This window comes from Oncorhynchus kisutch, linkage group LG21 (genome assembly GCF_002021735.2).
Source record: "Oncorhynchus kisutch isolate 150728-3 linkage group LG21, Okis_V2, whole genome shotgun sequence".
Taxonomy (NCBI): Eukaryota; Metazoa; Chordata; class Actinopteri; order Salmoniformes; family Salmonidae; genus Oncorhynchus; species Oncorhynchus kisutch.
In genome coordinates, this window is record NC_034194.2 from 37,538,106 (window position 1) to 37,682,284 (window position 144,179).

The 144,179-nt window shown below is 44.0% G+C and overlaps 4 protein-coding genes and 1 non-coding gene across 6 annotated transcripts; 3 read left to right on the forward strand and 2 right to left on the reverse strand.

Annotated features, from left to right (window-relative positions):
• Nucleotides 1–9,356: 9,356 nt before the first annotated feature.
• On the forward strand, nucleotides 9,357–21,354 carry snw1 (SNW domain containing 1). Its single transcript, XM_031800565.1, has 13 exons — nucleotides 9,357–9,565; nucleotides 10,032–10,185; nucleotides 10,494–10,655; nucleotides 11,049–11,251; nucleotides 12,684–12,788; nucleotides 12,892–12,961; nucleotides 15,363–15,428; nucleotides 15,556–15,672; nucleotides 15,878–16,022; nucleotides 16,882–16,984; nucleotides 17,501–17,618; nucleotides 18,668–18,831; nucleotides 20,416–21,354. Exons 1-13 carry the CDS (start codon nucleotides 9,552–9,554, stop codon nucleotides 20,606–20,608), a joined length of 1,614 nt encoding a protein of 537 aa, XP_031656425.1. The 5' UTR covers nucleotides 9,357–9,551; the 3' UTR covers nucleotides 20,609–21,354.
• Nucleotides 21,355–50,995: 29,641 nt separating this feature from the next.
• LOC109866469 (serine palmitoyltransferase 2-like) lies at nucleotides 50,996–94,503 on the forward strand. Of its 2 annotated transcripts, XM_020455156.2 has the most exons (13): nucleotides 50,996–51,242; nucleotides 57,485–57,688; nucleotides 59,498–59,652; nucleotides 64,889–65,037; nucleotides 65,716–65,840; nucleotides 71,768–71,861; nucleotides 72,365–72,470; nucleotides 74,190–74,409; nucleotides 75,054–75,180; nucleotides 79,792–79,927; nucleotides 80,198–80,327; nucleotides 84,909–85,057; nucleotides 94,017–94,503. In XM_020455156.2, exons 1-13 carry the CDS (start codon nucleotides 51,084–51,086, stop codon nucleotides 94,027–94,029), a joined length of 1,767 nt encoding a protein of 588 aa, XP_020310745.1. In that variant the 5' UTR covers nucleotides 50,996–51,083; the 3' UTR covers nucleotides 94,030–94,503. The 2 variants fall into 2 exon arrangements, with proteins under 2 accessions (XP_020310745.1, XP_031656292.1); XM_031800432.1 differs by lacking the exon at nucleotides 94,017–94,503 and having other exon boundaries at nucleotides 84,909–90,369.
• Nucleotides 94,504–97,015: 2,512 nt separating this feature from the next.
• LOC109866441 (isthmin-2-like) lies at nucleotides 97,016–104,726 on the reverse strand. The gene is made up of 4 exons (XM_031800510.1): nucleotides 104,700–104,726; nucleotides 104,180–104,471; nucleotides 99,339–99,548; nucleotides 97,016–98,300 (listed from the first exon to the last, which is right to left on the reverse strand). Exons 1-4 carry the CDS (start codon nucleotides 104,724–104,726, stop codon nucleotides 97,783–97,785), a joined length of 1,047 nt encoding a protein of 348 aa, XP_031656370.1. The 3' UTR covers nucleotides 97,016–97,782.
• A 24,259-nt stretch (nucleotides 104,727–128,985) lies between these two features.
• On the reverse strand, nucleotides 128,986–129,057 carry trnat-ugu (transfer RNA threonine (anticodon UGU)). The gene has a single exon. It is a non-coding gene; the product is annotated as a tRNA-Thr (tRNA).
• Nucleotides 129,058–129,189: 132 nt separating this feature from the next.
• Nucleotides 129,190–142,780, forward strand: LOC109866694 (cholesterol 24-hydroxylase). Its single transcript, XM_020455485.2, has 15 exons — nucleotides 129,190–129,556; nucleotides 129,802–129,876; nucleotides 129,995–130,076; nucleotides 130,260–130,333; nucleotides 130,592–130,678; nucleotides 131,304–131,442; nucleotides 131,774–131,887; nucleotides 134,647–134,809; nucleotides 135,048–135,113; nucleotides 135,208–135,280; nucleotides 137,791–137,875; nucleotides 139,378–139,488; nucleotides 142,098–142,186; nucleotides 142,287–142,353; nucleotides 142,462–142,780. Exons 1-15 carry the CDS (start codon nucleotides 129,408–129,410, stop codon nucleotides 142,615–142,617), a joined length of 1,530 nt encoding a protein of 509 aa, XP_020311074.1. The 5' UTR covers nucleotides 129,190–129,407; the 3' UTR covers nucleotides 142,618–142,780.
• Nucleotides 142,781–144,179: the final 1,399 nt, after the last annotated feature.

Sequence of the window (144,179 nt, forward strand, 5' to 3'; positions counted from 1 at the left end):
CATTAGTCATTTAGGTCAACATTGGATCATTCAGAGATCCTCACTGAACTTCTGGAGAGAGTTTGCTGCACTGAAAGTAAAGGGGCTGAATAATTTTGCACGCCCAATTTTTCAGTTTTTGATTTGTTAAAAAAGTTTGAAATATCCAATAAATGTCGTTCCACTTCATGATTGTGTCCCACTTGTTGTTGATTCTTCACTAAAAAATACAGTTTTATATCTTTATGTTTGAAGCCTGAAATGTGGCAAAAGGTCACAAAGTTCAAGGGGGCCGAATACTTTCGCAAGGCACTGTATGAGATGAGTAATGTAGGGTATGAAAACATTTTATAAAGTGGCATTGTTTAAAGTGGCTTGTGATACATTACATCAAGATGGCAAGATGTAGTAGATGGTATAGCGTACAGTATATACATATGAGATGAGTAATGTAGGGTAAGTAAACATTATATAATATAAAGTGGCTAGTGATAAATTGATTACATACATTTTTCCATTATTAAAGTGGCTGGAGTTGAGTCAGTATGTTGGCAGCAGCCACTCAGTGTTAGTGATGGCTGTTTAACAGTCTGATGGCCTTGAGCTGTTTTTCAGTCTCTCGGTCCCTGCTTTGATGCACCTGAACTGACCTCGCCTTCTGGATGATAGCGGGGTGAACAGGCAATGGCTCGGGTGGTTGTTGTCCTTGATGATCTTTTTGGCCTTCCTGTGACATCGGGTGATGTAGGTATCCTGGAGGGCAGGTAGTTTGCACCCAGTGATGCGTTGTGCAGACCTCAATACCCTCTGGAGAGCCTTACGGTTGTGGGCGGAGCAGTTGTCGTACCAGGCGGTGATACAGCCCGACAGGATGCTCTTGATTGTGCATCTGTAGAAGTTTGTGTTTTTGGTGACTAGCCGAATTTCCTCAGCCCCCTGAGCTTGAAGAGGCGCTGCTGCACCTTCTTCACTACGCTGTCTGTGTGGGTGGACCAATTCAGTTTGTCCGTGATGTGTACGACAAGGAACTTAAAACTCTCCACCCTCTCCACTACTGTCCCGTCAATGTAGATAGGGGGCTGCTCCCTCTGCTGTTTCCTGAAGTCCACGATCATCTCCTCCGGGGGTCCTCACCTCCTCCCTGTAGGCCGTCTCGTCATTGTTGGTAGTCAAGCCTACCACTGTAGTGTCGTCTGCAAACTTGATGATTGAGTTGGAGGCGTGCATGGCCACGCAGTCGTGGATGAACAGGGAGTACAGGAGAGGGCTGAGAACGCAGAACCTTGTGGGGACCCAGTGTTGAGGATCAGCGGGGTGTAGATGTTGTTACCTACCCTCACCACCTGGGGGCGGCCCGTCAGGAAGTCCAGGACCCAGTTGTACAGGGCGCGGTCGAGACCCGAGCTTAATGACGAGTTTGGAGGGTACTATGGTGTTAAATGCTTAGCTATAATGGATGAACAGCATTCTTACATAGTTATTCCTCTTGTCCAGATGGGTTAGGGCAGTGTGCAGTGTGATGGCGATTGCGTCGTCTGTGGACCTATTGGGGCGGTAAGCAAATTGGAGTCGGTCTAGGCTGTCAGGTAGGGTGGAGTTGATATGGTCGTTGACTAGTCTCTCAAAGCACTTTATGATGACAGAAGTGGTGGCTACAGGGCGGTAGTCATTTAGCTCAGTTACCTTAGCTTTCTTGGGAACAGGAACAATGGTCGCACTCTTGAAGCATGTGGGAACAGCACACTGGGATAAGGTTTGATTGAATATGTCTGTAAACACACCAGCCAGCTGGTCTGCGCATACTCTGAGGACGCGGCCGGGGATGCCGTCTGGGCCTGCAGCCTTGCGAGGGTTAACACGTTTAAATGTTTTACTCACGTAGGCTACAGTGAAGGAGAGCCCGTAGGGTTTTGGTAGCGGGCAGTGTCAGTGGCAATGTATTGTCCTCAAAGCGAGCAAAACAGTTGTTTAGTTTGTCTGGGAGCAAGGCATCGTGATCCGTGACAGGTTGGTTTTTCTTTTGTCGTCCGTGATTGACTATAGACCCTGCCACATACCTCTCCTGTCTGAGCCGTTGAATTGCGACTCCACTTTGTCTCTGTACTGACGCTTGGCTTGTTTGATTGCCTTGCTGAGAGAATAGTTACATTGTTGGTATTCGGTCATGGTTCCGGTCACTTTGCCCTGCTTAAAAGCAGTGGTTCGTGTGTTCAGTTTTGCGCGAATGCTGCCATCAATTCACGGTTTCTGGTTGGGGAATGTTTTAAAAGACGCTGTGGGTACAACATCACCGATGCACTTGTTAATAAACTTGTGTAGTGGAGGAAAGGAGTGTCCATGTAGTGGAGGAAAGGAGTGTCCATGTAGTGGAGGAAAGGAGTGTCCATGTAGTGGAGGAAAGGAGTATCCATGTAGTGGAGGAAAGGAGTGTCCATGTAGTGGAGGAAAGGAGTTTCCATGTAGTGGAGGAAAGGAGTGCCCATGTACCGGAGGGAAAAGAGTGTCCATGTCAATAAGATGTAAAATGATGTATGTATCCATGCTGTGTCGTGAGGCTCTGCCATGTCTGATTACATGCAAATACACCCTGCTCTGTTTCTCTTTCTCTCCCTCACTCACTCCCTCCCTCTCACTCAAACTCACCCTGCCTTTCTCATTCTATCACTGGTCCCTGGTTGCTGCTGTGGGAGCTGGCCTACCTCCTCTTCCCTCTCCCCTCACACATCCATCCCCCTCGTCCTCCCTGGTCATCTGTGGTCTGATTTTGGCTACCAGAACATGTTGTTTTCCTCTGTCTGCTCCTCACACTGCTGGGAGGGTGACATGGCTTCCCTCCCTCTCTCCCCTTCTCCCCTTCTCCCTCCATCCCTATCTCTCTCCCCTTCTCCCTCCATCCCTATCTCTCTCCCGTCCTCCCTCTCTCCCCTTCTCCATCCCTATATCTCTCCCCTTCTCCCTCCATCCCTATCTCTCTCCCCTTCTCCCTCCATCCCTACCTCTCTCCCCTTCTCCCTCCATCCCTATCTCTCTCCCTTCTCCCTCCATCCCTACCTCTCTCCCCTTCTCCCTCCATCCCTATCTCTCTCCCCTTCTCCCTCCATCCCTACCTCTCTCCCCTTCTCCCTCCATCCCTATCTCGCTCCCCTTCTCCCTCCATCCCTACCTCTCTCCCCTTCTCCCTCCATCCCTACCTCTCTCCCCTTCTCCCTCCATCCCTATCTCTCTCCCCTTCTCCCTCCATCCCTACCTCTCTCCCCTTCTCCCTCCATCCCTATCTCTCTCCCCTTCTCCCTCCATCCCTACCTCTCTCCCCTTCTCCCTCCATCCCTACCTCTCTCCCCTTCTCCCTCCATCCCTATCTCTCTCCCCTTCTCCCTCCATCCGTATCTCTCTCCCCTTCTCCCTCCATCCCTACCTCTCTCCCCTTCTCCCTCCATCCCTACCTCTCTCCCCTTCTCCCTCCATCCTATCTCTCTCCCCTTCTCCCTCCATCCTATCTCTTTCCCCTTCTCCCTCCATCCCTATCTCTCTCCCCTTCTCCCTCCATCCCTATCTCTCTCCCCTTCTCCCTCCATCCCTATCTCTCTCCCCTTCTCCCTCCATCCCTACCTCTCTCCCCTTCTCCCTCCATCCCTACCTCTCTCCCCTTCTCCCTCCATCCCTATCTCTCTCCCCTTCTCCCTCCCTCCATCCCTATTCTATCTTTTCCTGTTGGGAGGGTGACCTGGGTGGCGGGTGGAGTTGGCACCTCTGTGTCAGCTTGCGACCCAGGCGTCAGCAGCACAGCAGTAGAACAGTAGCATGTGTCCTGGACTGCCTGCTTATCTGCCCTGCTAGACGTAACCATTGAGTCGTTTGCAAAAATCTAGTAGTTTTCCCAGAATTCCCAGGTTAACTAGAAATCCCGGTTGGAGAATTCCTGGAACCATGACGGAGAAAACAAATAATGAATCCTCCGAACAGGATTTTTGAAGAACCTGAGAATTTTGGGTAAGTGACCAGAATTGTGCAACCCTATACTGGAGATACTATCTGACTGTGCTAGAGAGGATGGAAGTGCTCTGACACCTACCCTAAATCACAGGACAAGATAAGTTCAGGAGACTACAGGGTGGGCATTTTTGTGCCACACACTCCACACTGAACATAGTCTATATCTGGGGAATGTCATTGAATCCCTTTACACGTTTGGTCAAATAACCTCAGGTGATGGAGCAACGAACCGCCCTTGCTGTCTCTGCCTGGCCGGTTCCCCTCTTTCCACTGGGATTCTCTGCCTCTAACCCTATTACAGGGGCTGAGTCACTGGCCTACTGGGGCTCTCTCATGCCGTCCCTGGAAGGGGTGCATCACCTGAGTGGGTTGATTCACTGATGTGGTCATCCTGTCTGGGTTGGCGCCCCCCCTTGGGTTGTGCCATGGCGGAGATCTTTGTGGGCTATACTCAGCCTTGTCTCAGGATGGTAAGTTGGTGGTTGAAGATATCCCTCTAGTGGTGTGGGGACTGTCCCCAGTCCACCTGGCCGTGCTGCTGCTCCAGTTTCAACTTCCACCTGACTGTGCTGCTGCTCCAGTTTCAACTGTTCTACCTTATTATTATTCGACCATGCTGGTCATTGATGAACATTTGAACATCTTGGCCATGTTCTGTTATAATCTCCACCCGGTACAGCCAGAAGAGGACTGGCCACCCCACATAGCCTGGTTCCTCTCTAGGTTTCGTCCTAGGTTTTGGCCTTTCTAGGGAGTTTTTCCTATCCACCGTGCTTCTACACCTGCATTGCTTGCTGTTTGGGGTTTTAGGCTGGGTTTCTGTACAGCACTTTGAGATATCAGCTGATGTACGAAGGGCTATATAAATCAATTTGATTTGATTTGATTTGATATTCCTGTTGTAAATTGGTTAAGGACAGACAGGGAAACAGTTTAACATTCAGACATCATTTATAAATGAAGCCTTTGTGTTGAGTGAGTCCACCAAATCAGAGGCAGAAGGGATGAGCAGGGACGTTCTCTTGATAAGTCTGTGAATTTGACCATTTCCCTGTCCTGCTAAGCATTCATAATGTAACGAGTAATATAAACATAAATAGTAAAGTAAAGTACAGTACAGGTACCCCCCCAAAAAACGACTTAATAGGACTTTACAGTAGTACTTTAAAGTATTTTTACTGAAGTACTTTACCCCACTGCAACTGTGGTGCCAGTATGGGTGGTTAGAGCGTTGGACTAGTAACCGGAAGGTTGCAAGTTCAAACCCCAGAGCTGACAAGGTACAAATCTGTCGTTCTGCCGTCATTGAAAATAAGAATTTCTTCTTAACTGACTTGCCTAGTTAAATAAAGGTAAAATAAAATTAAAGTATAATGCAGGGAAAAGTTCTACAGTGCAGTATGAGTCTTGATGACTTAAACAGAGTCAGAGACTGACATTGGTATGGCTGGAGGGATCCCTCAGGGCAGTTTTGCAGGGACAATGTCTTCTGTCCCTTCAGGTTAACATGCCTCACTTCGCCCCCTGCTAGCTCCTTGTGGAGGAGCACAACCAATCAGTGTTCAGCACTACCTTACCGCTCTACTACAGCCTAGCCAACCAGCACTCACTCGCAGAAACAACCCAGGGAGTCTGTGGCAGGAGAGAGAAAGAGGGATGGTGAGAGGTGAGAGAGAACAGTGGGTAGGGTACCAGCTGAGCACCAAGAAGGGGACCAGAAAATAGGATTTTTTACACCCTTCGGGGGCAGGCGACACACACACACACCGTGGCGGCCTCAACCTGTGGTCACAGTTACATAACCTTAGTTTGACACCTTTTCAAAAGCGTCCTTTACTGGAACAGCAACAATCAGAGAGAGGAAGAGGAAGGAACTCTGTGGAAATGGAACGAGCCCTGGTGACCTTTTCATTGCCCACGGCTCAGGCTGTATAGAGAAGCCATTTGAAACATTGCTATAGAGGTTACTACTGCTGACTGAGTGGGGAAATGTTTACTGTGCTGAGTGGTGAAGAAAGGGCACTTAGCTTCTTAAACATTGAAATTAGGCTTGTTAGAATCATGTGGCGGAAACAGTTTGACAAATGACTACATGTCATTTTGATTTAGACATCATTGATCGAAATTACAATAATTAGGCTACAATGATGAAACATTGGTTTATGTTTATTTATTTTGTTTCACCTTTATTTAACCAGGTAGGCCAGTTGAGAACAAGTTCTCATTTACAACTGCGACCTGACCAAGATAAAGCAAAGCAGTGAGACACAAACAGTACAGCGTTACACATGGAATAAACAATCGTACAGTCAATAACACCAGAGAAAAGTATATATACAGTGTGTGCAAATGTAGTAAGATTAGGGAGGTAAGGCAATAAATAGGCCATAGCAGCGAAATAATTACAATTTAGCAATTAAAAACTGGAGTGATAGATGTGCAGAAGATCAATGTGGAAGTAGAGATACTGAGGTGCAAAGGAGCAAAAAATAAATAACAATATGAAGATGAGGTAGTTGGGTGGCTATTTACAGAAGGGCTGTGTACAGGTGCAATCGGTAAGCTGCTCTGACAGCTGATGCCTAAAGTTAGTGAGTGAGATACAGTATAAACTTCAGTGATTTTTGCAATTCGTTCCAGTCATTGGCAGCAGAGAACTGGAAGGAAAGGCAGCCAAAGGAGGAGTTGGCTTTGGGGGTGACCAGTGAAATGTACCTGCTGGAGCACGTGCTACAGGTGGGTGCTGCCATGGTGACCAGTGAGCTGAGATAAGGCGGGGCTTTACCTAGCAAAGACTTATAAATGACCTGGAGCCAGTGGGTATGGCGACGAATATGAAGCAAGAGCCAGCCAATGAGTGCATACAGGTCGCAGTGGTGGGTAGTATATGGGGCTTTGGTGACAAAACTGATGGCACTGTGATAGACTGCATCCAATTTTCTGAGTAGAGTGTTGGAAGCTATTTTGTAAATGACATTGCCGAAGTCAAGGATCGGTAAGATAGTCAGTTTTACGAGGGTATGTTTGGCAGCATGGGTGAAGGACGCTTTTTGTGAAATAGGAAGCCGATTCTAGATTTAATTTTGGATTGGAGATGCTTAATGTGAGTCTGGAAGGAGAGTTTACAGTCTAACTAAGTCAGAACCGTCCAGAGTAGTGATGCTAGACTGGTGGGTGGGTTCGGGCAGCGATCGGTTGAAGAGCATGCATTTAGTTTTGCTTGCATTTAAGAGCAGTTGGAGGCCACGGAAGGAGTGTTGAATGACATTGAAGCTCGTCTGGAGGTTAGTTAACACAGTGTCCAAAGAAGGGCCAGAAGTATACAGAATGGTGTTGTCTGCGTAGAAGTGTACCCACTGTTATGTTTAAATGGAGTACATACTGTATCCTATAGGAGAAAGTCTCAAGCATGGATTTCCATTCAGTGGGTCCCAGGATTATTAGAAAAAGCATGCAGGTTAACTGTTTCGAAGAGGCACTACTGCTATTTTGTTCTTTATTGTGTCTTCCTGTTGGTGAGCGGAGACCTAATGAAGTTATCCCGTCTGATCTGATGGGGTAATGCTGCGATGGATGTGAGCTGACAGGGTTGGGAGAAATCTGAGGATGAGTGACAAGAAGGTGAATGAGACAAGGCAGCATTTATCTTTTGGGTCATCAATGATTTCTGCCATTTCAATAGCATGTTTTTGACACTTTTGAGGCAGTGTACAAAGCTGAAACACCCCCAGATCATCACCGATCCTCCACCAAATTTCACAGTGGGTGCGAGACCTGGAGAGGCCTACAAGCCACAGTGTCTCGCACCCACAGTGATATTTTGTGGAGGATCGGTGAGGATCTGGGGGTGATTCAGCAAGCCTGGAATCGGGAAGATTTGTATTTGTGAAGGACACATGAATCAAGCCACTTACAAGGTTGTCCTGGAATTAAACTTGCTTCCTTCTGCTCTGACAATGTCCCCCCAACTCTGAGAATTGGTATTTCCAGCAGGACAATGCTCCATACCACACAGCCAGGTCAATCAAGGTGTGGATAGAGGACCCCCAGATCAAGCCCAATCTCCAGACCTGAACTCCATTGAAAACCTCTGGAATGTGATCAAGAGGAAGATGTTTGGTCACAAGACATCAAACAAAGCTGAGCTGCTTGAATTTTTGTGCCAGGAGTGACAAAGTCCCCCAACATCAATGTGAAAGACTGGTGGAGAGCATGCCAAGACACATGAAAGATTGAAAGCTGTGATTGTAAATCAGGGTTATTCCACCAAATATTGATTTCTGAACTCTTCCTAAGTTAGTAAAACATTAGTACTGTGTTGTTTGAAAATGAATAGTAACTTATTTTCTTGACATTATTCGAGGTCTGACAACACCATTTATCTTTTGTTATTTTGACCAATTGTCATTTTCTGCAAATAAATGCTCTAAATGACAATATTTCTATTTGGAATTTGTGAGAAATGTTGTCAGTAGTTTATAGAATAAAACAAAAATGTTAATTTTACCCAAACACATACCTATAAATCGTAAAACCAGAGAAACCGATCATGTTGCAGTGGTCTCTTCATTTTTTCCAGAGCTGTATATTTGTTACTCCTCAACTAAAACAATCTAGGTCGACCAACTGCTTAATGACCAAACAATCAACCAGTCATCTAAAACAATCTAGGTCGACCAACTGCTTAATGACCAAACAATCAACCAGTCAACTAAAACAATCTAGGTCGACCAACTGCTTAATGACCAAACAATCAACCAGTCATCTAAAACAATCTAGGTCGACCAACTGCTTAATGACCAAACAATCAACCAGTCATCTAAAACAATCTAGGTCGACCAACTGCTTAATGACCAAACAATCAACCAGTCAACTAAAACAATCTAGGTCGACCAACTGCTTAATGACCAAACAATCAACCAGTCAACTAAAACAATCTAGGTCGACCAACTGCTTAATGACCAAACAATCAACCAGTCAACTAAAACAATCTAGGTCGACCAACTGCTTAATGACCAAACAATCAACCAGTCATCTAAAACAATCTAGGTCGACCAACTGCTTAATGACCAAACAATCAACCAGTCAACTAAAACAATCTAGGTCGACCAACTGCTTAATGACCAAACAATCAGTCAACTAAAACAATCTAGGTCGACCAACTGCTTAATGACCAAACAATCAACCAGTCAACTAATTGTGGTTGGTCAATGCGGAGCTACACGGAGCTATACGGTGACCTCCAGATGGTTACACACTTTGGGAAGTGCACCGTGATGCAGTACCCACCACAAGACTCCGGAGGCTCCGCAATTGATTCACAACCCTACTACACGGTCTGATCAAGCATAAATTGGCTTTTTGTCACTCTAGATAAGTGGGTCTGCTAAATGACTAACATGTAAGAATGTCCTTTTTTTTTCATAGTCTTTTGAAATATGCGGGTAGATTCTGGACCGATCACCTCACATGCTAGAGAAGAAGTTACGTGTAGCTGCAATCTTATATCGCGAGATCCTGAACATTGTGGCGTTACCTACGTATGACGTCAGTCTGTGCGAGCAAGGGGAGATAAAAAAATGTCGCTTACGAGGTGAGTCGTGTGGCAAGGCCTTATTTATATTTTACTGAATGTACAACACCTTTAAATAATAAAATGGCATGTTAAGACATTATGTAAAGTTACTTACGTCTTACCCCCATATTATTTTTATGAAATCGATGTTTTGGTCGTTAGCATATAGTTAGCTGGGCTAACTCCTGGCCTAGTTGGCTAGCTAGCAAGCTAACTTTAGCTAACTGTTCTCTGGTGGTTTCTTGTCTTGGGGATTAGCTAGCTAGGTATTTGGTTTATCGGGGCCAGGTTTATTAGAAAATGTACATTGGCGTTACTAGTTGCGAACGCAACCATGTGTTGTGTCTCAACTTTCAAACTAGTACATGCATCGTACGCGAACGTTAGATAGCTAGCTAGCCTTGTTTACAGTCGAGATACCTGAATTGCGTACATACAATTTAATGGCGAAAGAAGATTGACAACTTTGTTTGTCTGCCTGCAGCTTTCTACCTGCGCCGACCCAGCTGTCTCAGGACCAGTTGGAGTCAGAGGAGAGAGCCCGGGCACAGAGGTCCCACTCCACCGCCCTGGTCTCCTCCCGCAGAGAACCCCCTCCCTACGGTTACAGGAAGAGCTGGGTGCCACGCTCTCTGGAGGTACTGATATTTACGCCATACCTAGTTTAATGAATTCAATGAGGCTGCGATTCTGTGTTAGCTATGAGTCGTCTTAAAAGGGACTCCATGTAAAGTGGAAGGGACGGTCAAAGCCTTACAAGAGTTTGCTATTGTTGGTGCTGTGTTAGATAGTACTCGGTCCAGAAAAAAAGAGGTAATGTGAGATTTTTCCTCGGTTTGTGTTTGGCTCCCCTGCGTTGTAGGACTTTGGAGATGGAGGTATATCTCCACACAGTCTCTTCCCCTTAGTCTCTGTTTGTTTGACTCTGCCTTGTTTTGTGTTGTAGGACTTTGGAGATGGCGGTGCCTTCCCTGAGATCCACGTGGCCCAGTTCCCTCTGGAGATGGGCAGGAAGAAAAAGACATCCAATGCCCTGGCAGTTCAGGTGGATGCTGAGGGCAAGATCAAATACGATGCCATCGCCAGACAGGGACAGGGCAAGGACAAGGTAAGAATATGATTAAATATCCAGCTTGGTCTAGCTAGATTTACAATGCAGTTGGACGTACAATACTTCATGTCGCAGACTCATCTGAGAATGTAAGGTCCATTTGATTTGGATTTATGCTGTGAGCCTCCATCGTTGTTGTCCTATAGTTACTAAAGCTGTGTCTTGCCCAGATCATGTGTTAAAATTAGTTTGTTTTTGTCACGCTGCTATACGTTTATCTTGTCCAGGTCGCAGTTGAAAACAAGTTGTCATTTACAACTGGCCTACCTGCTTAAATAAAGGTGAAATAAAAAAACGAGGGGCCACCATTTGAATAAATGCCCCCATAGAGAACCAGTGTAGAGTTCAGTTCATGTATGTTCCACTGTCTCCTCTGTTTTCCCTGTGCAGGTGATCTTCAGTAAGTACACAGACCTGCTTCCTAAGGAAGTGCTGAACGATGATGCTCCTGAGCTGCAGAAGCCCGACGAGGAGGCTGTCAAAGAGCTGACAGAGAAGACCCGCGATGCTCTGATGAAGCAGGTCTCACAGAAGATCGCTGCAGCCATGCCTGTGAGGGCAGCAGACAAACAGGCCCCTGCACAGTACATCAGGTATGGTTGTTCTCTGATGCACTATTAGTGACCATTTTATTGGGTATGCACATCTAGTATTGCCTCCAGAACAACCTGAATTCTCCAGGCAATGGATTCTACAAGGAGTGGCGTTCAAACGTTGCTCTATTGGGATCAAGGGACCTAACGTGTGCCAGGAAAACATTCCCCACGCCATTACACCGCCACGCCATGGGGCGGCAGGTAGCCTAGTGGTTAGAGCGTTGGACTTGTAAGATCGAATCCCCGAGCTGACAAGGTAAAAATCTGCCGTTCTGCCCCTGAACAAGGCAGTTAACCCACTGTTCCTAGGTCATCATTGAAAATAAGAATTTGTTCTTAACTGACATGCCTAGTTAAATAAAGGTAAAAATGAAAATGAATAAAAACACCAGCATGTACCGTTGACACCAAACAGGATGGGGCCATGGACTCATGCAGCTTATTTCAAATCCTGACTGCCATCCGCATGACGCAACAGGAACGGGCTTCGTCGATCCAGACAATGTTTTTCCACTCCTCAGTTGTCCAGTGTTGGTGATCACGTGCCCACTGGAGCCTCTTCTTCTTGTTTTTAACTGATCGGAGTGGAACCCGGTGTGGGCGTCTGCTGCAATAGTCCACCTGTTACAAGGACCGATGAGTTGTGCTTTCCGAAATGCAGTTCTGCACTCTACTGTTGTATTTAGCCGTTGTTTGTGGCCATTCTCCTTCGACCTCTCATCAACACGCTGTTTTTGAGCCACAGGCAAGCTAACAAGCTGCTGACTGGATGTTGTTTTTTTTGTTTGTTGCACTGTTCTCTGTAAACCCTGCACACTGTCGTTAATGAAAAGCCCAGGATGCCGGCCGTATCTAAGATAATGGATGTATTTATTTTATTTATTTTACCTTTTATTTAACCAGGCAAGTCAGTTAAGAACACATTCTTATTTTCAATGACGGCCTGGGAACAGTGGGTTAACTGCCTGTTCAGGGGCAGAACGACAGATTTGTACCTTGTCAGCTCGGGGGTTTGAACTCACAACCTTCCGGTTACTAGTCCAACGCTCTAACCACTAGGCTACGCTGCCGCCCCATGGATGTAGAGCTAACCATTTTTGTGATTGGGGGGGGGGGGGGTAGACTGGCCACAAACTGTACCTAATAAACTGGCCACTAAGTGTATATGATACAATGATGTAAAAATGTGTATGTATTTCTGCCCTACTGAAGAGTATAATACTATAGAAGAGTATAATACAACATTTTTCAGAAGCAATTTAGAAATCATCATTGTGGTCTGAACATTTGCGTACTTCCATGCAACATGTAGCCTAGACCGACATGTGTCCAGGACAGTCCCCATGAAACCTATCATTTATTCAAAGTGTTTGTGTGGTTTATTGAAAGGGGCCTGTAGATGCTGATACCTTGTGTGTTATTCCACCAGGTACACTCCTTCCCAGCAGGGTGTGGCCTTCAACTCCGGGGCCAAACAGAGGGTCATCCGTATGGTGGAGATGCAGAAGGACCCAATGGAGCCCCCACGCTTCAAGTAAGTACATTTGCATCATGGTATTCTTAAACAAAACGGATGCAGACTAGATGCCCCCACCCCCTTATTGTGTTAACTAAAATGACATGTTTGATTGTTTCAGGATCAACAAGAAGATTCCTCGTGGTCCTCCCTCCCCTCCTGCACCAGTCATGCACTCTCCCAGCAGAAAGGTACTGTTGGGGTTCAGACAAGGGGTGTGACGTTTGAACGAATTTGGAATCGTTAACGTTTCGGGAAAATAATCCCTAACTGAAAACCTTTTTTATTCATTTAGATAAAAATTATAATGACCAGGACAACATTTAAATGTAACAAATATATAACGCGAAAATACTACAGGTAGGCAATATGCATCTTTCAAATGATTCGCCACGGCTCTAAAGCGCCCCACACGTCATCGTCGTTAACAGGTGTAGAAATGGCAGATGGTGAGACAAAGAAGCAAAGACCTCTGGCAATACTTTAAGGTGATCAGATGCAAACTTTGCCAAGTGGAATTGAGCTCCAGTGGCAGAACAGGTGCTGGAAGGAAGGCAGAGTGAGACCCAACCCATTGCTGGCAGAACAGGTGCTGAACGGGAGGCAGAGTGAGACCCAACCCATTGCTGGCAGAACAGGTGCTGGAAGGAAGGCAGAGTGAGACCCAACCCATTGCTGGCAGAACAGGTGCTGAACGGGAGGCAGAGTGAGACCCAACCCGTTGCTGGCAGAACAGGTGCTGGGAGGGAGGCAGCGTGAGACCCAACCCGTTGCTGGTAGAACAGGTGCTGGAAGGAAGGCAGAGTGAGACCCAACCCGTTGCTGGCAGAACAGGTCCTGGGAGGGAGGCAGCATGAGACCCAACCCATTGCTGGCAGAACAGGTGCTGGAAGGAAGGCAGAGTGAGACCCAACCCATTGTTGGCAGCAGGGCGATGAGGGACGGAGTGAGAATCTTGGCGTTAACAACAGATTGAGTGGGTGGTGGACAGCATTAATACCATCGTTACTGAGTTGGTGGTGGACAGCATTAATACCATCGTTACTGAGTGGGTGGTGGACAGCAGTAATACCATCGTTACTGAGTTGGTGGTGGACAGCATTAATACCATCGTTACTGAGTGGGTGGTGGACAGCATTAATACCATCGTTACTGAGTTGGTGGTGGACCGCAGTAATACCATCGTTACTGAGTGGGTGGTGGACAGCATTAATACCATCGTTACTGAGTGGGTGGTGGACAGCAGTAATACCATCGTTACTGAGTGGGTGGTGGACAGCATTAATACCATCGTTACTGAGTGGGTGGTGGACAGCAGTAATACCATCGTTACTGAGTGGGTGGTGGACAGCAGTAATACCATCGTTACTGAGTGGGTGGTGGACAGCATTAATACCATCGTTACTGAGTGGGTGGTGGACCGCAGTAATACCATCGTTACTGAGTGGGTGGTGGACAGCAGTAATACCATCGTTACTGAGTGGGTGGTGGACAGCAGTAATACCATCGTTACTGAGTGGGTGGTGGACAGCATTAATACCATCGTTACTGAGTGGGTGGTGGACAGCAGTAATACCATCGTTACTGAGTGGGTGGTGGACAGCATTAATACCATCGTTACTGAGTGGGTGGTGGACAGCAGTAATACCATCGTTACTGAGTGGGTGGTGGACAGCATTAATACCATCGTTACTGAGTTGGTGGTGGACCGCAGTAATACCATCGTTACTGAGTGGGTGGTGGACAGCAGTAATACCATCGTTACTGAGTGGGTGGTGGACAGCAGTAATACCATCGTTACTGAGTGGGTGGTGGACAGCATTAATACCATCGTTACTGAGTGGGTGGTGGACAGCAGTAATACCATTGTTACTGAGTGGGTGGGGGGACAGTGGTAAGGTGGGTGCTGTCTAGCTGGTTGGTAACCATGACTTCAGTACATTGAACTGAGTACCGCCTAGCGGTTGTACGATGGACCATATCTGAATTGTGAATTCACGTCATTTTATGAAGATATTAAAAAGAAGTTGAATGAGAGAGAAAAGGGGCAGTTGAAATGTTTGTTGGGTAGCCTAGTGGTTAGAGCGTTGGACTAGTAACCGGAAGGTTGCATTTTCAAACCCCCGAGCACGGTACAAATCTGTCATTCTGCCCCTGAACAGGCAGTTAACCCACTGTTCCTAGGCCGTCACTGAAAATAAGAATTTGTTGTTAATTAACTGACTTGCCTAGTTAAATAAAGGTAAAATAAAAATCTGGAACCTTCTCCCTCTAGCTGTGTAAATGGGTTCATCTGGAACCTTCTCCCTCTAGCTGTGTAAATGGGTTCATCTGGAACCTTCTCCCTCTAGCTGTGTAAATGGGTTCATCTGGAACCTTCTCCCTCTAGCTGTGTAAATGGGTTCATCTGGAACCTTCTCCCTCTAGCTGTGTAAATGGGTTCATCTGGAACCTTCTCCCTCTAGCTGTGTAAATGGGTTCATCTGGAAACTTCTCCCTCTAGCTGTGTAAATGGGTTCATCTGGAACCTTCTCCCTCTAGCTGTGTAAATGTTGGACAAAGACGTGACGTGTTTTCTCTCGGTCCTTTCAGATGACTGTCAAGGAGCAACAGGAGTGGAAGATTCCCCCCTGTATTTCAAACTGGAAGAACGCAAAGGTACTGACTACCTCTGCTCCTTCCCTCTGCAGGCACTGGTGAATTCATGAGACATTTATCTTTGTTTGGGGCACAGAGCGATAACGTTGGAAGCCCATCTCCTGTGTTCTGTGATTGGTCTCCCTAGGGTTACACCATCCCACTGGACAAGCGTCTGGCTGCGGATGGTAGAGGACTGCAGACTGTTCACATCAACGAGAACTTTGCCAAACTGGCCGAGGCGCTCTACATTGCTGACCGAAAGGTAAACAGTCTGTGGGTTTGGATCCTGGTGTTCGTCCTGTGCCGTAGCAACTTCTCAGAGCCTCTGAAATAATGTTTTGGTTGTGAATGGTCTTATCTTTTTGTCCATTTCAAATCCAACTACACTTCTGTGTGATACGGATTTCCGAGTGATTCTGTCGCCATGAAAATACTATTCTGTGTTCTCTCTTTGTTGTTGTGTTTAGGCCAGAGAGGCTGTGGAAATGAGAGCCCAGGTGGAGAAGAAGATGGCCCAGAAAGAGAAGGAAAAGAAGGAGGAGAAGCTCAGAGAGCTGGCTCAGATGGCCCGAGACCGCAGGGCAGGGATCAAAGGTCACGGAGGGGACAAAGGTCAGTTCACCACCCTCTTCTTGCTTTAATTCTACCCTAACCACAGATCTAGGATCAGATCATCTGTTTATGATTTTGTGTTTTCCTGTACAAGGACTGCCCATGTGAAGAGTTGCAAAGTATCAACGTTTTGGTTATCATGATCACAAATCCCTAATAAGTACATTTGAAATGAAATATACTGACGGTGTTTAACCAAATGCAGCATTCAGAAACACTTTCTGAGTCTTGACCAAGTAGCTATGTGCATGCAGAGGGAGGACTAGACTCCGCTGTCGTTTGTGAGTGAGCCTCCTGGTAACCCCCTTGCTCCCTCTCTCCCCCTGCACTGTCCCACTCTCTCATTCCCTGTTTCTGCTCCCTCTCTCCCCCTGCACTGTCCCACTCTCTCATTCCCTGTTTCTGCTCCCTCTCTCCCCCTGCACTGTCCCACTCTCTCATTCCCTGTTTCTGCTCCCTCTCTCCCCCGGCACTGTCCCACTCTCTCATTCCCTGTTTCTGCTCCCTCTCTCCCCCTGCACTGTCCCACTCTCTCATTCCCTGTTTCTGCTCCCTCTCTCCCCCTGCACTGTCCCACTCTCTCATTCCCTGTTTCTTCTCCCTCTCTCCCCCTGCACTGTCCCACTCTCTCATTCCCTGTTTCTTCTCCCTCTCTCCCCCTGCACTGTCCCACTCTCTCATTCCCTGTTTCTTCTCCCTCTCTCCCCCTGCACTGTCCCACTCTCTCATTCCCTGTTTCTGCTCCCTCTCTCCCCCGGCACTGTCCCACTCTCTCATTCCCTGTTTCTTCTCCCTCTCTCATCACCTGTTTCTTCTCCATCTGTATTTCTCCCTCCTCCCTCCGTCTCTCCTGTGGCAGGTGGAGAGGACGGTGAGGCCAGAGAGCGTGACGAGATCCGTCATGACAGGAGGAAAGAGAGACAGCACGACAGGAACATCTCCAGAGCCGCCCCTGATAAGAGGTACAATCATTTTTAACAACGCAACACACAAACATACACACGCCATTACATACACACACCATTGCTCCAGTCACACACCCGACACACTGACTTTACACACACACAGCGGAATCATTCATGTTGTGTAAGAAACGTTGAATGAATGCAGCTCACCACAGCAGCACCCAGCCCTGACCCCTTGTCTGTCTGCTACGACTGCAGGGAGACAACGGGGGGGGGGGGGGGGGGGGGGGGGGACACCAACAGCGACTACTTAACCTTTCCGTCGCGTCTGCTGGACGTGATTATCTGCAGATTTGTAGAGATTGGGCATGATGAAGTTATGGGACCGTAATGTACCCTGGTGTTATAGTGTGTGTGGTTTGGAGCAGAGACTAATTCCACACAGAGCTAGAGTTTGGGTGCGCTAGGTTTAAGCTCGCAGGCTACCTTCCATTGTAGTACTTTTAAATTAATGTATCCTGTTGTCTGTCTCCTTCCTCCTCAACTGTCTGTCTGGTGTGTTTCCATCGTCAGGTCGAAGCTGCAGAGAGACCAGGACAGAGATGTCAGTGAGCTGATCGCTCTGGGCCAGCCCAACCCTAGAGCCTCCAACGAGGCTCAGTACGACCAGAGACTGTTTAACCAGAGCAAGGTGAGATGGAGCGCGCACACACACACACACACACACACACTAGTGATGCGCAGGTTGACCCATAACCTGCCGTCCCCACGGTTATATCCACAGGCGGGTGGGGTTAGGGTCATGAAATATTGTATGGCTGAAGGAAGGAAGGTAGAATGAAGACAAAACAATACGGTAACACATTCATTCATCTATCATTCTTGTGCATTTTATATCTATAGGCTACATTGAGGTTTTTCTTTCATTATTTTAGTCTGTCTGGCGTTAGTGTGTAATCCTAGGCTTTAGGGCCTAACGGGACTTGTGCCAAATACGCACACATGCTTTTGGGATCGGGCAGAAGAAGCTTTAGTCGAACCACAGAGGGGGGGGGGGGGGGGGGGACGGACAATATTAGAGTTTTATTCAATAAGAGGAAACTGTGAAATGGAGAGTTGAACATAAAGAGAAGAGAGGTGCAGAAAAGTAATGTTTGTGAAACAGGATGATGGCAGTGCTGTCTGGGCTATAACTATGTTAATGTTATGGCTATGTTATAACTATGTTGTGTGTGTGTGATGATTGTGAGGCGCTATACAAATTAGACAGTCACCAGATGGGCACTTCAAATGGGCCTATGACACATCAAGAGAACTGTAGCCTACTGTTCAGATGGGTTGAATGGAAACTAAAATCTGGACTCTGACTGTAGCTCTGTAAACTCTCACATAGCCTCAACATCAACTCCTGCTGAATTAAGCATTTCATGCAGTAAAATGATACAACAAATGTGGGCTACATTTTGACTGGGGAACAGGATGGAGAAATATGATTTACTCCTGTCAGCATTCTTGAGAAAAAGTGAATGTGCAGTTAGGGACCGTCTGTAAAAGTTGATCTTTATCAAGTATTAGTATTTCAACCATTTAAAATATGGATCCAAGCAGAACTGAAATTTTATCATAAACAAGTTGGGTTGTTTTCACTGGTTTTTATTTCCTTACAGCCGGTCAAACTAATTTAGTTTGGACATTTTGCACAGAAAATCTTACATACTTTTTTATGACCCCCCCCCCCAGGGTATGGACAGTGGTTTTGCAGGTGGGGAGGATGAGATGTACAACGTGTACGACCAGCCGTTCAGGAGAGGCAGCGATATGGCCCAGAACATCTACAGGCCCACCAAGAGCTCTGACAAGGACATGTATGGGGACGACCTGGACACACTCATGCAGAGCAGCAAGTACGCAAGGCCTTCTGTATTTATGATATACTTTACTTTTTATTTAACTAAGCAAGTCAGTTAAGGACAAATTCTTATTTTCAATAATGACAGCCTAGGAACAGTGGGTTAACTGCCTGTTCATAGGCAGAACGACAGATTTTGTACCTTGTCAGCTCAGGGACTTGAACTTGCAACCTTTCGGTTACTAGTCCAACGCTCGAACCACTAGGCTACCCTGCCGCCATATATACACACACATATGTACAAGGACATGTCTTGAAATGACTGGGGCATCTAGCTGGGCGATATGACCAAAAATCCATATCGCGGTAAATGACCTGAATTGATGAGGTAACGATAAGTTTAACATTTAGGTTTTATTAGGATCCACATTAGCTGACACATTGGTGACAGCTAGTGTTACTGGAGTCCAACACCATAACCTAACAGACTAAATACAATTACATACAATTAAAAACATGAACATGTAGTGTGTTTGTGCATCTTTCAGTATCACATACATGTCAGTACAGACACACGACGAGTAGGCCACGCGTCAGTACAGACACACAACGGGTAGGCCACGCGTCAGTACAGACACACGACGAGTAGGCCACGCGTCAGTACAGACACACGACGGGTAGGCCACGCGTCAGTACAGACACACAACGAGTAGGCCACGCGTCAGTACAGACACACGACGAGTAGGCCACGCGTCAGTACAGACACACGACGAGTAGGCCACGCGTCAGTACAGACACACAACGAGTAGGCCACGCGTCAGTACAGACACACAACGAGTAGGCCACGCGTCAGTACAGACACACAACGAGTAGGCCACGCGTCAGTACAGACACACGCCGAGTAGGCCACGCGTCAGTACAGACACACGACGAGTAGGCCACGCGTCAGTACAGACACACGACGAGTAGGCCACGCGTCAGTACAGACACAGGACGAGTAGGTCACGCGTCAGTACAGACACACGACGGGTAGGCCACGCGTCGGTGCAGACACACAACGAGTAGGCCACGCGTCAGTAAAGTGTGTATACCAGAGCAGAATGTCTGTACTTCATCTGCAGAATCCCTACCCTGATGTCCACAGCGTCTCCTCAGACAGTCTACCTTAGTTTCACTGGCTGCTTTATGTGATTGGTTTCTCTACTGGGCTACAGATAACAGGTCACTTTAACAGGGACTGATGGTGGAATGTGATACGAGCTATAGGTTGATAAACCCTATTATGGAACAGTCTATCAGTGGTAAATTCAACCTGCCCTTATTATGTTTGAAATATGGAGACATTAGACCTTTGAAAGTTAAATGGAAAACACTTCAAAGGATGAATTGTTTAATGTATTTATTTACTCAGCACTGCACTTCATATGGGTCTACCAAGTCTGTCCTCTGTACAACCAACCATGTTTGAGGAATGTTTTTGAGTGAACACTATCTATTTCCAAATGATTCAACTTCCCGTACCTCTGTCCCCTCCCATCTACACCCCAGGGTTGTAGGCAACTTAAAAGAACTTAGAATCCTCCTCGACGACAGCACATTTTTTGCCCGGCGCTAATGCAACCGATTCCTCCCCTTCCAGGTTTGTTCCGGACCGTGAGTTCTCTGGTACGGACCACGGTCCTCGTCGTGACGGCCCTGTCCAGTTTGAGGAGGATCCGTTCGGTCTGGACAAGTTTTTAGAGGAGGCGAAGCAACATGGCGGCTCCAAGAGACCCTCCACCAGTAGAGGCTCCAAGGACTACGACCACGACAAGAAACGCAGGAAGGAGTGAGAGGACGGAGCAAGAGACCCAGTCTGGTGGGATGGGAGGGTAGCGTTCAGTAGGCACAAAAATGGCTGCGACTGTTTTTGAAACAAGTTTCCACCTGAGACGACAAGTCTGATAGTGGGGTAGCGTTCATTTTGGCACAAAATCTCCAAAAACATTTGAAAAGTAGGAGTTGCCATTTTAGCGTGTTTTAGTTAATTTTCCTTTGTTTTAAACTTTGACACAGTGTTCTGCTTTTGTGCCCACTGAATACGACCCAGGGGTTTTTTTGGAGGGGGGGGGGGTTGGGTCAGGGCCTTGGCTGGGACAGTACAGACATCCGTTTGTCTCGTCTGTTGTTTGGCTGAAACCCCAAGGAACTAGCAGGGATTGTTCTTCACATCTATGTTGACGATGACCTTTTTTTTTCTATTTTCTTTACACCATCCCTTAAACTTCACATGGAACAGAGTCTCGCCTGTAAAGTGTTTTTAAAGGAAAGCCCCCTAGTTGTATTAAGCAATGTTATTATGACTTGTTTTGTTAAATTATCTTTGATCTAGCAGCATTCCTGTGATTTGAGTTTGAATTCCGATCTTACGTGATCTAGTCTATTGTATCTTGATAATAATTACACAAACTCTGTTACGGCTGGGATAGTGTAACCCTACTCTGTTAACACTGAATACACTTCAACTAGTGGATTGAACGTGTCTCGTATTTTTTTTTTTTAGGTTTGTGCTAATAAACATAAAACCAGTGTGATTCTACAGTGCTATCCAATTTTATTTGTCACATGCTTTGTAAAACCACAGGTGTAGACTAACAGTGAAATGCTTACTTTCAGACCCTTCTCAACAATGTAGAGAAAAAGATTTTAAAGATTTAATAACACAATGAATAAATACACAGGGTACCAGTACTGAGTCAATGTGCAGAGGTACGAGGTAATGGAGGTAGATACAGTGCCTTCAAAAGTACCTATTTTGTTGCATTTACAACCTAATTTAAATGTAATGGAATGGACGTACACAAAATAGTCCAAATGGGTGAAGTCAAATGGGAAAAAAATGACTTGTTTAAAAAAAGAAATGTAATGGAGAAGTGGTGTGTGCATATGTATTCACCCCCTTTGCTATGAAGCCCCTAAATAAGATCTGGTGCCACCAATTACCTTCAAAAGTCACATAATTAGTTAGATTGAACACAGGGGGACTTTATTTAAGTGTCACATGATCTCAATATACACCTGTTCTGAAAAGCCCCAGAGTCTTCAACACCACAAAGCAAGGGGCATCATGAAGACCAAGGAGCTCTTGAAACGGGTCTGGGACGAAGTTGTGAAGTACATACAGTTGAAGTCTGATGTTTACATACACCTTAGCCAACTACATTTAAACTCAGTTTTTCACAATTCCTGACATTTAAACCATGTAAAAATTCCCTGTCTTAGGTCAGTTAGGATCACCACTTTGTTTTAAGTTTGTGAAATATCAGAATAATAGTAGAGAATTATTTCAGCTTTTATTCACATTCCCAGTGGGTCAGAAGTTTACATACACTCAATTAGTATTTGGTGGCATTGCTTTTAAATTGTTTAACTTGTGTCAAATGTTTTGGGTTGCCTTCCACAAACTTCCCACAATAAGTTGGGTGAATTTCGGCCCATTCTTCCTGACAGAGCTGTTGTATCTGAGTCAGGTTTGTAGGCCTCCTTGCTCGCACACACTTTTTCAGTTCTGTCCACAACATCTGTCCAATGTTCTATAGGATTGAGGTCAGGGCTTTGTGATGGCCACTCCAACACCTTGACTTTGTTGACGTTAAGCCATTTTTACCACAACTTTGGAAGTATGTTTGGGTCATTGTCCATTTGGAAGACCCATTTGCGACCAAGCTTTAACTAACAGACTGATGTCTTGATGTTGCTTTAATATATCCACGTAATTTTCCTTCCTCTTGATGCATCTATTTTGTGAAGTGCACCAGTCCCTCCTGCAGCAAAGCACCCACACAACATGATGCTGCCACGCCTGTGCTTCACGGTTGGGATGGTATTCTTCGGCTTGCAAGCCTCCCCCTTTTTCCTCCAAACATAACGATGGTCATTATGGCCAAACAGTTCTGTTTTTGTTTCATCAGACGAGAGGACATTTCTCCAAAAAGAGCGATCTTTGTCCCCATGTGCAGTTGCAAACCGTAGTCTGGCTTTTTTATGGCGGTTTTAGAGTAGTGGCTCCGTCCTTGCTGAGCAGCCTTTCAGGTTATGAAGATTTAGGACACGCTTTACTGTGGATATTGATACTTTTGTACCTGTTTCCTCCTGCATCTTCACAAGGTCCTTTTCTGTTCTGGGATTAATTTTCACTTTTCGCATCAAAGTACATTCATCTATAGGAGACAGAACTCATCTCCTTCCTGTGCGGTATGACGGCTGAGTGGTCCCATGGTGTTTATACTTCCGTGCTATTGTTTGTACAGATGAATGTGGTACCTTCAGGCGTTTGGAATGAACCAGACTTGTGGAGGGCTACAATTTTTGGTTCTTGGTTTCTTTTGATTTTCCCATGATGTCAAGCAAAGAGGCACTGAATAGACCTCCAATTGACTCAAATGATGTCAATTAGCCTACCTGAAGCTTCTAAAGCCATGTCATAATTTTCTGGAATTTCCCAAGCTGTTTAAAGGCACAGTCAACTTAGTGTATGTAAACTTCTGACCCACTGGAATTGAAATACAGTGAGTTATAAGTGAAATAACCTGTCTGTAAACAATTATTGGAAAAATTACTTGTGTCAACGCACAAAGTAGATGTCCTAACCGAATTGCCAAAACTATAGCTTGTTAACAAGAAATTTGTGGTGGTTGAAAAACTAGTTTTAATGACTCCAACCTAAGTGTATGTAAACTTCCAACTTCAACTGTGTCAGGTTTTGGTTCTAAAAAAATATCAGAAGCTTTGAACATCCCATGGAGCACCATTAAATCCTTTATTAAAAAATGGAAATAACATGGGACCACAACAAACCTGCCAAGAGAGGGCTGCCCACCAAAACTCATGCAAGGAGGATATTAATCAGAGGCAACAAAGAGACCAAAGATAACCCTGAAGGAGCTGCAAAGCTCCACAGCGGAGATTGGAGTATCTATCCATAGGACCACTTTAGTCGTACACTACACAGAGCTGGGAATTACAGAAGAGTGTCCAGTGTTCACCAAAAGGCATGTGGGAGGTACTCTGGTCAGATGAGAGTAAAACTGAGCTTTTTGACCATCAAGGGAAACGCTATATCTGGTGCAAACCCAACACCTCACATCACCCTGAGAACACCATCCCCACAGTGAAGCATGGTGGTGGCAGCATCATGCTGTGGGGATGTTTTTCATCGGCAGGGACTGGGAAAGTTGTCAGAATTGAAGGAATGATGGATGGCGCTAAATACAGGGAAATTCTTGGGGGAAACCTGTTTCAGTCTTCCAGAGATTTGAGACTGGGACGGAGGTTCACCATTCCGCAGAACAATGACCCTAAGCATACTGCTAAAGCAACACTCGAGTGGTTTAAGGGGAAACATTTAAATGTCTTGGAATGGCCTAGTCAAATCCCAGACCTCAATCCAATTGAGAATATGTAGTATGATTTAAAGATTACTGTGCACCAGCAGAACCCATCCAACTTGAAGGAGCTGGAGCAGTTTTGCCTTGAAGAATGGGTGAAAATCCCAGTGGCTAGATGTGCCAAGTTTATAGAGACATACCCCAAGAGACTTGCAGCTGCAATTGTGGCAAAAGGTGTCTCTACACATTATTGACTTTGGGGGGTGAATAGCTAGCTATACATTTTTTTGTTTTTTGTTTCAAGGTAAAAAATGTTTTGCATTGTCAAAGTGGTAGACATCAAATGAAACAATACCCCCAAAATACATTTTAATTTCAGGTTGTAAGGCAGCATTTTTCCTATTTTGTTAAGGGGGTGAATACTTTTGCAAGCCACTGTATGTACATATAGGTAGGGGTAAAGTGACTAGGCTTCAGTTCAAACAATACACCAGCAGCAGTGTATGTGATGATTCAAAATAGTTTAGGGCTGACCCTAATTAGTTGATTGTTTGGTCGATAGGCTGTTGGTCGACCAAGATTTCTTTAGTTGAGCAGTAGCAGGTGTAAAAGACACCTGTCTGATTGGCTCCTGTCTGAGTGGACGGATCCGTTGTGGAGGCCGTGGGAATGGCACAGTCCATCACTCTAAGACGGGCTACTGAAATTGTTGTTATAACAGTTGCTATTTGTAGGGCCATGTACCTCAAGACAGTTGTTATTTGTAGGGCCATGTACCTCAAGACAGTTGTTATTTGTAGGGCCATGTACCCCAAGACAGTTGTTATTTGTAGGGCCATGTACCTCAAGACAGTTGTTATTTGTAGGGCCAAGTACCTCAAGACAGTTGTTATTTGTAGGGCCAAGTACCTCAAGACAGTTGTTATTTGTAGGGCCATGTACCTCAAGACAGTTGTTATTTGTAGGGCCATGTACCTCAAGACAGTTGTTATTTGTAGGGCCATGTACCCCAAGACAGTTGTTATTTGTAGGGCCATGTACCTCAAGACAGTTGTTATTTGTAGGGCCAAGTACCTCAAGACAGTTGTTATTTGTAGGGCCATGTACCTCAAGACAGTTGTTATTTGTAAGGACATGTACCCCAAGACAGTTGTTATTTGTAAGGACGTGTACCTCAAGCTTTTGCACCATGTCTTTCTCATAACCTTGGTAGGCTTCACTTTTTGTTTTCTACCTGCAATGTCAATCTCTTAGGAACAAAACACACATAGTTCAACTACCATCACTTCAATCTTGCCCCTGGAGTTCCTACTCCAACAGAGAGAGAAACAAACACTTCAACCGGGCCCCTGGAGTTCCTACTCTGACAGAGAGAGAAACAAACACTTCAACCGGGCCCCTGGAGTTCCTACTCCGACAGAGAGAGAAACAAACACTTCAACCGGGCCCCTGGAGTTCCTACTCCGACAGAGAGAGAAACAAACACTTCAATCTGGCCCCTGGAGTTCCTACTCCGACAGAGAGAGAAACAAACACTTCAACCGGGCCCCTGGAGTTCCTACTCCGACAGAGAGAGAAACAAACACTTCAACTGGGCCCCTGGAGTTCCTACTCCAACAGAGAGAGAAACAAACACTTCAACCGGGCCCCTAGAGCTCCTGCTCCGACAGAGCGAGAAACAAACACTTCAATCCGGCCCCTCGAGCTCCTGCTCCGACAGAGAGAGAAACAAACACTTCAACCGGGCCCCTGGAGTTCCTACTCCGACAGAGAGAGAAACAAACACTTCAATCCAGCCCCTCGAGCTCCTGCTCCGACAGAGTGAAACACCTGATAGAGGTAATAGTGACAGGATGCCAGGTATACTGGCCTTGCCTCAGTGGTGGACTATTCTTTTCTGGAGTCACTTTATTATGGGCCCCATGCCGATTCTCTGATAGACAGTTTTCACACTCCACTCCATACTGTGCCTCTTCAAGGCTTCACTGCCTATCTCTAGTCACAGCTGTTATGTTGCCATCAGAATTAATTTCCCTCCCACAGTGAGAGGTCAGGCTAAATGGGAAGCACATACACACACACACTCCCTGTCAAACCCATGAAGCCTTGCAAGCAAACTGTGTGCGTGTGTGTGTGTGTGTGTTAGCTTGATCACACAGCCCCTCGGGCACTGGAGAACAATACAGCTTGACTCACTCCATAGGAAAATGCTGTTTTATTTTGCATTGACCTTAATCGTGTGAAGAGGAGTGAAGCCGGTGATTGTAATCCAATAGAATCTCAGCAGGAGATGCTTTTCAGACCGCGGTGGAGACTCGCTGTAATGGTGTCAGACGAGCAGTGGCATGAGAGAATCAATCCACAGTATGACGAATCAATATCTGTTGTTACTGGTCTGATGCAAGACTACATCTTTTAGTCATTCAGAGTGTTGTCTCTGTAGTCTGTAGTCTAGTCTGTAGTGTGTAATCTGTAGTGTGTAGTCTGTAGTGTCTAGTCTGTAGTGTGTAATCTGTAGTCGGTAGTGTCTAGTCTGTAGTGTGTAGTCTGTAGTATGTTATCTGTAGTGTCTATTGTGTACTATGTAGTCTGTAGTGTGTTATCTGTAGAGTCTATTGTGTAGTGTGTTATCTGTAGTGTCTAGTGTGTAGTGTGTAGTATCTAGTCTGTAGTGTGTAATCTGTAGTGTATAATCTGTAGTGTGTAGTGTCTAGTGTGTAATCTGTAGTATGTAGTGTGTAATCTGTAGTGTCTAGTGTGTAGTGTGTAATCTGTAGTATAGTATGTAGTGTGTAATATGTAGTGTGTAATCTGTAGGGTGTAATCTGTAGTGTGTAGTGTGTAATCTGTAGTGTGTAGTGTGTAATCTGTAGTGTGTAATCTGTAGTGTGTACTGTGTAATCTGTAGTGTGCAATGTCTAGTCTGTAGTGTGTAGTCTGTTCTGTCTAGTGTGTAGAATGTAGTGTGTAATCTGTAGAATAGTGTGTAGTATGTAGTGTATAATATGTAGTGTGTAATCTGTAGTGTTTAGTAAATAGTGTGTAATCTGTAGAATGTAGTGTGTAGTGTGTAATCTGTAGTGTGTATTGTGTAATCTGTAGTGTGTAGTGGCTAGTCTGTAGTGTGTAGTCTGTTCTGTCTAGTGTGTAGTATGTAGTGTGTAGTCTGTAGTGTCTAGTCTGTAGTGTGTAATCTGTAGTCGGTAGTGTCTAGTCTGTAGTGTGTAGTCTGTAGTGTGTTATCTGTAGTGTCTATTGTGTACTATGTAGTCTGTAGTGTGTTATCTGTAGAGTCTATTGTGTAGTGTGTAGTGTGTAGTGTGTTATCTGTAGTGTCTAGTGTGTAGTGTGTAGTATCTAGTCTGTAGTGTGTAATCTGTAGTGTGTAATCTGTAGTATGTAGTGTGTAATCTGTAGTGTGTAGTGTGTAATCTGTAGTATAGTATGTAGTGTGCAATATGTAGGGTGTAATCTCTAGTGTGTAGTGTGTTATCTGTAGTGTCTATTGTGTACTATGTAGTCTGTAGTGTGTTATCTGTAGAGTCTATTGTGTAGTGTGTAGTGTGTAGTGTGTTATCTGTAGTGTCTAGTGTGTAGTGTGTAGTATCTAGTCTGTAGTGTGTAATCTGTAGTGTGTAATCTGTAGTGTGTAATCTGTAGTATGTAGTGTGTAATCTGTAGTGTGTAGTGTGTAATCTGTAGTATAGTATGTAGTGTGTAATATGTAGGGTGTAATCTCTAGTGTGTAGTGTGTAATCTGTATTGTGTAATCTGTAGTGTGTACTGTGTAATCTGTAGTGTGCAATGTCTAGTCTGTAGTGTGTAGTCTGTTCTGTCTAGTGTGTAGTATGTAGTGTGTAATCTGTAGAAGAGTGTGTAGTATGTAGTGTATAATATGTAGTGTGTAATCTGTAGTGTTTAGTAAATAGTGTGTAATCTGTAGGGTGTAATCTGTAGAATGTAGTGTGTAGTGTGTAATCTGTAGTGTGTATTGTGTAATCTGTAGTGTGTAGTGGCTAGTCTGTAGTGTGTAGTCTGTTCTGTCTAGTGTGTAATCTGTAGTGTCTAGTGTGTAGTATGTAGTGTGTAATCTGTAGTGTCTAGGGTGTAGTGTGTGGTATGTAGTCTGTAGTGTGTAGTGTCTAGTCAGTAGTGTGTAGTATGTAGTGTGTGGCATGTAATCTGTAGTGTGTAGTCTGTAGTGTGTAATCTGTAGTGTGTAGTGTGTAATCTGTAGCATGTAGTCTAGTGTGTAGTGTGCAGTATGTGTACTCTTTGTAGTGTACACTCTGTAGTCTGCAGTGTGTAGACTGTAGTGTGTAGTCTGTAATCTGTAGAATGTAGTCTAGTGTGTAGTGTGCAGTGTGTGTACTCTTCAGTGTGTAGTCTGCAGAGTGTGGTCTGCAGTGTGTAGTATGTGCGGTCTATAGTGTGTAGTCTGTAGTGTGTAGTCTGCAGTCTGTAGTGTGTAGTCTGCAGTGTGTAGTATGTGCGGTCTATAGTGTGTAGTCTGTAGTGTGTGGTGTGTAGTCTGCAGTCTGTAGTGTGTAGTCTGCAGTGTGTAGTATGTGCGGTCTATAGTGTGTAGTCTGTAGTGTGTAGTGTGTAGTCTGCAGTCTGTAGTGTGTAGTCTGCAGTGTGTAGTATGTGCGGTCTATAGTGTGTAGTCTGTAGTGTGTGGTGTGTAGTCTGCAGTCTGTAGTGTGTAGTCTGCAGTGTGTAGTGTGTAATCTGTAGCATGTAGTCTAGTGTGTAGTGTGCAGTATGTGTACTCTTTGTAGTGTACACTCTGTAGTCTGCAGTGTGTAGACTGTAGTGTGTAGTCTGTAGTGTGTAATCTGTAGAATGTAGTCTAATGTGTAGTGTGCAGTGTGTGTACTCTTCAGTGTGTAGTCTGCAGAGTGTGGTCTGCAGTGTGTAGTATGTGCGGTCTATAGTGTGTAGTCTGTAGTGTGTGGTGTGTAGTCTGCAGTCTGTAGTGTGTAGTCTGCAGTGTGTAGTATGTGCGGTCTATAGTGTGTAGTCTGTAGTGTGTAGTCTGCAGTGTGTAGTATGTGCGGTCTATAGTGTGTAGTCTGTAGTGTGTGGTGTGTAGTCTGCAGTCTGTAGTGTGTAGTCTGCAGTGTGTAGTATGTGCGGTCTATAGTGTGTAGTCTGTAGTGTGTGGTGTGTAGTCTGCAGTCTGTAGTGTGTAGTCTGCAGTGTGTAGTATGTGCGGTCTATAGTGTGTAGTCTGTAGTGTGTAGTGTCTAATATTGCTGGTATGGTCTCTTTGGAGGTTTTTGTTGTTTGAACTGATAGAACCGAGAGCTTTACTGACCAAGTACCTGACTTTCGGGGCGAGCGCCCAGAGTTTTTTGTTTTGTTGGTCAGGCCATACGGTAGGGAAAGACTCCTGGCCCTACGTAAACACATGTTTTTTAACTTCCGGAGCACCCCATTCTGTATGATGCTGTAGCTGTTAGAAGCATAACCCTACCACAGCCATCCTCAACATATTCTTTCAGTTCTCAGTTGAGCTTTGACCATTATTGTTGAGACCGTGAGGTGTATTTAATTTTCTCGGACAGCTTGATAATGGCTCTTCACTAGTCTGTTGTTCTGGCTGTGAATGTGGAACAGTGGAAGATGAATGAGTTTCTTAAGAAAAGGAAATTGGTTCTTTGGCCAGCTTTTGTGTGGCTTTGAACACAAACAGCTAAACACTATTGTGTCCTTCCATAATGGAATCTTCAGCGTGCAGACGGAACACGATTGATAGTGTTTATCTCCATTACAGAATGGCACCATCCCCAGACAGAAACACTATTGTGTCCTTCCATAATGGAATCTTCAGCGTGCAGACGGAACACGATTGATAGGTGTTTATCTCCGTTACAGAATGGAACCATCCCCAGACAGAAACACTATTGTGTCCTTCCATAATGGAATCTTCAGCGTGCAGACGGAACACGATTGGTAGGTGTTTATCTCCGTTACAGAATGGAACCATCCCCAGACAGAAACACTATTGTGTCCTTCCATAATGGAATCTTCAGCGTGCAGACGGAACACGATTGATAGGTGTTTATCTCCGTTACAGAATGGAACCATCCCCAGACAGAAACACTATTGTGTCCTTCCATAATGGAATCTTCAGCGTGCAGACGGAACACGATTGATAGGTGTTTATCTCCGTTACAGAATGGAACCATCCCCAGACAGAAACACTATTGTGTCCTTCCATAATGGAATCTTCAGCGTGCAGACGGAACACGATGGATAGATGTTTATCTCTGTTACAGAATGGAACCATCCCCAGACAGAAACACTATTGTGTCCTTCCATAATGGAATCTTCAGCGTGCAGACGGAACACGATTGATAGGTGTTTATCTCCGTTACAGAATGGAACCATCCCCAGACAGAAACACTATTGTGTCCTTCCATAATGGAATCTTCAGCGTGCAGACGGAACACGATTGATAGGTGTTTATCTCTGTTACAGAATGGAACCATCCCCAGACAGAAACGTTATTGTGTCCTTCCATAATGGAATCTTCAGCGTGCAGACGGAACACGATTGATAGGTGTTTATCTCTGTTACAGAATGGAACCATCCCCAGACAGAAACACTATTGCGTTGTACAGAAAATCTATCTTTCACACTTTTCAATTCATGGGGCGTTTTTCTAGTTATTTGTCATTATCTATGTGTTTTTGTGATATTTTCCTTCCCTGTCAGGAAAGACAAAGCAATGAGTCTCAGTGATGAATGGGTGTGCTCTGTGCCCCTTTTTTACCTGTTGAAAGTTCTGGACAAAGATCCCAGCAGACTGATGGCTTGTTGTTCCACTGCTTATAAGATTGTGCTGAACTTATAAGGTCATGCTGAGTCACTCTTTCTTTTTATAGAACTGCCTACTCTTATGAGTCAGTCTGAGTATTTTGATTCTGATGTGAGTGACACAGCCTGATTTAGGCATCTGTTCAAAATACTCTGTGAGAATCTCAATTGCATGTTCCTCGTGTCCTCTCTCCTTGCCTCCTTCTCAAACCCCAGTGTATGAGAAAGCCAGAGATTCCGGCCCCTCTGACCTTCTCCTCCAATGGGGTTTGAGAAGGAGGCAAGGAGAGAGGACACGAGGAACATGCAATTGAGATTCTCCCCATCATGCCAATCTAATATTCCTCACCCATTCACTATTCCATGTTACCTGTCTTGCATCGTTTCCTCATCACAACAGACTAGTGGAGTCTGGGGGTCTTGGCTTGACACTCATTTGGTCATTCCAGACTAACATTCATATAGCTTGAGATTTGTCTATGGCTCGTGAGAATACTCATTGGATGACTGAGCAGTCCGTCAGTGGGTGTGTAGCAGAGGCTGAGGCTAGCCTCTGAATCCTGGAGAGCTGCAGACACACAGTGGTCTCCTCTCCTCAGCAGCTGCCCACTGTGTTTTTCCACTGAGGAAAAGCCTAATCATTATGCAAGACAAGTTTACTCATCACGCAAGTATGGTTCCCAAACCACGTCTGTTGCACTGAGGCTAGCCTCTGAATCCCGGAGAGCTGTTCTCCTGTTCTTTCCCTCTCCTCTCTCCTCAGCCGTGGCTCCCCTTCCCAAGTATGACAGAGAGCTCAGAGTATAATCCATTATAAGGAGAAGGTTTAGACAGGTGTAAAAACTCTCTAATGGTTGTGTCAGTCAGAGACCGGCCCCCGCCTAGCAGTCACACACACACACACACATAGTTGCTGAGAGAGGCATGGCTTCCTGGAATTCAATGTTTAGCACACTGACAGCTCTGGAATGTGTTGTGATGTGTGATTGAGTGACAGCTGGGACAAAGTCTTAATTTAATAAAAGACCAAGTGTCTTACTGTGGGGCCAAATGTCTCATAGTAGTTTCCTGTGGTTGTTGCTGTTCTGGTGGTTGATCTTGTCTAGGTGTCTAGGTTGATCATTTCTCCCTTTTGCTTTCCCTCCCTCTGTTTTCTTTCTCTCACACACACACACGTTCACACAGAGAGGTCAATCATCATAGGTTATGGCTCGTCAGTGTCCTGTCTTCGTTATACCATTTACCACGCACATATTGTGATGTCATATTGTGCTAGAGCTAAATAATAGGTTGTTTCTGTCCAAGATCTGAGATTTTTTTTTATCTCAACCTTCTAAAACTATAACGTTGAGATACAATGCATCTATCTCATTATTGGGAGCCACCTTGGCCATCAGGGTGATTGGTGTTACTTAGGATCAGGGGTCGGGGGACATGAAATAGCATTTTTGTCCCCCCCCCCCTCCAGTTTTATCATTGGAATGTGATACAAAATGAGGCAACGGTGTGCTTTAGGACCATGCGGATGCCTCCGAGCGGGTCGGGTAGGCTGTTTGGAGTGTTTGATCTGACTGGATAAAATAAAATAAAAGTTGTGTGTGTCCCCCCACTTCTAAAATCAAATTTGCACCCCTGTTTAGAATTGTAAATAAACGGTAAACCTAGTCATTTTTTACTAATCAGACTGTATTATAGATCTCAGTTCATCATTTTGTTAAGGACATGGCTTGGTCTGTAGTATGGCAAATGTTTAGTTTATTAATTCGACCATTTCAACAACAAAAAAAACAAGCACACATAAAACTTGAAAAAGCCATACATGCAAATGAATAAAATCATGGAGGATAACACACAATACAGTCTGGGACTTATTTCCATTGATAAATCATGGAGGATAACACACAATACAGTCTGGGACTTATTTACACTGTTAAATCATGGAGGATAACACACAATACAGTCTGGGACTTATTTACACTGTTAAATCATGGAGGATAACACACAATACAGTCTGGGACTTATATACACTGTTAAATCATGGAGGATAACACACAATACAGTCTGGGACTTATTTACACTGTTAAATCATGGAGGATAACACACAATACAGTCTGGGACTTATTTACACTGTTAAATCATGGAGGATAACACACAATACAGTCTGGGACTTATTTACACTGTTAAATCATGGAGGATAACACACAATACAGTCTGGGACTTATATACACTGTTAAATCATGGAGGATAACACACAATACAGTCTGGGACTTATTTACACTGTTAAATCATGGAGGATAACACACAATACAGTCTGGGACTTATTTACACTGTTAAATCATGGAGGATAACACACAATACAGTCTGGGACTTATATACACTGTTAAATCATGGAGGATAACACACAATACAGTCTGGGACTTATTTACACTGTTAAATCATGGAGGATAACACACAATACAGTCTGGGACTTATTTACACTGTTAAATCATGGAGGATAACACACAATACAGTCTGGGACTTATATACACTGTTAAATCATGGAGGATAACACACAATACAGTCTGGGACTTATATACACTGTTAAATCATGGAGGATAACACACAATACAGTCTGGGACTTATATACACTGTTAAATCATGGAGGATAACACACAATACAGTCTGGGACTTATTTACACTGTTAAATCATGGAGGATAACACACAATACAGTCTGGGGCTTATTTACACTGTTAAATCATGGAGGATAACACACAATACAGTCTGGGACTTATTTACACTGTTAAATCATGGAGGATAACACACAATACAGTCTGGGACTTATTTACACTGTTAAATCATGGAGGATAACACACAATACAGTCTGGGACTTATTTACACTGTTAAATCATGGAGGATAACACACAATACAGTCTGGGACTTATTTACACTGTTAAATCATGGAGGATAACACACAATACAGTCTGGGACTTATTTACACTGTTAAATCATGGAGGATAACACACAATACAGTCTGGGACTTATTTACACTGTTAAATCATGGAGGATAACACACAATACAGTCTGGGACTTATATACACTGTTAAATCATGGAGGATAACACACAATACAGTCTGGGACTTATATACACTGTTAAATCATGGAGGATAACACACAATACAGTCTGGGACTTATATACACTGTTAAATCATGGAGGATAACACACAATACAGTCTGGGACTTATTTACACTGTTAAATCATGGAGGATAACACACAATACAGTCTGGGACTTATTTACACTGTTAAATTATGGAGGATAACACACAATACAGTCTGGGACTTATTTACACTGTTAAATCATGGAGGATAACACACAATACAGTCTGGGACTTATTTCCATTGTTAAATCATGGAGGATAACACACAATACAGTCTGGGACTTATATACACTGTTAAATCATGAAGGATAACACACAATACAGTCTGGGACTTATATACACTGTTAAATCATGGAGGATAACACACAATACAGTCTGGGACTTATTTACACTGTTAAATCATGGAGGATAACACACAATACAGTCTGGGACGTATTTCCACTGTTAAATCATGGAGGATAACACGCAATACAGTCTGGGCCTTATATACACTGTTAAATCATGGAGGATAACACACAATACAGTCTGGGACTTATATACACTGTTAAATCATGGAGGATAACACACAATACAGTCTGGGACTTATATACACTGTTAAATCATGGAGGATAACACACAATACAGTCTGGGACTTATATACACTGTTAAATCATGGAGGATAACACGCAATACAGTCTGGGACTTATATACACTGTTAAATCATGGAGGATAACACACAATAGAGTCTGGGACTTATATACACTGTTAAATCATGGAGGATAACACACAATACAGTCTGGGACTTATATACACTGTTAAATCATGGAGGATAACACACAATACAGTCTGGGACTTATATACACTGTTAAATCATGGAGGATAACACGCAATACAGTCTGGGACTTATATACACTGTTAAATCATGGAGGATAACACGCAATACAGTCTGGGACTTATATACACTGTTAAATCATGGAGGATAACACGCAATACAGTCTGGGACTTATATACACTGTTAAATCATGGAGGATAACACACAATACAGTCTGGGACTTATATACACTGTTAAATCATGGAGGATAACACACAATACAGTCTGGGACTTATATACACTGTTAAATCATGGAGGATAACACACAATACAGTCTGGGACTTATATACACTGTTAAATCATGGAGGATAACACGCAATACAGTCTGGGACTTATATACACTGTTAAATCATGGAGGATAACACACAATACAGTCTGGGACTTATATACACTGTTAAATCATGGAGGATAACACGCAATACAGTCTGGGACTTATATATATTGTTAAATCATGGAGGATAACACACAATACAGTCTGGGACTTATTTCCACTGTTAAATCATGGAGGATAACACACAATACAGTCTGGGACTTATTTCCACTGTTAAATCATGGAGGATAACACACAATACAGTCTGGGACTTATTTCCACTGTTAAATCATGGAGGATAACACACAATACAGTCTGGGACTTATTTACACTGTTAAATCATGGAGGATAACACACAATACAGTCTGGGACTTATATACACTGTTAAATCATGGAGGATAACACGCAATACAGTCTGGGACTTATATACACTGTTAAATCATGGAGGATAACACACAATACAGTCTGGGACTTATATACACTGTTAAATCATGGAGGATAACACGCAATACAGTCTGGGACTTATATATATTGTTAAATCATGGAGGATAACACACAATACAGTCTGGGACTTATTTACACTGTTAAATCATGGAGGATAACACACAATACAGTCTGGGACTTATTTCCACTGTTAAATCATGGAGGATAACACACAATACAGTCTGGGACTTATTTACACTGTTAAATCATGGAGGATAACACACAATAAAGTCTGGGAGTTATTTACACTGTTAAATCATGGAGGATAACACACAATACAGTCTGGGACTTATTTACACTGTTAAATCATGGAGGATAACACACAATACAGTCTGGGACTTATTTACACTGTTAAATCATGGAGGATAACACACAATACAGTCTGGGACTTATTTACACTGTTAAATCATGGAGGATAACACACAATACAGTCTGGGACTTATTTCCATTGTTAAATCATGGAGGATAACACACAATACAGTCTGGGACTTATATACACTGTTAAATCATGAAGGATAACACACAATACAGTCTGGGACTTATTTCCATTGTTAAATCATGGAGGATAACACAATACAGTCTGGGACTTATTTCCATTGTTAAATCATGGAGGATAACACACAATACAGTCTGGGACTTATTTCCATTGTTAAATCATGGAGGATAACACACAATACAGTCTGGGACTTATTTCCATTGTTAAATCATGGAGGATAACACACAATACAGTCTGGGACTTATTTACACTGTTAAATCATGGAGGATAACACACAATACAGTCTGGGACTTATTTACACTGTTAAATCATGGAGGATAACACACAATACAGTCTGGGACTTATTTACACTGTTAAATCATGGAGGATAACACACAATACAGTCTGGGAGTTATTTCCATTGTTAAATCATGGAGGATAACACACAATACAGTCTGGGACTTATATATATTGTTAAATCATGGAGGATAACACACAATACAGTCTGGGACTTATTTCCACTGTTAAATCATGGAGGATAACACACTATAAAGTCTGGGACTTATTTCCATTGTTAAATCATGGAGGATAACACACAATACAGTCTGGGACTTATATATGTTGTTAAATCATGGAGAATAACACACAATACAGTCTGGGACTTATATATATTGTTAAATCATGGAGGATAACACACAATACAGTCTGGGACTTATTTCCATTGTTAAATCATGGAGGATAACACACAATACAGTCTGGGACTTATTTACACTGTTAAATCATGGAGGATAACACACAATACAGTCTGGGACTTATTTACACTGTTAAATCATGGAGGATAACACACAATACAGTCTGGGACTTATTTACACTGTTAAATCATGGAGGATAACACACAATACAGTCTGGGACTTATTTCCATTGATAAATCATGGAGGATAACACACTATAAAGTCTGGGACTTATTTCCATTGTTAAATCATGGAGGATAACACACAATACAGTCTGGGACTTATATATATTGTTAAATCATGGAGGATAACACACAATACAGTCTGGGACTTATTTCCACTGTTAAATCATGGAGGATAACACACTATAAAGTCTGGGACTTATTTCCATTGTTAAATCATGGAGGATAACACACAATACAGTCTGGGACTTATATATATTGTTAAATCATGGAGGATAACACACAATACAGTCAGGGACTTATATATATTGTTAAATCATGGAGGATAACACACAATACAGTCTGGGAGTTATTTCCATTGTTAAATCATGGAGGATAACACACAATACAGTCTGGGACTTATATATATTGTTAAATCATGGAGGATAACACACAATACAGTCTGGGACTTATTTCCACTGTTAAATCATGGAGGATAACACACTATAAAGTCTGGGACTTATTTCCATTGTTAAATCATGGAGGATAACACACAATACAGTCTGGGACTTATATATATTGTTAAATCATGGAGGATAACACACAATACAGTCAGGGACTTATATATATTGTTAAATCATGGAGGATAACACACAATACAGTCTGGGACTTATTTCCATTGTTAAATCATGGAGGATAACACACAATACAGTCTGGGACTTATATATATTGTTAAATCATGGAGGATAACACACAATACAGTCTGGGACTTATATATATTGTTAAATCATGGAGGATAACACACAATACAGTCTGGTACTTATTTCCATTGTTAAATCATGGAGGATAACACACAATACAGTCTGGGACTTATTTACACTGTTAAATCATGGAGGATAACACACAATACAGTCTGGGACTTATTTCCATTGATAAATCATGGAGGATAACACACTATAAAGTCTGGGACTTATTTCCATTGTTAAATCGTGGAGGATAACACACAATACAGTCTGGGACTTATTTACACTGTTAAATCATGGAGGATAACACACAATACAGTCTGGGACTTATTTACACTGTTAAATCATGGAGGATAACACACAATACAGTCTGGGACTTATATACACTGTTAAATCATGGAGGATAACACACAATACAGTCTGGGACTTATTTCCACTGTTAAATCATGGAGGATAACACACAATACAGTCTGGGACTTATTTCCACTGTTAAATCATGGAGGATAACACACAATACAGTCTGGGACTTATTTACACTGTTAAATCATGGAGGATAACACACAATACAGTCTGGGACTTATATACACTGTTAAATCATGGAGGATAACACGCAATACAGTCTGGGACTTATATACACTGTTAAATCATGGAGGATAACACACAATACAGTCTGGGACTTATATACACTGTTAAATCATGGAGGATAACACGCAATACAGTCTGGGACTTATATATATTGTTAAATCATGGAGGATAACACACAATACAGTCTGGGACTTATTTACACTGTTAAATCATGGAGGATAACACACAATACAGTCTGGGACTTATTTCCACTGTTAAATCATGGAGGATAACACACAATACAGTCTGGGACTTATTTACACTGTTAAATCATGGAGGATAACACACAATAAAGTCTGGGAGTTATTTACACTGTTAAATCATGGAGGATAACACACAATACAGTCTGGGACTTATTTACACTGTTAAATCATGGAGGATAACACACAATACAGTCTGGGACTTATTTACACTGTTAAATCATGGAGGATAACACACAATACAGTCTGGGACTTATTTACACTGTTAAATCATGGAGGATAACACACAATACAGTCTGGGACTTATTTCCATTGTTAAATCATGGAGGATAACACACAATACAGTCTGGGACTTATATACACTGTTAAATCATGAAGGATAACACACAATACAGTCTGGGACTTATTTCCATTGTTAAATCATGGAGGATAACACAATACAGTCTGGGACTTATTTCCATTGTTAAATCATGGAGGATAACACACAATACAGTCTGGGACTTATTTCCATTGTTAAATCATGGAGGATAACACACAATACAGTCTGGGACTTATTTCCATTGTTAAATCATGGAGGATAACACACAATACAGTCTGGGACTTATTTACACTGTTAAATCATGGAGGATAACACACAATACAGTCTGGGACTTATTTACACTGTTAAATCATGGAGGATAACACACAATACAGTCTGGGACTTATTTACACTGTTAAATCATGGAGGATAACACACAATACAGTCTGGGACTTATTTACACTGTTAAATCATGGAGGATAACACACAATACAGTCTGGGAGTTATTTCCATTGTTAAATCATGGAGGATAACACACAATACAGTCTGGGACTTATATATATTGTTAAATCATGGAGGATAACACACAATACAGTCTGGGACTTATTTCCACTGTTAAATCATGGAGGATAACACACTATAAAGTCTGGGACTTATTTCCATTGTTAAATCATGGAGGATAACACACAATACAGTCTGGGACTTATATATATTGTTAAATCATGGAGGATAACACACAATACAGTCTGGGACTTATATATATTGTTAAATCATGGAGGATAACACACAATACAGTCTGGGACTTATTTCCATTGTTAAATCATGGAGGATAACACACAATACAGTCTGGGACTTATTTACACTGTTAAATCATGGAGGATAACACACAATACAGTCTGGGACTTATTTACACTGTTAAATCATGGAGGATAACACACAATACAGTCTGGGACTTATTTACACTGTTAAATCATGGAGGATAACACACAATACAGTCTGGGACTTATTTCCATTGATAAATCATGGAGGATAACACACTATAAAGTCTGGGACTTATTTCCATTGTTAAATCATGGAGGATAACACACAATACAGTCTGGGACTTATATATATTGTTAAATCATGGAGGATAACACACAATACAGTCTGGGACTTATTTCCACTGTTAAATCATGGAGGATAACACACTATAAAGTCTGGGACTTATTTCCATTGTTAAATCATGGAGGATAACACACAATACAGTCTGGGACTTATATATATTGTTAAATCATGGAGGATAACACACAATACAGTCAGGGACTTATATATATTGTTAAATCATGGAGGATAACACACAATACAGTCTGGGAGTTATTTCCATTGTTAAATCATGGAGGATAACACACAATACAGTCTGGGACTTATATATATTGTTAAATCATGGAGGATAACACACAATACAGTCTGGGACTTATTTCCACTGTTAAATCATGGAGGATAACACACTATAAAGTCTGGGACTTATTTCCATTGTTAAATCATGGAGGATAACACACAATACAGTCTGGGACTTATATATATTGTTAAATCATGGAGGATAACACACAATACAGTCAGGGACTTATATATATTGTTAAATCATGGAGGATAACACACAATACAGTCTGGGACTTATTTCCATTGTTAAATCATGGAGGATAACACACAATACAGTCTGGGACTTATATATATTGTTAAATCATGGAGGATAACACACAATACAGTCTGGGACTTATATATATTGTTAAATCATGGAGGATAACACACAATACAGTCTGGTACTTATTTCCATTGTTAAATCATGGAGGATAACACACAATACAGTCTGGGACTTATTTACACTGTTAAATCATGGAGGATAACACACAATACAGTCTGGGACTTATTTCCATTGATAAATCATGGAGGATAACACACTATAAAGTCTGGGACTTATTTCCATTGTTAAATCGTGGAGGATAACACACAATACAGTCTGGGACTTATTTACACTGTTAAATCATGGAGGATAACACACAATACAGTCTGGGACTTATTTACACTGTTAAATCATGGAGGATAACACACAATACAGTCTGGGACTTATTTACACTGTTAAATCATGGAGGATAACACACAATACAGTCTGGGACTTATTTCCATTGATAAATCATGGAGGATAACACACTATAAAGTCTGGGACTTATTTCCATTGTTAAATCATGGAGGATAACACACAATACAGTCTGGGACTTATTTCCATTGTTAAATCATGGAGGATAACACACAATACAGTCTGGGACTTATTTCCATAGATAAATCATGGAGGATAACACACAAAGTCTGGGACTTATTAGCAGTAGTGTAAAGTACTTACAGTTGAAGTCGGAAGTTTACATACACCTTAGCCGAATACATTTAAACTGTATTTTTCACAATTCCTGACATTTAATCCAGGTAAAAATTCCTTGTTTTAGGTCAGTTAGAATCACCACTTTATTTTAAGAATGTGAAATGTCAGAATAATAGTAGAGAGAATGATTTATTTCAGCTTTTAATTCTTTCATTACATTCCCAGTGGGTCAGACGTTTACATACACTCAATTAGTATTTGGTAGCGTTGCCATTAAATTGTTTAACTTGGGAAATATGTTTCTGGTAGCCTTCCACAAGCTTCCCACAATAAGTTGGGTGAATTTTGACCCATTCCTCCTGACAGAGCTGCTGTATCTGAGTCAGGTTTGTAGGCCTCCTTGCTCGCACACACTTTTTCAGTTCTGCTCACAAATGTTCTATAGGATGGAGATCAGGGCTTTGTGATGGCCACTCCAATACCTTGACTTTGTTGTCCTTAAGCCATTTTGCCACAACTTTGGAAGTATGTTTGGGTCATTGTCTATTTGGAAGACCCATTTGCGACAAAGCTTTAACTTCCTGACTGATGTCTTGAGATGTTGCTTCAATATATCCACATAATTTTCTTGCCTCGTGATGCCATGTCTTTTGTGAAGTGCACCAGTCCCTCCTGCATCAAAACACCCCCACAACATGATGCTGCGACCCCCGTGCTTCATGGTTGGGATTGTGTTCTTCGGCTTGCAAGCCTCCCCCTTTTTCCTCCAAACATAACAATGGTCATTATGGCCAAACAGTTCTGTTTTTGTTTCATCAGACCAGAGGACATTTCTCCAAAAGTATGATCTTTGTCCCCATGTGCAGTTGCAAACCGTAGTCTGGCTTTTTAATGGTGGTTTTGGAGCAGTGGCTTCTTCCTTGCTGAGCGGCCTTTCAGGTTATGTCGATATAGGACTCGTTTTACTGTGGATGTAGATACTTTTGTACCTGTTTCCTTCAGCATCTTCACAAGGTCCTTTGCTGTTGTTCTGGGATTGATTTGCACTTTTCTCACCAAAGTACGTTCATCTCTAGGAGACAGAAGGCGTCTCCTTCCTGAGCGGTATGACGGCTGCGTGGTCCCATGGTGTTTATACTTGCATACTATTGTTTGTACAGATGAACGTGGTACCTTCAAGTGTTTGGAAATGGCTCCCAAGGATGAACAAGACTTGTGGAGGTCTACATTTTTTTTCATGAGGTCTTGGCTGATTAATTTAGATTTTCCCATGATGTCAAGCAAAGAGGCACTGAGTTTGAAGGTAGGCCTTGAAATACATCCACAGGTACACCTCCAATTGACTCAAATGATGTCAATTAGCCAATCAGAAGCTTCTAAAGCCATGACATCATTTTCTTGATTTTACAAGCTGTTTAAAGGCAGAGTCAATTTAGTGTGTGTAAACTTCTGATCCACTGGAATTGTGATACAGTGAGTTATAAGTGAAATAATATGTCTGTAAACAATTGTTGGAAAAATTACTTGTGTCTTGCACAAAGTAGATGTCCTAACCGACTTTCCAAAACTATAGTTTGTTAACAAGAAATTTGTTGAGTGGTTGAAAAACTAGTTTTAATGATTCCAACCTAGGTGTATGTAAACGTCACACTTCAACTGTAAGTAAAAAATACTTTCAAGTACTACTTATGTCGTTTTTGGGGGTATCTGTACTTTATATTTTTGATAACTTTTACTTCACTACATTCACTCCATACATTTTCCCTGACAACCCAAAGTACTCATTACATTTTAAATGCATAGCAGGACAGGAAAATGGTGAAGTTCACGCACTTATCAAAAGAACACGTGGTCATCCATACTGCCTCTGGTCTGGCGGACTTAACACAAATACATCTTTTGGGAATAATGTCTTTGGGTCGGAGTCCCCTGACTGTCGGTACATTTTAAAAACAAGAAAATGGTGCCATCTGCTTTGCTTCAAATAAGGAATTTGAAAAAATTTATACTTTTACTTTTGATAGTGAAGTATATTTTTTGCAATTCCATTTACTTTTGATACTTAACTATATTTAAAACCAAGTACTTTCAGACTTTTACTCAACTAGTATTTTACTGGGTGACTTTCACTTTAACTTGAGTAATTTTCTATTAAGGATATCTGTACTTTTACTCTAAGTATGACAATTGGGCACTTTTTCCACCACTGTGTGTGTGTGTGTTGTTTAAAAACACTGTTTCCACCACTGTGTGTGTGTGTTGTTTAAAAACACTGTTTCCACCACTGTGTGTGTGTGTTGTTTAAAAACACTGTTTCCACCACTGTGTGTGTGTGTTGTTTAAAAACACTGTTTCCACCACTGTGTGTGTGTGTTGTTTAAAAACACTGTTTCCACCACTGTGTGTGTGTGTTGTTTAAAAACACTGTTTCCACCACTGTGTGTGTGTGTTGTTTAAAAACACTGTTTCCACCTCTGTGTGTGTGTGTTGTTTAAAAACACTGTTTCTACCACTGTGTGTGTGTTGTTTAAAAATACTGTTTCCACCACTGTGTGTGTGTGTGTGTGTGTTGTTTAAAAACACTGTTTCCACCACTGTGTGTGTGTGTGTGTGTGTTGTTTAAAAACACTGTTTCCACCACTGTGTGTGTGTGTTGTTTAAAAACACTGTTTCCACCACTGTGTGTGTGTGTGTGTGTGTTGTTTAAAAACACTGTTTCCACCACTGTGTGTGTGTTGTTTAAAAACACTGTTTCCCAACAGGCTGTCTGGGGTGTATAGGGAGAGATTGATACCCCAGGATGATTTCATTAGATCACATCTACAGTAGTGAAACAACTACATAGGCTGTGAATACATCATCTGGAGAAGGGGAGGAAAGGGGACCCATCAATTGAATGTAACACGACCATGCTGGTCATTTATGAACATTTGAACATCTTGGCCATATTCTGTTATAATCTCCACCCGGCACAGCCAGAAGAGGACTGGCCACTCCACATATGCTCTCTCTAATTCTCTCTTTCTTTCTCTCTGAGGACCTGAGCCCTAGGACCATGCCCCAGGACTACCTGACATGATGAATCCTTGCTGTCCCCAGTCCACCTGGCCATGCTGCTGCTCCAGTTTCAACTGTTCTGCCTTATTATTATTTGACCATGCTGGTCATTTATGAACATTTGAACATCTTGGCCATGTTCTGTTATAATCTCCACCGGGCACAGCCAGAAGAGGACTGGCCACCCAACATAGCCTGGTTCCTCTCTAGGTTTCTTCCTAGGTTTTGGCCTTTCTAGGGAGTTTTTCCTATCCACCGTGCTTCTACACCTGCATTGCTTGCTGTTTGGGGTTTTAGGCTGGGTTTCTGTACAGCACTTTGAGATATCAGCTGATGTACGAAGGGCTTTATTAATAAATGAAATAAATAAAACTCACAGGCAACACCATTCAATACATTTCCAATGATGTGTTTACCTGTCAGAGGAGACACACAATAATTCAGTTGTTGTTCCTATATGGGTATTTAATATGAGTTGATGCATTTTCACGATTACAGACACATCTGTCCATGTCATATTATGGAGATTGGTTTGTAGGGATTTAACTTTGCAGGAAATGATTGTGATGTACACTGAGTGTACAAAACATTAAGAACATGTGCTCTGAATTCAGACTGACCAGGTGAATTCAGGTGAAAGCTATGATCCCTTATTGATCTCACTTGTTAAATCCACTTCAATCAGTGTAGATGAAGGGGAGGAGACATGTTAAAGAAGGAGGGGAGGAGAAAGGTTAAAGATGAAGGGGAGGAGTCAGGTTAAAGATGAAGGGGAGGAGTCAGGTTAAAGAAGAAGGGGAGGAGACAGGTTAAAGATGAAGGGGAGGAGACATGTTAAAGAAGGAGGGGAGGAGACAGGTTAAAGATGAAGGGGAGGAGACAGGTTAAAGATGAAGGGGAGGAGTCAGGTTAAAGATGAAGGGGAGGAGTCAGGTTAAAGAAGAAGGGGAGGAGACAGGTTAAAGATGAAGGGGAGGAGACATGTTAAAGAAGGAGGGGAGGAGACAGGTTAAAGATGAAGGGGAGGAGACAGGTTAAAGATGAAGGGGAGGAGACAGGTTAAAGATAAAGGGGAGGAGACAGGTTAAAGATGAAGGGGAGGAGACAGGTTAAAGATGAAGGGGAGGAGACAGGTTAAAGATGAAGGGGGGAGACAGGTTAAAGAAGGATTTTTAAGCCTTGAGGCAGTTGAGACATGGCTTCTGTATGTGCCATTCAGAGGGTGAATCGGCAAGATATTTAAGTGCCTTAGAACAGGGTATGGTAGTAGGTGCCAGGCGCGCCGGTTTGTGTCAAGAACTTTAACGCTACTGGGTATTTCAGGCTCAAAAGTGTCCCGTGTTTATCAAGAATGGTCCTCCACCCAAAGGACATCCAGCCAACTTGACACGTCCGTGGAAACTATTGGAGTCAACATGGGCCAGCATCCCTGTGCAATGCTTTCGACACCTTGTAGAGCCAATGCCCCAATGAATTGAGGGAAAAAGGGGTGTCGGTACAACTCAATAAGGGGTGTCGGTACAACTCAATATTAGGAAGGTGTTCTTACCTAAGTGGCTCGTCTGCAACAACGACATTGGCTACCTGTATCTATGTATCTCTGTATTCAATTGGATAGAGATAACAGATACAGGCAAAATCAATCTATGCTGTTACAGTATTGGTTGTTTTGGCTGTGTCTGCAGTACATCTGATCACAAAAACTCTTACAGCAAATGCATACCTCTGTGGAAAAACAAGTAACAAGTAATTGAACGATATGTGTTGAAACTAAATATCCATTCAATCAGATTTGATTCAATAACCAATCAGGTCAGGTCTAAATCTATTTGGTGAAACAACCTTGCGACATACAGTGTGTCATCCATTAGATCCCTTGCCTTCTCCCACTTAACCCTGCCCTAGATCCTATTAAAGCTTTACAGTCTCATATCTGCTATTAAGAAAAGATCTAAGGCTGTTGCCCAAAATGGCACCCTATTCCCTTGACAGTGCACTCCTTCTTTAAACAGGGCCAGCTCATAGGGCTCTTGTCAATGGTAGTACCATTTTGAGACGCCTATTATTCGTCTTAACAACCTCTATGTACGTTGGCAGAGCTAGTGGACATAATTCATTGTAACACAGTGAAGGTATATAACCTTGAATAGGGTAAAGAAGCATAAAAGTCTCCCGTTGAAAATCGATTGGACAGAGAATCAATTGGTTTGATGTTGTCAGGATATAAATGTCTTGATCTCAGAGTTCACATTGAGTTAGGTCAGAAAATTGCTGTTGTACATTGAGGTATACTGCATAACCAACAGCGGTATTCTGGTTAATATTTGGCGACATGGTCTTCTCCGCTGTTTCTATGGTCCCACAGCGCCATCTAGGAGGGTGAGAGGAGTAGTGAAACACCTATACACAACCCTGTTCAATCAAACCCGTATGAATTGATATTCTCCAAACCCAGTTACTAGTTCTATTGCCCCCACAGGTTAGTGTTGTGTTGGAGTGTTCTATTTAGCCTCTGGCTAACCTCATAGTCCACTTGAGAGAGTATCCTGTGCCAAGAAAGCAAGTGTGTTGTTTTGTACACTGAGTGTACAAAACATGAAGAAAACGTTCTCTTTCCATTGACATAGACTGACCAGGTGAAAGTTCTGATCCCTTATTGATGTCACCTGTTAAATCCGCTTCAATCAATGTAGATGAAGGGCAGGAGACAGCATAGCTGCGGGAAGTAGTTTGGGGGTTGGGTAGGCGGTGGTGCTGAAAAGTTGTTTTGCCCACTGTACAGATGGCTATGTGGGCCCGCTAAAACAGGACTGGTAAAGGCCTAGTGCACTAGTTTTGTCGCAAAAAATTATAAAAAGAAAAATGTTTTGTTTGTTTCTTCCGATTTTTCAGGGGGTGCTGCAGAAAAATAGGGGTTCTGTGTCTTTTATACTGATACGTTCAAACAGGTGCCATTAATACAGGTAACGAGTGGAGGACAGAGGAGCCTCTTAAAGAAGAAGTTACAGGTCTGTGAGACCCAGAAATCTTGCTTGTTTGTAGGTGACCAAACACTTATTTTCCACCATAATTTGCAAATAAATTCATAAAAAATCCTACAATGTGATTTTCTGGATTTTTTTTCCTCATTTTGTCTGTCATAGTGGAAGTGTACCTATGATGGAAATTACAGGCCTCTCTCATCTTTTTAAGTGGGAGAACTTGCACAATTGGTGGCTGACTAAATACTTTTTTGCCCCACTGTATATATGGGGCATAATAATCTCAGCTCTGTAGATTTTGCTGCGAAGATACAGAATCAATAGATCATTTATTCTGGTATTTCCCCTATGTAGCTTGTTTCTGGTCACAGGTTCAGGAATGGTTAAAAAATCACAAAATCACATAAAATGAACCTTACAAATAGCAGTGTTGGGCGATTTTGACAGCCATAGTCAATAAATAATTAATATAATACTCGTAGGAAAGATGTTCATTTTTAGCTCACAATCTGTGGATACTATACAATTAGAAAGGTTAAAAAATGTATGTAAAACATCACAGTGCAATTGAAAAATATATGGCACACGGAAACCAAACGAGGGTGGTCTATGGTGTTAGGTGAGGTGGGCTGAGAGGTTGAGGGGTGGTCTATGGTGATAGATGGGATGGGCTGAGAGTGATTGAGGGTTGGGATTAAAGAGCTGAGGTCTATGGTGATAGGAGGGATGGGCTGAGAGTGACTGAGGGTTGGGATTAAAGTGCTGAGGTCTATGGTGATAGGAGGGATGGGCTGAGAGTGACTGAGGGTTGGGATTAAAGAGCTGAGGTCTATGGTGAGAGGTGGGATGGGCTGAGAGTGGCTGAGGGTTGGTCTATGGTGATAGGTGGGATGGGCTGAGAGTGGCTGAGGGGGAGGGATTAAAGAGTTTATGTTCAGTCATGTATTATTATGTGACTGCTTTATATAAAAGTACCATGCATGTAAAATGTACGTATATGTAGCAGAAAGCTGTTTAAAATCAAAAATATATATTTGTCCTCTGAAGAGGTGGGATGTGTTAATAAAAAAGACACAATGATAAACTTGATGTAACTGTGGGACGCAGGGATGTTCATATGCATGTTTTGTACCCTCAGTGTATATCTAAAGGCTGTTGGAGCATGCTGTCTACTGTTTGGAGTGGTTGTAGTCTATTGTGGGTATTAACAGTGGAGTGTGTGTCGGTGCATGCGTGAATGTGCGTGTGTGTACATGTGTAGTGTGCACGAACATGTTAACCAAACAGGGAGACATGCGTTAACATGACCTGGAAGGCTTTTAAGAGACGAATTAGGCTTGATCTGAAAATGTGGTCTATCGGATGGATGGTGTGACGCAATTGCGAAGCCTCGGGAGGCTAGCAGAGGCCAGATTGACCTCTGGTACAGCTTCCGCCGTGCACCTCTCAAATTTTGTAACAATGTAGATGGCTCCGTATACCTCCGCATTGACTTGATTGGTTGACAGGTAGGTAAGGGCGGGAGGTCCTGTATACACACAAACTCACTTTCTTGACAACTTCCTTCACAACAGCCAATGGTGTATCGTACTCACAGTACATCAAATACTTTAAAGTACTTAAGTCGTTTTTTAGGGTATCTGTACTTTACTTTACTATTTATATATTTGTTAAACTTTTTATTTTACTTCACTACATTCCTAAAGAAAATAATGTACTTTTAATTCTATACATTTTCCCAGACACCCAAAATTGTTAGCAGGACAGGTAAATTGTTAGCAGGACAGGTAAATTGTTAGCAGGACAGGTAAATTGTTAGCAGGACAGGTAAATTGTTAGCAGGACAGGTAAATTGTTAGCAGGACAGGTAAATTGTTAGCAGGACAGGTAAATTGTTAGCAGGACAGGTAAATTGTTAGCAGGACAGGTAAATTGTTAGCAGGACAGGTAAATTGTTAGCAGGACAGGTAAATTGTCCATTTTTTTATTAAGGTATCTTTATTTTTACTCAAGTATGACACCGCTGATAACAAGCTCTGCACTGTTCGGTGAAGCGAAATAATTATTCGTGCCCTTTCTTCTGCAGAGGCCACATCACCATAAACGCTGCACGGCCAATGCAGATGTCAGATTGACCATGCAGCGCCTCCAGCGCTCTATTTCAAATATAAATATATAAATACACTTGTCTGTTGTTGTTTTTTTTTTTTGGGGGGGGGGTGCACTTGACCTCAGGATAACAAGGACTATTGTTTTATGTTCTCTCCGTGGCATTGGCTACAAGGATCAGGATTGTTATTTCCTGCTACTCCAGGAACGTTTCAGCTTCCAACCAAAGCACAGGCTACGACGACTACGTTTGTTGTCTTCCACTTCTTGTACTGGGAGGTACAAGAGGAAATGACTGGTAGATAAATGAAATAGCATTATGCGATAAGGTTACCTTTTATTATTAAGGTTACCTATATTATGAAGTGTTTATGAATGACTATCACACAATTTTAAACAACAAATTATAGCTGTGTAAAAAGGTTTTAAAGCTTTACCGAGCGGGATATTGTGTAGGTGAAGAAAGGCCCACTGAAAGAGGAGCAGATAAGGATCATGTTACTGTTTCAGGCCCCGGGCCAGTCATTGCGGCAGTATTTTGCTATGTGGCAGTATGATGCTGTGTGGCAGTATGTTGCTTTGTGGCAGTATGATGCTGTGTGGCAGTATTTTGCTGTGTGGCAGTATGTTGCTGTGTGGCAGTATGATGCTGTGTGGCAGTATGATGCTGTGTGGCAGTATGTTGCTGTTTGGCAGTATTTTGCTGTGTGGCAGTATGTTGCTGTGTGGCAGTATTTTGCTGTGTGGCAGTATGTTGCTGTTTGGCAGTATTTTGCTGTGTGGCAGTATGTTGCTGTTTGGCAGTATTTTGCTGTGTGGCAGTATGTTGCTGTTTGGCAGTATTTTGCTGTGTGGCAGTATTTTGCTGTGTGGCAGTATTTTGCTATGTTTGTGTTCAACAGTAGGCTATGACTCGGGTAACTCATAAAAAAAAGGTATCATGTGCAATTGACCTTACGTCCCAAATGGCACCCTAGTCCCTATATAGTGACCTACTTTTCATCAGAGGCCTATGGGTCCTGGTCAAAATTAGTGCCCTACGTAGGGGATAGGGTGCTATTTGGGATATATCTAATTGTTTTAGACTAGGTATCTTGTAGACTGGGTGGGTGAGGAAACATTCTGTAATCTTGGAGGATTGTAAATCGATTAACTGTAAACATTAAACAGGTGGCGTTAGTCATGAACGCTGGAGATGATGTCATTGTATTCAGTTTCCCAAAAATACTATTTTCACAAACATCCTATTCAGGGACATCTGGCTCAGTGGGTGGGTGTAAGGAAAGTCGTCTCCTTAGACTGTTTTCCTGTAGGCCATGGCACATGACCAAAGTCCTTTACTCACAAGTGAGGTGATACTTCACTGGAAAAAATCGTAAACCCATTCAAAAGGTTACTACAGGCTCTTTCGATGGTAATTTACATGGCTAATTCCGTATTTATTCAGTTTTACATGACGTCATAAACTCCTCATTGGTCGCTGAAAGTTAACAGGGGCGTGTATTTCCGGTAATCTCATATTGTGTATTTGCAGTTTCTCCAGACCCAGAGAGAAGAGAGGTCCCGGGCACGTAAGTATACAAACCTGGATATTCAGGCGAATAAATGCCACCAAGTATGACCAAGAGTTCGGCGAATAAACTGACAAATGGAGATGTTTTCCACCGGACATCCAACGGTAAGACGTCATCGAGAAGGAACGGTTTCGTGAAGAATCATTGCTTGTTCCAACAACCGCAACAGAAGAATCCGCGCCCGAGTGAGGTGAGGCCCACCCGTCAACACTACTGCTACTACCGCTCGATGAGAAGAGGGAATGACCATTAGGATATCCGCCAACAATATAGATTGAATAAACACAGCCCAATAAAATGTAGCGACTTATTCCAACTATGTTGATCTGTCGCTTTTTTTAAACTAGTATTGAAGTTGAGTCATTGTAACAATTTTGATTGGGTGGATGCTTTGTGACGAAGTGATTAAGTGTTGACTGAATTATAATCATTATTTATCGTGTCCGTTTTGGGAAAATGTGTCTTGCATCTCAACACAGCAAAGCATCACCACATAGGTACATCAATTATTTATATATATATATAAGTTACAAACAACTACATCGGCAACACATGTGGTTACAGTTCGCGTGGGGGAGGGAGCAGTTATTTATTCAATTGACATATACTGGTGGGGATGAATGATTTCTGGGCTCAGGTGGTTCTGTAAAGATGGACTCTGTTTCGGCGGGGTGATGGTAGCAGGTACTCCTGGTTGAGTGGGTGTGTCAGGTCGGTCTCGCTCCTGCCCTCACAACTCTCCAAGAATAGCGCTTCCATGTTCTTGAGTTTAACTCCACTGATTTTGCTTGACAGCGTTACTATTTTGTGTAGTTTTTGTTTTAGATGGATAGCTGATTGTACCAGGCTTGGAAACAGAAAGTGAGAACACTGAACAATGTATCAAATCAAATTTTATTTGTCACATACACATGGTTAGCAGATGTTAATGCGAGTGTAGCGAAATGCTTGTGCTTCTAGTTCCGACAATGCAGTAATAACCAACAAGTAATCTAACTAACAATTCCAAAACTACTACCTTATACACAGTGTAAGGGGATAAAGAATATGTACATAGGGATATATGAATGAGTGATGGTACAGAGCAGCATAGGCAATATACAGTAGATGGTATCGAGTACAGTATGTACATATGAGATGAGTATGTAAACAAAGTGGCATAGTTAAAGTGGCTAGTGATACATGTATTACATAAGGATGTATGTTTAGAATAAGGCTGATATTATTTTATTGACCGGGGATTTATTTGATCTCCTCATGATATACAGTTGTTGTCCCTTTTTATGTGTTTGCAATCCGACAGCGTTTTGAGTCGATTTTATAGTTCCAAGATATTTGTATTGCTCAATTGATTCTATTTGTTCTGAGTCTGTGGATTGCCCCGGTGTCATCTTCTATGCTTCTGAAGTTTGTCATTTCCTTGTTTTTTTACATTAAGGAGGAGTCTGTTTTCTGTGCACCATTCTGTGAATTGTGTTAATTCTGTCCTGTAGTCATCCTGGACCCCTCGATTAGACTGAAGAATAGGCTATGGTTGTTAGACAGTGTAATCATAGGCTGCTATGCTTTCACGGTGTAGGTTATTTAGTTTACGAACTAATTAACAATCAGCCACATGCTAAACTAATTTTCACCATTGTTTTCCCAAAACGCACTTTTAAAGGAATAATTTACGACATAAAGTCACTCTTATAAACTCCAAACTCCTATCCGGGTTTTAAATGATCAAATACCATTTTATTGGTCGTGTGCACATGTTTAGCAGATGTTATTGCGGGTTTAGTGAAATGCTTGTGTTTCTAGCTCCGACAGTGCAGTAATTTCTAATAAATAATATTTAACTGCACATATACTTAATACCAACAAATCTAAGTAAAGGAATGATGAATATATAAATATATGGATGAGTAATGTCAGAACGACAGCCTAAGATTCAGTAGAATAGAATACAGTATATACATATGAGATTAGTATTATAAGATATGTGAACATTATTAAAGTGACTAGTGTTTAATCAATTGAAGTGGCCAGTGATTCTAAGTATATGTATCTAGGCAGCAGCCTCTAATGTGCTAGTGATAGCTATTTAACAGTCTGATGGCCTTGAGATAGAAGCTGTTTTTCAGTCTCGGTCCCAGCTTTGATGCACCTGTACTGACCTCGCCTTCTGGATGATAGCGGGATGAACAGGCAGTGGCTCGTGTGGTTGTTGTCCTTGATGATCTTTTTGGCCTTCCTGTGACATCTGGTGGTGTTGGTGTCCTGGAGGGCAGGTAGTTTGCCCCCGGTGATGTGTTGGGCAGACCACACTACCCTCTGGAGAGCCTTACGGTTGCGGGTGGTGCAGTTGCCATACCAGGCCGTGATACAGCCCGACAGGATGCTCTCAATTGTGCATCTGTAAGAGTTTGTGAGGGTCTTAGGTGACAAGCCACATTTTCTTCAGCCTCCTGAGGTTTGAGAGGCGCTTGTTGCTTCTTCTTCAGCACACTGTCTGTGTGGGTGGACCGTTTCAGTTTGTCAGTGATGTGTACGCCAAGGAACATTTGCCGAAAGGGGGGTGGGGGAGGGCCTTGTAAGCATCCCGGAAGTTGGAGTAGTAGTGGTCGAGTATTTTAGCAATGCGAGTACTACAGTCTGTGTGAGAACTTCGGCAGCCTTTTTCTCAAATTTCCTTTGTTAAAATCCTCAGCCACAATCCATCCGGCCTCAGGATATGTGGTTTCCAGTTTGCATAACATGACGATTCGATTTTTTAGGATCCCCCAATTAGTCAAAGCCAATGGTGACAGTCTTACTGGGGTCCAACACCATAACCTAAAAGACTAAACATTTAAACACGTGAACATGTTGTAGAAGTTCTGCTGACACTGACACAACCATGCAGAGTACATGTCAGAATGGGGAGGCTGGGCAGTTGGTTGTGCAACGCAACTGCAGAGGAGTACTTTGTCTCCCAGGCAACACACACATGACCCAACACAAGCCTCCCCCTGGGGATAATGGCTGCTGGCTATAGGAAGTGGTCCTTGGGAGGGTTGAATGTCTCTGAGGACCGAAGGAGAGAGGATGAGGAAAAGGGACACTGACAGCTAGGCTTTGATATGTTGGGAGCTTGGGGTGGTTGGACACACTTGAGGCTACTGCGGAATTCTAAATTGAACTGTTTTTCCTATACCCCTCGGGCAATGTAGATATGAAAGGGTTGTATCTAAACCAAACAACATGGTAATAACATACAGTGGGGCAAAAAAGTATTTAGTCAGCCACCAATTGTGCAAGTTCTCCCACTTAAAAAATATGAGAGGCCTGTAATTTTCATCATAGGTACACTTCAACTATGACGGACAAAATGAGAAAAAAAAATCCAGAAAATCACATTGTAGGATTTTTTATGAATTTATTTGCAAATGATGGTGGAAAATAAGTATTTGGTCAATAACAAAAGTTTCTCAATACTTTGTTATATACCCTTTGTTGGCAATGACAGAGGTCAAATGTTTTCTGTAAGTCTTCACAAGGTTTTCACAGACTGTTGCTGGTGTAATATTCTCTATACACTTGACCTATATTCTACCGTCTGATCTTAATAACAAGTGTCTTGGGGACAGGAATTCATCCTTCATAAGCATTGGAATTTGGAGCATTTTGACTTCAACGTAACTGACCGGTTGGTCCCTTTTAACAGGTTGTTGCTCTCAACCCAAACGTCATCTTTGTTGAGCTAGTGATGCCGATAATACGACAGCACCTTCCTTATCCTCCTTGGTTGATACTCCTGGTGTTGTATCACCGTGGAGAGTTTAATAAAGATTAGGTTTAGGAGTGGCAAAAATTGAGAGCCTAGGCATTCACTTTGTTGGCATTGCCCTCTAATAGACCTCTTTATCCAGCTCATGTGACAGAGACACGTCCTGGATGTGTGGAACTCCTCTCTTTTCATGGAACAGGAAACACCCTATTAGATCCCTGTACTGTAGACTACTGTTCCTCACACGACAGTTGGTCTTCGGGCGGTTGCTAATGCACAGCTATAAAATGTGTTCAGATATGATCTGTCGGGTTTTTGTAGTCTGTGGTAGTGACTGGAGGGCCTAGGTCAGTAACTGCTCCCTCTGAATATATTTGACTTTAAACATTTCTCTTTGTGTTTTCAGTTCGCTTGAAGGTCTAGTTGTTAGCTGTCAGACCTGTATGTGGGTTAGTGGTGTAGTTTAGAGGGCTATTTCATCATCACTTATCACTTGACTGACTTTAGGTCATTTGATTTGAGTTTAGTTTTCAACACAATAAGCCACAGTTCAGCCTCAATGAAAACCCTCTGGGTAGCCCTCTGAGCCCAGGGTCCAGGTGATCTGGTTTTGCAAGAGGGATCAAAAACACTGTCACTGTATTCAGGGGTCTGTTTTGTCCCACTGTTTTTAACAAACCATCTTTATTCAAAGGATCTAAGCTGCATGCATAGAGTTGAAGTTGGATGTTTACATACACTTAGGATGGAGTCATTTAAAATTTGTATTTCAACCACTCCACAATTATCTTGTTAACAAACTATTGTTTTGGCAAGTCGGTTAGGACATCTACTTTGTGCATGACAAGTCATTTTTCCAACAATTGTTTACAGATAGAGTGAATTATAAGTGAAATAATCTATCACAATTCCAGTGGATCAGAAGTTTACATACACTAAGTTGACTGTGCCTTTAAACAGCTTGGAAAATTCAAGAAAATTATGTCATGGCTTTAGAAGCTTCTGATAGGCTAATTGTCATCATTTGAGTCAATTGGAGGTGTGCCTGTGGATGTATTTCAAGGCCTACCTTCAAACTCAATGCCTCTTTGCTTGACATCATGGGAAAATCAAAAGAAATCAGCCAAGACCTTAGAAAAAAAATTGTAGATCTCCACAAGTCTGGTTCATCGTTGCGAGCCATTTCCAAACGCCCGAAGGTACCACGTTCATCTGTACAAACAATAGTACGCAAGTATAAACAACATGGGACCACGCAGCTGTCATACCGTTCAGGAAGGAGACGCCTTCTGTCTCCAAAAGATGAACGTACTTTGGTGCGAAAAGTGCAAATCAATCCCAGAACAACAGCAAAGGACCTTGTGAAGATGCTGGAGGAAACAGGTAAAAAAGTATCTATATCCACAGTAAAACAAGTCTTTTATCGATCTAACATGAAAGGCTGCTCAGCAAGGAAGAAGCCACTGCTCCAAAACCGCCATAAAAAAGCCAGACTACGATTTGCAACTGCACATGGGGACAAAGATCTCACTTTTTCGAGAAATGTCCTCTGGTCTGATGAAACAAAAATAGAACTGTTTGGCCATAATGACCATCGTTATATTTGGAGGAAAAAGGGGGAGGCTTGCAAGCCAAGGAACACCATCCCAACCGTGAAGCACGGGGGTGGCAGCATCATGTTGTGGGGGGGCTTTGCTGCAGGAGGGACTGGTGCACTTCACAAAATAGATGGCATCATGAGGAAGAAAAATTTGATATATTAAAGCAACATTTCAAGACATCAGTCAGGAAGATGACCGCAAGCATACTTCCCAATGTTTGGCAAAATGGCTTAAGGACAACAAAGTCAAGGTTTTGGAGTGGCCATCACAACACCCTTACCTCCATCCACATCAGAAAATGTGTGAGCAGAAATGAATAAGCGTGTGCGAGCAAGGAGGTCTACAAACCTGACTCAGTTACACCAGCTCTGTCAGAAGGAATGGGCCAAAATTCACCCAACTTATTGTGGGAAGCTTGTGGAAGGTAACCTGAAATGTTTGACCCAAGTTCAACAATTTAAAGGCAATGCTACCAAAATACTAATAAATCACTCTCTCTACTATTATTCTGACATTTCACATTCTTAAATTGGTGATCCTAACTGACCTAAAACTGAATTTTTACCTGGATTAAATTGAGTTTAAATATATTTGGTGAAGGTGTATGTAAACTTCCGACTGTCTCAAATATTCTGCATGTTTCTATAGAGCAAACAGATTAGGCCTGACTAAAAGTAAACCATGACCTTGTAAGGAGAGTCAGAGAGATACAGTATGCTGGGTTTAACACTTCTGTATTTGTGCTATGTAGATTTGTTTCACACTTCTGTATCTGTGTTATATGTAGATTAGTTTCACATTTCTGTGATCAATGGCCCATTTTATTCACTCATGCAATTTTGTTGATCTTTTCTCAGCTTGGGTGTGTCCCATGGGACAGACTGCAATGGTGCAACCACCATTAACCTGTGATGTCTGCAGAAAAGTCTAACATTAGAACAGACTAGGCTACCCAATAAATGGTGTTTCCAATGCTCCCTCTTTTGCATGACCAAAATTGCATGTAAAAGATGGACACCAACTCCCTTCCAGTCAGCAACACAACCATCTTCTGTTTGTCTGTATTTTCTTCTTCTCCAGAACAACCATGTTGTCTCCAGAACAACCAACGCCAGCCTGTACAACAAAGTGTTTGTGGAGCAGTTTGAGGAGACTCCTCTGCTTGTGGCGGTTCTCACATACATGGGCTATGGGATCCTCACCATCTTCGGGTACCTGCGGGACTTCCTCCGGCACTGGGGCATGGAGAAGTGCCATGTAGCCAGAGAAAGGGAAGAGCAGAAGGTAAGAGATGTAGATTACTTTTTCTTTGGAGGCTATTCACTTTTTTTCTGTTTAGCTCCTGTCTTGGATGGGTGTTTGTTCTCGCTGACAGATCTAGAATTGGATTACCCCGCCCCTGAATTGGATTACCCCGCCCCTGAATTGGATTACCCCGCCCCTGAATTGGATTACCCCGCCCCTGAATCGGATTACCCCGCCCCTGAATCGGATTACCCCGCCCCTGAATTATTATTTTTGAACCATTAACCTCTCTGGGATGCTAGCGTCACACCTGGCCAAAAGCCAGGGGAAGTGCAGAGTGCCAAATTCAAATAAATGATTATAAAAATCTAACTTTCATTAAATCACACATGCAAGATAGCAAATTAAAGCTACACTTGTTATGAATCCAGCCAACATGTCAGATTTCAGAAAGGCTTTTCGGCGAAAGCAAACGATGCTATTATCTGAGGATAGCACCTTCCTAAACAAAGATAAACCCTATTTCAACCCTGCAGGCGCGACACAAAACGCAGAAATAAAAATATAATTCATGCCTTTACCTTTGACGAGCTTCTTTTGTTGGCACTCCAATATGTCCCATAAAGATCACAAATGGTCATTTTGTTCGAATAGTTCCGTCGGTGTCTATCCAAAATGTCCATTTGATCCACTTGATCCAGAAAAACACTGGTTCCAACTTGCTCAACGTGACTACAAAATATCTCAAAAGTTACCTGTAAACTTTGCCAAAACATTTCAAACTACTTTTGTAATACAAAGGTATTTTTTTACGTAAATAATCAATCAAATTGAAGATGGGATGATCTGTGTTCAATACAGGAGGAAAACAAACTGTAGCTAGCTTTCTGGTCACGCGCCTCTATCTAACAGTACACTTCAAGTGACCCTTGTTCAAGATGGCTGTACCTCTTCATTACACAAAGGAATAACCTCAACCAATTTCTAAAGACTGTTTACATCCATTGAAAGCGATAGGAACTGCAAGTAGGTCCCTTAGAAATCTGGATTCCCAATGAAAAACCATTGAAAAGAGAGTGACCTCAAAAAAAATGAAATCAGAATGGTTTGTCCTCGGAGTTTCGCCTGCTAAATAAGTTCTGTTGTACTCACAGACAAGATTCAAACAGTTTTAGAAACTTCAGAGTGGTTTCTATCCAAATCTACTAATATCTTATCTTTCTGGGGATGAGTAGCAGGCAGTCGAATTTGGGCATATATTTCATCCGGACGTGAAAATACTGCCCCCTGTCACCAAGAAGTTAAGGGTTTGGAGAAATAACTGACCCTGTGTCAGTGGTTACTGGTTAGGGGCAACCTCTGTCTACCTACCTCCTTTGCCATTCATTCATTGCTTCTGCTTTAAAACGCCCCTCTAAAACGCCCCTCTAAAACCCCTCTCTAAAACAGTTTTATGATGTAGGCTGTTACAGTGCTAATATTTACTCTGGTGCTGTGTGAATAGGGAGTGAAATATGCCTGAACAATACAGGCGTGTAACATGGGAAGGTGTGAAAGTGATTTCTCCATTCACATTCCACTACAAAACCTGTTTTCTGTAAACCTCAATGTTCAGTGCAACCGCTGTGCCAAACCAGTTGTCCTGAAGCTGTAAAAGAGACGCACCTATTCCTGTGAGAAATGTGCGTTTGTCTATAAACACTCTTTCTGGCAATAGCTAGTGCACACCAAATGCTTTTGAACAGTTAGGTCAAACGATTTCTTTGAAAGCTTGTGTGTTTGCATAAATTCAGACCGTGGTATTGATTCCAACAATGACTGACTCTGTCTGTCTCTGTGTTTTTCTAGGACTTTGTTCCACTGTACCAGGACTTTGAGAACTTCTACACCCGGAATCTATACATGCGTATCCGTGACAACTGGAACAGGCCGATCTGCAGTGTTCCAGGAGCCAAGATGGACCTGTTGGAGAGGGCCTCCAAAGACTACAACTGGACCTTCCAGTGAGTGGCCCATCCCAACCATAATAACTCTGTTAGAGTTTGTATTTGGTTGTATTTGCTACTGTACACTCTGGACCTGGCTTTTACAGGGAGTAGATGGGTCTGTGTGAGAACTGGACCTGGCTTTTACAGGGAGTAGATCGGTCTGTGTGAGAACTGGACCTGGCTTTTACAGGGAGTAGATGGGTCTGTGTGAGAACTAGCCATGGCTTTTACAGGGAGTAGATGGGTCTGTGTGAGAACTGGACCTGGCTTTTACAGGGAGTAGATCGGTCTGTGTGAGAACTGGACCTGGCTTTTACAGGGAGTAGATGGGTCTGTGTGAGAACTGGACCTGGCTTTTACAGGGAGTAGATGGGTCTGTGTGAGAACTGGACCTGGCTTTTACAGGGAGTAGATGGGTCTGTGTGAGAACTGGACCTGGCTTTTACAGGGAGTAGATGGGTCTGTGTGAGAACTGGACCTGGCTTTTACAGGGAGTAGATGGGTCTGTGTGAGAACTGGACCTGGCTTTTACAGGGAGTAGATGGGTCTGTGTGAGAACTGGACCTGGCTTTTACACGGAGTAGATGGGTCTGTGTGAGAACTGGACCTGGCTTTTACATGGAGTAGATGGGTCTGTGTGAGTTACTAGCCATGGCTTTTACAGGGAGCAGATGGGTCTATGTGAGAACTAGCCATGGCTTTTACAGGGAGTAGATGGGTCTGTGTGAGAACTAGCCATGGCTTTTACAGGGAGTAGATGGGTCTGTGTGAGAACTGGACCTGGCTTTTACAGGGAGTAGATGGGTCTGTGTGAGAACTGGACCTGGCTTTTACAGGGAGTAGATGGGTCTGTGTGAGAACTAGCCATGGCTTTTACAGGGAGTAGATGGGTCTGTGTGAGAACTAGCCATGGCTTTTACAGGGAGTAGATGGGTCTGTGTGAGAACTAGCCATGGCTTTTACAGGGAGTAGATGGGTCTGTGTGAGAACTAGCCATGGCTTTTACAGGGAGTAGATGGGTCTGTGTGAGAACTAGCCATGGCTTTTACAGGGAGTAGATGGGTCTGTGTGAGAACTAGCCATGGCTTTTACAGGGAGTAGATGGGTCTGTGTGAGAACTAGCCATGGCTTTTACAGGGAGTAGATGGGTCTGTGTGAGAACTAGCCATGGCTTTTACAGGGAGTAGATGGGTCTGTGTGAGAACTAGCCATGGCTTTTACAGGGAGTAGATGGGTCTGTGTGAGAACTAGCCATGGCTTTTACAGGGAGTAGATGGGTCTGTGTGAGAACTAGCCATGGCTTTTACAGGGAGTAGATGGGTCTGTGTGAGAACTAGCCATGGCTTTTACAGGGAGTAGATGGGTCTGTGTGAGAACTAGCCATGGCTTTTACAGGGAGTAGATGGGTCTGTGTGAGAACTAGCCATGGCTTTTACAGGGAGTAGATGGGTCTGTGTGAGAACTAGCCATGGCTTTTACAGGGAGTAGATGGGTCTGTGTGAGAACTAGCCATGGCTTTTACAGGGAGTAGATGGGTCTGTGTGAGAACTAGCCATGGCTTTTACAGGGAGTAGATGGGTCTGTGTGAGAACTAGCCATGGCTTTTACAGGGAGTAGATGGGTCTGTGTGAGAACTAGCCATGGCTTTTACAGGGAGTAGATGGGTCTGTGTGAGAACTAGCCATGGCTTTTACAGGGAGCAGATGGGTCTGTGTGAGAACTAGCCATGGCTTTTACAGGGAGTAGATGGGTCTGTGTGAGAACTAGCCATGGCTTTTACAGGGAGTAGATGGGTCTGTGTGAGAACTAGCCATGGCTTTTACAGGGAGTAGATGGGTCTGTGTGAGAACTAGCCATGGCTTTTACAGGGAGTAGATGGGTCTGTGTGAGAACTAGCCATGGCTTTTACAGGGAGTAGATGGGTCTGTGTGAGAACTAGCCATGGCTTTTACAGGGAGTAGATGGGTCTGTGTGAGAACTAGCCATGGCTTTTACAGGGAGTAGATGGGTCTGTGTGAGAACTAGCCATGGCTTTTACAGGGAGTAGATGGGTCTGTGTGAGAACTAGCCATGGCTTTTACAGGGAGTAGATGGGTCTGTGTGAGAACTAGCCATGGCTTTTACAGGGAGCAGATGGGTCTGTGTGAGAACTAGCCATGGCTTTTACAGGGAGTAGATGGGTCTGTGTGAGAACTAGCCATGGCTTTTACAGGGAGTAGATGGGTCTGTGTGAGAACTAGCCATGGCTTTTACAGGGAGTAGATGGGTCTGTGTGAGAACTAGCCATGGCTTTTACAGGGAGTAGATGGGTCTGTGTGAGAACTAGCCATGGCTTTTACAGGGAGTAGATGGGTCTGTGTGAGAACTAGCCATGGCTTTTACAGGGAGTAGATGGGTCTGTGTGAGAACTAGCCATGGCTTTTACAGGGAGTAGATGGGTCTGTGTGAGAACTAGCCATGGCTTTTACAGGGAGTAGATGGGTCTGTGTGAGAACTGGACCTGGCTTTTACAGGGAGCAGATGGGTCTGTGTGAGAACTAGCCATGGCTTTTACAGGGAGTAGATGGGTCTGTGTGAGAACTAGCCATGGCTTTTACAGGGAGTAGATGGGTCTGTGTGAGAACTAGCCATGGCTTTTACAGGGAGCAGATGGGTCTGTGTGAGAACTAGCCATGGCTTTTACAGGGAGTAGATGGGTCTGTGTGAGAACTAGCCATGGCTTTTACAGGGAGTAGATGGGTCTGTGTGAGAACTGGACCTGGCTTTTACAGGGAGTAGATGGGTCTGTGTGAGAACTAGCCATGGCTTTTACAGGGAGTAGATGGGTCTGTGTGAGAACTAGCCATGGCTTTTACAGGGAGTAGATGGGTCTGTGTGAGAACTAGCCATGGCTTTTACAGGGAGTAGATGGGTCTGTGTGAGAACTAGCCATGGCTTTTACAGGGAGTAGATGGGTCTTTGTGAGAACTAGCCATGGCTTTTACAGGGAGTAGATGGGTCTGTGTGAGAACTAGCCATGGCTTTTACAGGGAGTAGATGGGTCTGTGTGAGAACTAGCCATGGCTTTTACAGGGAGTAGATGGGTCTGTGTGAGAACTAGCCATGGCTTTTACAGGGAGTAGATGGGTCTGTGTGAGAACTAGCCATGGCTTTTACAGGGAGTAGATGGGTCTGTGTGAGAACTAGCCATGGCTTTTACAGGGAGTAGATGGGTCTGTGTGAGAACTAGCCATGGCTTTTACAGGGAGTAGATGGGTCTGTGTGAGAACTAGCCATGGCTTTTACAGGGAGTAGATGGGTCTGTGTGAGAACTAGCCATGGCTTTTACAGGGAGTAGATGGGTCTGTGTGAGAACTAGCCATGGCTTTTACAGGGAGTAGATGGGTCTGTGTGAGAACTAGCCATGGCTTTTACAGGGAGTAGATGGGTCTGTGTGAGAACTAGCCATGGCTTTTACAGGGAGTAGATGGGTCTGTGTGAGAACTAGCCATGGCTTTTACAGGGAGTAGATGGGTCTGTGTGAGAACTAGCCATGGCTTTTACAGGGAGTAGATGGGTCTGTGTGAGAACTAGCCATGGCTTTTACAGGGAGTAGATGGGTCTGTGTGAGAACTAGCCATGGCTTTTACAGGGAGTAGATGGGTCTGTGTGAGAACTAGCCATGGCTTTTACAGGGAGTAGATGGGTCTGTGTGAGAACTAGCCATGGCTTTTACAGGGAGTAGATGGGTCTGTGTGAGAACTAGCCATGGCTTTTACAGGGAGTAGATGGGTCTGTGTGAGAACTAGCCATGGCTTTTACAGGGAGTAGATGGGTCTGTGTGAGAACTAGCCATGGCTTTTACAGGGAGTAGATGGGTCTGTGTGAGAACTAGCCATGGCTTTTACAGGGAGTAGATGGGTCTGTGTGAGAACTGGACCTGGCTTTTACAGGGAGTAGATGGGTCTGTGTGAGAACTAGCCATGGCTTTTACAGGGAGTAGATGGGTCTGTGTGAGAACTAGCCATGGCTTTTACAGGGAGTAGATGGGTCTGTGTGAGAACTAGCCATGGCTTTTACAGGGAGTAGATGGGTCTGTGTGAGAACTAGCCATGGCTTTTACAGGGAGTAGATGGGTCTGTGTGAGAACTAGCCATGGCTTTTACAGGGAGTAGATGGGTCTGTGTGAGAACTAGCCATGGCTTTTACAGGGAGTAGATGGGTCTGTGTGAGAACTAGCCATGGCTTTTACAGGGAGTAGATGGGTCTGTGTGAGAACTAGCCATGGCTTTTACAGGGAGTAGATGGGTCTGTGTGAGAACTAGCCATGGCTTTTACAGGGAGTAGATGGGTCTGTGTGAGAACTAGCCATGGCTTTTACAGGGAGTAGATGGGTCTGTGTGAGAACTAGCCATGGCTTTTACAGGGAGCAGATGGGTCTGTGTGAGAACTAGCCATGGCTTTTACAGGGAGTAGATGGGTCTGTGTGAGAACTAGCCATGGCTTTTACAGGGAGTAGATGGGTCTGTGTGAGAACTAGCCATGGCTTTTACAGGGAGTAGATGGGTCTGTGTGAGAACTAGCCATGGCTTTTACAGGGAGTAGATGGGTCTGTGTGAGAACTAGCCATGTTTTTATTTTTTTATTTAACTAGGCAAGTCAGTTAAGAACAAACTCTTATTTTCAATGACGGCCTGGGAACAGTGGGTTAAATGCCTTGTTCAGGGGCAGTATGACAGATTTGTACCATGTCAGCTCAGGGATTCGAACTTGCAACCTTTCAGTTTCTAGTCCAACGCTCTAACCACTAGACTACGCTGCCCCCCCCAAATGTCATGGAAGGGTCTTTCATGCCCCCTCTATCACCTACAGGTCATTGCCCTGCTTACAATGATAAGAGAGGAAAGTCTATCTGGGGACAAACATGATGTGTAGAAACCAACAGACAATATCTGTCACGTATCGTTGTGTGGTAATGGTGAACCTCATTCACTCTTTGCTAGGCATGATATGCTGTTGTCACAACTGCATGCAAGTGTTAGGGAACCCGTCAAGAACAAGTTAAAAACTAAACCTGATGTTATTGTCAACTCGATAGATACTCTTGCTGCTTGTCAACACTCACAAGTACAGTATAAAACCAAAAAAAACAGAAGCCTTGGTTTGGTGTGTTTAGCGTTATAAGAAGGTTTTTAAATACAGGACAATGTAAGATCAGACCTCCTCCAACACAACATTAGTTCTGTCTCGTCAGAGTTGTCTTTCTATCCAGACACACAGGCAAGCTGGTGAAAGACGTGATCAACATGGGTTCATATAACTACCTGGGCTTTGCTGAGAACACTGGGAGGTGTGCCGACGCTGCCACAGAGTCCACCCACCACTATGGCATTGGAGTGGGTAGCACCCGCTATGAGATGGGTAAGACATGGATATAATCACCTTCTTGTTGGGAACGAGGGCCGTTTTGTTTTTAAACCACTCTGTGGACCGCAAGTAGAGCATGTTGCTTACAACGGCAGGATAGTGGGTTCGATTCCCGGGACCACCAGTACCTAAAATGTATGCACGCGTGACTGTTAAGTCGCATGGATAAACGTATCTTCTAAATGGCTAATGTTATTTAGAAGGAAGCGCTGATACACAACATTGGTAAAATATCCACTGCAGACAACCTTCTGGGGACAAACTGACCCACTCATTCTGTTGTTGGGCTTGGTTGTGCCATCTACTTCAGTAGTTTTGCCATTTTTAAAGGAAACAAGGAATCAAAAGTCCTCTGTTGTCATGTACCCCACAATGACACAGTAGAACGACATGTTGGACGTTAACATTCTAGTCAAGTCGTCCTCCATGCGTGGTTTATGTCAGGCCTTTATGTGCAGCAAGCCGTTGTTCTGAGGTAGTGCATCTTTGTGTTGTTGTATGCAGTTAAAAATGAATAGTGATGTTGATTTTAGAGCATCACTGTAACTGAGCTGGATCCTAGTGAGTTTTAGTACATCTGTATTGATGTCATGCACACTTTATGTTGACATGAACACTTGTTAAAGTAAGACATCCCTTTTGTTTCCATCTTTCTGTTCCTGCTGTGTCCAGGTAACCTGGACATCCATGAGGAGTTGGAACAGCTGGTTGCTAGGTTCCTGGGGGTGGAGTCATCTATGGCCTTTGGGATGGGCTTCGCTACCAACTCCATGAACATTCCGGCTCTGGCTGGAAAGGTAGGGATAAAAATATATATTTATTTCTCACATGCTTCGTAAACAACAGGTAAATGGTTACCTACGCGTCCTTATCTAACAATGTATATTTAGAGATTCATTAAAACAGAGAAATAGTGACGCAAGCAATAAATACACAGTGAATAACGAATACAAATATTAAGTTCATATAACATGTCTGTTTTACAGGTAGAATAGAATATAACATGGCTGTTTTACAGGTAGAATAGAATATAACATGGCTGTTTTACAGGGAGTATATAATATAACATGGCTGTTTTACAGGGAGTATATAATATAACATGTCTGTTTTACAGGGAGTATATAATATAACATGGCTGTTTTACAGGGAGAATATAATATAACATGTCTGTTTTACAGGGAGTATATAATATAACATGGCTGTTTTACAGGGAGTATAGAATATAACATGGCTGTTTTACAGGGAGTATATAATATAACATGGCTGTTTTACAGGGAGTATAGAATATAACATGGCTGTTTTACAGGTAGAATATAATATAACATGGCTGTTTTACAGGTAGAATAGAATATAACATGGCTGTTTTACAGGGAGTATAGAATATAACATGGCTGTTTTACAGGGAGTATATAATATAACATGGCTGTATACAGGGAGTATAGAATATAACATGGCTGTTTTACAGGGAGTATATAATATAACATGGCTGTATACAGGGAGTATAGAATATAACATGGCTGTTTTACAGGGAGTATATAATATAACATGGCTGTTTTACAGGGAGTATATAATATAACATGGCTGTATATAATATAACATGGCTGTATATAATATAACATGGCTGTTTTACAGGGAGTATAGAATATAACATGGCTGTTTTACAGGGAGTATATAATATAACATGGCTGTTTTACAGGGAGTATATAATATAACATGGCTGTATACAGGGAGTATATAATATAACATGGCTGTTTTACAGGGAGTATATAATATAACATGGCTGTATACAGGGAGTATATAATATAACATGGCTGTTTTACAGGGAGTATATAATATAACATGGCTGTATATAATATAACATGGCTGTTTTACAGGGAGTATAGAATATAACATGGCTGTTTTACAGGGAGTATATAATATAACATGGCTGTTTTACAGGGAGTATAGAATATAACATGGCTGTTTTACAGGTAGAATAGAATATAACATGGCTGTTTTACAGGGAGTATAGAATATAACATGGCTGTTTTACAGGGAGTATATAATATAACATGGCTGTTTTACAGGGAGTATATAATATAACATGGCTGTTTTACAGGGAGTATATAATATAACATGGCTGTTTTACAGGGAGTATAGAATATAACATGGCTGTTTTACAGGGAGTATATAATATAACATGGCTGTTTTACAGGGAGTATAGAATATAACATGGCTGTTTTACAGGGAGTATATAATATAACATGGCTGTATACAGGGAGTATATAATATAACATGGCTGTTTTACAGGGAGTATATAATATAACATGGCTGTTTTACAGGGAGAATAGAATATAACATGGCTGTTTTACAGGTAGAATAGAATATAACATGGCTGTTTTACAGGGAGTATATAATATAACATGGCTGTTTTACAGGGAGTATATAATATAACATGGCTGTTTTACAGGTAGAATAGAATATAACATGGCTGTTTTACAGGGAGTATATAATATAACATGGCTGTTTTACAGGTAGAATAGAATATAACATGGCTGTTTTACAGGGAGTATATAATATAACATGGCTGTTTTACAGGGAGTATAGAATATAACATGGCTGTTTTACAGGGAGTATATAATATAACATGGCTGTTTTACAGGGAGTATATAATATAACATGGCTGTTTTACAGGGAGTATATAATATAACATGGCTGTATACAGGGAGTATATAATATAACATGGCTGTTTTACAGGGAGTATATAATATAACATGGCTGTTTTACAGGGAGTATATAATATAACATGGCTGTTTTACAGGGAGTATATAATATAACATGGCTGTTTTACAGGGAGTATATAATATAACATGGCTGTTTTACAGGGAGTATATAATATAACATGGCTGTATACAGGGAGTATATAATATAACATGGCTGTTTTACAGGGAGTATATAATATAACATGGCTGTTTTACAGGGAGTATATAATATAACATGGCTGTTTTACAGGGAGTATATAATATAACATGGCTGTTTTACAGGGAGTATATAATATAACATGGCTGTTTTACAGGGAGTATATAATATAACATGGCTGTATACAGGGAGTATATAATATAACATGGCTGTTTTACAGGGAGTATATAATATAACATGGCTGTTTTACAGGGAGTAAATATAACATGGCTGTTTTACAGGGAGTATATAATATAACATGGCTGTTTTACAGGGAGTATATAATATAACATGGCTGTATACAGGGAGTATATAATATAACATGGCTGTTTTACAGGGAGTATATAATATAACATGGCTGTTTTACAGGGAGTAAATATAACATGGCTGTTTTACAGGGAGTATATAATATAACATGGCTGTTTTACAGGGAGTATGTAATATAACATGGCTGTATATAATATAACATGGCTGTATATAATATAACATGGCTGTATACAGGGAGTATATAATATAACATGGCTGTATACAGGGAGTATGTACAGGGGGTCCCACGGGATTCCTGACCCCTTCCATCAGCTCACTCTCGCGCCTCTCTCCACTTGGCTACCTCAGATACCAACCTCCATCAGTAGGCTAAATGAGGAAGCCTTCAGTAGAGGAGTTGAAACGTTGTAGCCAAGGACCCATCATTAACATTAGTTAATTAGTTTTATCTACATTTGATGGAGTCGTCTGTAACAGGAAAGGAACCAGAACACGGCTTGTTAAATAGGCTGCCAACCAGAGAGAGTGACAAGCAGCCTGAAGCATCATCGGTGTTCTGCTTCCTAACAACTTTACCATCAGGCCCAGTAGTTTGTTTATTTAACTAAAGCCCTGCTGTCTGAGGTGAGGAGGGAAATGAACATAGATTGACTTATGCAGTCCTGCCACTCAGGTTTTATGATCTGTTAATGTGTGCTCTGCTGTAGGCTGCAGATTTCTGCAGTGCTGAGCAGACAGTCCTGTTGGGGGTGTCTGTCCTCATCTTTCAGCCTTAACTAATCTACATTACAGAGACGTAGGCCTACAGTCAGTGCATTTAACTAAGATATAGGTAAGACGACCACATATCACTGTCGCATTTTGCATTTCTGAAATTATTTTCAATACTTCCTAATCAAACACAATGTCTACATATTTCTGCGTGCAAAAATGAGCACAGGGCCGGAGTGATTATTTTTATCTGGAAGGGACAGGAATGTTCCGGGGGTATAGACCTGTTGTGTGATCAGGAATGTTCCGGGGGTATAGACCTGTTGTGTGATCAGGAAAGACTGGACAGGAATGTTCCGGGGTTATAGACCTGTTGTGTGATCAGGAAAGACTGGACAGGAATGTTCCGGGGTTATAGACCTGTTGTGTGATCAGGAAAGACTGGACAGGAATGTTCCGGGGTTATAGACCTGTTGTGTGATCAGGAAAGACTGGACAGGAATGTTCCGGGGTTATAGAACTGTTGTGTGATCAGGAATGTTCCGGGGTTATAGAACTGTTGTGTGATCAGGAATGTTCCGAGGTTATAGACCTGTTGTGTGATCAGGAAAGACTGGACAGGAATGTTCCGGGGTTATAGAACTGTTGTGTGATCAGGAATGTTCCGGGGTTATAGAACTGTTGTGTGATCAGGAATGTTCCGAGGTTATAGACCCGTTGTGTGATCAGGAAAGACTGGACAGGTATGGATTTGAACTCCTGTGTCAACCTGTACTATGCACTATCCTCTGTAGTGGCTTGTGATTGGAGGACAGGCAGTTGCCATACTAGCCAGTGATGCAGCCGGTCAAGACGCTCTCAGTGGAACAGCTGTAGAACTTTGTGAGGATCTGAGGGCCCATGCTGAATCTGTTCAGCCTCATGAGGGGGAAGAGGTGTTGTTTTTTCCTCTTCATGACTGGGTTGCTGTGTGGGGACCATAATATTTCCTTATTGGTGTGGACATTGAAGAACTGGAAGCTCTCGACCTGCTCCACTACAGCCTTTTTGATTTAAATGAGGGCGTGCTCAGCCCTCCGTTTCCTGGTGTCCACGATCAGCGACTTTGTATTGCTGAGGTTGAGGGAGAGGTTGTTGTCCTGGCACCACACTGTCTCTGACCTCCCTATAGGCTGTCTCATCGTCATTGGTGATCAGGCCTACCACCGTCTTCTGCAGGGTGAACAGGGAGTACAGGAGGGGACTGAGCACGCACCGCTCAGGGGCCCCGTGTTGAGGTTCCGCATGGGGGATGTTTTGTTGCCTACCCCCACCACCTGGGGGCAGCCGATCAGGAAGTCGGGAATCCAGTTGCAGAAGGAAGTGTTCAGTCCCAGGGTCCTTATCTTAGTGATGAGCTTTCAGGGCACTATGGTGTTGAATGCTGAGCTGTAGTCAATTAACAGCATTCTCACTTAGGTGTTCCTTTTGTCCAGGTGGGAAAGGGCAGTGCGGAGTGCAAAATAGATTGTCTCATCTGTGGATTTGTTTGGGCGGTATGTGACTTGGAGTGGGTCCATTCAATGTTTGCAGACTCCAAGGAGAGTCTGCGTTACAACTTCAGCTTTAAGCACTAAGTGATTTTGTCTCTCTCTGACCCAGACAAAGTGGTCTTGTCTCAATTCTACGAAATGATTTAGTTAAGAGGTAAATCCGGCTGAGCATATCACACCGAGATGAAAACACAATGGCTGGATTCGTTTGACTGTCACCGTTAATTTTCCTTCTCCCAAGCTCAGCTCACTCGCTCAGAGGAAGAGATAATCGACTCTTTGTCTGGATAGGCCAGAAAATGTGACACGTCACTTCTTATGCAAATGTAGGGTCTGAAACCTGACACTTGGAAACAGAGAGCAGACAGCTGGGGCTTTTTGGCATTATAAGGCAAGGGACACTACGGCGTTCACAGAGCGCTTTCCACACTAACATGTCATTGGCCACCCCCATCTCTCTGCCCCTCTCTCTCTCTCGCCACCCCCATCTCTCTGCCCCTCTCTCTCTCTCTCGCCACCCCCATCTCTCTGCCCCTCTCTCTCTCTCCACCCCCATCTCTCTGCCCCTCTCTCTCTCTCTCTCTCTCTCTCCACCCCATCTCTCTGCTCCTCTCTCTCTCTCTCTCTCCACCCCATCTCTCTGCTCCTCTCTCTCTCCACCCCATCTCTCTGCTCCTCTCTCTCTCCACCCCATCTCTCTGCTCCTCTCTCTCTCCACCCCCATCTCTCTCTGACTCATATAATCCTTTACTTCTCCTCCTCTAAGTTTTGTTTTGACAAAAAGTAAAGTAGAAGTCTCTGACTGGCAGGCGCGTGGTCGTCCTCGTGAAAGTAGTCAAGACACTTCCTGTCTTGACAGACGTACACATTGAGGAGAGGCGAAGGACCATTCACATGATCCTGACAGACTTCCTCCTCCTCGCCTCTTCTTGGAAATGACATCATTGCGTAATGCACTCATTCTGCTCAATCGTTCAATCACTAGATGATGGAATTGTGTAACTTGTCTTGTGGTAACTATACAATGGCTGTGGTATGATGTCTGAGGTGTCATTGACTGTGAGACTGCGTCTGTGACCCCCCCCCCCCTTCAGGGAGACTGTCCTGTATACCACGTTAGTGTTTTATACAATAGCTGTGGTGTGATGTCTGAGGTGTCATTGACTGTGAGACTGCGTCTGTGACCCCCCTCCCCTTCAGGGAGACTGTCCTGTATACCACGTTAGTGTTTTTGTATTGTGATGTAAATAAATGATATTATATTGTTGTAATTCCAGGGCTGTTTGATCCTGAGTGATGAGTTAAACCATGCCTCTCTGGTGCTGGGCGCTCGGCTGTCTGGATCCATCATCAGAGTCTTCAAGCACAACAGTGAGTCATTTAGTGTTGTCCAAGACGACCCTGTTTGATCACCATCTATCTATTACCTCAGCCAGCTGTCTACAGTAAACTTCCAGATCACAATGGGATGTAACCTGCTCTGTGCAATCAACACAACACTAAAGACCAACTGTCTCTCATTAGAAGCTCTAGTCTCTGTCTAGCTGTTTATCTGATATTAGAGTCTCAGCCGTGTCACCGTCCATCCCCGGCCTCCTCTACACCATCTACTGTTCGTCCCGATCCAGTTAGACGTGACTCTGTAGTTAGGTGTCAGGTAGTAATGCAAATCTGGATGTTTCGTGCCAGCGTTCTATTTTAGACAAGACCGGGAGATGTGATGGATGAACCCATTTCTCCACTCGAAGACTCGCTGCCACTCTGTTAGCCAGCCATCTTGTTGTTGTCTTGTTTTGGGATACAATGTCTAAACATTCAGGTACTTGGGCTGCATTATTCAGACCCTTTTCTATGCTCTGTGTGTGTCTCTGTAGATATGGTGAGTCTAGAGAAGCTGTTGAGAGACGCCATCGTCCACGGCCAGCCCAGAACACGCAGGCCCTGGAAGAAGATCCTCATACTGGTGGAAGGAATATACAGGTACTGTACCTTTTTTAAGAGGTATCATATGATATCAGGTTTCTTATTAAACGTTAATGAATTCCAATAAATAATGGAAATAACCCTGAATCAGACGCTCGCAATACATTTAAAAAGTCTCCCTGCAGACTCGGCACGGCCTAGTCGTACAGAAAGTCTCCCTACAGGCACGGCCTAGTCGTACAGAAAGTCTCCCTACAGGCACGGCCTAGTCGTACAGAAAGTCTCCCTACAGGCACGGCCTAGTCGTACAGAAAGTCTCCCTACAGGCACGGCCTGGTCGTAGAGAAAGTCTCCCTACAGGCACGGCCTAGTCGTACAGAAAGTCTCCCTACAGGCACGGCCTAGTCGTACAGAAAGTCTCCCTACAGGCACGGCCTAGTCGTACAGAAAGTCTCCCTACAGGCACGGCCTAGTCGTACAGAAAGTCTCCCTGCAGGCACGGCCTAGTCGTACAGAAAGTCTCCCTACAGGCACGGCCTAGTCGTACAGAAAGTCTCCCTACAGGCACGGCCTAGTCGTACAGAAAGTCTCCCTACAGGCACGGCCTGGTCGTAGAGAAAGTCTCCCTACAGGCACGGCCTAGTCGTACAGAAAGTCTCCCTGCAGACTCGGCATGGCCTAGTCGTACAGAAAGTCTCCCTACAGGCACGGCCTAGTCGTACAGAAAGTCTCCCTACAGGCACGGCCTAGTCGTACAGAAAGTCTCCCTACAGGCACGGCCTAGTCGTACAGAAAGTCTCCCTGCAGACTCGGCACGGCCTAGTCGTACAGAAAGTCTCCCTGCAGACTCGGCACGGCCTAGTCGTACAGAAAGTCTCCCTGCAGACTCGGCACGGCCTAGTCGTACAGAAAGTCTCCCTGCAGACTCGGCACGGCCTAGTCGTACAGAAAGTCTCCCTGCAGACTCGGCACGGCCTAGTCGTACAGAAAGTCTCCCTGCAGACTCGGCACGGCCTAGTCGTACAGAAAGTCTCCCTACAGGCACGGCCTAGTCGTACAGAAAGGCTCCCTACAGACTCTGCACGGCCTGGTCGTACAGAAAGGCTCCCTGCAGACTCTGCACGGCCTGGTCGTACAGAAAGGCTCCCTGCAGACTCTGCACGGCCTGGTCGTACAGAAAGTCTCCCTGCAGACTCGGCACGGCCTGGTCGTACAGAAAGGCTCCCTGCAGACTCTGCACGGCCTGGTCGTACAGAAAGGCTCCCTGCAGACTCGGCACGGCCTAGTCGTACAGAAAGGCTCCCTGCAGACTCTGCACGGCCTAGTCGTACAGAAAGACTCCCTGCAGACTCGGCACGGCCTAGTCTTTACGTAGAAGTGGGCAGAAATATAGTGCGACTTCAGTACATTGTCATGTACTTAGTGTAAAGGTCAACCAATCCGTTCTGTTCAGTATGGATCTTGGTGAAGCTGCCTGTCCCTGATCAGTTCACCAAATGTGTCGTTAAAACGGTCTGACACACCCTGAGTGATCTAGAGAAACAGTCACTGACTTCTCACAGCAAATGAAGATCAATAAGAAACACACTGTTTACGTTGTTTTAGATTGCACACAGGGAGATGTTCACGTCTTAGTACGGCCGTGTGGTCATTTACCAGACACAACAGTTGATCCACAGAATATTTGTAGTGTGTGTGTGCTGTGCGTTCATGTCATGTATGTGTGTGTCTGTCTCTCCTCCCTCCACGTCTCACCATTCTCCTCTCCATCTTCAGTATGGAGGGATCCATCGTGCGTCTGCCTGAGGTGATAGCCCTGAAGAAGCGCTACAAGGCCTTTCTCTACCTGGACGAGGCCCACAGCATCGGGGCACTAGGACCTCGTGGTGGAGGGGTGGTCGACTACTTTGCTCTGGACCCCAAAGATGTTGACATCATGATGGGAACGTTCACTAAGAGCTTTGGTGCTGCTGGAGGGTATATCGGAGGAAAAAGGGTGAGTCTGCTGTCTGTCAGAGGTTAAAGGGCAGGGGAGGTCATTATGGGAGTATTTACCCAGAGCTTTAGTGTTGCTGGAGGGTATATCGGAGGAAAGAAGGTGAGCCGGCTGTCTCCAAAGGCAGAAACCTGAGTTCCAGCTTTTTTCCTCATATTCCCATTCCGTTAAGTGAATGAATGCTAGACTAGGAAGTATGGCTAAGCAACGCCAAAAGATCTGCGATTAGGAGAAATGCTCTTGACGCGGTGCCAAGACCTCTGAAACAGCCATCAGTGCTGGAAACACCAAAACATTCAGTTCCAACAGAGGGGGGAGGGAGGGTCCCTCCCTTCTAACACTGAAACTGCCCTGGGTGTTCAAACACAGATAATCGTCACTGGCATGAGTCATGACGTATATTACGAGTCGAAGCCTTTGTTTTCAGGGATGGTTACTGATACAGTTTACTGAAAAAGTTTCGGTGTGGCGGTTTCGTCATCAACAGGACAACCCGGTTTCATCATTGCCCAATGATATGAGACATTTCCCACAGTACTTAGTGAAACCAGATTTCCATGGCTCAGTTGGAGCATGTTTAATTTCTGAATAGATCCCATACGGTCTACGTTAGAATGACAATGGTCTCTTCTCTTCCCCCGTAGGAGTTGATAGACTACCTGCGGTCCCACTCCCACAGTGCTATCTACGCCACCTCCATGTCTCCTCCTGTGTCCCAACAGATCATCACTTCTATGAAGATTATCATGGGGGAGGACGGTACCACTCTGGGTGAGTTTACACAGCCAGCCTCCCTCAGCTGGGAGGAAACACACTGTGTAGCTGAAATAGAACTAGTTATTATCCCAAATCCTGCAATCATTAACACATATCAAGAAGCTGATTTAAACAGCACGATCATTACACAGGTGCACCTTGTGCTGGGGACAATAAAAGGCCTCTCTAAAATGTGCTGTTTTGTCACAAAACACAATGTCACAGATGTCTCCGGTTTTGAGGGAGTTTGCAGGAATGTACAGGAATGTCCACCAGAGCAGTTTCCAGATAATTTAATGTCCATTTCTCCACCATAAGCCTCCTCCAACATCATTTTCTGAGAATTTGTCAGTACGTACAACCGACCTCACAGCCACAGACCACGTGTAATCACGCCAGCCCAGGACCTCAAGGAGTATTTCTGTCTAAAATAAAACCCTTTTGTGGGGAAAAACTCATTCTGATTGGCTGGGCCTGGCTCCACAGTGGGTGGGTCTAAGCCCTCCCAGGCTTTACCCGTGGCTGTGCCCCTGCCCAGTCATGTGAAATCCATAGATTAGGGCCAAATTAATGTATTTCAATTCACTGATTTCCTTAAATGATCTCGAATTCAGCAAAATATTTGAAATTGTTGCATTATATTTTGGTTCAGTATACTGCACATGCAGTGCATTCAGAAAGTATTCAGAAACCTTGACTTTTTCCTCATTTTGTTACATTACAGCCTTATTCTAAAATGGATTTTTAAAAAAATCCTCATCAATCAACACACAATCCCCCGAAATGACAAAGCGAAAATAGTTTATTAAAAATCAACAGAAATACCTTATTTACACAAGTATTCAGACCCTTTGCTACGAGACTTAATTGAGCTCAGGTGAATCCTGTTTCCATTGATCATCCTTGAGACGTTTATACAACGTGATTGGAGTCTACCTGTGGTAAATTCAATTGATTGGACATGATTTGAAAAGGCACACACCTGTCTATATAAGGTCCCACAGTTGACAGCGCATGTCAGAGTAAAAACCAAGCCATGATTGTGTTGAGGCATAGTTCTGGGGAAGGGTACCAAAACATTTCTGCAGCATTGAAGGTCCCCAAGAACAGTGACCTCCATCATTCTTAAATGGAAGAAGTGTGTAACCACCAAGACTCTTCCTAGAGCTGGCCACCCGGCCAAACTGAGCAATCAGGGGAGAAGGGACTTGGTCCAGGAGGTGACCAAGAACCCAGTGGTCACTCTAACAGAGCTCTAGAGTTCCTCTGTGGAGATGAGAGAACCTTCCAGAAGGACAACCATCTCTGCAGCACTGCAACAATCAGGCCTTTGTGGTTGAATGGCCAGAGGGAAGCCACTCCTCACTAAAAGGCACATGACAGCCCACTTGGAGTTTGCCAATTGTGACATAAAGACTCTCTGACCAAGAGAAACAAGATTCTCTGGTCTGATGAAACCAAGATTGAAATCTTTGGCCTGAATGCCAAGTGTCACGTCTGGAGGAAACCTGGCACCATCCCTATGGTGAAGCATGATGGTGGCAGCATCATGCTGTGGGGATATTTTTCAGTGGCAGGGCCTGGGAGATCAGTCAGGATCGAGGGAAAGATGAACAGAGAAAAGTGCAGAGATCCTTGATGAAAACCTGCTTCAGAGCGCTCAGGACCTCAGACTGGGGTGAAGGTTCACCTTCCAACAGGACAACAACCCTAAGCACACAGCAAGGCAATGCAGGAGTGGCTTCGGGACAAGTATCTGAATATCCTTGAGTGGCCCAGCCAGAGTCCAGACTTGAACCCGATCGAAGAACTCTGGAGAGACCTGAAAATAGCTGTGCAGCGACGCTCCCCATCCAACCTGACAGAGGAGGATCTGCAGAGAATAATAGGAGAAACTCCCCAAATACAGGTGTGCCCCAGAAGACTCGAGGCTGTAATCGCTGCCAACAATGCTTCAACAAAGTACTGAGTAAATAGTCTGAATACTTATGGAAATGTGATATTTACATTTGTTAAATTTATAATAAATTAGCAAAAATGTCCATCTGTTTTTGCTTTGTCATTATGGGGTATTGTGTGTAGATTGGTCTGGGGGGGGGGGATTGAATCAATTTTAGAACAAGGCTGTAACATAACAAAATGTGGAATAAGTCAAGGGGTCTGAATACTTTCCGAATGCGCTGTATCTACCTCAACTACTGCTGAACATTAACTACAGTATTGGCACTGACCCTGTAAAACCTGATTCCATCATCAATACTTAATCATCAGGAGTTGAATTTGCTCCTGATGAATATACACAAGGTTTTCACTTATGTTAGGCTGTGCCTGGTACAGCAGTGTCTTTACCACCAGTAACCACAAGGTGGCAGTACAGACCTGGAAAGCATTACTGACTTCTGACTAAATTCATTGATTCTTCCTCACAGAAAAACTGAAGGAAAAACACAGTTTACATTGATAAAAAAAGAATGCACTTAAAATACAATTAGCTGTGTGTGGATTCTTCCAAACTAAAACTTAATACGAATATGCTTAATACTAAAATGCATATTTCTTATCTGGATGGGTCAGGGAACAGTTTATTGCATATTTCTTATCTGGATGGGTCAGGGAACAGTTTATTGCATATTTCTTATCTGGATGGGTCAGGGAACAGTTTATTGCATATTTCTTATCTGGATGGGTCAGGGAACAGTTTATTACATATTTCTTATCTGGATGGGTCAGGGAACAGTTTATTGCATATTTCTTATCTGGATGGGTCAGGGAATAGTTTATTGCATATTTCTTATCTGGATGGGTCAGGGAACAGTTTATTACATATTTAATCTCTGGATGGGTCAGGGAACAGTTTATTACATATTTAATCTCTGGATGGGTCAGGGAACAGTATTACATATTTAATCTCTGGATGGGTCAGGGAACAGTATTACATATTTAATCTCTGGATGGGTCAGGGAACAGTATTACATATTTAATCTCTGGATGGGGAACAGTATTACATATTTAATCTCTGGATGGGGAACAGTATTACATATTTAATCTCTGGATGGGGAACAGTATTACATATTTCATCTCTGGATGGGGAACAGTATTACATATTTCATCTCTGGATGGGGAACAGTATTACATATTTCATCTCTGGATGGGGAACAGTATTACATATTTCATCTCTGGATGGGGAACAGTATTACATATTTCATCTCTGGATGGGGAACAGTATTACATATTTCATCTCTGGATGGGGAACAGTATTACATATTTCATCTCTGGATGGGGAACAGTATTACATATTTCATCTCTGGATGGGGAACAGTATTACATATTTCATCTCTGGATGGGGAACAGTATTACATATTTCATCTCTGGATGGGGAACAGTATTACATATTTCATCTCTGGATGGGGAACAGTATTACATATTTCATCTCTGGATGGGACAGGGAACAGTATTACATATTTCATCTCTGGATGGGACAGGGAACAGTATTACATATTTCATCTCTGGATGGGGAACAGTATTACATATTTCATCTCTGGATGGGGAACAGTATTACATATTTCATCTCTGGATGGGGAACAGTATTACATATTTCATCTCTGGATGGGACAGGGAACAGTATTACATATTTCATCTCTGGATGGGACGGGGAACAGTATTACATATTTCATCTCTGGATGGGACAGGGAACAGTATTACATATTTCATCTCTGGATGGGACAGGGAACAGTATTACATATTTCATCTCTGGATGGGACAGGGAACAGTATTACATATTTAATCTCTGGATGGGACAGGGAACAGTATTACATATTTAATCTCTGGATGGGAGAGGGAACAGTATTACATATTTAATTCTCTGGATGGGACAGGGAACAGTATTACATATTTAATTCTCTGGATGGGACAGGGAACAGTATTACATATTTAATTCTCTGGATGGGACAGGGAACAGTATTACATATTTAATCTCTGGATGGGGAACAGTATTACATATTTAATCTCTGGATGGGACAGGAACAGTTTATTACATATTTAATCTCTGGGTGGGACGGGAACAGTCAGGACATCAATTTAAAAGGAATGTGAAACAAGTGGGAAACAATCCCTCCTGAGAATACCCCCCTCTTTTTTTCATCTTATATCACTCTTCAGTTCTCACAGAATGGTTGTGAATTCCTGGGATCAATAATAAAATACGTCTGTGTGAATTGTTGTGTCTTGGGTACCTTTTGAAGCTGTATGTTTCGGTCTCTCAAAATGAAATGGCAGATGCTGGTCTGGAGCTTTTTTCTCATGTTGCTGAAGTCACCCATTACCCAGGCCTAGTGAACAGGCAGGTACTAGGCTCTAAGGCCTAAGAGAGGACGCCCGCATGCCAGCCTGGTTCTGCTCTCTTGCCAGCTCCTCATGGGATTGACAATGGAGTAGTAACAAACTAAAACCCATCAGGCGACAAGGGAGGGTCTGGAATAGAGGGCGTGACCAATAGTCCTTTAAAGGGTGTGGTTTACCTGTTTAATTGTTTTACTGGTTAATGGTTGTAATCACTAATGGTTTAACAGGTTTTTACTAATGGGTTTACAGGGGATTAAATAGGGAATGGTTTCATTGTGTTTCCAGGTGTGGTTCGTCTGAGGCAGCTGTCAGAGAACACTACGTATTTCAGGAGGAAACTCCGAGAGATGGGCTTCATCATCTATGGCAACGATGACTCTCCTGTTGTACCCATGATGCTCTACATGCCTGCCAAGATAGGGTAGGTCTGGTAATGGCTAGTTAGAGACGTTTACCAGAACACAAACAAAACACCAAGACAGACTAGGTTTTATCAGTCCGCCGTGTAACACCTTGGTCAACTCACACAGTTTTAGACTAAATAACCACGGTGAACATGATCAGATTGTTTCTGTTCACTTTCCTCTGACACGATCAACATGGCATTCCTCAGTCAGTCACAGAATAAGCAGATTGTTCACACATTGGTCACATGGTCTCTAACCCCGCTCTGTGATTGGTTTTCTCTCAGGGCGTTCGGTAGGGAGATGTTGAAGAGGAACATTGGGACGGTGGTGGTTGGCTTTCCGGCCACGCCCATCATAGAGTCCAGGGCCAGGTTCTGTGTGTCTGCTGCCCACACCAGAGATATTTTGGACACGGTGAGACAACCAATCATGGACTAGAGTCAAAGGACCCTCCCCCCCATGGCATCATCTCTATCCTGCATCTTGTCTGTCTGCCACTCACTCAATAGGATATTTTCTGTCTGTCTATCTGTCACTCAATAGGATATTTTCTGTCTGTCTATCTGTCACTCAATAGGATATTTTCTGTCTGTCTATCTGTCACTCAATAGGATATTTTCTGTCTGTCTATCTCACTCAATAGGATATTCTGTCTATCTGTCACTCAATAGGATATTTTGTCTCTGTCACTCAATAGGATATTTTGTCTCTGTCACTCAATAGGATATTTTGTCTCTGTCACTCAATAGGATATTTTGTCTCTGTCACTCAATAGGATATGTTGTCTCTGTCACTCAATAGGATATGTTGTCTCTGTCACTCAATAGGATATTTTGTCTCTCTCACTCAATAGGATATTTTGTCTCTGTCACTCAATAGGATATGTTGTCTCTGTCACTCAATAGGATATGTTGTCTCTGTCACTCAATAGGATATTTTGTCTCTCTCACTCAATAGGATATTTTGTCTCTCTCACTCAATAGGATATTTTGTCTCTCTCACTCAATAGGATATTTTGTCTGTCTGTCTGTCACTCAATAGGGTTTGTGTTCATCACTAGTTATATTCTATTCAACTCTCTGAGATGTTAGTATGGGATGGAAGGAGAAGAAGCTGCATTTGAGTATTGAGATGCACCTCAAGTCTCTGTGGTCCTAGAATTGGGTCCAGTTCAATTGATGGGAATGTTGTATATAAGTTGTATATCAGTGGTTAGATTGTATGGTGAAGACAGCGTCATCCCTTTTAATAGCTGAAAGAATCCCTCCACATCTCTTCAGTGTTGAGTCAGTCAAGCCTGGCTTCTGACTTTCATGGCTGATGTGCTGCTGGTGTGGAAGACAGGAAAGTGGGGACTGGCTGCCACTTCCCCAGTGTTGAGTCAGTCAAGCCTGGCTTCTGACTTTCATGGCTGATGTGCTGCTGGTGTGGAAGACAGGAAAGTGGGGACTGGCTGCCACTTCCCCAGTGTTGAGTCAGTCAAGCCTGGCTTCTGGCTTTCATGGCTGATGTGCTGCTGGTGTGGAAGACAGGAAAGTGGGGACTGGCTGCCACTTCCCCAGTGTTGAGTCAGTCAAGCCTGGCTTCTGGCTTTCATGGCTGATGTGCTGCTGGTGTGGAAGACAGGAAAGTGGGGACTGGCTGCCACTTCCCCAGTGTTGAGTCAGTCAAGCCTGGCTTCTGGCTTTCATGGCTGATGTGCTGCTGGTGTGGAAGACAGGAAAGTGGGGACTGGCTGCCACTTCCCCAGTGTTGAGTCAGTCAAGCCTGGCTTCTGACTTTCATGGCTGATGTGCTGCTGGTGTGGATGACAGGAAAGTGGGGACTGGCTGCCACTTCCCCAGTGTTGAGTCAGTCAAGCCTGGCTTCTGGCTTTCATGGCTGATGTGCTGCTGGTGTGGAAGACAGGAAAGTGGGGACTGGCTGCCACTTCCCCAGTGTTGAGTCAGTCAAGCCTGGCTTCTGGCTTTCATGGCTGATGTGCTGCTGGTGTGGAAGACAGGAAAGTGGGGACTGGCTGCCACTTCCCCAGTGTTGAGTCAGTCAAGCCTGGCTTCTGGCTTTCATGGCTGATGTGCTGCTGGTGTGGAAGACAGGAAAGTGGGGACTGGCTGCCACTTCCCCAGTGTTGAGTCAGTCAAGCCTGGCTTCTGGCTTTCATGGCTGATGTGCTGCTGGTGTGGAAGACAGGAAAGTGGGGACTGGCTGCCACTTCCCCAGTGTTGAGTCAGTCAAGCCTGGCTTCTGGCTTTCATGGCTGATGTGCTGCTGGTGTGGAAGACAGGAAAGTGGGGACTGGCTGCCACTTCCCCAGTGTTGAGTCAGTCAAGCCTGGCTTCTGGCTTTCATGGCTGATGTGCTGCTGGTGTGGAAGACAGGAAAGTGGGGACTGGCTGCCACTTCCCCAGTGTTGAGTCAGTCAAGCCTGGCTTCTGGCTTTCATGGCTGATGTGCTGCTGGTGTGGAAGACAGGAAAGTGGGGACTGGCTGCCACTTCCCCAGTGTTGAGTCAGTCAAGCCTGGCTTCTGGCTTTCATGGCTGATGTGCTGCTGGTGTGGAAGACAGGAAAGTGGGGACTGGCTGCCACTTCCCCAGTGTTGAGTCAGTCAAGCCTGGCTTCTGGCTTTCATGGCTGATGTGCTGCTGGTGTGGAAGACAGGAAAGTGGGGACTGGCTGCCACTTCCCCAGTGTTGAGTCAGTCAAGCCTGGCTTCTGACTTTCATGGCTGATGTGCTGCTGGTGTGGAAGACAGGAAAGTGGGGACTGGCTGCCACTTCCCCAGTGTTGAGTCAGTCAAGCCTGGCTTCTGGCTTTCATGGCTGATGTGCTGCTGGTGTGGAAGACAGGAAAGTGGGGACTGGCTGCCACTTCCCCAGTGTTGAGTCAGTCAAGCCTGGCTTCTGGCTTTCATGGCTGATGTGCTGCTGGTGTGGAAGACAGGAAAGTGGGGACTGGCTGCCACTTCCCCAGTGTTGAGTCAGTCAAGCCTGGCTTCTGGCTTTCATGGCTGATGTGCTGCTGGTGTGGAAGACAGGAAAGTGGGGACTGGCTGCCACTTCCCCAGTGTTGAGTCAGTCAAGCCTGGCTTCTGACTTTCATGGCTGATGTGCTGCTGGTGTGGAAGACAGGAAAGTGGGGACTGGCTGCCACTTCCCCAGTGTTGAGTCAGTCAAGCCTGGCTTCTGGCTTTCATGGCTGATGTGCTGCTGGTGTGGAAGACAGGAAAGTGGGGACTGGCTGCCACTTCCCCAGTGTTGAGTCAGTCAAGCCTGGCTTCTGGCTTTCATGGCTGATGTGCTGCTGGTGTGGAAGACAGGAAAGTGGGGACTGGCTGCCACTTCCCCAGTGTTGAGTCAGTCAAGCCTGGCTTCTGACTTTCATGGCTGATGTGCTGCTGGTGTGGAAGACAGGAAAGTGGGGACTGGCTGCCACTTCCCCAGTGTTGAGTCAGTCAAGCCTGGCTTCTGGCTTTCATGGCTGATGTGCTGCTGGTGTGGAAGACAGGAAAGTGGGGACTGGCTGCCACTTCCCCAGTGTTGAGTCAGTCAAGCCTGGCTTCTGGCTTTCATGGCTGATGTGCTGCTGGTGTGGAAGACAGGAAAGTGGGGACTGGCTGCCACTTCCCCAGTGTTGAGTCAGTCAAGCCTGGCTTCTGGCTTTCATGGCTGATGTGCTGCTGGTGTGGAAGACAGGAAAGTGGGGACTGGCTGCCACTTCCCCAGTGTTGAGTCAGTCAAGCCTGGCTTCTGGCTTTCATGGCTGATGTGCTGCTGGTGTGGAAGACAGGAAAGTGGGGACTGGCTGCCACTTCCCCAGTGTTGAGTCAGTCAAGCCTGGCTTCTGACTTTCATGGCTGATGTGCTGCTGGTGTGGAAGACAGGAAAGTGGGGACTGGCTGCCACTTCCCCAGTGTTGAGTCAGTCAAGCCTGGCTTCTGGCTTTCATGGCTGATGTGCTGCTGGTGTGGAAGACAGGAAAGTGGGGACTGGCTGCCACTTCCCCAGTGTTGAGTCAGTCAAGCCTGGCTTCTGGCTTTCATGGCTGATGTGCTGCTGGTGTGGAAGACAGGAAAGTGGGGACTGGCTGCCACTTCCCCAGTGTTGAGTCAGTCAAGCCTGGCTTCTGGCTTTCATGGCTGATGTGCTGCTGGTGTGGAAGACAGGAAAGGCTTTCAATATGTGCTTTATTAGCGAGGGTTCAGAAAATATTTTCCTTTCAAATACTTAAACTGGGCTCAATAGAGTTTGCCTGGCGCAATGGAACCAACAATCGTCCCATAATTACCAACCCCACCCGTCTGGTACACCCAGGCAGGTTCAATCACGTCTACAACATGTTTTGGGAGAACACCTATTGTTTGAACCCAGGTGTGGGTGGGAGACTTGGAAGGATGACAGGCCGTTACTATGGTGGATCAGCGAGCTCAGACACTTTTATTTAAGGAGTGTTGTCTGACCAAGGACAGTCCATCTTTTTGATGAGTGGGTCAACACTGTTTTTAATAGTCTGCTTCACTTGTTGAAATGTATGAAGACACTTTTTCCTCTCTTTACAAAGTTCAGAGAAGGTATGAAACAAAGAAAATGGAGAAAGAGAGATTGTTTCCAAGGGGGTTGCGGACCGATAACGTCTCCTGAGGGTATGTGGTGTAGTTTTAGCTCTAGTTGTGTATTCTTTGTTCACCCTTACGCATTTATCTTCACTAACAGTTTCATCGGGTGAATTTCAGGGTTCAGCAACCCTCACAATGCTGTTAGAAACACCCCCCCCCCCCCCCATCTCAATCTCCTGGGTCAGCAGGAAATACTCCTGCTTCTTATGCTCAACATACTGTTGTTGATGTTGTAAAGCTTCTCATTTCTCCACAGTAGAGGATTCTGCTTCTGAGACCAAATGGAATCCATCCAGCTCTCTCTCTCTCATACTGTTGTTGATGTTGAGTAGCTTCTCATTTCTCCACTTGTTGTTTAGTCTTCTCTCTTGTCTTCCCCAGGCGTTGGAGGCCATCAGTGAGGTAGGAGATATATTACAGCTGAAGTATTCTAGACACCAGAGACTTCCTCATCTCCCCTCCTCCCTGGGTTCATGGTCCACTGAGGAGAGTCTGCTCCAGGAGCCCAGCCACGTCAAGCCTTCTGTCATGTAACTAACTGAAATTGCCTACACTGGTGTAGGGTCAAGTTGCCTCTAGATGCTGATCTTGTCAGTTTAGTATTTTTCCCCACTAATAGTTAATGTTAGGATTGGGGATGTAAAGCTGATCCTAGATCTGTACCTAAGTGAAACTTCACCAGGTCTGAACAGTCACCATGTGCCCAGAGGGTTTTCTTAATGCATCTTAACTTATTGTGACTTCATTGTTTTGAGTTTGTACCTTAATGTTGAGTCTTAAATATGTCTTTGTGCATTATGGGGTCTTCCAATGCAATAATAACAAGATTACATTTACATTGTAGTAATTTAGAAGACTCTCTTATCCAGAGCCACTTACTGGAGCACCTTGCTCAACGGCACATTGACAGCTTTTTCACCGATTCGGCTCAGGGATTTGAACCAGCTACCTTTAGCTTACAGGCCCAACACTTTAAACCAGTAGGCTACCTGCTGCGGTTCTTAAATGTATTTTCAGCTTTTAAGATAGGTTTTAATATTCAAATATACAGTACCACTTGTTTGGTTATACCAATGGTTGGTTACTGGCAGGAGTTATATAACAGACAAAGTAAATAAATAATATATATCATTCCTTACATTAGAGCACTGTTGATATGGGTAAAATACCCCATCCCCACCTAAATATAGGCCTTCATATCACATGGGGTACATCAAGTGTCAACCTTATTTTAATTTTTTTAATTTAACTTAAACCTTTCCACTCTAATCAGTGTTTTATACTTGAATATTGTCACTGGGTCCTTTCTCTAACCAAATATATGTATTGTACATTATCTACTGTTTATACTGTAAATTAACATGTGAACATCTTCTTTGACTTAACATCGTAGCTAGTCACCAATCACACAGCTGCTTTCCATGAGTAGTCCTAGCTCTCTCTGTAATCTACGTATCACACCTGGCTCATGTTCATTAGGGCACGTCTCTGCCAAAACAAGCATTTCTTATTGGACAAGCCCTGGTAGTCCCTCCCAGTTTCAGTTAGTTTTGTTCCATTTTGTGCCTAATGAACACGACTTTGTTCCAAAAAGATCCGGTGAGATATTTAGAATAGTAGGGGGGTGTTTCAGTTAGTTTTGTTCCATTTTGTGCCTAATGAACACGACTTTGTTCCAAAAAGATCCGTTGAGATATTTAGAATAGTAGGGGGGGGGGGGGGGTCCCTTTGAAGAGCCGACCATGTTGTGAATGTTTTATTTTCTATCATCTTTTTCAGCCTTTAATATTTAGTGTTCTTTACACCTGTACTGGAATAACTTGAACTCATATGTCTTAAACATTTTGAACAGAGTCTCTTTAACCTATCCATTAATGAAGATTCTCTAAAACTGCTATAGGATAAATAAGAGCCAGGTCGTGTTGTGTGTTTCTTAGGATCGGCTTCCTGGAATAGAAAATACATATATTTAAATGGAACTTCTTGCCTTCATCTGTGTGAAACTACCCGTTACTGAAGACACATGTCATGTGAATATCTAACTGTATATCTGAACCTAAGTGCTTATTCTATTATTAACAACCCAGCGCTGATGTCTTCTTCCTGAACAATGACACACTGGGTGTAATGTAACCACACTGTCTGTCTGTACGTATGACCATGCTGCATCCTAACCGTGCTTCTCTGATGTACAGATATGTCCTTATTCGGAAAACACTTCCTATGGATACCCTCTTTATAAGGTATTATAAGTGCATCCATAATGCCTTATGAGCTATGTATAATGCATTATAATGCCTTATGAGCTATGTATATTGCATTATAATGCCTTATGAGCTATGTATATTGCATTATAATGCCTTATGAGCTATGTATATTGTATTATAATGCCTTATGAGCTATGTATAATGCATTATAATGCCTTATGAGCTATGTATATTGCATTATAATGCCTTATGAGCTATGTATATTGCATTATAATGCCTTATGAGCTATGTATAATGCATCCATAATGCCTTATGAGCTATGTATAATGCATTATAATGCCTTATGAGCTATGTATATTGCATTATAATGCCTTATGAGCTATGTATATTGCATTATAATGCCTTATGAGCTATGTATATTGCATTATAATGCCTTATGAGCTATGTATATTGCATTATAATGCCTTATGAGCTATGTATATTGTATTATAATGCCTTATGAGCTATGTATATTGCATTATAATGCCTTATGAGCTATGTATATTGCATTATAAGTGCATCCATAATGCCTTATGAGCTATGTATATTGCATTATAATGCCTTATGAGCTATGTATATTGCATTATAATGCCTTATGAGCTATGTATATTGCATTATAATGCCTTATGAGCTATGTATAATGCATCCATAATGCCTTATGAGCTATGTATATTGTATTATAAGTGCATCCATAATGCCTTATGAGCTATGTATATTGCATTATAATGCCTTATGAGCTATGTATATTGCATTATAATGCCTTATGAGCTATGTATATTGCATTATAATGACTTATGAGCTATGTATAATGCATCCATAATGCCTTATGAGCTATGTATATTGTATTATAAGTGCATCCATAATGCCTTATGAGCTATGTATATTGCATTATACTGCCTTATGAGCTATGTATATTGCATTATAATGCCTTATGAGCTATGTATATTGCATTATAATGCCTTATGAGCTATGTATATTGCATTATAATGCCTTTGAGGTTTAATACAGGACGTTTTTCTATTTATTGCAAATTGCCTATAGTATTTCAATCTGCCTTGTTTTGGGGAAGATGTTTCTAATATAGTATCTCTGTGGGTTGCAGCTCTATGTTCTACAGCAGGTCTTCTAAATTCAATTTAAAGTCAGCCATTTCAGTTCAATTTCATGGCATTTCAGTTTGGAAATGTTATGGAAATTCAGAAAACTATTAGAATTGACTTGATTTGTAATGGAATTGACCCCCAACCCTGTTCCAGAGTACCTGTGTATGTGTGTTTTAAAAACGGACATGTCTTCAGTGCTAGTACTACTGATGGGCATTGGAAATGCAAAGATGATGTAGCCTCACTGAAACGACAGGCTTTTTTGCTGGCTAACGACAGGCTTTACGGCTGGCTAACGGCAGGCTTTACGGCTGGCTTAACGGCAGGCTTTACGGCTGGCTAACGGCAGGCTTTACGGCAGGCTTTACGGCTGGCTAACGGCAGGCTTTACGGCTGGCTAACGGCAGGCTTTACGGCTGGCTAACGGCAGGCTTTACGGCTGGCTAACGGCAGGCTTTACGGCTGGCTTTACGGCTGGCTAACGGCAGGCTTTACGGCTGGCTAACGGCAGGCTTTACGGCTGGCTAACGGCAGGCTTTACGGCTGGCTAACGGCAGGCTTTACGGCTGGCTAACGGCAGGCTTTACGGCTGGCTAACGGCAGGCTTTACGGCTGGCTAACGGCTGGCTAACGGCAGGCTTTACGGCTGGCTAACGGCAGGCTTTACGGCTGGCTAACGGCAGGCTTTACGGCTGGCTAACGGCTGGCTTTACGGCTGGCTAACGGCTGGCTAACGGCAGGCTTTACGGCTGGCTAACGGCAGGCTTTACGGCTGGCTAACGGCAGGCTTTACGGCTGGCTAACGGCAGGCTTTACGGCTGGCTAACGGCAGGCTTTACGGCTGGCTAACGGCAGGCTTTACGGCTGGCTAACGGCAGGCTTTACGGCTGGCTAACGGCAGGCTTTACGGCTGGCTAACGGCAGGCTTTACGGCTGGCTAACGGCAGGCTTTACGGCTGGCTAACGGCAGGCTTTACGGCTGGCTAACGGCAGGCTTTACGGCTGGCTAACGGCAGGCTTTACGGCTGGCTAACGGCAGGCTTTACGGCTGGCTAACGGCAGGCTTTACGGCTGGCTAACGGCAGGCTTTACGGCTGGCTAACGGCAGGCTTTACGGCTGGCTAACGGCAGGCTTTACGGCTGGCTAACGGCAGGCTTTACGGCTGGCTAACGGCAGGCTTTACGGCTGGCTAACGGCAGGCTTTACGGCTGGCTAACGGCAGGCTTTACGGCTGGCTAACGGCAGGCTTTACGGCTGGCTAACGGCAGGCTTTACGGCTGGCTAACGGCAGGCTTTACGGCTGGCTAACGGCAGGCTTTACGGCTGGCTAACGGCAGGCTTTACGGCTGGCTAACGGCAGGCTTTACGGCTGGCTAACGGCAGGCTTTACGGCTGGCTAACGGCAGGCTTTACGGCTGGCTAACGGCAGGCTTGGTTTGAAGGAAGCGTCTTTTTACCGCCGACTGTCTCACAATGATTCTTCTGATCTGATATGGCATTCCAGAATTAGCTGGTTTTGTTTTGGCTGGCTTGTATATTTGTTTTATTTTGTGTAAATGTATATATATGATTTTCAATGGGACAACCTATGGGTCATTTCAAGTGTAATATTGTGATAAGTCAAATATCCGGTTTGTAGTTGAGGTGTGTGAGTGTAGAAATGTATCGAACAGAACTGAGACTAGCACTGTGATCATTCCACCACTACAAGCTCCTTTTAAACTATCTCTGACATTTTAAAGTGTCTAGAATTAGTTTAGCAGTAAAACTGAAACCTTGTTGATTCTGCATTGTATTTAGTTCAAGCTGGGTGGGCCCATGTAGTTAGTCTCTCTTGGTCCCGAATGGCACTCTTTTTCCTATAGTGTACAACTTTTAACCACAGCCTTAGTCAAAAGTAGTGCACTATATAGGCAATGGAGCACAATTTGGGATGCCTGCTCCGTATCCTGTTCCCATCTCTATTGAGACAGGATGTGATTGCTGACATCCAGCAACATGATCTCAGGAAGGCTTTTTACATTTCTACAAAGCAAATAACATTTAGCTTCATATGTCATTAATCACTGGCCCATTTTTTTTTTTTTAAGTAAATGTGTTTTTAAAATGAAAAGATTAAAAAGTTATTTGATGTAAAATGACATTGTTTAACCAGCAATGGGAGAGATTTGTGAACTGACCTATGTACGCGACTGTATAAATCCTGTATGTTATCAGTAGGCTTTTACCCTTGGCAAGTTCAATGTTTGGAGATAGTTAGGGTTGAAAGATAAACCATTTGAGGTTTTTGAAGCAATGGTGTGTGTTAAACCGTGCTGTTGGAAACCGTGCTGAGATTAAATCTGTCTTTGTTTGTATCAAGCTCTAGGTTAGCTTTGTCTTTTGGCAAAGGTCTATATACATACGCACGATGTGTAATGTCATCTATCGGAAAGTCTTTACAGAATGAATACCATTAAATGACTTACAACCTGTTTGTATCTTAAAGAAGACATCTCTTGATTTATTCCGTTTTATTTGTTACACACACTAACCTATAGAGAAATGTATCTATCACTATGACTAACACCAACATCTGTATGTCTAATGATAATGATAGAACAAATGATTGTGTGTATCCTTCTCATTGTTGAGTTAAGCAAATATAGGCATCTCTCATTGGAAAAAACACCTACTACCTGTGTGATTCAACATATCCTATTTAACATTGTTAGTCCGTCCCAAAAAATGTCTCCAGTCACTTATGTTCTTTCCTTGAGCTGCTTATTTTTAAAATGCCCCCCCCCCCCGTTCTGTCTTAACATCTGTGGCTATTTACCTATTATTCTGAGAACAAATGTGGTCACGATCTGTCTAGATGCATTCCACACAGAACTAATTTGTAGTCAATTTAGAACTGTACAACTCAATGTAGATGCGCCTGCTTCGATGGGGCCAGAAGCCATGCTTTGTTACGATTCTGAATGGCAACAATGCAAGAAGCTGTCGTGTGGGGAATTGTAGGTGGCTCTTTATCTAGTTGATCTTGTTCGACAACTCAGACATGCGTCGCATGTGGCAAAGACTACAGACTATCGCACCCAAAAAATACAAATGCAGCTGTGTGGTGCCCACTGAAGCCTTCCTCCCAGCCAAACTTAACACATTCTGTGCTCTCTTCGAGGCAGACAATACTGAGCCATTCAGGAAGACTCCCGCTGCTCTTGACGTCTAGGTGCTTTCGCTATCCAAGGCTTATGTGAGGAAAACACTCGAGTGAATACTCACAAAGCCGCTGGCACCCAGAGTGTGTGCTGACCAGCTTGCAGGCGTATTCTCCGCTATCTTCTCAGACCCAATCAAATTAGCCTACCGCTCCAACAGAACCATGGAAGAGCCATTTCCATCACACGGTCGTAACACATCTGGACAAGAGGAACACCTATCTGAGAATTCTGTTCATTGACTACAGTTCAGCATTCAACACTATTTTTTCCTCCAAGCTCAGAGCCCTGGGTCTGGATACCACCCTCTGTAACGGGATCCTGGACTTCCTGAAGGGCAGACCACAGGCTGTGAGGTTTGGCAACAACACCTCCACATGGACTCTTAATACAGGGTTGGTGACGACACCACGGTTGTAGGCCTGATAACCAACAATGATGAGTCAGCCTATAGGGATGAGGTAAGTGAACTGTCATAGTGGTGTCATGACAACAACCTCTCCCTCAATGTCAAACGAAGAAAGCAGGGGGACACCGATCCACATCAATAGAGCGTCACAAGTTAAGTTCTGACCCTAGTTGTGCACCGACAACATCACCACTCTTGTCTTGTCGAGAGGGTACAACAGCATCTCTACTCGGCATGCCACCTCGGGTCCTCTCCAAATACTACCGCTGCACCACCCCATCCAGGACATCACTGGTACCGTGCCCCCCCCCCCAATCCAGGGCACCACTGGTACCATGCACCCCCCCCCCCCATCCAGGACATCACTGGAAACGGTGCCTTAGGAAGGCACGCAGTATCATCAAGGACCCCATACACCCCGGCCACGAGCTGTTCTCTACCTTAACCGTCGGGCAGATGGTATCGGAGCATGAGGTCTGATACCGACAGGCTCAGAGACAGTTTCTATCTAAAAAGTACATTATTTTCCTTTAGGAATGTAGTGAAGTACAGGTCATAAACAGTTAAAAATATAAATGATGAAGTACAGATACTACTAAATAGTACTTTAAAGTATTTTTGCTTGAGTACTTTACACCACTGCCTGTGAGGGTATATGGACAGACATGATTATGCAGTAGAACAACCCTGAAAACAGATTGATGGCCTTGATGCTGTCTGTGAACCATAGAATCATGAATCAATGGAGATGTGATGTTTCCTTCCCAACCTGTAGCATCTTGCTTCCACAACCCTATCATGGTTATAGGTTCGCCGTGTGCATCCCTGCCAGTTGATAATGCCCTTAATTAAGACAGAGAGCTGAGTCCCTGTGATTTCTATAGTAACTAATAGGTAAGAATGTATCAGTCTAAGAAGTGTTAGTTCTGCCGGGTTCTCCAAATCTGTGTTGAACTGTAAAAACAAATTGATGTCATCTGTAGACCACCGTTGATGAAGCAAATTGAGTCAACATCCGAATCCTGTTGATCCATGGTGTTTAAGCGAATCTAATAATGGAAGCAGTTTGAACACACGAGTAAAATTACACATTATATCCATGTGTGATTGAATCAGGGTGCAAAGATAAATCCTGATTCCTATTCATCCACATAGTGATGACGTCACAAATTACGACTACCTTTTGAGGGATACACATCAGTGATTCTATACTTGAGAAACACACTGTCAAATTGAACTTGTCAATGAAGTTCATAAGCTTGACTAATACACATCTGAAACATCTAATGTGGCCCAGAATTAACTTTTCTTTTCTTTTATTGTCTCCAGTGTAGATCTCATCTCAATGTTCTACTCCATAATTTTCCAATCCTCCCCTCTTCCTAACAAAATCAACATTGACAGACAAGTTCCTCTTTGATCCAATCCCTTTGTTTGCATCCAACACTGGAGATCGAGGAGCTCTGGGTAATAAACACGTCAAACAAAACATTCTGCCTGTTCTAATATGGAGGAAGTTTGTCTGTTTTGTCTCCAATTGAAAGCAGATTGCTGCTCTACACGTGCTAAGGCTGGGGATCATTCCATCTCTATGGGTTCAGCATCTCTATGGGTTCAGCTTTGTAAGATCAGTCAGCGGGCCTGGATGGTCCTGGTTAAGGTACATCAAATGGAAAAACAAAGTCTGCTTCTCTCCTTGGCTGTCTAGCTGGAACCCTGAGAGAGATACCGAGGGTGTCCTTCACTGATCAGGCTCTTGTGAAAACATTACATTTGGTAATGATGCTACTCTGAGTAAAAACGCAGGCCTGTCAAAGTTCGCTAATGTTGTGTTTTTGTAATGTAGTGGATGAGTAGAGGCCTAGTGGGAGTTGAGGGAAGTCAGCCACACAGAGAAACAGAACATTGTACATTAATAATTTTGCTACTTTTACATTTTGTTCTGAACTTTTAAGAAGAGCTACAAGTCATAATTGCACAGTACCTTTACACCCGCTGTATTCTGTTCATGTGACAAACACACTTTGATTTCACATCAATGTGTGTAAACTGGACTGAATAAGTGTAACAGTATAACTTTAGACCGTCCCGTCGCCCATACCCGGGCGCAAACCAGGGACCCTCTGCACACGTCAACAACAGTCACTCACGAAGCATTGTTACCCATCGCTCCACAAAAGCCCTTGCAGAGCAAGGGGAACCACTACTTCAAGGTCTCGGAGCAAGTATGTCACCGATTGAAACGCTATTTACCGCGCAACACCGCTAACTAGCTAGCCGTTTCACATCCGTTACATAAGGACACCTTCAAACGAGCCAGAAAATGTCTTTATATTCATTGTTGTATTTGTCACGACATATTTTCACTGAAATAAAATAAAAATATCAAAGTATATACAGACACTTAATATAGTCAATGTTGGGAGTGGTCCTGTCATGCGACGTCACCGTGGCGCCAGTGTCTGTCCGTAGTAGAGTTGCAACATTCCTGAAACTTAACCAACGTCTTTTCTTTTTTTTTTTACAGAAATCCCGGTTGAAGAATTCCAGGTTGGATGATTCCCCTCGCAGCATTTCTGATTCCAGAAATGTTCAGCATTTCAGAGAAACCTGGGAAAGTTGTCCGATTTTTAGTCCGTAATAGTGCCCCATGTGGGTTTTAGAAGAGTCAAAGTTGGAGCAGACTTTTAAAAAACGGACAATAAATACTGTACTGTACAAATTAACAATGCAGCATTTCTGCCAAGTCATCCCTTCACAATTATAATATATAAACATGGGTATATATGCTTATACACCATTGTTTGTGTTTTGTATACATTAAATAAAAGGTCTTCCTTACATGTCATTCCAAATCTAGATTTCCTGATAAAGGTTTGGAGCGTAAACATTAAGACTATAGGTGTTCCTTCTATAATGAAGCCTTTGCCAATACAACACAGCAACGCAAAAAGCTATTTAAATGTAATTACATTAATTGAAAGACTACATTAAAGACTACATGCCAAATAACGCACAAAGAGGATCATTTCGTAATTTTAAGTGTATTTATCCATTATCCATTTTCCTCTGCAGTTTCCATTTCCCTAACATGTACCACTTATGTGAATGAGCATTCTGAACCACTGGGTCCCGATACTTCTCCACTGTTGAGGTACATGTAAAAATGGACTATATTCTCTAACAACTTGAGTTCCCCTGAGAAAACAGTAGAAACATCCATGATTGAAGGTTATCAAGCTGTCATTGTTGAGACTGTGGATCATAAATTCAGTCCAGACCAGATCACGCCACCTTGTAAGAACATCTGTTTTGCATGTTATCATGAATTACCATGAATTGCTGGAGGTTGTTCTTGTTTGTCAAGATCTTTAGACCCAATTCTCTCCTCAGTCATAAATATATATTTGAAAGAAGAATCGCTCAAATTCATGCACGTTAGTGCAACCATATGTAGATTCCTCTCCAGTCCCTATCACATCTGAAGTATATTCTCTTAGCAGCATCGTTAAGACTTTTCAATTGGCCCAGACATGTTCTGTCTCACCATTCCCCTCTTCAAAATAAGACTTACCACAGTATCAAACATCTCACATAGCAAAATCATATAAGGAAGTAGGTTAACCATAGTTATGTTGCTCTGTTCAGCAGTGTTGGGATTTGTTACTCGAAAGAGTTGTAATTACTAGTTACATTTGACAAAAGTAACACGTTCCGTTACAATATTACTTAATTTGGGACCATCAAAGGATGCCACCTTTCAAACAAGTCAGTTCATCAAATGTCTTCCCTGCTAGAGCTGCCCCGGTCAACTGTAAGTGCTGTTATTGTGAAATGGTCTAGGAGCAACAACGGCTCAGCTGCAAAGTGAAAGCTCACAGACAGGACCACCAAGTGCTGAAGTGCATAGCGTGTATAAATTGTTTGTCCTCGGTTGCAACATTCACTACCGAGTTCCAAACTGCCTCTGGAAGCAACGTCAGCACAATAACTGTTGGTTGGAAGCTAAATGAAATGGGTTTCCATTGCCTGAGCCGCCGCACACAAGCCTAAAATCACAATGCACAAGGCCAAGCGTGGGTTGGAGTGGTGTAAAGCTCGCTGCCATTGAACTCTGGAGCATTGGAAACACATTCTCTGGAATATTGAATCACGGTTCACCATCTGGCAGTCTGACAGACTGCCCCAATGTATAGTGCTGAATGTAAAGTTTGGTGGAGGAGGAATAATGGTCTGTGGCTGTTTTTCATGGTTCAGGCTAGGCCCCTTAGTTCCAGTGAAGGGACCTCAGCATTACTCTGGACCCTGATCTCTCTTTTGATGAACATATCAAGGCTGTTTCAAGGACAGCTTTTTTCCATCTACGTAACATTGCAAAAATCCGAAACTTTCTGTCCAAAAATGATGCAGAAAAATGTAGCATTTTGTCACTTCTAGATTAGACTACTGCAATGCTCTACTTTCCGGCTACCTGGATAAAGCACTAAATAAACTTCTGTTAGTGCTAAACACAGCTGCTAGAATACTGACTAGGACCAAACAATTTGATCATATTATTTCAGTGCTAGCCTCCCTACACTGGCAAGGGCTGATTTCAAGGTTTTACTGCTAACCTGCAAAGCATTACATGGGCTTGCTCCTACCTATCTCTCTGATTTGGTCCTGCCGTACATACCTACACGTACGCTACGGTCACAAGACGCAGGCCTCCTAACTGTCCCTAGAATTTCTAAGCAAACAGCTGGAGGCAGGGCTTTCTCCTATAGAGCTCCATTTTTAGGGAACGGTCTGCCTACCCATGTGAGAGATGCAGACTCGGTCTTAACCTTTAAGTCTTTAGGACCATGCCTCAGGACTACCTGGCCTGATGACTCCTTGCTGTCCCCAGTCCACCTGGCCATGCTGCTGCTCCAGATTCAACTGTTCTGCCTGCGGCTATGGAACCCTGACCTGTTCACCGGACGTGCCACCTGTCCCAGAGCTGCTGTTTTCAACTCTCTAGAGACAGCAGGAGCGGTAGAGATACTCTGAATGATCGGCTATGAAAAGCCAATTGACATTTAATCCTGAGGTGCTGACCTGTTGCACCCTTGACAACCACTGTGATGATTATTATTTGACCCTGCTGGTCATCTATGAACATTTGAACATCTTGGCCATGTTCTGTTACAATCTCCACCCGGCACAGCCAGAAGAGGACTGCCACCCCTCATAGCCTGGTTCGTCTCTAGGTTTCTTCCTAGGTTCTGGCCTTTCTAGGGAGTTTTTCCTAGCCACCGTGCTTCTACACCTACATTGCTTGCTGTTTGCTGTTTATCAGCTGATGTAAGAAGGCCTTTATAAGTACATTTGATTTGATTTGAAATCTTAACGCTACAGCATACAATGATATTCTAGACGATTCTGTCTAAGGCCCAATTCTGGGGAAGGCCCTTTCCCGTTTCAGCATGGCAATGCCCCCATGCACAAAACGAGGTTCATACAGAAATGGCTTGTTGAGATCAGTTTGGAAGAACTTGACTGGCCTGCACAGAGCCCTGACGACAACCCCATTGAACACCTTTGGGATGAATTGGAACGCCAACTGCGAGCCAGGTCTAATCGCACAACATCAGCTTCCAACCTCATTAACACTCTTGTGGCTGAATGGAACAAGTCCCCGCAGCAATGTTCCAACATCTAGTGGAAAGCCTTCCCAGAAGAGTAGAGGCTGTTATAGCGTCAAAGGGGGGGACCAGCTGCATATTAATGCCCATGATTTTGGAGTGAGATGTTCAATGAGCAGGTGTCCACATACTTTTGGTCATGTAATGTATTACCCAATTTGAAAAAGTACCGCGTTACTTTACTCTATTACTCATAAAAGTAATCTGATTATATAACATGTTACTTTTGTAACGCGTTACCCCCAACACTGATGGTCAGACAGAGCTCCTACAACACCAACAGGCTAGATGACAACGTCATGCTTACATGCACACAGGAGTGTGGACAGACATCGAGAGAGCTGGGAATCTTACTGGATGCGAAACACATCGGCAGGACTGCATCTCTTTTTTTTTGTTGTTCAGTTCAATGAAGTTCAATTATTTTCTGTTGAGCCTGGTCGCATGATGTTTAATGTGCCAACTCCTAACTTGAGATTAACTTGCATCTTCAACTTCACAATCCCCAAACTTCCTATTGACTTTAATGCAATGCAAAACATCCCTGCTTTCTTTTCTCAAGTTAGGATTGGACCCCACTGTTCTGGCACATTCTGGGTAATGTAGTTTTGGCGACTGCTCGTGTTCTCAGTACTCCCGGGCCTCCTCCAGCTCGTTCATGAACACGTCCTGGTGGGGGTTCTCCGGGCAGACCAGGCCGTTGTTGGGCGGTCGCAGCGCGTGGAAATGGCTCCAGTCCCCTTTACACAGGATCCAGGGCAGCACGTCCACCTTGAAGTGGAGCTCCGGTGAGAACTCTGTGCTGATCAGGTTGGGCGTTCCCGCACCCTTCCCCCGCGTGATCAGATGATCGCGGTTGTCGTAGCAACAGTGCTGGGCGGCGAGCGTGGCGACGTCGCCGGAGAGGGCCGAGCGGATGCAAGTCCTCGCCGAGGGTTTGTAGATGTCCAGGCGTTCTTTAGGGCCGCTGGCGTCGCGCCAACGGAACGGCCGGTCGTGTCCCTCGTCGAAGACGCTGACCACGGTGGCGGCGGTGGCCGAGGGGTAAGTGCAGGGGCAGCTGGGTAGTTCTGACAGGACCTGGTTGAGGTATCTCTGGAGGAAGTTGCTCTTACAGTTCAGCCACTTCTCACAGGTGTCCACGTCTAAAAGGAGAGCAGAGGGAGGCCATTGTGTCAATTACCATCTAATTACATAGTTATTTCTGCTCTGTTCTGTTCTGCCCTGTTCTGTTCTGTTCTGCCCTATCCTACTCTGTTCTGTCCTGCTCTTTTCAGTTCTGTTCTGCCCTGTCCTACTCTGTTCTGTCCTGCTCTTTTCAGTTCTGTTCTGCCCTGCCCTGCTCTGTTCTGCTCTGTTCTGTCCTGCTCTGTTCTGCCCTGCTCTGCCCTGCCCTGCCCTGCTCTGTTCTGCTCTGTTCTGCCCTGCTCTGCCCTGCCCTGCTCTGTTCTGCTCTGCTCTGTTCTGTCCTGCTCTGTTCTGCCCTGCCCTGCTCTGTTCTGCTCTGTTCTGTCCTGCTCTGTTCTGCCCTGCCCTGCTCTGTTCTGCTCTGTTCTGTTCTGCTCTGTTCTGCCCTGCTCTGTTCTGCCCTGCCCTGCTCTGCCCTGCCCTGCTCTGTCCTGCTCTGTTCTGCCCTGCTCTGTTCTGCTCTGTTCTGTCCTGCTCTGTTCTGCTCTGTTCTGCTCTGTTCTGCCCTGCTCTGTTCTACTCTGTTCTGCCCTGCTCTGTTCTGCTCTGTTCTGTTCTGCTCTGTTCTGCCCTGCCCTGCTCTGTTCTGCTCTGTTCTGTTCTGCTCTGTTCTGCCCTGCTCTGTTCTGCCCTGCCCTGCTCTGCCCTGCCCTGCTCTGTCCTGCTCTGTTCTGCCCTGCTCTGTTCTGCCCTGCTCTGTTCTGCCCTGCTCTGTTCTGCCCTGCTCTGTTCTGCCCTGCTCTGTTCTGCCCTGCTCTGTCCTGCTCTGTTCTGCCCTGCTCTGTCCTGCTCTGTTCTGCCCTGCTCTGTCCTGCTCTGCTCTGTCCTGCTCTGTTCTGCCCTGCTCTGCCCTGCCCTGCTCTGTTCTGCCCTGCTCTGTTCTGCTCTGTTCTGCTCTGTTCTGTCCTGCTCTGTTCTGCCCTGCTCTGCTCTGTTATGTTCTGTTATATATATTTTTTTCCCAGGTGTAAATCGATAAAGGGTATTCAACGTACCTGTGCCAAAAGGTTCAGTGCCATTCTCCATCTCGAAGGGGAAAGCTTTAGCCACAGTGTTGACATCGTCTGGACAAGGCTCCATGTCACATTTGGAGGCCTCTGTCAGGGTGCAGGAGTAACCACAGGACCGTATCCTTTTCCTCTCTCCATGACCACAGGTGACAGAGCACGGAGACCAGGCACTCCACTCCTCCGTCTCCTCCTTCTCTGTGGGGGTCCAAAACAAAACTCATGATATTAACTGATAATGCATTTAGATGTATAATGTTTCTCCTATTTAAGCTGTTTTACATTTTATGGAGGTAACACACACACACACACTTCTCCCCCATCACATGATTACTCTCTAATCAGTAAGAGATGAATTTCTCTCCCAGCTGTGGGATTTCCTAACTAGGCTACATCCTAACTGTGTAGAACTCCAATTAGAAGCATTTGGCTGGTTCACCACCTGTGCTTAACAAGCCATCAAGGAAAACAACTTGAAAGGGTTCATTAGTAGTACTACTTATGTTGTTTTTTGGGGGAATCTGTACTTTACTATTTATATTTTTGATTACTTTTACTTTTACACTACATTCTGAAAGAAAATAATGTATTTTTACTCCATTTTCCCTGACAACCACAAGTTCTCGTTACATTATGAATGATTAGCAGGACAGGAAAATGGTCCAATTCACAGACTTATCAAGAGAACATCCCTGCTCATGCCTTCTGCCTCTGGTCTGGAGGACTCACTAAACAGAGAACATCCCTGCTCATGCCTTCTGCCTCTGGTCTGGAGGACTCACTAAACAGAGAACATCCCTGCTCATGCCTTCTGCCTCTGGTCTGGAGGACTCACTAAACAGAGAACATCCCTGCTCATGCCTTCTGCCTCTGGTCTGGAGGACTCACTAAACAGAGAACATCCCTGCTCATGCCTTCTGCCTCTGGTCTGGAGGACTCACTAAACAGAGAACATCCCTGCTCATGCCTTCTGCCTCTCGTCTGGAGGACTCACTAAACAGAGAACATCCCTGCGCATCCCTTCTGCCTCTGATCTGGTGGATCACTAAACAGAGAACATCCCTGGTCATCCCTACTGCCTCTGGTCTGGAGGACTCACTAAACAGAGAACATCCCTGCTCATGCCTTCTGCCTCTGGTCTGGAGGACTCACTAAACAGAGAACATCCCTGCGCATCCCTTCTGCCTCTGATCTGGTGGACTCACTAAACAGAGAACATCCCTGGTCATCCCTACTGCCTCTGGTCTGGAGGACTCACTAAACAGAGAACATCCCTGCTCATGCCTTCTGCCTCTGGTCTGGAGGACTCACTAAACAGAGAACATCCCTGCGCATCCCTTCTGCCTCTGATCTGGTGGATCACTAAACAGAGAACATCCCTGGTCATCCCTACTGCCTCTGGTCTGGAGGACTCACTAAACACAAATACTTCATTTGTGAATTATGTCAGTGTGCCCCTGGCTATCCGTAAATGTAAAAAACAAGAAAATTGTGCCGTCTAGTTTGACTAATATAAGGAGTTTTATACTTTTGATACTTAAGTATATTTAAAATCAAATACTTTTAGACTTTTAAGTAGTATTTTACTGGGTGGCTGGGTCATTTTCTGTTAAGGTATCTTTACTTTTACTCAAATATGACAATTGGGTACTTTTTCCACCACTGTAGTTTTTCCACCACTGTAGTAAACAGTGCTGCTGAGAAACAAAGCTAGATTTGGTTTTAGATGCATTTACTGCACTGACGTAAGAGCCAGAAGCTAGACTGTAGACATTACAAGGATAAGTAAATAACCTCTTAAAACTCCATCTAATCCCTTAACATCCACATTACTAAAAGTGTAAAGTGAATTTACAGGAAGGTCTATTTTATCATTGTTTCCATGACAGAAAAATCCAAATCCATAACGAGGCTTTTCTATGTACAGTTGAATGCTCCTCTGGTCTAACCTTTCTCCTCTGGTCTAACCTTTCTCCTCTGGTCTAACCTTTCTCCTCTGGTCTAACCTTTCTCCTCTGGTCTAACCTTTCTCCTCTGGTCTAATCTTTCTCCTCTGGTCTAACCTTTCTCCTCTGGTCTAACCTTTCTCCTCTGGTCTAACCTTTCTCCTCTGGTCTAACCTTTCTCCTCTGGTCTAACCTGTCTCCTCTGGTCTAACCTTTCTCCTCTGGTCTAACCTTTCTCCTCTGGTCTAATCTTTCTCCTCTGGTCTAACCTTTCTCCTCTGGTCTAACCTTTCTCCTTTGGTCTAACCTTTCTCCTCTGGTCTAACCTTTCTCCTCTGGTCTAACCTTGCTCCCATGGTCTAACCTTTCTCCTCTGGTCTAACCTTTCTCCTCTGGTCTAACCTGTCTCCTCTGGTCTAACCTGTCTCCTCTGGTCTAACCTTTCTCCTCTGGTCTAACCTTTCTCCTCTGGTCTAACCTTTCTCCTCTGGTCTAACCTTTCTCCTCTGGTCTAACCTTTCTCCTCTGGTCTAACCTGTCTCCTCTGGTCTAACCTTTCTCCTCTGGTCTAACCTTTCTCCTCTGGTCTAACCTTTCTCCTCTGGTCTAACCTTTCTCCTCTGGTCTAACCTGTCTCCTCTGGTCTAACCTTTCTCCTCTGGTCTAACCTTTCTCCTCTGGTGTTTAATGATACTGAAAACATGTCCGCCCTCGATTACCGACGAGATGAGGTGGGTGCAGAAACTGCAGCTTTGGCGGAGGCGCAGCTGTGTCCTTTGTGGCACAGCCAGCTCACCATACGGCCAGAACACAGGAATAGACTCTTCTCAGAAACATTTAAATTACAGAAGGGAAGCCCCAACGTTACGCTAGCCTGACTGACATACTTTATGTTCACTAAAAACCTTCAGATCGGATCACTTCATAAACATTGTTGCCCTGTTCCTAGATCACATGCACCTCATTTAGAGACGTTCAATGTTGATGAATGTGTGCATACTGTCTGCACACAGCTACATGCTCACAGTTGTCTAAAGGGATGAGTAAAGCTGCCTGGCTCTGCTGTGGTCTACAGGGATGAATAGAGCTGCCTGGCTCTGCTGTGGTCTACAGGGCTGAGTAAAGCTGCCTGGCTCTGCTGTGGTCTACAGGGATGAATAGAGCTGCCTGGCTCTGCTGTGGTCTACAGGGATGAATAGAGCTGCCTGGCTCTGCTGTGGTCTACAGGGATGAATAGAGCTGCCTGGCTCTGCTGTGGTCTAAAGGGATGAATAGAGCTGCCTGGCTCTGCTGTGGTCTACAGGGATGAGTAAAGCTGCCTGACTCTGCTGTGGTCTACAGGGATGAATAGAGCTGCCTGGCTCTGCTGTGGTCTACAGGGATGAATAGAGCTGCCTGGCTCTGCTGTGGTCTACAGGGATGAATAAAGCTGCCTGCCTGTGCAGCCAGAAGGCACTATGCTCTTTTCCCATCATGCACAGGGAGAAAACCGACTGAGAACTAAGAGAAACAAAAAACAATAAAGGCGTAAATGTTATCCACGTCCCGAAAGCCCCCGAATTCTTGAACAGGCTCAAAAGGCCTTGCCGCCTAGGGCCCAGGGCAGAGGGCCGAGTCGGGGTCTGGGGGGCCCGGAGGGGGGATGAAAGACCCAGCCGAATGGCCCCTGTCATCCCCTGTTCCCAATCTGCCCTCTAATTATACACAAGCAGTGGGCTGTTTTGTCCATCCGGGGGAACAGGCTCATGCTGCCATTAGCGAGCGCATCAGGCCCATCTTCAAAAGAGAGCAGGCCTCCACAGCGAGCTGCAAGTTGGGACCCAGTGTCCACTTCAAAGGCTGGAGCTCCACAATGGCCTGACGGTCGAGTGCTCGCAGAGCATAGCTCGCTCAGTCAGTACAGCCCTGCCACCCTGCCACAGTCCTCAGTCAGTACAGCCCTGCCGCAGTCCTCAGTCAGTACAGCCCTGCCGCAGTCCTCAGTCAGTACAGCCCTGCCGCAGTCCTCAGTCAGTACAGCCCTGCCGCAGTCCTCAGTCAGTACAGCCCTGCCGCAGTCCTCAGTCAGTACAGCCCTGCCACAGTCCTCAGTCAGTACAGCCCTGCCGCAGTCCTCAGTCAGTACAGCCCTGCCGCAGTCCTCAGTCAGTACAGCCCTGCCACCCTGCCACAGTCCTCAGTCAGTACAGCCCTGCCACAGTCCTCAGTCTGTACAGCCCTGCCACAGTCCTCAGTCAGTACAGCCCTGCCGCAGTCCTCAGTCAGTACAGCCCTGCCGCAGTCCTCAGTCAGTACAGCCCTGCCGCAGTCCTCAGTCTGTACAGCCCTGCCACAGTCCTCAGTCAGTACAGCCCTGCCGCAGTCCTCAGTCAGTACAGCCCTGCCACAGTCCTCAGTCAGTACAGCCCTGCCGCAGTCCTCAGTCTGTACAGCCCTGCCACAGTCCTCAGTCAGTACAGCCCTGCCACAGTCCTCAGTCAGTACAGCCCTGCCACAGTCCTCAGTCAGTACAGCCCTGCCGCAGTCCTCAGTCAGTACAGCCCTGCCGCAGTCCTCAGCCCCTTGTCTCTCTCTCTCTCTCTCTCTCTCTCTCTCCTAACGAATCACTTATTGAAATTTTTCTTAATCCTGTATTTTTCTTAATCCTTAATTGTATTCTCTTGTATTTTCTTAATCCTGTATTTTTCTTAATCCTTAATTGTTTGTTTCTCACTATTTCAAAACAATAACATTCTCAACTTTTGTAGGCCATTTTAAAATGATCCACTACTCTGAGGCATGCAAAAGTGGATCAGAGATCACTGTTCTTTTCCATTTTTCTTTTTACGACTTTGTCCTGCTATACAGACACTGTGCCACTTAGCGAACAAAAGAAAGCCTCACCATAGTAGCTCTGTGTGGCGTCCCAACCCTCGTTCCAGCGACCGCTAGGGAGGGGCTTTTCACTACCATACTCCAACAGGTAATCTTCCTCGACTTCCTCTTCCTCTCCAGTCTCCTCCGGCACTGAGCGGCCCGTCCCATCCTCGCTGGAGTCAGCGTCTGTGTATCCCCAGAACAGAGGCCAGAACAGCTTCTTACCCCCCAGCCAGCCTACAGAGGACGAGGGGATCCAGTCCTTTATCAGATCCATCTCTAAGTCCATGTTAGGGTCGTCCACCACCTCAATGGTCACCTGGGAGGGAGGAAAGCAGAGCGAATCATTTAGAGAACCATTGTGGAAGCATGATATTGATATTGATTCTGTGGACATGCTAAGATAGCTACAACTAGTCCTTATATGGTCACAAAGTCTGCCAAAACTAAAATGTTGAACACTTACTTCACAAAAATGCATACTTTAATAGGAGGATGCACACAAAACTGTCACTGGAAAGCCACAATGTAAGCAAGAGATGTTTACCAAATTCACTGACGACACATAAAACATACCTTTCAGAAGTATCAAGGGATTTACATCCCTAATTTCTAGCTCTGACCTAACCAGTCAGACATGAGATGATCAGTGAGCACTCAGTCAGAAGATCCCACGTGTAACCAGTCAGACATGAGATGATCAGTGAGCACTTAGTCAGAAGATCCCACGCGTAACCAGTCAGATATGAGATGATCCGTGAGCACTCAGTCAGAAGATCCCACGTGTAACCAGTCAGACATGAGATTATCCGTGAGCACTTAGTCAGAAGATCCCACGCGTAACCAGTCAGATATGAGATGATCCGTGAGCACTCAGTCAGAAGATCCCACGTGTAACCAGTCAGACATGAGATGATCAGTGAGCACTTAGTCAGAAGATCCCACGCGTAACCAGTCAGATATGAGATGATCCGTGAGCACTCAGTCAGAAGATCCCACGCGTAACCAGTCAGATATGAGATGATCCGTGAGCACTCAGTCAGAAGATCCCACGTGTAACCAGTCAGACATGAGATGATCAGTGAGCACTTAGTCAGAAGATCCCACGCGTAACCAGTCAGATATGAGATGATCCGTGAGCACTCAGTCAGAAGATCCCACGCGTAACCAGTCAGACATGAGAGGATCCGTGAGCACTCAGTCAGAAGATCTCACGCGTAACCAGTCAGACATGAGAGGATCCGTGAGCACTCAGTCAGAAGATCTCACGCGTAACCAGTCAGACATGAGAGGATCCGTGAGCACTCAGTCAGAAGATCCCACGCGTAACAACATCTCATTACACTGGTAGGCCACTACTGTAGGACTCAACCTGTACGTTAGCTCACTCCCATAGTAGTTGTCAGCACCAGGCAACACGGAGAGACCATAAGAGGGTAGAGCCTGCATGGGGTCATTACATCCAGCTCCAGCTAACCACATCCTGAACTGCCCTGAGTCGACCAGTAGATGGAACTAACCACTGTGGGATTGAGATGAGTTCAACGAAAGGACATGCTGAAGACATTGAGGCTAATCGCTGGAGGAATCACAGGAAAGGACATGCTGAAGACATTGAGGCTCATCGCTGGAGGAATCACAGGAAAGGACATGCTGAAGACATTGAGGCTCATCGCTGGAGGAATCACAGGAAAGGACATGCTGAAGACATTGAGGCTCATCGCTGGAGGAATCACAGGAAAGGACATGCTGAAGACATTGAGGCTAATCGCTGGAGGAATCACAGGAAAGGACATGCTGAAGACATTGAGGCTCATCGCTGGAGGAATCACAGGAAAGGACATGCTGAAGACATTGAGGCTCATCGCTGGAGGAATCACAGGAAAGGACATGCTGAAGACATTGAGGCTCATCGCTGGAGGAATCACAGGAAAGGACATGCTGAAGACATTGAGGCTCATCGCTGGAGGAATCACAGGAAAGGACATGCTGAAGACATTGAGGCTCATCGCTGGAGGAATCACAGGAAAGGACATGCTGAAGACATTGAGGCTCATCGCTGGAGGAATCACAGGAAATGGAAGAAGTGAAGGTGAGGATTGGAACTATTTATTCAATGTGAAAGTAGTTACCGTCGTGTTCTGCTGAATTGCCATTCATGCCAAGTAGAAACTCCTCACCACAGAATGGAATCAAGATAAAGGATCTCTATAATCACTGCTCTTCCCTGCTTTACCAGGGTGCAATGCATTGTTGGTAGAGCATATATACATATATATATTTTGAAACTTTTAAATTTTTTTACCAGGAAAGTCAGTTAAGAACAAATTATTGTTTACAATGACGGCCTACATCGGCCAAACCCGGACGACACTGAGCCAATTGTGTGCCGCCCTATGGAATTCCCAATCACAGCCGGTTGTGATACAGCCTGGATTCGAACCAGGGTGTCTGTAATGACACCTCTAGCACTTCCAACACCAGGATTCTGGGTTTGATTCCCGGGACCAACCATATGGAAAATGTATGCATGCAGGACTGTAAGTCCCTTTGGATAAAGTGTCTGCTAAATGTCATATATTATGTATATGTATTATTTATACTAGGCGAGCTTCCCCCGTACAAATGTAAATCGCTCGAGGGGCTAGAAAAACATTATAAAAATACTATCAATATTTGTCACCACACCTGGATGTTGGGGTTCTGCGAGCTGATGTCTGTGTTGGCCAGCTCAGGGAAGTTCTTCAGGTCCAGAACGAAGGGCTTGATCTCCTCAGGCTCAGGTTGGGGCAGAACCCCTACGGAGCGGTGCTGGGAGTGGAACCACCTCCTCTTGTGACGGTGCTCAGTGACAGGGGGGAGGAGGCTCTGGACCTGGTTCTGCTGCTCCAGGGCCTCCGGTCCATGATGGACCCCACTGATGGGCGGCTGAGCACGAGCCTGAGGAAAAAGATAGGACACCTCAATTAATCATCATGATGAAACACAGTGGACTGGACCGCTCTGAAGACCTTGATGACATTAATCATAAACAATACAGTGATTACTGGCTAGTTTAAGATACAAAGGTTACTTGCTTTAGCTATTTGCCCAGGAAAAACATTTGCACCATGCTATGACTTAGTGACAGAGCTCCTAGAAACCATTGGGGCAACAAACCAGCAGACCAACCAGCCAAACCCCGTCCATTCGTCTGCTTCTCATTTATTTCCCACAGCAGCCAGAGCCCTGGCATCCAGGCCTTTGACAAAGAGGAGCCTGTGCCAGATTCTCTAGTTTTAATGAGAGCGCTTCGAAGTCGTGGGACCCCTGGGATGGTGGGCAGGCTGGTCCTGTGTTTCAATCTGCCGTGTCCTGCCATGCCCTAGGGCAGCAGGTAGCTTAGCGGTTAAGAGCATTGGGTCAGTAACCGAAAGGTCGCTGGGTCAAATCCCCAAGCCTTGTGAAAGGCACTTGATCCTAATTGCTACAGGAACTCACTCTGGATGAGAATGTCTGCTAATAACTCAAATGTAAAGAATGTGCAGCTACACTCAACAAACAGAAGCCATAGGTCTCCCTAAGGTCCTCCTCCCTCTGTCTCTCCCTCTGTTCCTCCCTCTGTCTCTCCCTCTTCTCCTCCCTCTGTCTCTCCCTCTGTCTCTCCCTCTGTTCCTCCCTCTGTCTCTCCCTCTTCTCCTCCCTCTGTTCCTCCCTCTGTCTCTCCCTGTCTCTCCCTCTGTTCCTCCCTCTGTCTCTCCCTGTCTCTCCCTCTGTCTCTCCCTCTGTCTCTCCCTGTCTCTCCCTCTGTTCCTCCCTCTGTCTCTCCCTGTCTCTCCCTCTGTTCCTCCCTCTGTCTCTCCCTGTCTCTCCCTCTGTTCCTCCCTCTGTCTCTCCCTCTTCTCCTCCCTCTGTCTCTCCCTCTTCTCCTCCCTCTGTCTCTCCCTGTCTCTCCCTCTGTTCCTCCATCTGTCTCTCCCTGTTCCTCCCTCTGTCTCTCCCTGTCTCTCCCTCTGTTCCTCCCTCTGTCTCTCCCTCTGTTCCTCCCTCTGTCTCTCCCTCTGTTCCTCCCTCTGTCTCTCCCTCTGTTCCTCCCTCTGTCTCTCCCTCTTCTCCTCCCTCTGACTGTGATACTGTATGTGGTTATCTCAACTAGCTATCTTAAGATGAATGCACTAGTTTGTCAGTCGCTCTGAATAAGAGCGTCTGCTAAATGACTCAAATGTAAATGTCAACCATCCTTTATAGATCAAGTTGCCACTAAAAATGTATCTAAGGTCAGGTAAGGGTCTTCTATTACTCAACGCTTTTAATACAGCCAGTATCTACAGTGGTAATAAATAGCCCAAACATCTGACAGGACTTCAGTAACTGAAGCAGTGCCAGTTTGCGGTCTGAAATATAGTGCAGTTTAAACCAAAATCTGGAGTGGTGACAAAACAGTTGGTTATGGGCCCGAGAACAGACTGTACTTTTTCAGTGGCTGCAATTCTCCCATAAAAAAAGTCAGCCTGTTGTTCGGTCAGATCTGATCCATTTAGAGGTAACCCCTGTCAAACATGATTGGCTCTTTACTGATGAGAGGAGGATCCTGAAGACTTCCTCTGGGTCTTGTCAGGTCCCTCTGAGAATTAGGGGATGGTCATTACACGCTTCCAAACACATTAGGACTTGTCTTCCTTCTTTGTTCTGTGTTTTGATTGGATCTGGTGATCTATCATTTTGATTTAATTGGATCTGGTGATCTATCATTTTGATTTAATTGGACCTGGTTATCTATCATTTTGATTTAATTGGACCTGGTTATCTATCATTTTGATTTAATTGGTCCTGGTTATCTATCATTTTGATTTAATTGGACCTGGTTATCTATCATTTTGATTTAATTGGACCTGGTTATCTATCATTTTGATTTAATTGGACCTGGTTATCTATCATTTTGATTTAATTGGACCTGGTTATCTATCATTTTGATTTAATTGGACCCGGTTATCTATCATTTTGATTTAATTGGACCTGGTTATCTATCATTTTGATTTAATTGGACCTGGTTATCTATCATTTTGATTTAATTGGACCTGGTTATCTATCATTTTGATTTAATTGGACCTGGTTATCTATCATTTTGATTTAATTGGACCTGGTTATCTATCATTTTGATTTAATTGGACCTGGTTATCTATCATTTTGATTTAATTGGACCTGGTTATCTATCATTTTGATTTAATTGAACCTGGTTATCTATCATTTTGATTTAATTGGACCTGGTTATCTATCATTTTGATTTAATTGGACCTGGTTATCTATCATTTTGATTTAATTGGACCTGGTTATCTATCATTTTGATTTAATTGGACCTGGTTATCTATCATTTTGATTTAATTGGACCTGGTTATCTATCATTTTGATTTAATTGGATCTGGTGATCTATAATTTTGATTTAATTGGACCTGGTTATCTATCATTTTGATTTAATTGGATCTGGTGATCTATCATTTTGATTTAATTGGATCTGGTGATCTATAATTTTGATTTAATTGGATCTGGTGATCTATAATTTTGATTTAATTGGACCTGGTGTTCTGTAATTTGATTTAATTGGATCTTGTCACACCCTGGTCTTAGTATTTTGTGTTTTCTTTATTTATTTGGTCAGGCCAGGGTGTGACATGGGTTTATTTTGTGTTGTGTTTTTGTATTGGGGTTTTAGTAGGTATTGGGATTGTCGCTGAGTAGGGTTGTTTAGGAAAGTCTATGGCTGCCTGAGGCGGTTCTCAATCAGAGTCAGGTGATTATCGTTGTCTCTGATTGGGAACCATATTTAGGTAGCCCGGGTTTCACTGTGTGTTTGTGGGTGATTGTTCCTGTCTCAGTGTATTGTATATCACCAGATAGGCTGTATAGGTTTTCACGTTCCGTTTGTTGTTTTTGTATCATTCGTATTCATATTCATTAAAGATGTATATTATTAACCACGCTGCATTTTGATTTAATTGGATCTGGTGATCTATAATTTTGATTTAATTGGACCTGGTGTTCTGTATTTTGATTTAATTGGACCTGGTGTTCTATATTTAAGCAATAAGGCCGGTGGAGGTGTGGTATATGGCCAATATACCACGGCCAAGGGCTGTTCTTAAGCACTACACAAGTGACTATGCATAGATAATAACGTATATAATAAAATAGGATGCGTGGGGGAGGGGCAATGCAAATAGCCTGGGTGACCATTTAATTAGATGTTCAGGAGTCTTATGGCTTGGGGGTAGAAGCTGTTCAGAACCCTCTTGGACCTTGACTTGGCACCCCAGTTCTGCTTACCCTGCGGTAACAGAGAGAACAGTCTACAGACAATTTTTAGGGCCTTCCTCTGACACCGCCTGGTATTGAGGTCCTGGATGGCAGGAAGCTTGGCCCCAGTGATGTACTGGGCTGTACGCATTACCCTCTGTAGTGCCTTGCAGTCGGAGGCCGAGCAGTTGCCATACCAGGCAGTGATGCAACCAGTCAGGATGCTTTCGATTGTGCAGCTGTATAACCTTTTGAGGATCTGAGGACCCATGCCAAATCTTTTCAGTCTCCTGACAGGGAATAGGTTTTGTCGTGCTAGTTTGTTGGTGATGTGGACACCAAGGAACTTGAAGCTCTCAACCAGCTCCACTACAGCCCCGTCAATGAGAATTGGGGCGTGCTCAGTCCTCCTTTTCCTGTAGTCCACAATCATCTCCTTTGTCTTGATCACGTTGAGGGAGAGCTTGTTGTCCTGGCACCACATTGACAGGTCTCTGACCTCCTCCCTATAGGCTGTCTCGTCATTGTCGGTGATCAGGCCTACCACAGGGAGTACAGGAGGGGACTGAGCACGCACCCCTGAGGGGCCCGAGTGTTGATGATCAGCGTGGCGGATGTGTTGTTACCTACCCTTACCACCTGGGGGTGGCTCAGTCCCCTCCTGTACTCCCTGTTCACTCATGACTGCATGGCCAGGCACGACTCCAACACCATCATTAAGATTGCCGATGATACAACAGTGATCACCGACAATAGCGAGACTGCCTATAGGGAGTTCAGGATCCAGTTCCAGGGAGGTGTTTAGTCCCAGGGTCCTTAGCTTAGTGATGAGCTTTGAGGGAACTATGCTGTTGAACGCTGAGCTGTAGTTGCTCAGTAAATAGCATTCTCACATACTTGTTCCTTTTGTCCAGGTGGGAAAGCCCAGTGTGGAGTGCAATAGAGATTGCATCATCTGTGAATCTGTTAAGGCGGTGTGCAAATTTAGGTGGGTCTAGGGTTTCTGGGATAATGGTGTCGATATGAGCCATGATCAGCCTTTCAAAGCACTTCATAGCTACAGATGTGAGTGCTACGGGTCAGTAGTCATTTAGGCAGGTTAACTTAGTGTACTTGGGCACAGGGACTATGGTGGTCTGCTTGAAACATGTTGGTATTACAGACTCAGTCAGGGAGAGGTTGAAAATGTCAGTGAAGACACTTGCCAGTTGGTCAGCGCATGCTCACAGTACACGTCCTGGTAATCCGTCTGGCCCTGCGGCCTTGTCAATGTTGACCTGTTTAAAGGTCTTACTCACATCGGCTGCGGAGAGCGTGATCACACCGTCTTCCGGAACAGCTGGTGATCTCATGCATGTTTCGGTGTTATTTGCCTCGATGCGAGTATAGAACTAGTTTAGCTCGTCTGGTAGGCTTGTGTCACTGGGCAGCTCTAGGATGTGCTTCCCTTTGTTGTCTGTAATGGTTTGCAAGCTCTGTCACATCCAACGTGCGTAAGAGGAGAGGAACACAGGCAGGGCAGGGCAGAGCAGAGCAGAGAGGGCAGGACAGGGCAGAGGGAAGGGCAGAGAGGGCAGGCAGGCGAGTGGTGTGACAGGCAGGCAGGCCTGATTTATGTGTCCACAGATATCAAAGGCCTCTACACTTGGCCCTTTCCAAACCATTACAGAATAACAATAAACTATGGGGTCCCTTTGATCGCAAGCCTTGAAAGAGTGAGGAGGCAAGGAGAGGGAGGGAGAAGAAACAGATAGGTAGAGTGAACAGGTTTCAATATTTGTGAACCAGGCCATGCACACTCCACATTCTACACCCCTCCTCAGCCCCCCCATGATAAGGGGAAAACCAATAACACAGATGGCCAAAGTAAACAATCAACCAGCCTGACCTCTGACCTTATTCCAGTGTGAGAGAGATCTGCTGAGGGTTCCTTTAACCCTGCTGAGTTCGGGTAAAGTTTGGGTTAGGGTTATGTAAGCCCTTGCTATTGTTCTTCTTGCTCCTCTATTGTTCAAACCAGCCCCTCCTCTACCTGGTTAAACTGGCATCTACCAGGTAGGGTCACTGGTGCCCAAAACGCACACTCATTACCACCACCAGAATCACAACATGCTATCTCTCTCTTTCTGTCCCCTCTTTCTCTATTTCGCTTTCTCTCTAACTCTCTCACTCTCCGTCTCTGTCTCACTCTCCCTCTCTCTCCCTCTCACACTCTCCCTCTCTCTAACTCTCCCTCTCTCACTCTCCCTCTCTGTCTCTCTCTCTAACTCTCTCCCTCTCCCTCTCTGTCTCTCTCTCTAACTCTCTAACTCTCTCACTCTCCGTCTCTGTCTCACTCTCCCTCTCTCTCCCTCTCACACTCTCCCTCTCTCTCCCTCTCACACTCTCCCTCTCTCTAACTCTCTCCCTCTCTGTCTCTCTCTCTAACTCTCTCCCTCTCCCTCTCTGTCTCTCACTCTAACTCTCTCCCTCTCCCTCTCTGTCTCTCACTCTCCCTCTGTCTCTCTCCCTCTCTGTTTTTCTTTTGTTTGACATCCAACTGACATCATCAATCAGTTATAGACTATGGGCATCAGGACATCAACAGGGCATCCATTGAAGGAGACCCAGGGGAGAGAATGTACAGAGGAACGATTTCATAGAGCTCTGGAATCTGTCTGTTTAAACCTTTCCTCCATTCTTACATCTGATTTTGTTCAGGGTGACCTTCAAGGCCCCTACACACACACACACACCCATATATGTCCATGAGCCGCACAAACACCCACATGAGTTACTCTTACAGCTAGATATGTGCTTCAAAGGGAATTCAGAAAGCCCATATGTTATAGTTGCTGTAGACGAGGAGGCTGTCTGTGTAATACTACGCTGCTCCGTGCAGCTCAGAACGACCTTCTCTCGATGCCTAGATATCTTACTATACATGGAGAAACGGGGAACAACCCTTTACCCCAAGGCCCTAGAGATTTCAGTGTAGCATAATGTTAGGCACAACATTGTCCGTCTGTGATTCTTTGATTTGGTTTGTTAGAAGGTTAACTTTTGTAACTGAAGTTAATTACAATTCAGAATATGTCATACACTCCAGTAAGTTTCGCTGGCACGAGAACAGATCCTCTCTGTGGATAAATTTAAGTTAATTTCAATTTGAAGAGATAACTGACAACAAATAAGCTATTATATTAGGCTATAGCGTAACATTTGTAATTAATTTCATAGAGGATCATTTACATCAGCTCAATTCGTATCCAAATCCTGTGACATTTGGAACGTATTATTTACCTAAAATCTAGAAGAAAATAATTAAGAAAAAAGTTGCTTACCAACAAAAAAACACCATTGTGGCGTTTGTGGTGGTGTTTGTTGGGAAAGCTCATCACCAACACAACGAAAAGTACTAAAACGATGATAATTATCGTTAGACATCTCCCTCCGACTAGAAACATTTTCTCCATTGAAGTGACAACTAAGACCAAGTGGCAGTATTTGCGGTACTCAATCTATCACACGTATTCTTTCACTACAGTTATTTATTTTGCGAGATCAACTTTTTATTTTATCTCATCATCGGCGTTTGTTCTTTTCCGTGATTCGTTCCAGAGCAAGTCACGTAATTGAACCAGCCAGAAGAAAGTCCCTCATTCAACCAACAGCTTCAGAGTCGTCTTCTTGATAGAGATGCGCTCTAATGTCCGGTGGAAAAATCCATATCCCGCTGCCGCACTAGGACGCAACTGATTTCTCCTTTCGCTGTCTGCCTCCCTGTATTGCGCGTCTAGGTCAATGTGCGCTCTTCAATCCTCGCCTTAAAACCAGACCAACTTGGACTATAGTGCCAAGGATGCTTTGAGTGCCACGTGCAGACCACGCACTCTCTCTGTCCGCACCGGTGAACGGTTTATTGAACTAGGTTAAAAGAGTTGGCTACATTTCTCTATGGTTGGGTGGATGTTTTCTACTAATACAATCACATCTGGAGTTGAGCATAGCCTGTATGCGTTTGATCTCGGATCCATTGTCCAATGAAGGTCCCTTAGCCACGTGTTGTCCCGGAATGAGTATGCTGCAGCTCTGATCCAGAAAGAAACCTGTTACCACTCTCTGACTTCATCTGTTCACAGCTTCTACACTGCTGTTTGGTAGAAAAGGAATGCTCACGAATCAATGGGGGTGTCTCTCTTAGGGATCCACTTTTCCAAATGGAGGGGATTGAAGAGCCATTTTAGAGAAGTTGTGATCTCCACACAGAAATGACTGGTAATTGGCATGGACATAAAGGGAGAGGAGACCAGTAAACTATTACATGGATAAAAAGCCAGCCAACACATTATCCTGAAAGCTACCTCATGTCAATAAGAGATGCCAGCCAACACATTATCCTGAAAGCTACCTCGTGTCAAAAAGAGATGCCAGCCAACACATTATCCTGAAAGGTGCCTCATGTCAATAAGAGATGCCAGCCAACACATTAGCCTGAAAGGTGCCTCATGTCAATAAGAGATGCCAGCCAACACATTAGCCTGAAAGGTGCCTCATGTCAATAAGAGATGCCAGCCAACACATTAGCCTGAAAGGTGCCTCATGTCAATAAGAGATGCCAGCCAACACATTAGCCTGAAAGGTGCCTCATGTCAAAAAGAGATGCCAGCCAACACATTAGCCTGAAAGGTGCCTCATGTCAATAAGAGATGCCAGCCAACACATTAGCCTGAAAGGTGCCTCATGTCAATAAGAGATGCCAGCCAACACATTAGCCTGAAAGGTGCCTCATGTCAATAAGAGATGCCAGCCAACACATTAGCCTGAAAGGTGCCTCATGTCAAAAAGAGATGCCAGCCAACACATTAGCCTGAAAGGTGCCTCATGTCAATAAGAGATGCCAGCCAACACATTAGCCTGAAAGGTGCCTCATGTCAATAAGAGATGCCAGCCAACACATTAGCCTGAAAGGTGCCTCATGTCAATAAGAGATGCCAGCCAACACATTAGCCTGAAAGGTGCCTCATGTCAATAAGAGATGCCAGCCAACACATTAGCCTGAAAGGTGCCTCATGTCAAAAAGAGATGCCAGCCAACACATTAGCCTGAAAGGTGCCTCATGTCAATAAGAGATGCCAGCCAACACATTAGCCTGAAAGGTGCCTCATGTCAATAAGAGATGCCAGCCAACACATTAGCCTGAAAGGTGCCTCATGTCAATAAGAGATGCCAGCCAACACATTAGCCTGAAAGGTGCCTCATGTCAATAAGAGATGCCAGCCAACACATTAGCCTGAAAGGTGCCTCATGTCAATAAGAGATGCCAGCCAACACATTAGCCTGAAAGGTGCCTCATGTCAATAAGAGATGTGTCAAGGTGCTGACAGAACAGCTGATGCCTACTTTTACACCATGTAAAGAGATGGTGTGTGAATGCAAACTTCATGACAGTGTAGGGTAGGCTATAGTGTACTCCACACAAAGGCCTATTTTTTAAATACATGTTTGCTATTTGAATATACACTGAGTATACCAAACATTAAGAAACCCTTCCTAGTATTGAGTTACACACTCCCACACACACATACAGTTGGATGTCCTTTAGATGGTAGACAAATCTTGATACACACGAGAAACTGTTGAGTGTGAAAAACCCAACAGTGTTGCAGTTCTTGACACACTCAAAGTGGTGCGCCTGGCACCTACTACCATACCCCGTTCAAAGGCACTTAAATATTTTGTCTTGTCCATTCACCCTCTGAATGGCACAATTACACAAATCTGTCTTCATTTATTTGCTTGTTTTATTGAACCTTTAACGAGGCAAGTCAGTTAAGAACACATTCTTAATTAATTAGCCGAGGAACAGTGGGTTAACTGCCTTGTTCAGGGGCAGAACAACAGATCTTTACCTTGTCAGCTCTGGGATTTGATCTTGAAACCTTTCGGTTACTGGCCCTACGCTCTAACCACTAGGCTACCTGCCACCCAAAATTGTCTCAAGGCTTAAAAATCCTTCTTTATCCTGTCTCCTCCCCTTCATCTACACTGATTGGAGTGGATTTAACAAATGAGATCAATAAGGGATCGTAGCTTTCTCCTGGATTCACCTGGTCAGTCTATGTCATGGAAAGAGCAGGTGTTCATAATGTTTTGTCCATTCAGTGTATTTCAGAGGATGACTTTTGAGAGTGTTTCCATGAAAGGCAGTACTTTTACCCAGAGCCCAGGTTTTAGTCACAACCTAAGACTGTCTGAGGGGGCTCTGAGTGGTACGCTACACTATGCCTTATTCATAGCCCACGGCCCAGCCCACGGCCCAGCCCACGGCCCGGCCCACGGACAGCTCTAGGTGGTTACAGTCCAGTTTACTCTGCTCGGGCTGACAGGAACAGGAGACTTCCTCAGGATGTAGTGCACCACAGTGGACCAGGACCAGCAAACAGCACTGTGGTATGGACACCACACACACACACACACACACACACACACACACACACACACACACACACACACACACACACACACACACACACACACACACACACACACACACACACACACACACACACATACAAATACGCACAGGCATGGAAGCACACACACACAAACATGCGCACGTATGCAGGCACACACACAATCACGTACACACACTCTCATAGCCCTCCACCACTACAATCCAGATATTGCTATATCGCCCACAGAGTCCCCAACCCACACTGTGGTCCACATATGAGAGCGATACACCGGCCACACACAGACATGCACAGAGGCATGCATACACGCACAAGATCAATGAATCACATTGATGCCATTAGAATCTCATAGATTATCTTGAATATGACACAAGAGACGGTGACTCAGAAGGCCTCGTTTCAGAGTGATCCGTAACCCCAGGAGACCTGTAAACATCTGTGACTCAGAAGGCCTTGTTTCAGAGTGATCTGTAACCCCAGGAGACCTGTAAACATCTGTGTGCCTCTGAGGTGGTCCCCGTGATTTACATGCAATTAACAAACAAACATAGTGTCACACACAGGTTAACAGATGGACAGGAAGAAGACAGGAACTTTTATTGTGTTTACATCCATTACTGTTTTATTTTGACATGCACTTATGTCTTAATTGTGTCAATTCTACATCAGTTGTGTAGCTTGTTGTGGTAATCAAATGATACCTACAGTGGGGCAAAAAAGTATTTAGTCAGCCACCAATTGTGCAAGTTCTCCCACTTAAAAAGATGAGAGACGCCTGTAATTTTCATCATAGGTACACTTCAGACAAAATTAGAAGAAAACAAATCCAGAAAATAACATTGTAGGATTTTTTATGAATTTATTTGCAAAATATGGTGGAAAATAAGTATTTGGTCAATAACAAAAGTTTATCTCAATACTTTGTTATATACCCGTTGTTGGCAATGACAGAGGTCAAACGTTTTCTGTAAGTCTTCAAAAGGTTTTCACACACTGTTGCTGGTATTTTGGCCCATTCCTCCATGCAGATCTCCTCTAGAGCAGTGATGTTTTGGGGCTGTTGCTGGGCAACACGTACTTTCAACTCCCTCTAAAGATTTTCTATGGGGTTGAGATCTGGAGACTGGCTAGGCCACTCCAGGACCTTGAAATGCTTCTTACAAAGCCACTCCTTCGTTGCCCGGGCGGTGTGTTTGGGATCATTGTCATGCTGAAAGACCCAGCCACGTTTCATCTTCAATGCCCTTGCTGATGGAAGGAGGTTTCCACTCAAAATCTCACGATACATGGCCCCATTCATTCTTTCCTTTACACGGATCAGTCGTCCTGGTCCCTTTGAAGAAAAACAGCCCCAAAGCATGATGTTTCCACCCCCATGCTTCACAGTAGGTATGGTGTTCTTTGGATGCAACTCAGCATTCTTTGTCCTCCAAACACGACGAGTTGAGTTTTTACCAAAAAGTTATATTTTGGTTTCATCTGACCATATGACATTCTCCCAATCTTCTTCTGGATCATCCAACTGCTCTCTAGCAAACTTCAGACGGGCCTGGACATGTACTGGCTTAAGCAGGGGGACACGTCTGGCACCTCAAGATTTGAGTCCCTGGCGGCGTAGTGGGTTACTGATGGTAGGCTTTATTACTTTGGTCCCAGCTCTCTGCAGGTCATTCACTAGGTCCCCCCGCGTGGTTCTGGGATTTTTGCTCACCGTTCTTGTGATCATTTTGACCCCACGGGGTGAGAGCTTGCGTGGAGCCCCAGATCGAGGGAGATTATCAGTGGTCTTGTATGTCTTCCATTTCCTAATAACTGCTCCCACAGTTGATTTCTTAAAACCAACTGCTTACCTATTGCAGATTCAGTCTTCCCAGCCTGGTGCAGGTCTACAATTTTGTTTCTGGTGTCCTTTGACAGCTCTTTGGTCTTGGCCATAGTGGAGTTTGGAGTGTGACTGTTTGAGGTTGTGGACAGGTGTCTTTTATACTGATAACAAGTTCAAACAGGTGCCATTAATACAGGTAACGAGTGGAGGACAGAGGAGCCTCTTAAAGAAGAAGTTACAGGTCCGTGAGAGCCAGAAATATTGCTTGTTTGTAGGTGACCAAATACTTATTTTCCACCATAATTTGCAAACAAATTCATTAAAAATCATTATGTCGTCTGTCATAGTTGAAGTGTACATATGATAAAAATTACAGGCCTCTCTCATCTTTTTAAGTGGGAGAACTTGCACAATTGGTGGCTGACTAAATACTTTTTTGCCCCACTGTATATAGTTTAACTCACTACAATGGAGTGATTCCAAAACATTATTTTAGCTACTGTGATCCCAATACGGGACAGAAATATAGTCCCTACTCCACCCCAAAAAAGAAAACAAATTCTTCACAGGATTCAGACTGTTAATTGCTGTTTTCCAGGGGGAGACTTAGTTTTAGTCTCTCTGTCAGTCTGTCTCTGTCTTTCTTTCTCTGTGTGTCTCTCTCTGTCTCTCTCTCTGTCCGTGTCTCTCTGTCTCGCTCTCCCTCATCATTCTCTCTCCTCTCTCCCCTGCCTCATCATTCTCTCTCCTTCTCTCTCCCCTGCCTATCCCCCCCTCTCTCTCTCTGTCTGTTGGTAGGATAATGTAACTCACAAGACAAGACAACAGAATACCCTTCAACATGAGTCTCAGCCCCAGCCTTGCCTGAAGCAGAGAAGCTAGCCTAGTGATGCTACTGGGACGTCAGTGAGCCAGCCATAATAATAAAAACAGCAAACAGCCTCCTAGCCTCTGGCGCTTACAGCCGTACCCTGAGCCAAGGATCAGAACCAGTCCTTTTTTCCTCTGTAAATAACGAAAGCAGAGTACTACTGAAGTTATTGTGAACAGTATGTACAGGTATGAAGTTGTCATAGAGGAAGATGAGATGTTGAAGGTGAAGTCCTTTTGGATTTAATTTGATCTACCCAGTAGCCCATATGGGCAAACATTGATGTTTCACAAACAGTTTCTCAGAAAGGTGAAATCTGCTGTCTCTAATTTGCTACATTTGACATAAATGTCTCCTTTATGGGAGGTCATGAAGGCTTTATAACACATTGATAAATAGTTATAACTCATTGGTTAATCTCATCTACCAGCCAGTTCTCTCTCAATCAAGCCTGAGGATGAGGTTACTCATTGCTTGAAGTTGTGTGATTACAAAACTGACCTTAGATCTTTAAGAGCCATTGCATTTTATTCCCTAGCTTTGGTTACTGTATCACCAAGTACATGTTGCTCAGTCCGGAGTCCCCCTGAAGTACCCCCTAATGTACAGTTTACCTATACGCCTATGTTCTCACCTCTAGTACCCCCTAATGTACAGTTTATCTATAAGCCTATGTTCTCACCTCTAGTACCCCCTAATGTACAGTTTATCTATAAGCCTATGTTCTCACCTCTAGTACCCCCTAATGTACAGTTTACCTATAAGCCTATGTTATCACCTCTAGTACCCCCTAATGTACAGTTTATCTATAAGCCTATGTCCTCACCTCTAGTACCCCCTAATGTACAGTTTATCTATAAGCCTATGTTCTCACCTCTAGTACCCCCTAATGTACAGTTTACCTATAAGCCTATGTTATCACCTCTAGTACCCCCTAATGTACAGTTTACCTATAAGCCTATGTTCTCACCTCTAGTACCCCCTAATGTACAGTTTATCTATAAGCCTATGTTCTCACCTCTAGTACCCCCTAATGTACAGTTTATCTATAAGCCTATGTTCTCACCTGTAGTACCCCCTAATGTACAGTTTATCTATAAGCCTATGTTCTCACCTCTAGTACCCCCTAATGTACAGTTTATCTATAAGCCTATGTTCTCACCTCTAGTACCCCCTAATGTACAGTTTATCTATAAGCCTATGTTCTCACCTCTAGTACCCCCTAATGTACAGTTTACCTATAAGCCTATGGTCTCACCTCTAGTACCCCCTAATGTACAGTTTACCTATAAGCCTATGGTCTCACCTCTAGTACCCCCTAATGTACAGTTTACCAGTAGGCCTATGTTCTCACCTCTAGTACCCCCTAATGTACAGTTTACCTATAAGCCTATGGTCTCACCTCTAGTACCCCCTAATGTACAGTTTACCAGTAGGCCTATGTTCTCACCTCTAGTACCCCCTAATGTACAGTTTACCTATAAGCCTATGTTCTGACCTCTAGTACCCCCTAATGTACAGTTTACCTATAAGCCTATGTTCTGACCTCTAGTACCCCCTAATGTACAGTTTATCTATAAGCCTATGTTCTCATGAGGCTTCCTAAGTGTCCCTTAGAACTCAAGGGGGGAGGGGGGCAAAGAACGGCCCGCCGGGCACTTCAATCCGGCCTGCAAGACATTTGTGTATTAAATATTATTGACTTGCCATAAACTTAAAAGCCCAACAAAATATGTTTATTAGACAGTGTTCCACTCCAGACTCTGTAACTAAGTCAAGCTATGGCTGTGGCACATCAAATCACAAAGTGTAGTAAGCCTTCTACTGAAGGGGAGTTTGTGAAAGAGTGTTTGGGTGGAGACTTGCTGGTATATTTTGTCCTGAGAGTAAAAAACAAACAATTGTAGAACATTTGCTCATCACGCAGAACCATCACCAGGCGCGTGGAAGTGATAGGTCAGTGATAGATCAAGCTATCACTAGCTAATCTCCGAGTTGAAGAAAAAAAGCAGATGTCTTTGATCTGTTTTTCTATAGCAGTGGATGAGAATACTGACATCAGAGACACCGCTCAACTTAGCATATTTGTCAGAGGAAAAAAATGAGAGCTTTGAAATAACAGAGGAACTTCATGCGATGGAATCAATGATGGAAACAACCAGGGCCTCTGATTTATACGACAGGGTGTCTGCCTGCTTGGGGGGAAAAATGAATCTACAAACGTCACAACAGATGGATCACTAAATCTAACCGGTAAAAACATTGGCCTACTAAAAAGAATACAAGACAAAGTAGAAGAAGAAAGCCCTAACTCGGAGGTTTTAATATTTCTTCACATCAGGAAGCCCCGTGTAAAAGTCTGTTAAATGTTGTGGTTGTAAAACTTGTCAACTTTATATGGCAAGGAGACTTATCCATCATCAGGTCAACTTTATACAGGCAAGGAGGCTTATCCATCGTCAGTTCAACTTTATACAGCAAGGAGGCTTATCCATCGTCAGTTCAACTTTATACAGCAAGGAGCCTTATCCATCGTCAGTTCAACTTTATACAGCAAGGAGGCTTATCCATCTTCAGTTCAACTTTATACAGCAAGGAGCCTTATCCATCGTCAGTTCAACTTTATACAGCAAGGAGGCTTATCCATCGTCAGTTCAACTTTATACAGCAAGGAGCCTTATCCATCGTCAGTTCAACTTTATACAGCAAGGAGGCTTATCCATCGTCAGTTCAACTTTATACAGCAAGGAGGCTTATCCATCGTCAGTTCAACTTTATACAGCAAGGAGCCTTATCCATCGTCAGTTCAACTTTATACAGCAAGGAGGCTTATCCATCTTCAGTTCAACTTTATACAGCAAGGAGGCTTATCCATCGTCAGTTCAACTTTATACAGCAAGGAGCCTTATCCATCGTCAGTTCAACTTTATACAGCAAGGAGGCTTATCCATCGTCAGTTCAACTTTATACAGCAAGGAGGCTTATCCATCGTCAGTTCAACTTTATACAGCAAGGAGGCTTATCCATCGTCAGTTCAACTTTATACGGGCAAGGAGCCTTATCCATCGTCAGTTCAACTTTATACAGCAAGGAGGCTTATCCATCGTCAGTTCAACTTTATACGGGCAAGGAGCCTTATCCATCGTCAGTTCAACTTTATACAGCAAGGAGGCTTATCCATCGTCAGTTCATATTTATACAGCAAGGAGGCTTATCCATCGTCAGTTCAACTTTATACAGCAAGGAGGCTTATCCATCGTCAGTTCAACTTTATACAGCAAGGAGGCTTATCCATCGTCAGTTCATATTTATACAGCAAGGAGGCTTATCCATCGTCAGTTCAACTTTATACGGGCAAGGAGGCTTATCCATCGTCAGTTCAACTTTATACAGCAAGGAGGCTTATCCATCGTCAGTTCAACTTTATACAGCAAGGAGCCTTATCCATCGTCAGTTCAACTTTACAATAGCTACAGTCATTTACAACATTAACAATGTCTACACTGTATTTCTGATCAATTTGATGTTATTTGAATGGACAAAAAATTTGCTTTTCTTTAAAAAACAAGGACATTTCAAAGTGACCCCGAACTTTTAAACCGTAGTGTATATATTTTGAAGTTTGCATACTGTGACTAAGTTTGATTGAACTTTACAAGGGTAGAGATGCAGGATCTGTGTGTGTTTTTGTCTGTGTCTGATGTTATAAATGATGTACATTTTGTGAAAAATCTGTTCACAAAAAACAAGGGTAGAGATGGTACAAGGGTAGAAATGAATAAAGGCTACACATGTTTTGTCCTATATATACATATAGTATGTGGCCCTTCAATTGGTTTCAAAAACTCAATGTGCCTTTTGAGCCAAAAGGTCTGCCCACCCCTGTCCTAGGTACTAGTACCCCTAGTTGAGAATCACTGCCCTAACTAGCCCGTGGAAGTGAGGCAGTGCAAAGGCCCCCACCTTGACATTAGGAAGGAAGGAATTTCCAAACAGAACAGAGACTGCCCCCTGCTGTTGGACATACTTGCATCTCAATAGTCTAGAGAGGCATCCTCTGTTGGACATATATCAATACATCACTGAGCCGTGGGCCGCCTCTCAATAGTCTAGAGAGGCGTCCTCTGTTGGACATATATCAATACATCACTGAGCTGCGGGCCGCCTCTTCAATAGTCTAGAGAGGCGTCCTCTGTTGGACATATATCAATACATCACTGAGCCGTGGGCCGCCTCTCAATAGTCTAGAGAGGCGTCCTCTGTTGGACATATATCAATACATCACTGAGCTGCGGGCCGCCTCTTCAATAGTCTAGAGAGGCGTCCTCCTTTCCTGTCCTTTATTCATACTGATCTGAAAACACTGTACTTCTATTTCACCTGGACTGGCTGTTCTGTCTGCTGACAGATCTATTAACTAAATTAAAATAGATTTTATCCTCAGCAGGGATTACAGTGGTATTTACATGTCCAATCATGACCTGACGTAGGTAGGCTACAGGTTTGATTTTGAAGCAGATATCCTTTCTTCTGGAACAATGACAGACTTTATCTGATGCACTTTATTCCCTTGAAGAATCACAAAGAGCAAAAACGTTCATTGATTTACGATGTTGGTCTGTGTTGCTGCTTCCTCCTTCTCTACGGTGAATTGCTATTCTGAACTCACTTGATATCCATTGATTCCCACAATTACCCTTGAATTACCCATAAGCCACTGGATATAAGGAGTATAATTGTATTTCTGAGGGATGCCCGCTCTGCTCTCCAATCGAGAGGGATAGATAGGGTTTTTTAGGCAGTGAAGAGAGGGTTTAGTTTGCTCTACCATTCTACGCCTGACTGGCATAACAATGATCCCATTTTGAGCCAGAGAAGGAATTTCCTGCCTCTTCATTGGAGCAGACGAGATCTCAACTCAATCTATGGGCAAAGAGAAGTCACACACACACACGCATAGGCCTAACTGTGGATGAGAGGATATGGAGATGTAACTCGATTAGAAGTTCAGAGACATGGGACATTATAATTCAACCCTCTACTAGAGGGAAATGCATGAGCAGTTTTTACCGTATATGTGGCACATCAGTTAGGCCTAGGCTATATGGCATCCAGTATATTCACATGAGTCATACTCTCTTGTTTCGTTTAAGTTGGAAGTTGGAACAAAGATTTAAAAACAGCTCCTTGCAACTCAGGCTACAAGAGACTCAAAACTCCGGCATGATCACATCTATCACTTCCATCTCTCAGACCTGTTATTGTGTAATATACATATTATAAACATGATTAGGCCTTTTCATTTGTTATTGTAGACCCATGATAAAGCTTTTAGTTGTCTGAAATGTTGACTAAATACATATTAAAATGTAGAAAGCTATACACATCTGTGCACTTGCATGTTTGACCCAATTCAAACAAGGAATACATAGTTTCTGAACTTTTTTGAACCATTATTTAACTAGGCAAGTCAGTTATGAACAAATTCTTATTTTACAATGATGGCCTACCCCGGCCAAACCCTCCCCTAACCCGGGCGACGCTGTGCCAATTGTGAGCCGCCCTATGGGACTCGCCCCCCGGGATCGAACCAGGGTCTGTAGTGACACCTCTAACACTAAGATGCAGTGCAGTAACATCGAAGCTGAACAGAGAAGACATTTCACACTTGGTTTAAACAATGGAAGCATAATTTGATTTATTTTTAGTTAACCTTTATTTAACCAGGAAAAGCCCATTGAGACCCATAGTCTCTTTTTCAAGGGAGACCTGGCCAAGAAGACAGCAACACTCAAAACATTACATCATTAAAACATACAACAATACAATACAACATGATCCAGACTAAAAAAAGCATTTAAACTCCACTTTAACAGTCTTCCATAATTGAAAACAATTCATTCAGTAGTACTAACATATCTAGATGAAGCAGGGATTGTAGATTTTTCCATGTGTCTGGTGCACAAGAAGAGAAGGCAGTCTTGCCTAATACTGTGAATGTCCTGGGGACTTTAAGTAGCAACCACCTAGGAGACCAGGTATGGTAACTGGTGGTGGTGAAGGAGACCAGACTACAGAGGTAAAGAGGGAGTTTACCTGCTGGTGGTGAAGGAGACCAGACTACAGAGGTAAAGAGGGAGTTTACCTGCTGGTGGGGAAGGAGACCAGACGACAGAGGTAAAGAGGGAGTTTACCTGCTGGTGGTGAAGGAGACCAGACTACAGAGGTAAAGAGGGAGTTTACCTGCTGGTGGTGAAGGAGACCAGACTACAGAGGGAGTTTACCTGCTGGTGGTGAAGGAGACCAGACGACAGAGGTAAAGAGGGAGTTTACCTGCTGGTGGTGAAGGAGACCAGACTACAGAGGTAAAGAGGGAGTTTACCTGCTGGTGGTGAAGGAGACCAGACGACAGAGGTAAAGAGGGAGTTTACCTGCTGGTGGTGAAGGAGACCAGACGACAGAGGTAAAGAGGGAGTTTACCTGCTGGTGGTGAAGGAGACCAGACTACAGAGGTAAAGAGGGAGTTTACCTGCTGGTGGTGAAGGAGACCAGACTACAGAGGTAAAGAGGGAGTTTACTTGCTGGTGGTGAAGGAGACCAGACTACAGAGGTAAAGAGGGAGTTTACCTGCTGGTGGTGAAGGAGACCAGACGACAGAGGTAAAGAGGGAGTTTACCTGCTGGTGGTGAAGGAGACCAGACTACAGAGGTAAAGAGGGAGTTTACCTGCTGGTGGTGAAGGAGACCAGACTACAGAGGTAAAGAGGGAGTTTACCTGCTGGTGGTGAAGGAGACCAGACTACAGAGGTAAAGAGGGAGTTTACTTGCTGGTGGTGAAGGAGACCAGACTACAGAGGTAAAGAGGGAGTTTACCTGCTGGTGGTGAAGGAGACCAGACTACAGAGGTAAAGAGGGAGTTTACCTGCTGGTGGTGAAGGAGACCAGACTACAGAGGTAAAGAGGGAGTTTACCTGCTGGTGGTGAAGGAGACCAGACTACAGAGGTAAAGAGGGAGTTTACCTGCTGGTGGTGAAGGAGACCAGACTACAGAGGTAAAGAGGGAGTTTACCTGCTGGTGGGGAAGGAGACCAGACTACAGAGGTAAAGAGGGAGTTTACCTGCTGGTGGTGAAGGAGACCAGACTACAGAGGTAAAGAGGGAGTTTACCTGCTGGTGGTGAAGGAGACCAGACTACAGAGGTAAAGAGGGAGTTTACCTGCTGGTGGTGAAGGAGACCAGACTACAGAGGTAAAGAGGGAGTTTACCTGCTGGTGGTGAAGGAGACCAGACTACAGAGGTAAAGAGGGAGTTTACCCAAAAGGGCTTTGTAGATGAACACATACAAATTGAATTTTTTGCGCATATAAAGTGAGGTCTTTGGTACAATGTACAAATGGTGGGTGAGTGACTTGGAATTTGTAATGAAGCATTATAAGCAGTCCAGTCTCCATAAGACAGAGGAGTTGTAAATTGTATTGGTCACATACACATGGCTAGCAGATGTTATTGCGAGTGTAGCGAAATGCTTGTGCTTCTAGTTACGACAGTTGAGCAATATCTAACAAGTAATATCTAACAATTCCACAACAAATACCTAATACAAACACATCTAACTAGAGGAATGGAATAAGAATATATAATTATAAATATATGGATGAGCAATGACAGAGCAGCATAGGCTAAGATGCAAAAGATAGTATCGGATACAACAAGTCACCATGATCAATTACAGAGAGAAAAGTGGCCTGAACAAGCTTCTTTCTAGCCATAAGCTGTAAGCAAGCTTTATTCTGAAAATAAAAACCCAATTTCAATTGAATAATTAGCGTCTGAGGGATCTCCACCCTTTAGCAGCGGAAGGACATGAGCTGATTTCCAAATGCTGGGTGTGGAATTGGTCAAGAGACTCAAGTTGAAAATGTGAGCCACAGGTTCAGTAATAATACCAGCTGCTATCCTTAAGAGGTAGGGGATCCAGGTTGTCTGGACCTGTAGACTTTTTAGTGTCTATTGCCTTTAGTGCTTTATAGACCTCAGTATAAGAAACAGGCTCAAGTTAAAATGGGTGACATGAGGGCCTGTATTCTAGTTGACTGTAACAGAGCTGACATTAGAGGCCTGGGACCCACCATTATCAACAACTGAACCAACAGTTACAAAAAGCTTGTTAAAATCACCTACAATATCGGCTTTATCCTTCACTTCATTAGAATCCATCATTAAGTCAGGAAGGTCAGAGGCTTTATCCTTCACTTCATTAGAATCCATCATTAAGTCAGGAAGGTCAGAGGCTTTATCCTTCACTTCATTAGAATCCATCATTAAGTCAGGAAGGTCAGAGGCTTTATCCTTCACTTCATTAGAATCCATCATTAAGTCAGGAAGGTCAGAGGCTTTATCCTTCACTTCATTAGAATCCATCATTAAGTCAGGAAGGTCAGAGGCTTTATCCTTCACTTCAATAGAATCCATCATTAAGTCAGGAAGGTCAGAGGAGACATTAGAACCTGACACTGATTTGATTAGCTTCCAGAACTTGGTAGGGTTGTTTAGGTTCTCTGTGACTGCATTTAGATAGAAATCTGATTTGGACTTCCTGATCAATCCTGTACATTTGTTTCTTAGCACTCTGAAGGAGACCCAGGCAACAGGAGCTTTTGTAAGTCTAGCTTGAGCCCAAGTGATATTTCTCTTTCTAATTAATTCTGCCAAGTTATCTGAAAACCAGGGATTGTCCCTTCCAATGAGACTAAATTTCTTCACAGGGGCATGCTTATCACAAATGGACACAAATTTCACATCAAAATAGTCCCTGGCATCAAGAATCAGACTTACTCTGTCTATATTATGGTACAGATCATGTGAGAACTCTTGCTCATCAAACGGTCTAAACTATATTTAAAAAATATTTGGCTTTGATCATTTATGTATTTCTAACGCAAACAATTGCGCAGTGAACACTGACGTCATTTCCTTAGAATAATGTCCAATAGCGTTGATTTGTTAGGTGCTCTGATATTTGGTCTTGTAGGCGCATTAATTCATTGAGTGAGATTCAGAGAGTCACACAGGTCTTTAAAAGAGTCCGATACAGATGTAAGCATGTCCCAGTTCAAATCTCCTACAATAATGAATTCAGAGTCATTTAGCTTGTGCAGGACATCAGAAAGAGAGTGCGTCTCCCGAAGCCGAGCGCGGTCTGTAGCAGCCGACTGCAGTGACGTGGGAGTCGTTATATACGGTACATCTAACTAGCATTCTTACACTTGCAGTCAACACGTGTTTAATATTTCACCCATAGGGTTCAAATGTGTGCAAAATATATCAGATAATTATCAAGACGATATCATATTCTAGGCTCTCTTCTACACGTTCTCAGCATACCCGTGTGGCAGAAAATATATATTATATCTAGGCTCCAGCGAGGATCGAACTCGCGACCCCTGGTTTACAAGACCAGTGCTCTGCCACTGAGCTATAGAGCCAAATGCGTCATTTTGTGAACACATTTGTAGTCTTTAGTGATGAAGAATCTAGCTCCTGTTATACAGACAACAAACCCCGGAAATTGGTCACGAACACAGTAAACCATAAAGGCAGACAAGTCGACTACTAGTGCGCGTTCATATGTCGGAACTAGGACACTCGGAAATGTCAATTTTGCTGATTCGTGAACGCGCCATGTGTATAACAACAACCATTTACCTAGTTATATATTTCCGAGTTTCGACTATCACGTGAACGCGGCATAGTACTACGGGTGACCCAATTCAGTCCAAAAAGCAGACTACATACCCTGCTTGTAGGGTCACCGAGCTAGCTAGTCTACTGCAATATGGCACTTTTTCATTTGATTGCAGGTTGGATTGGTTCTGTTCTTATGTGCCTACTTGCTTTGATTTTGATCGTATTTCTCAGTTTTTGTCTGTACATAAAATATATTCATTTCAAATATGATCACATACCGGGACCACCAAGAGACAGGTAAGACATTACTATGTAACCTGAACATTTATTTTAAATACTGTAGCTGGAAGTTATTTTCAACTATGTAAGTTGAGTTACATAAGGATCAGAGAAACTAGAGAAAAGTTATCATTAATAACCGCCAGGGGTCGCTGTTTCGCCGGTCTTTTACGTTTTCACTGAGTGAACTTGGTTGAAGGGTTGACTCAACATAACGTCCTTATTTGTCAGTTATGGAATAAACGTCTCTTGTTATCCCACAGTTTTATATTTGGACATTCCGCAATCCTGAGGGAAATTAGCAATGGTCGAGTTATCCACGACAAATTCCTGGAATGGTGAGCTGAATGCCATGGAGCAGTGGTGTTGGCGGCCAAGACACACACACACACACCAACCAAGTTCTCTTGGGACATTTTACATTCTATTTGGTGTATTCTATTGTGTCTTTGACAGGTCTAGGACATATGGACCGGTGTACCGTATCAACGGTATGCACATTGTGATGCTGTTTGTCACCTGCCCTGATACCACCAAGGTAAACCTGTGCCGGAATATTACACACATCTGGTTTAAGGGAAGAAGTTAAGCATCTGTCCATTTCTTTGTACTATTTTACAAAGAAAATACCCAGTGATTTCTGTCTGTACTCTACCCTAAAATAAAGTGCCCATTCCATTTCCTCCACAAACTAAACAGACATTTTGCTTTCTCGCCACAGGAAGTGCTGATGTCACCAAAGTACCCCAAAGACTCACTAGTCTACAAGGGTCTTTTCAACCTATTTGGACAGAGGTGATTCCTGAATAGGTTGTGTCATTTATGCTATATCAACATATAACAATTACAGCCACCGACCTCGTACCATTACATCTGTGTTTTTTAAAATTGTGTTGACGTTTCGGTCGGTACAATATTTTCCAATATATTCAATCTGAATGCTGTCTGACTTACATTAAGCCACCTCCACATTAAAACTGGATCCCTTGGTCATTGGCAAGTGGATTCAGTGTCAGGGTACAGTAAATACTCTGTTGTCCTGCTTTTCCGCAGGTTTCTGGGAAGTGGTCTGATTACGGCTCATAATCATGATGCGTGGTACAAACAGCGAAGGATCATGGACCCTGCCTTCAGCAGTCTGTAAGACACTTATCTATTTCACTTCAACAATCTATTGATCAATGGATCAGTCTGTCTGTCAGTCAACCAATCCACCCATCCACCCACCCACCCACCCACCCACCCACCCACCCACCCACCCACCCACCCACCCATCCATCCATCCATCCATCCATCCATCCATCCATCCACCCACCTATCCATCCATCCACTCACCCACCCACCCATCCATCCATCCATCCATCCATCCACCCACCTATCCATCCACCCACCCACCCAACCACCCATCCATCCATCCATCCACCCACCCACCCACCCACCCACCCACCCACCCACCCACCCACCCACCCACCTATCCATCCATCAACCCACCCATCCAACCACCCATCCGTCCACCCACCCATCCAACCACCCATCCATCCATCCATCCATCCATCCATCCATCCATCCACCCACCTACCCATCCATCCACCCACCCATCCATCCATCCATCCATCCATCCATCCATCCACCCACCTATCCATCCACCCACCCACCCACCCACCCACCCACCCACCCAACCACCCACCCACCCACCCACCCACCCACCCACCCACCTATCCATCCATCCACCCACCCATCTTTCCATCGTGCTGTGTATTGCCAGGTACCTACGTGGTCAGATGGGTGCGTTCAACGAGCGGGCAGAGCGTCTGATGGATAAACTGGCAGACATGGCTGACACCAACACAGCCGCCAACATGCACCAAATGTTCAACCTTGTGACCCTGGATATCATCACCAAGGTAACGAATGGTCATTCCTGTTACCCCCAGATCAACCCACTACCCCTACCAGTTTAATATTTCACATAAAGCTGTCTTCATGACAAACAGGAGAACCAGTCAATGACACATTTTCAGGTTATGACAATTGATTTAGACGGTTATTTTGCAAGCTACAGTGTAATCTAGCTATTAGGCAGCCAAGCCAGCGAGCTAGCCATTATAATGCATAACTAGGACTCAGAGTTGCTGCTGGTCAGGTTTTATTATGACATGCTAATAAAACATGAAAGGCACTCATAATAAATGTATCATCATCATCAATGTTGTTAATCGGTGTTTCTACCTGTAGGTGGCGTTTGGAGTGGATCTTGATCTGTTGAAGGAGAGTGACACTCCATTCCCCAAAGCCATAGAGATGTGTCTGAAGGGAATGGTCCACTATGTCAGAGACTCCACCTTCCAGGTAAGTAGTGACATAATCTTGGTTAACCCAGATCAAAAATCTTGTGTAATTCGGTCAGCTGCGTTATAAATTGAGAGTTCCGGTGTGCGAATTCTCCACCTTTACAAAAGGACCTTCTCTGCAAAGCCACTCCCTTCTGATCCGTGTGAAGTGAAGCACCGCCTTTTCCCAATGCTGATACGTCCAAACAACCAGAGATGAGAAACCCAAACACCTGAACCACAGTTAAAACAATGAGACAGATATTTCACCAGATGTATAATTGTGAAGCATCCGCTTGGCGTTTCCACATTCTACACATTTGATGAAACATTTGATCTCAATACAGTTTTCTCTTCCCAAAACTACAATCTGTTACGAACAGAGTGGACTAAGTTTTGCAGACTTTACCCGTTGCCAAACTTTAAAAATATTGCATTGTTTAGAAGGAGTGCAAAGGTGAATTTAGTTATTGCACACGCGCACTTCATAGAGTAAGCGTACCCTAACGAAAACATGCAAAAACAATATTTGCCTTAACTACTGCTTGTCATTATCCCATGCATCCCATCCCTTCACAACAGATGATTTGGGTTTACATCAGGTCGTCAGGGTAACGGAGGTGCAGGTGCTTGTTGTGATGTTACCCTCGTCCTGATGGTGCTTGGCCCTGGCTCTTCTCCACGTTGTTGGTCAGCATGTGGCATGAGGGGTGGGTGGGTATTATATTTGATGCTTAGGGTCCTCAACCTCATGGTCAGGCCTGCTGTAGGCTGCTCGGTGAGCTTGGCCTCCCTCTTGACATGCTGGTCATCATTTTGTTTTGCTCTTGGCAGTGCCCGGCCATTTTGGATATCCATGCTGATCAAAGCTAAGCCAACTAGCTATAATTATTCAGCTCGCCGCTACCATAACTTAACAAAGCTAGCCCGTTACGAAGCTAACTAGCTATAATTATTCAGCGCGCCGCTACCATAACTTAACAAAGCTAGCCCGTTACGAAGCTAACTAGCTATAATTATTCAGCGCGTCGCTACCATAACTTAACAAAGCTAGCCCGTTACGAAGCTAACTAGCTATAATTATTCAGCACGCCGCTACCATTACTTAACAAAGCTAGCCCGTTACGAAGCTAACTAGCTATAATTATTCAGCGCGCCGCTACCATAACTTAACAAAGCTAGCCCGTTACGAAGCTAACTAGCTATAATTATTCAGCGCGCCGCTACCATAACTTAACAAAGCTAGCCCGTTACGAAGCTAACTAGCTATAATTATTCAGCGCGCCGCTACCATAACCTAACAAAACTAGCCCGTTACGAAGCTAACTAGCTATAATTATTCAGCGCGCCGCTACCATAACTTAACAAAGCTAGCCCGTTACGAAGCTAACTAGCTATAATTATTCAGCGCGCCGCTACCATAACCTAACAAAACTAGCCCGTTACGAAGCTAACTAGCTATAATTATTCAGCGCGCCGCTACCATAACTTAACAAAGCTAGCCCGTTACGAAGCTAACTAGCTATAATTATTCAGCGCGCCGCTACCATAACTTAACAAAGCTAGCCCGTTACGAAGCTAACTAGCTATAATTATTCAGCGCGTCGCTACCATAACTTAACAAAGCTAGCCCGTTACGAAGCTAACTAGCTATAATTATTCAGCACGCCGCTACCATTACTTAACAAAGCTAGCCCGTTACGAAGCTAACTAGCTATAATTATTCAGCGCGCCGCTACCATAACTTAACAAAGCTAGCCCGTTACGAAGCTAACTAGCTATAATTATTCAGCGCGCCGCTACCATAACTTAACAAAGCTAGCCCGTTACGAAGCTAACTAGCTATAATTATTCAGCGCGCCGCTACCATAACCTAACAAAACTAGCCCGTTACGAAGCTAACTAGCTATAATTATTCAGCGCGCCGCTACCATAACTTAACAAAGCTAGCCCGTTACGAAGCTAACTAGCTATAATTATTCAGCGCGCCGCTACCATAACCTAACAAAGCTAGCCCGTTACGAAGCTAACTAGCTATAATTATTAAGCGCACCGCTACCATAACTTAACAAAGCTAGCCCGTTACGAAGCTAACTAGCTATAATTATTCAGCGCGCCGCTACCATAACTTAACAAAGCTAGCCCGTTACGAAGCTAACTAGCTAGCCAGGTATTATCTGTAGCTGTCTGTAAAAGTCTGAAAAATAAACAAGGGACACAGAGAGGGGAAAAAGTGGTTTACTTTTACAGACAACTACAGATAATACCTGGCTAGCTGGTTAGGTAATGAAGGCGGTACCTTATGACATTGAATGGCTAGGTGCCCAATCAGAATGCGTTCGAGGATTTTAACTACTAAATATGACAGCATTGCATCCTCCTTCCCTCCCCCCTCCTCAGATCATGAACGCACACACGGCATATAGCCTCTTTTCCCTGGTCTGAGCTACTGGCAAAACTGGCAAAACCGGGCAGGGTATTTCATATACCATTTGTTATGTTTATGGGGAAACAAAACAGGGGGGGGCACAAGTTCTATCAGTGGGGTCAATGTCCGTCTCTGCCACACCGTAGAGCCCTGGATGGCATCCTTAATGTATTTATTTTATAAGCACACAAACAGTCAAAACATTGGCTCACTGAATCATCAACAGACAGATGTACTGCACCACAATGCTTCATAAACTGCATAGCATCAGTCCCTAGATGGCCTGTAAATATGGTGGAATTTCCTATTTCCCTAATCTAACAATTACATTTTGTTGAATGTCATATTAGCTCTACCCAAAGAACAAGAAGTTCATCAACGAGGTGAAAGAGTCTGTTCAGCTATTGCGTTCGACAGGCAGACGGTGGATCAACGAGAGGAAAATGGCCATCCAAAATGGCGAGGATGTCCCTAAAGATATCCTGACACAGATCCTCAAGACGGCTGGCAAAGGCACGTTGTAGTAGTCTGGTCCCAGATCTGTTTGTGCTGTCTTACCAACTCCTACCAATGTTGGCAAGAGTTGGCAAGACAAGAAATCACAAACAGATCTGGGACCAGGCTAACATTGGAGACTTTTTACTTTGTGGCTCTGCATGTGACGTTGTCAGCTAAAACAGTCATGTTATTGATGAGGTTGAGTAGCAGAATTGTCTCATTGCTGTAAACTTGTATATATTCATCATTTCAGAGGAAAACAAAGACAATGAAGATGAGGAGCTTATGCTGGACAACTTTGTAACCTTATTCGTTGCGGGTGGGTCTCCATAGAAACAATTCCACACACAATTCAAGATTCAGCAGCTGGAGTTACCTTAACAGCCTTTTCTCTTTTGTCTTCCTCTTGAAAGGGCAAGAGACAACAGCCAATCAACTAGCTTTTGCTGTCATGGAACTGGGAAGGCTGCCTGAGATATTGGCCAAGTAGGTCTTATTATTTCATTTCATTTCACCTTTGTTTATCCCGGAAGGGCTGATTGAGATTTGAAGAGCATCCTGCCCAAGATAGGCAGCACCAAGTCATTACACAATTACAGACAGACAACATGAAAAACTACAAGTAATCTAGTAAAAACCATAGAAATCACAGGAGTATAACGAAATCATAAAACAGCTAATTAAAAACATTGACAGGTGAAGGAATCAGCCTCAAAATCCTTCATCAGTGATTTAAAAACACCATTCAGGACAAGTTCTTCCAGTTTAAAAGTATTTTGTAAGGCGTTCCAAGACGATTGCACAGAGTACATAAAAGCCCTTTTACCAGATTCAGTTCGGACATTTGGAACAGTTAGCAGGATAAAGTCCAGCGAACGAAGAGAGTACCCACCACATTTCTGAACAATACAAATGCCCAAATAAAATGGTAGTAAACCCAAAATGGCTTTGTAAATACAAGTATACCAGTGCCTGAGCCTACGAGTGACTAGAGAAGGCCAGCTAACCCTGGCATACAAAGTGCAGTGGTGCATAAGGGTCTTGCAGTTTAAAATAAATCTGAAAGTGCCATGGTAAAGGGTGTCAATTGATCTCAAACACTGAGCGGAAGCATTCATATATAAAATATCCCCATAGTCTAGTAAAGGCATACATGTAGCTGATACTAGCCTCCTTCTGGCTTCAAAAGATTCAATCCCAGCTTCAGCTTCAATGTTTTGTAAGTTGTTGAATATGCAATTTAAAAGAGAGGCCGTCATCAATTAAAATTCCAAGATATTTATATGACAGGTAGTAATAGGTGAAAGATTCAGAGATCTATTTATTGCTTTAGAAAACACCATTAGTTTAGTTTTGTCAGTATTGAGGATAAGCTTCAATTGACACAAGGAATGTTGAACAGTATAAAAGTCAGTTTGCAAGTTCTGGAAAGCTTTGTGAGAGACGAAGCACAACAATAAAAACAGTATCATCAGCATAAAAGTGAAGTTGCGCATTTTGCAAATTTTTGTCAGAATTATTGATATAAATAGCGAATAAGAGGGGACCAAGTACAGAGCCCTGGGGCACACCATTACAGACAGACAATTTAACAGACATAAACCCATCAAATTGAGTGCACTGAGTTCTATCAGACAGATAGTTAGCAAACCATGCAACTGCACACTCCGAAAGACCTACACTCGACAATCTCTGCCTTAGTATAGCATGATCAACTGTATCAAAACCTTAGAGAGATCAATAAAAAGTGAGACACAGTGCTGTTTTTTGTCAAGGGCTTCAGTGATATCATGTAAAACCTTCATGGCCGCTGTAATTGTGCTATGCTTCTTCCTGAAGCCCGATTGGTACATTGATAAAATAGAGTTAGTATATAAAAACTATTTAGCTGTTCACTCACAAGGGTTTCAAGTATTTTCACCAGGGGTGACAGCTTTGAGATTGGCCTATAATTATTTAAAAGAGTTAGATCTCCCCCTTTTAAAAGTGGTAGGACAAATGCTGATTTCCAGATCTTTGGAATATCATTACATTCCAGGGTTAGATTGAACAGATTTGTAAGTGGTTCAGATATGAAATCAGCTGCCAGATTTAAAAAGCAGGGATCAAGAAGATCAGGACCTGCAGGCTTTCTGTGATCTAAGGATTTTAGGGCTTTATGTACCTCCTGCACTGAGAATGGCAAAAAGCTAAAAGTTTGACCAGCTCTCGCTGGTTCATCCACACAGGGTTGTACAGAGACAGAGGGCACTGAATCAAACAGCCTACCAGATGATACAAAGTGCTCATTGAAACAATTCAGCATTTCAGTTTTGTCATATACAGCAACAGAGTCCTTCAAAACACATGACGGTAATTCATTAACATTACTGTTACCAGACATAGACTTAATAGCCTTCCAAAACTTTCTAGGGTGATTCAGGTTATCAGTGGTAACAGACATACAATATTCAGACTTGGCCTTCCTGAGAAGAAAAGAACACTTGTTTCGTAACTGCCTAAAAATAAGCCATTCGGCATCAGAACATGATGTCCTTGCTTTAGCCCAGGCTAGATTAGGTTTGTGAATAATACAAGGCAGCTCAGAAGAAAACCATGGATTATCCCGCCCTTTAACCCTGAACCTGCGGAATGGGACATGTTTGTTTACTATTTGGAAAATAACATCATGAAATAATTTCCAGTCAGTTTCCACATCAGGAAAAGCTCAATTTTGCTTCAGTCAAAATAAAACAAATCATGAAAGAAAGCCTGCTCATTAAAACTCTTCAAATTTCTCTTACGAATAAAGCGTGGGTTTGTCTTAGTATTTCTAACAGCAACAACAGCACAATGGTCACTTAAATCATTACAAAAAACACTAAATGCAGAATATTTGGAACATTTGTCAATATCAAATCAACCAGGGTAGATTTATCATACCTCTTTGATTATGAATCATTTCCATAATAAAAACATACTTTGGTTGAGTTTCTTGGTGTCTATAACTTCTCCAGTGCGAAGCAAGAAGTAGATGATGTCATCGGGGTGAAACAGGAAATCAGCTTTGATGACCTGGGGAAAATGACCTACCTGTCTCAGGTACAGTGACTTCATTGATAGGTTTTATACTATATTAACTGTAGTAACAGAATCATTAGATCACTTGTTTTGGTACTGCCCATAGGTAGCTTGTTTTTGTTCGCAGGTTCAGGAATGGCTGAATAATTGCAACAGTTAGTTGGAGCTAACTCTGGAAAAAGCACTGCTGGGGGATTTGAAAAGCCATCATCAATCGAACAATAATATATTAATACTCTTTAATTTACAATCTGTAGAAACTACGAGAATAAAAAGGTTCAGAACATTTGTGAAACATCACAGTTGAAAAATATATGGCAAATAGAAATCAAAACTGGATGGTGTTCAGAGATAGATGGGAGCGGTTGAGGGGAGCTGAAGGCTGGGACTGGATGGTCTTCAGAGATAGATGGGAGGGGTTGAGGGGAGCTGAAGGCTGGGACTGGATGGTCTTCAGAGATAGATGGGAGGGGTTGAGGGTAGCTGAAGGCTGGGACTGGATGGTCTTCAGAGATAGATGGGAGGAGTTGAGGGGAGCTGAAGGCTGGGACTGGATGGTCTTCAGAGATAGATGGGAGGGGTTGAGGGGTGCTGAGGGATGGGACTGGATGGTCTTCAGAGATAGATGGGTGGGGTTGAGGGTAGCTAAAGGCTGGGACTGGATGGTCTTCAGAGATAGATGGGAGGGGTTGAGTGGAGCTGAAGGCTGGGACAGGATGGTCTTCAGAGATAGATGGGAGGGGTTGAGGGTAGCTGAAGGCTGGGACTGGATGTTCTTCAGAGATAGATGGGAGGAGTTGAGGGGAGCTGAAGGCTGGGACTGGATGGTCTTCAGAGATAGATGGGAGGGGTTGAGGGGAGCTGAAGGATGGGACTGGATGGTCTTCAGAGATAGATGGGAGGCGTTGAGGGGAGCTGAAGGATGGGACTGGATGGTCTTCAGAGATAGATGAGGGTATCTGAAGGATGGGACTAAAAACAAACAAAAGATAGCTAATCTGAAATATACTGTCTGAAATGTATGTAGTATGTTGTATGTAGTATATAGTATGTAGTATATAGTATGTAGGATGTAGTATATAGTATGTAGTATGTAGTATATAGTATGTAGTATGTAGTATGTAGTATATAGTATGTAGTATGTAGTATATAGTATGTATAAGCTGGAAGTGGAAGCCTAAGTATTGTTGTCCATTAGTTTACTCCAATTAGGGGAAAATAATAAAAATATGTATATAATGTAACAATGTCTACACTGTATTTCTGATCAATTTGATGTTATTTTAATGGACAAAAAATATGCTTTTCTTTCAAAAACAAGGACATTTGTAAGTGACCGTAAACTTCTGAACGGTAGTGTATACAAGGTTTTCATCTGGGTCATCTGTGTACCAGATTGCCTCTTCTTGTATTAGTCCACTGAGCGAAAGCCAAAGCATTATCTCAGGGAGCTGACACAAGTCCTCACGTCTAAGGCCAGGTAACTCAACATGTTGTGTTTGATAATCTATCTACCCCGTCAGGTGTTGAAGGAGACTCTGAGGTTGTATCCCACGGCTCCAGGTACGTCTCGCTTCATCCCCAATGACATCACCATCAACGGCATCCCCATCCCAGCAGGAGTCACATGCTTCGTGAGTTACCTCAACACCACTGTCAAGTGTTTTTGTAATATTTGTTCATATTGTGAAACATCACAGCACAGTGGAGAAATATATAGCAGCTAGAAATCAAAACTGGATGGTCTTCAGAGATAGATGGGAGGGGTTGAGGGTAGCTGAAGGCTGGGACTGGATGGTCTTCAGAGATAGATGGGAGGGGTTGAGGGGTGCTGAAGGCTGGGACTGGATGGTCTTCAGAGATAGATGGGAGGGGTTGAGGGTAGCTGAAGGCTGGGACTGGGACTGGGACTGGATGGTCTTCAGAGATAGATGGGAGGGGTTGAGGGTAGCTGAAGGCTGGGACTGGATGGTCTTCAGAGATAGATGGGAGGGGTTGAGGGTAGCTGAGGGATGGGACTGGATGGTCTTCAGAGATAGATGGGAGGGGTTGAGGGGTGCTGAGGGATGGGACTGGATGGTCTTCAGAGATAGATGGGAGGGGTTGAGGGTAGCTGAAGGATGGGACTGGATGGTCTTCAGAGATAGATGGGAGGGGTTGAGGGGAGCTGAAGGCTGGGACTGGATGGTCTTCAGAGATAGATGGGAGGGGTTGAGGGTAGCTGAAGGATGGGACTGGATGGTCTTCAGAGATAGATGGGAGGGGTTGAGGGTAGCTGAAGGATGGGACTGGATGGTCTTCAGAGATAGATGGGAGGGGTTGAGGGTAGCTGAAGGCTGGGACTGGATGGTCTTCAGAGATAGATGGGAGGGGTTGAGGGTAGCTGAAGGCTGGGACTGGATGGTCTTCAGAGATAGATGGGAGGGGTTGAGGGGAGCTGAAGGCTGGGACTGGATGGTCTTCAGAGATAGATGGGAGGGGTTGAGGGTAGCTGAGGGATGGGACTGGATGGTCTTCAGAGATAGATGGGAGGGGTTGAGGGGTGCTGAGGGATGGGACTGGATGGTCTTCAGAGATAGATGGGAGGGGTTGAGGGTAGCTGAAGGATGGGACTGGATGGTCTTCAGAGATAGATGGGAGGGGTTGAGGGGAGCTGAAGGCTGGGACTGGATGGTCTTCAGAGATAGATGGGAGGGGTTGAGGGTAGCTGAAGGATGGGACTGGATGGTCTTCAGAGATAGATGGGAGGGGTTGAGGGTAGCTGAAGGATGGGACTGGATGGTCTTCAGAGATAGATGGGAGGGGTTGAGGGTAGCTGAAGGCTGGGACTGGATGGTCTTCAGAGATAGATGGGAGGGGTTGAGGGTAGCTGAAGGCTGGGACTGGATGGTCTTCAGAGATAGATGGGAGGGGTTGAGGGGAGCTGAAGGCTGGGACTGGATGGTCTTCAGAGATAGATGGGAGGGGTTGAGGGTAGCTGAAGGCTGTGACTGGATGGTCTTCAGAGATAGATGGGAGGGGTTGAGTGGAGCTGAAGGCTGGGACTGGATGGTCTTCAGAGATAGATGGGAGGGGTTGAGTGGAGCTGAAGGCTGGGACTGGATGGTCTTCAGAGATAGATGGGAGGGGTTGAGGGGAGCTGAAGGATGGGACTGGATGGTCTTCAGAGATAGATGGGAGGGGTTGAGGGTAGCTGAAGGCTGGGACTGGATGGTCTTCAGAGATAGATGGGAGGGGTTGAGGGGAGCTGAAGGCTGGGACTGGATGGTCTTCAGAGATAGATGGGAGGGGTTGAGGGGAGCTAAAGGCTGGGACTGGATGGTCTTCAGAGATAGATGGGAGGGGTTGAGTGGAGCTGAAGGCTGGGACTGGATGGTCTTCAGAGATAGATGGGAGGGGTTGAGGGGAGCTAAAGGCTGGGACTGGATGGTCTTCAGAGATAGATGGGAGGGGTTGAGGGGAGCTGAAGCCTGGGACTGGATGGTCTTCAGAGATAGATGGGAGGGGTTGAGGGGCGCTGAAGGCTGGGACTGGATGGTCTTCAGAGATAGATGGGAGGGGTTGAGGGGAGCTGAAGGATGGGACTGGATGGTCTTCAGAGATAGATGGGAGGGGTTGAGGGTAGCTGAAGGCTGGGACTGGATGGTCTTCAGAGATAGATGGGAGGGGTTGAGGGTAGCTGAAGGCTGGGACTGGATGGTCTTCAGAGATAGATGGGAGGGGTTGAGGGGAGCTAAAGGCTGGGACTGGATGGTCTTCAGAGATAGATGGGAGGGGTTGAGGGTAGCTGAAGGCTGGGACTGGATGGTCTTCAGAGATAGATTGAGAGAATGCAAAGAGTGTGCAAATCTGTCATCAAGGCAAAGGGTGGCTACTTTGAAGAATCTCAAATCTCAAATATATTTTGATATGTTTAACACTTTTTTGGTTATTGGGGTGGCAGGTAGCCTAGTGTTTAGAGCGTTCGGCAAGTATGTTTTACTTCATAGTGTTGATGTTTTCACTATTATTCTACCATGTAGAAAATTGTAAAAAAAAAAATCCTCGAATGAGTAGGTGTGTCCAAACTATCTACTAAAAAAATAAGAATAAAAAATATTTGTTCATATTTATAAGGTTGTTCCTTCTTTTAGTCAGCACCTCATTGACTATTTTGGTGTGTCTCTACTGTACACTACTCTAACTGTTGTATTTGACGCTGTCTCACATATTTGACGTTTGCCCCGATCTTGTCTGTTCACAGTTCAATTCATACGTCTGTGGACGGTTGGATAAGTTCTTTGAGGAGCCGCTGAAGTTTGACCCAGAGAGGTTCCATCCGGACACTGCCAAGTAAGTGACCCAATATTGTTTAATTGTTTCTTTCCAACATTTGAACTGATTATGAGCTAACTGACATGTTATGGATACTGTGTTTGTTTCTGTCCTGAAGGCCCTATTACTGCTACTACCCCTTCGCCCTGGGACCACGCTCATGTCTGGGACAGAGCTTCGCACAGGTGAGACACACACACACACACACACACACACACACACACACACACACACACACACACACACACACACACACACACACGCTCACACCAGATTCCTTCTGTTGTTTTCAGATGGAGGCGAAGGTAGTGATGGCCAAGCTGCTCCAGAGGTTTGACTTCAGCCTACTGCCTGGCCAGTCCTTTGACATCCTGGACACGGGCACTCTGAGACCAAAGAGCGGAGTGGTGTGTAGCATCAGACACAGAGGACAGACAGCTGCAGCCTGACTACTGGAACCTGGAGATGACTAGCCCTCGTCTTTCAACTCAACATATTTCTTATCCGACTCATTCCGTCTTTCTTCTTTACTGTCTTAAAAAAAAAGATGAACACTTCATCAATGTTTTACCAATCTTGCGCATATATTTGCATAAATATAAATACAACATGCAACTTTTCCAATGGATTTACTGAGTTATAGTTCATACAAGGAAATCAATCAATTGAAGCTAATTCATTATGCCCTAATTTGTGGATTTTACATGACTGGGCAGGGGCGCAGCCATGGCTGGGCCTGGGAGGGCATAGGCCCACCCACTTGGGAGCTAGGCCCAGCCATTCAGAATAAGCTTTTGGTAGAGAAATTAACATTAAATTCTCTGGCAAAAGCTCTGGTGGACATTCCAGTAGTTGGCATGCCAATTGCACGATCCCTCAAAACTTGAGACATCTGTGGCATCTCGTGTTGTGTGACAAAACCACACATTTTAGAGTGGCCTTTTATTGTCCCCAGAACAAGGTGACCCTGTGTAATGATCATGCTGTTTAAGCAGCTTCCTGATGATATGCCACACCTGTCAGGTGGATGGATTATCTTGGCAAAGGAGAAATTCTTACTAGCAGGGATATAAACACATTTCTGCACCACATTTGAGAGAAATAAGCTTTCTGTGCGTATGGAACATGGGACCAACACTTTACATGTTGGGTTTATATTTTTATTCAATATACAGTACCAGTCAAAAGTTTAGAACACCTACTCATTCAATGTTTTTCTTTATTTGTACTATTTTCTACATTGTAGAATAATAGTGAAGACATCAACACTATGAAATAACACATATGAAATCATGTAGTAACCTAGGAACGCGAAGCGAGGCGGCCATCTCTGTCGGCGCCGGAACCAAAAAAAGTGTTGCTTGAGACTGTGAAATTCCGGTGAACTTTCGAATCAACATTATTACCTCAGTGCTTCTGTTTTAGTAAATGTAGCCAGTTTTAGTAGAATCGTTTAGCCAAAATCACTGAGCCCCAGAAAATAATAATACTTTTGTCCACAAGGTGTCGCTGTAAACCCGCGGAATAAAGACCATTCATGTTTTGCCACTTTCTTGTTTACACTCGTGACCTCTAGATGAGTGTCATTTTAAATACATGTTGAATGAATTGCTGTTGACTGAATTGCAAGTGGAAGAATTCTACTTAGAGTTTTATGATGGGTTGCATTGTGAAAACTCAATCAAGTGTAACATTTCTTTCCTCTGCCGCCTCAGCTTTGATGATTCAGTAATTAGTACAAAGTTTGGAAACAGTGTATCCATTGTTTGAATTGGGTCAACATGCCAGGGCAAGGAAGTGTTACACTAAAGCTATCATCATTTTCACATAGCAATTAAAAGGATTGAGACATTCTGCAGACTGAAAGCAGGAGATAGTGTTTTATTATAGTGCTATAGGTTATTAGGCCAAACCATGTTTATAATATGTTTATAACATGATAGTAACAGGTCACATAGCTATAAATGATGCATCTCGGTGCTAGAGGCGTCACTACAGACCCTGGTTCGAT

What these genes read in the sequence shown, in the direction of transcription:
- LOC109866441 (XM_031800510.1), bottom strand. Translation starts at nt 104,726, where the DNA reads ATGTTTTATGTGTCGTCAGTGAATTTG. An exon ending in ATGTGTCGTCAGTGAATTTG is followed by an intron (nt 104,472 to 104,699) that starts GTAAACATCTCT and finishes CCTCCCTCCCAG; the next exon opens with GTGACCATTGAGGTGGTGGA. An exon ending in CGCCACACAGAGCTACTATG is followed by an intron (nt 99,549 to 104,179) that starts GTGAGGCTTTCT and finishes GGACCCCCACAG; the next exon opens with AGAAGGAGGAGACGGAGGAG.
- snw1 (XM_031800565.1), top strand. An exon ending in CAAACTGGAAGAACGCAAAG is followed by an intron (nt 15,429 to 15,555) that starts GTACTGACTACC and finishes TGGTCTCCCTAG; the next exon opens with GGTTACACCATCCCACTGGA. An exon ending in TCTACATTGCTGACCGAAAG is followed by an intron (nt 15,673 to 15,877) that starts GTAAACAGTCTG and finishes TGTTGTGTTTAG; the next exon opens with GCCAGAGAGGCTGTGGAAAT.
- LOC109866694 (XM_020455485.2), top strand. Translation starts at nt 129,408, where the DNA reads ATGGCACTTTTTCATTTGATTGCAGGTTGGATTGGTTCTGTTCTTATG. An exon ending in CCGGGACCACCAAGAGACAG is followed by an intron (nt 129,557 to 129,801) that starts GTAAGACATTAC and finishes GTTATCCCACAG; the next exon opens with TTTTATATTTGGACATTCCG. An exon ending in TGGGACAGAGCTTCGCACAG is followed by an intron (nt 142,354 to 142,461) that starts GTGAGACACACA and finishes TGTTGTTTTCAG; the next exon opens with ATGGAGGCGAAGGTAGTGAT.
- LOC109866469 (XM_020455156.2), top strand. Translation starts at nt 51,084, where the DNA reads ATGCCACCAAGTATGACCAAGAGTTCGGCGAATAAACTGACAAATGGA. An exon ending in GAGAAAGGGAAGAGCAGAAG is followed by an intron (nt 57,689 to 59,497) that starts GTAAGAGATGTA and finishes GTGTTTTTCTAG; the next exon opens with GACTTTGTTCCACTGTACCA. An exon ending in GGTATATCGGAGGAAAAAGG is followed by an intron (nt 74,410 to 75,053) that starts GTGAGTCTGCTG and finishes CTTCCCCCGTAG; the next exon opens with GAGTTGATAGACTACCTGCG.